The following is a 132,233-nucleotide window of genomic DNA, read 5'->3' as shown; positions in this document are numbered from 1 at the left end:
CTCTGTCCGTCACCAGTGACCATTTTTCAACAAGCTGACCTCAGGGTTTCAGAGGCTGTAATTCTTTACTGCGATAGAAAGCCTCACCTGTCTTGCTTTTCTTGTCTTTTATTTTGAGTTGTACAATCATGACCACAATCGATTTTAGAACATTTTCTTCTTTCTTGTACTCCTTGTTATTAACTTCCCATTGCCCCCAACTTCCCTTTCCACACCCCTAAGAAACCAGACCAGACCACAGTCAGAAACGAGACCAGCCACTGGCTCTCCAGATTCACCCACCCTGGACTTCACATACCGGAAAATGCACACCACCACCACCACCACCAACACCACCACCACCACCAACAACAACAACAACAAAATAAAGTGGAGAGAAACCTCAGTGGAAAAGCAGAAAATTTTAAAGAATGAGAACTTAAAAATGGACCAAAAGGGAGATAAAGGATAAGCTGTTAGATTTTAACCGAACTGTCACCCACTTCCCCATGCTCTCTGTCGCAAGTCTCTCCACACCCCTTTGGTAGTTACATAATCGTGTCAATTTGAGGATGGGGGTATAGGGGTGGAGTCTAGGCTGTCAATCAGGATATAGCCAATGAGGCCTCTGTGTGGGCAAGGTCTTCTAAGGCTTCTGGGGATTCCAGGATTTCCTCCATGGAGGCAGGAGACTCTCTGTGAGACATCCCCCAGGGGAAGCCACATGGACCTACCCTGATGCAGCCCTGGGAACTAGAGGAGTCACGTGGAGACCCCTGCCAGCGCTGAGATGCTTACAATGCCACTGGCTCCAGAAGACTTCCAACCCACTGGCCTGTATTCTTCCTGCATTTGGCATCATTGCACGTGTGTTTCATAAGTCTGAAGAGGACTACTTTACAGATTTGTATCAGACATATGGGCTAATATCGGCCTGATGGACTTGATCTGGACTGGGATGGGATGCTTTCTTTTTTGTGGGATGGGGATGCTTTCTTAATGTACAATTACCCTTTCTATAAAACTGTCTTATATACATATGAGTGTCTATGAATTTGTTTCTCTCGTCTACCCAGAGTAGCACACCCCTGGTCTGTGTTCAGAGGGGATTCATCAGAAGCTATGTGTGGAGCCTGTGAATGGATTTGGGACTTCCACCAACATCCACAGCCTTCTGCAAACCAGGTGTTCACATGTTCACAATTTAAGCTCCGATACCATTCCCTCCTCCAGATTTGGTATTTATTATTGACAATCCTTGGATCACACAGGATGGTGTGCTTCATTGATGTGGACTTAGTTGATGCCTCACTCAGCTGGCTGCTTGTTTGAAGACAAGAATTTAAGACCCGGGGTTGTCAACAAAAAAGTGGGTGAAGGGAGATGACAGGCAGTGTAAGACATGACAAGTATAATTAATAAATTATCAAGGGCTCATGAGGGAGAGGGGGTGGGAAGGGAGGAGAAAAAAATGAGTTGATACCAAGGGATCAAGTAGAAAGCAAATGTTTTGAGAATGACAAAGGCAACAAATGTACAAATGTGCTTGACACAATGGATGTATGTATGGATTGTGATAAGAGTTATACAAGCCCCCAATAAAATGATTTTAAAAAGAAGAAAAAAAAGAAAAGAATTCAAGACCCCAGCTGCTATTCTTTCTGATAGCCGGGCACCATCTAGTTTCTACACCACCCTTTGCTATAGCACCCATATCTTTAGTAATCTGACGAGAAAGCCTTGTTTTCCTCCCTTGGGGCCGCTGCTATTAGGTTAGCAACCCAACAGGTAACCACCCACTTCCCCACCAGGGCTCTTCCTGGGGTCCATAATAATGCTCATTATTCATTTTAATGATTGAATATGTGGTAAACCTAGTTGTAAATTGCTTAAACCTGGTGATACAAACACTAACAGCAAACTTGTTTTGTACAATGTTTCTGTATTGAAATGTAAGGAAGATCCTAAGAGGGAATTTTAACCCTAGGAAAAGAAACCCAATACACTTCCTTATTCCCGGAAGACACCCATTCCCAAGCGCCATCCTCCTCTACTAAGGACCTCATCTGCACTAGAAATCCCAGCCTATGCCCTTTCTGTGACCTTGCTTGTGCAGATAAGGCATCAAAGCTATGCTCGCCTGACATTCAGGGCCCAGATCTTCTGGAATGCTAGTTCCTCTGTGTGTGGGACCAGCCTCCACAACTGAATGGGTTCAAGGGGGCGGTTGTGTAAGTGAGGGGTAAATGAAAGAGACCTGGGACAAGGCATGCAAGGGCTCCCCTCTTCCATGACGACTGGAACCAGAATGAGGCAGAAGAAATTAGGAGACATACAAAAGATTTGGGGGTGCTTACCTCTGCCATGGCTCCGGGAGCCAGGGCCAAGCAGATAGAGTGTAATGTGTTCTCTCACGAGCTTATATAATCTCAGACATGCAAGCCATGGTAAGAACATATGTAACAGGAAGGGGTGGTGTTAGAGGCATACATGTAACATGATGGGGACGAGCTAGGGGTGTACATGCAATTGGAAGGGGAGGCGCTAGAGGCACACATGTGGCAGGAAGGTACATATGCAACAAGATGGACAGGCTTTAGAGCAGGGGTTCTCAACCTTCCTATTGTCGCGACCCTTTCACACAGTTCCTCATGTAGTGGTGACCCCAACCGTAAAATTACTTTCATTGCTATTTCATAACTAATTTTGTTACTGTTATGAATCATAATGTCAATATCTGATCTGCAGGATGTATTTTCATTGTTCCAGATTGAACATAATTAAAGCATAGTAAGGAATCACAAAACAATATGTAATTACATATTATAAAATAGTTATTTCTAATTACAAATCAATGAACTTTTGTCTTGAAGCATGGTGTAGCATGGGTAATAGTCTTAATATACCAACAGTAAACTACATTGCTACATATTGCAACAGTACGCATAAAAACCCAACTTCCGTAAGGTTGAGAGAGCTTCTTTCTCACCAGATCAGAAATTCTCTGGGCAGTGTTTGCAAGAGAACAACGAAGATCATCTTCCACAACGAGTCTACTTGATAACCAACAAGCTGGAAAACCCTGTTTCACAAGATATGTTGTTGGAAATGGAAGAAGAAGGCGCAACACGGTCTCAGATAGAACAGGATGTGACTGCAAACACTTGATCCAGAACTTTGTAACTGGCATTGTAGAGAAATCAGTTCTCACTGCATTGCTGTTAATAAGCTCAATGAACTTCTCTTGTGCTATTTCAGGAACATCTTCAACTTTGACTGTGAATGGGATTCTGGCAAGTGCAAATGGGGTGTCAGGTAGATTTGGAAAGTATGATGAAATTTCATCTGCAAGCATGTGCAAGTGTTCTTTCACAGAAATGATCATCGTAATCCTTTTGTCTGGTTCAAGGTCATGTTCCTCAAAGAAAGGAGATAAGGTAGGCAACATGTAAATTTTATTTTCATCTTTTTTGGCCAAAGCTGAAGTTTCATTTGGAACGATCGGATCTCTTCAGACAAATCGAGGCATGTTGCACTTGGTCCTTGCAGTGATACATTTAACTCATTCAAGATGGCAAAGATGTCAACCAAGTAAGCTATTTTCTGCAGTTCACTTTTATTGCTGAAAAGTGCTTCGAACTGTGGTCTTGCTTTCTGATTAAAAAACATTTGAATTCATCATGAAGCTCAAAAACACATTATAAAATGTTTCCTCTTGACAACCACTTCAGTGTGCAATAGCAGAACATTATTCGGCACATCCAGCTCGTTGCACAGTTGCGATAATAGTCGACTGTTTAAAGTGCTCACCTGTACAAAATTCACAGAACTTATGACGCTTTTGATTCTTGTAACTCTTGTGGCAGTGTCTTCATTGCTAATATTTGCCGATGAATCATCCAGTGAGTTCCGATGAATTTCGGTGACTCATTCAGGACCAAACGTTGAAATCCAGACTGACATCCTAGCAGAGCTGGAGCACCATCTGTGCAAACACCATACACCTTTCCCCAAGAGAGCTGATGCTCTTTCAGAAATGAACCAACGGCGTCACATACATCACGTGCAGTAGTTGTCCTTTCAAGAGGTTTGCAAAAAAAGAAACATATTTAAAGTCGTCATCATTAATAGACCTCACGTAAACCAGTAACTGTGATCAGTTTGCAACATCTGTAGATTCATCAAGCTGGATGCTAAATATTGGGAGTGGAGATTTAATTTCCTGGGTTACCTGATCAAGAATATCAGCAGACATGTCATCTGTTCTTCTGTGGACAGTGTCGTTAGATAAGGAAATTGCACTCAATTTTGTAACAAGTTCATCTCCGATCATAACTCGAACAATGTCTTTGGCCTCTGGCAACAGTAAATCCTCAGCAATGGTGTGAGGTTTCATAGCTCTGGCGATTCTGAGTGCCACCAAATATGAACAGCTTCAACGGCTGCTACGTTTTGTTTGTGGTACTTGCCACCGGTGTCAAGTCTGGCATTCTTGAGTCCATCAGCTTTGCTTCTAAATGGTTGGTATTGCTGGCAAAGCTTGGATGCTTGCTATCAAAATGATGTTTTAGTTTGTTCGGCTTCATAGATTCGACTGATAGAACTTCACAACAAATAACACATTGCAGTTTCTCAATTCCTGCCGTAATTATTGAGGTAAAACCATTCTGTAAAGTTCTCCTCTACGTGATCCATTGTCATGGGATGGTTTGCTAATGAAAATAACATATAACAATAGCTTTAATAATACAAAAGATGATTCATGACATAGTTTAGTCAATACAGTTCATTAAAGTTTCCTATGATTTATCATTGTGTTGTTTTTTTATATACCTGTTACTCTCACAAGGGGGCAGTATTCACATCAACCACAGCTGAATATAAAATGATCAGTATCCAGATTAAGTTCCCATGGTACAGATACTTTTTTTTGTTGTTGCAGTAGTTGATTTTACAGTACATAATTTTATATTTACCCAGTAGTTATAATTCATGAAGTATCATTTGACCTCCAATGCTGCTGCTTTCAACACTGTAGCTGCTTTTAACAGAGTAGCTGCTTTCAACACAGCAGCTGCTTTCTACACAGTAGCTATTCTCTACATATGTGTGACTGGTTGGCATAAGTATATTATGGTGCCAACTATTATGGCGCCAACCCTGTCACATGCACCTATATTTGTACGGGTGTATGTGATGGGGTTGGTGCGATGATGTCATCATGCCAGGTACTCAGATGTTGGCATATCTATATGGTGGTGGATCCACCTGGAGACTTGAGAAGTGGTGTCTTGGTTACTGAGATGATTGGAAATGTGTTTTCCAATGGTCTTAGGTGACCCCAGTGAAAGTGTCATTTGACCCCCAAAGGGGTCACAACCCACAGGTTGAGAACCGCTGCTCTAGAGTCAAGATGGCAGCCTAACCTTGGTTGTCTCTGAGCTGGCTTGACCTTGAGTGCCCCTGAGTTCTTCTCCAGGGGAACCATCTATGATCCTTATCAGGAGGGAGTGGGCCCTACTTAGGGTTACATGGTCTGACAACCTTTAGGCAGACAGCCTTCAAGCAGCTGACCTTCAAGAGTATAGCAGTGTGTTTGCAAACAGGACCTTAAATTTGGCATTGTTATGGGGAGACATTGAGAGAATGACTTTTACCTGGGAGAATGTGACTGGATGCATCTCCAACTACAAATGTGAAGGTCCCCCCATGGGAGCCCTGACCTCCCAGATGCCTTAACATGTAACTGTTAGGTTTCTGGAGTCATACATACCTCGGTTCTTGGCTTTGCATGATGAAAGAACTCATGCTGAAGCCTATTTTGAAATCCAAGTGAGGTCTTTTGCTTTTGTTTTTTTAATCTAACTCTGGTCTTTAACTTTTTTTCCTGGATATTTTCTTTTTTCCCCCTTACTTTTACTGGGGGCTCTTACATCTCTTATCACAATCCATACATTCATCCAGCGTGTGAAGCACATATGCACATCTGCCGCCATCATCATTTTCAAAGCATTCTCTTTCCACTTGAGCCCATGATATCAACTCCCCATTTCTTCTCTCTCCCTCCCCTGCTCGCTGTCCCTCACGAACCCTTGATAAGTTATAGATTATTATTTTCACATCTTACATCATCCTCCATTGCCCCTCACCCATTTTTCTATTATTCATTCCCTTGGGATAGGATTCGAGGGTGATCCTTGTGAGCAACTCCCCCTTTCAACCCCCCCACCCTCCCCTCGTCCTCCTGGTATCTCTACTTTCCTTGTTGGCTCTGAGGGGTTTATCTATCCTGGATTCCCTATGTTGTGGGCTCTTATCTGTAGCAGTGTGCGTGTTCTGGTCTAATCCGATTTGTAAGGCAGAATTGAGGGCATGATGGGGCGGGGGAAGGAAGCACCAAAGAACTAGAGGAAAGTTATGTGCTTCATTGGTACTACACTTCACCCTGACTGACTCATCTCTTCCCTGTGACCCCTCTGTGAGGGGATGTTCAATTGTCTACAGATGGACTTTGGGTTTCCACTCCACCTTCCACCCCCCATTCACACTGCGTCTTAGCTGCCTGATACCTGATCCTGTGAACACCTCTTGATCACACAGACTGGTGTGCTTCTTCCATGTGGCTTTGTTGCTTCTGAGCTAGATGGCCTCTTGTTTATCTTCAAGCCTTTAAGATCCCAGATGCTATATCTTTGATAGCTGGGCACCATCAGTTTTCTTCACCATATTTGCTTCTGCACCCATTTGTCTTCAGCGATTGTGTCGGTGAGCATCTTATGAAGGACAGGACAAGTTTCAGGTTTTACAATTCCAAAGCGGTTCACAACTGGGCCAGAATAACCATGTGTAAAAGAGCACCCACGTATGTGGATCTTGGGGGAGGGGCCCCCAGGAGACCAGAAGCCCAAGAAACTTAGACTTGAGAGCATGTGGGTCAAGAGGCTGTGGGCCCTGAGTAGGCCTGGAGCGGGTGTATGTGCACCTGCTCAGGGGAGAGAGACCCTCCCCCTTTACTTGTCTCTGACCAGGAGCAAGGTAAGAGATTTTCCCAGAGCATGCTCCCTGCCTTTATTCTAGCCTACCCCCTGGTTGGTGGAAGGTGTGGTTGATGGTATCAGTTGACCTCATTGGCTGAGTTAGGCCCACCTGGGTGATGTCATCAGCCTGGGTCTATTTTGGCATGCCCAGGTGAACCTCCCACCTAGCTTAGGGGCTTGAGTACAAGCATGCTTAGTTTGGGGTCTTCATAGGTATCTAATGGTTGCCAGATTTCTTCCCAACCTTCTGTAGGGGGACTTTTCAGGCATGGGAGGGACAACCACCTGCCCCTAAATCTACCTAACATTTCCCCACTGATGGAGTATGGACCCAAATCTTCGGGGTACTGGGTGACAATGTCTCTGGCAGCTTCCTGCTGACAAAAGGGACACTACGTGGGGCTTTGGGGTTCACACCCTTCCAACTCTGTGGGGAGGGGTGGTCCACTTAGGGGCCCCACAATGGGTGAGGTTGGGGTGATCTAGCTGCTGGTGATCCTGCCTTAGGGTCATTGGTAACCTGACCAACTTCTGGAAGAAACAAAACAGGGAATAGCTTAGGTAAGGCAGGGGCAAAGCTGTGAGGTAGCAGTGGGTCTGAGGTATGGTTCTTATCTGTCCATCTTAAGGCTATTCAACGGCTCACAGGAGTACTTCTCTGTTTGCTCTGCTTCTGAGGGGTCTGGTTGAGATGGCTTCCACGGTTTCACCTGTGAATGGTGGATCCAAGTACTGCCCTGGAACTGAGGCTCCAGACCAGTGTCAGTGATTTCCTGCTGCTGGGCCAACCGAATCCTCAGTTAGCAGCTGCACACTGACCTGGGGCGCCTCCCCTCCTGGGTGTCTCCCATAGGACAGAGTGCTGCCCAATGGCCAGTTTGTTTGAAGTGCTGGCATGGCCCTCGTGGAGGCCTATTCTGGTTAGGTCAATCCCTTGCCCATTGACCTGGGAGATGGCACACATGACACCTGGTGTCTTCTCCAAAAACCTGGGAGGCAGTCCATAGGCGTTGGTTAACAATGGCGGCCAGTACCTGCGCATGCCTAGCATTCTTCCTTCGCTCATCCTCCAGAGCCTGGGCTACCCACTCTTTGTCCCGATTATACAAGGCTGTGTTGGCGCGAGTGACCAGCTCTTCGAGGGTCACTCCTGCAGGCTTCTGCACTGAGCGTCTTCCGAATGTCTGGTGCGGCCTGTGAGGGACGTTTATCTCTGAGTAGGACTTGCCCTTCATGTGAGTCTAAGTGGGACTGCTCAGGGCATCTCTCAGCAGTTCTAAGAGACTCACGGAACATCCATTAGGCCCTCTTGGTGAATAGCTGTCACTTCAGTGTAGTTGATGGCCTTTTGCCGCCCTGACTTTAGTCCATTTTTGATTCATGCCAGACTATGTGCCCGTGCCCACCTGTCATTGGGATCATTTTAATCCCAGGTGGGGTCAGGTTTCTCCTATTGGATACTTATCACTCATCACGTGCTAACTTCCTAGCTCCCTTCAGCACCTGCTCTTTCTCACCGTCTGTCATAGGTTGTCCCAGAATGATCATTACGTCCTTCCAACCAAGCCACAGGGCTAGGGTGAGGTGCTGAAAGCGCTCGGTGTGCGTACTGGACTGTCTGAATAGCTGGCTGCCTAGATCGCTCCTAATCTGCCTGAGTTCAGGTAGGGGGAAAGGCTTGTGAGTTTCCCGGGCACTAAATTCCCCAGCTGCCTCTTTAAAGAGCAGGATTTTGATGCAGCCACCTCCCCCTGCCCTCCCCTCCCCCCAGGGTCGACAGGTTCAGGGGCTCAGGGTGGTGTGGCTTAGCTGGGTGTACAGGGTCTTGCAGCTTCAGGGTCCCTTAGCGCAGTGGTTCTCAACCTTCCTCATGCCGCCACCCTTTCATCCAGTTCCTCATGTAGTGGTGACCCCCCAACCATCACATTATTTTGTTGCTACTTCACCACTGTCATTTTGCTCCTGTTATGAATCGGGCGACCCCTGTGAAAGGGTCCTTCAACTCCTAGAGGGGTCGCGACCCACAGGTTGAGAACCGCTGCCTTAGCGGGTCCTTGGTACATGTGGAACAAAGGTCTTCACTCAAGAGGACAAGGAACTCCACCCACTTCCCCTTCCCTTTTGTAGGAACTTCTAGCTGAATCAGGGTCGGAAGGGAAAGTGTGCTGTTCTTTGGCAAGGGTTCTCCATTCCTCAGGGAATGGACTCTTGAATGCCCATCTAGGAAACAAACAACAGAGAAGTTAGAGATCCTGGTGCCCCACGGTCATAACTTGAAGTCCCAGCGTGCACCACACATAAGGCTCCGTGAAACTTGAGGCCCGAATAGGTGCTCCTGCTTGAGGGAGGGGGTCCGGGGACCCGTCTCTGCCAGGAAACGGGGCCCTGACTGTTTTCTAGACAGCAAGCAGGACGTGGTAGACCACTGGCTTGGGTGACCTCTCAGGGCCTACAGACGGAATTACTGGCATGAGGAATTCACCTGCACATCCCAAGTTGGGACCACTGCTTGGAGTGACCTTATAATTGCCTTCGAAGGTGACCACTGGCTAACAGGTGGCCTTTCCACAACCTTTGAAGGGGACGGATGAGAGACTTGTCACTTGGCCCAGTGTACATTCAGCCACTCCAGGGACATTGGGATCCTTGGCTGGCCACATGCTGTCACAGCGGAGCTGGACCAGGAACGTCAATGGCCCGGAGGCCAGAGGCTGAAGGCAGGGAGGCAGTTGTGCTTAAAAGTCTTTCAAAACAGTAGGGTTTGCAGTCGCTTTCAAGTGCCTTTCACCAAAGCTTGGCGAGAGGGAATACCAATCAGCAGGAGAAACAAAACTACAATCTAGCAGAAAGCCAAAGGCCAAACACCAAAACAGGAGTGGGCCATCCATGCCCCAGACTGTGGGAACCGGGCAGGGCTAGCCACTAAGTACCCCCTCCACACCCACATTTGGTTGGAGCACTGGATGCCATCTTGCTGAGGTGGTTGCTCAGTTGCCCCGCAATCCAATGGTGGACACTGGGAGGCTTAGGGAAACGTGGAGGCAAGGATCGCCCAGGAGAGCAGAAAGTTGGCACGAGGCCAAACAAAGGAGCAGGAACCCCATGGGGGCGGGGGGGGGGGAACAGGAAGGCAGACACATGGAGGAGCAGCGAGGCAGACTTGCAGACAGGGAGCAGTAAGGGGCTCCAGCAGCCATGCATTACACATGGACCCGGGTGAAGGTGACCTCACTTGGCCCCAGGAGAAATTCTCTCACTTGCAGCAACTCCAAAGGGCAGGGTGGAATGGTCCCGGGGATGTCTGCCACCCTGTCTGGGGAGCGGAAGGTCCTATCTCCCTCGTACAAGGGCTGGCATTTTCAAACTGCACGCCTTGCTGTTGAAGTCCAACACTCACAGTTGCAGTTAAAGTTCGACCCAGCGAGAGCCTCTCAGTATCTCCAAGATGGTGAGGTGAAGTCTGAAATGAAAAGTATACTGAAAGAGGCAGTGAGGCACATCTGTGCCCGATCCAGGGGCAGAAGGGTGTCCTGAGCTGGGCTTACCTTAAAGGTGTAATCCCAAGGTTTTCATCCGAGTCACAGCACCACAATGCCAGGTTTCTGGAGTTGGTAATATCTCGGTTCTTGGCTTCATGAGATTAAAAAATTCACGTTGATGCCCGTTTTGTAATTCAAGTGGGTTTTTTTAAAAAAACCATTTTATTAGGGACTCATACAACTTGTATCACAATCCCTACATACATCAATTGTGTAAAGCACATCTGTACATTCTTTGCCCTCATCATTTTCAAAGCATCTGCTCTCCACTTAAGCCCTTTGCATCAAGTTCAAGTGGGTTTTGATGAAGGACAGGACAAGGTTCAGGTTTGACAGCCTCAAAGGGGTTCACAACTGGGCCTGAACAACCACGTGGAAAGGAGCACCCACGTGTGTGGATATTGGTGAGGGGGGTGGGTGGTGTGGAAGGCCAGGAGCCCAAGAACCCTAGAGGCTGAGAGCATGTGGGTCCAGAGGCTGCAGGCCCTGAATAGGCCTGGAGCGGGTGCCTGTGCCAAGGAGGGCGGCCCTCCCCCTCTACCAGCTTCTGACCAGGATCAGGGCAAGAGAGTATTCCAGAGCATGATCCCTGCTTGTATTCTAGCCCCCTTGGCTCGGGGGAAGGTATGGTTGATGGTCTTGGTTGACTCCATTGGGTAAGTTAGGCCCACCTGGGCGATATCATCAACCAGAGCCTAGTTTGGCCCACCCAGGTGTATCTCCCACCTGACTTGGGGGCTTGAGTACGAGCATGCTCAGTTTTGGGTCTTCATAGGTGTCTAACGGCTGCCCGGTTTCTTTCCAACCTCCTCTATGGGGGCCCTGGAAGGCACGGGAGGGACCAGCCCCTGTCCCGAAGCTAGCTACCTGACATCATGTCTGCAAACATGCTCTTCCTGGTTTTCAGCTTCCCACCCCTCTGGGTCACTGGCTAATCTATTTTTCCTCTTTCAAGTTCTCCAAGAGTGCTGCCTGCTCATTCCTGAGTCACCGTTTGGCAGTTCCAGAAAGACATTAGTGACATGCTTAATAACCTAGAGAAAAGCTTAATTTAAAATTTTTCTATTTTTCTTTAATGATGACCTCATTTCTAAAAAAAGTTACTGGTCGAGGTACTCAGGTACTAATTGCCAAAATATTGTTTTATAGTGTTCAAAGATCAGAACATTGACCAAATCAGTGCCCATAAAAGAGACTAGCAACGACTGGAATGAGTAGGGCTGACCTGATTGACAGGCGGAATACCACCCCTTCAGTTTTATACATCTTCAGGTTGACATGAAATTAGGTAAAGCACCACACATTGCCATCCCTTGTATCCCATTGGTGAGAACAGTCAGAAGGTGGTCACTTAAACACTTGAATGAATAAATGAGGGGACTTCCATAATTTCATGGAAAAAATTCTGAGACCAGAAGAACTAGATGGTGCCTGACTACCCCTCCCAATGGCTCAGAAAAGGAGTCCTCAGATAGAGCCAGAGAAAAATCCTAAGAGACCAGACTTACTGGCAAGATAGAGATGGTTGGGACCCTGAGACCATGGCCTGTATCTTCAAGTCTGGGACATAATTCAGCTCCTCATTATAGTAATCGACTATTTAAGAACAAAAGACCCAGGATGACTATTGATGTGTTGCCCTTAATCTCTGATCAAGAGGGAATGAGCTAGTACCGAAAAGCCAAGGCACCCCTGAACAGAGGCGTGGTTTCATCCTAAGCCTTAAAATGATCCCTAATGCCATCTTTCTGACTGCCCGCATTCATGTTCTGACTGCCACGCTGCCAACGTGGAGCCCACGGAGACAGGGAAGGAGAGCAGTCCTGCGGAATCGCCTTGGTCATCCAGAGACAGGCTACCTGTGGGAAAGAGGTGACGGAAGAACAGCCTCCTTGAATAGACAGGAACACACGCAAAGGATGAGGGTAGATGTAAGGAAGTTCCTCCCCAAGACCGAACCTGGCAAACACGAGAGACTTCTTTCCTTTGTCCTTCCCTCCTCTGGCCCGATAGCTTTACCAGAAAGCACTTGACGGGTTTTGCAGAAGTTACTGTTAATGTTTATCTCCTCTTTCATCTTTCGTAAGAGCCAAAACACTATCAACTTCATAAAAAGAACAAATCATGTATGGCGTTTTGGACTGGGTCAGACGTTAGTCTGTTTCCAATCCCTCAATTCTCTTTGATGCATATGCTGACTAAAATTTTGTTTTCTTCTTCAACAAACAAACAAAACCCGAAAGGGCAGCATTTACCCAAGGTCCAAGTTCAAAGGGTTAGGAAAGGTGGCGGAATGAAAACAGGTAGCAGTGAGGAAGTGGGGAGCGAGGAAGTGGGGAGCGAGGAAGTGGGGAGCGAGGAAGTGGGGAGCGAGGAAGTGGGGAGCGAGGAAGTGGGGAGCGAGGAAGTGGGGAGCGAGGAAGTGGGAAGTGAGGAAGTGAGGATGGAAAGCGCATGGAAGGGACGGCAAGGGATGAGTTGAATCAGGATATATGTGAACTGTTGAATATAAAGCTATGATGTGCTCTGTGAAGCTTCGCTTGGGTCACAATAAACTTTTAAGGCATAAAAATAAAATAACCAATGAGGCTCAAAATAAGAAAGGTTGTGGCAAACTTCACTATCTTTCATTTCTGGTTTTTCGTGAATGATTGAAACCTGATTCCCACCTCCAAGGCACAGGCTCTCACAGCATCTGAGTCTTTTTCTTGTAGCTTGTGGTGTGGTTTTGTGTGTTCGCTGTCTCCTCCATGGGGCTAGAAGACTGTATCCTTGTCTGTTTTTTGTTCACCACTGTGCCCGAGCACCTAGACCAGTGCTGGGCACAAAGCAGGCTCTCAAGGATGTGTTGTTCTGTGCTGCTGAGCCAGTTCTGATGCAAAGCCACCTCACATGTCAGAGCAGAACTAGCCCATAGGGCTTCTAGGGCAGTGCTTGCTATGGTAGCAAACTATAGAGCCTTTCTCCCGTGGGGTGACGAGTGGGTTCTGTGAACAGTTGGGCACTTTGTTGTGCTATTAGGGCTTCTCAACCAACACTTAGGAAGAACAGCTGGACACAGGACTTCCCTCTCCCAAGGCACCAAGGGTGGGGGCTTGCCTTGCAAGCTGTGACTCACAGTCATGCACCGTCACCTGCTGGGCTGGTTGACACGTAGCTCTGATCAACATTTAGGGGTGTGAGGCTTTGGACCAGGAAGGAGTCAGCATCCCTGAGCAAGAGCTGGAAGCAAGAAGGGCCAGAATAACATACTCTCCCACCACCTGGTCCTTCCCAAACCTCCACAGACACGGGACAAGCATCTGCCGTGAGACAGGGAGGGGTGAGGCTCTTCTCCTTGAATGACCTAGGAGAGGTGGGACTTAAAACACCTTAGAGTGGTCACGGGTGGGGGGTGGGGAGGGTAATGAAAAAACAACAACAACAACAAAAAAACACCTTAGAGAGATTTAACTGAGCCAAGCTCTACAAACATGATCATTTTAAAAGGGGGGTGGGAAACAAAATTTCAACATATACAACCAAGCAATAAAGAAAGGAGAGAAAGCAAGCACGCAAGCAAGGAAGGAAGGAGCCTTCAATGCTACAGCCACCAGTTCCAGCATCCCCTGCCCCCCTCACCCCTGCCGCTGGTTCTCCAGGGCGAGTGGTTCTGAGTGTAAAATGGGCTGGGACAGGCAGCGTCAGTTGATGCTGTGCCAGGTCTCCATCGATTTCTCAAGACCCTTCCAGGAGGGCTTCCAGAGTGCCACAAGGGATTTGGGCCCCAAGGAAGATGTCTTAGGCCTATCCCCTGATAATGATGTTGTCAACCACTTTGACATTGAAGATGAAGAAGCTGAGGTAGACTATAGAGGAGCAAACCTACCGAAAACTGTCAGGGAGCTAGCTTAGGGACAGGGGGTGGCCCTTCCCATGCCTGCAAAGGCCCCCACAGAGCAGGTTGGAAAGAAATCAGGCAGTCATTAGACACCTATGAAGACTTAAAACTGAGCCTGCTCATACTCAAGCCTCCAAGGCAGTTGGCACACCTGGGCGGGCCAAAGTAGGCTCAGGCTGATGACATCACCCAGGTGGGCCTAACTCAGCCAATGGGGTCAGTCAATACCATCAACCGCGCCTTTACCCAGCCAGGGGGTGGGCTAGAATAAAGGCAGGGAGCCTGCTCTGGGACGCTCTCTTACCCTTCTTACTTGGTCCACATGCTCTCAGTCTCTAGGGCAGTGGTTCTCAGCCTTCCTAAGGCCGTGACCCTTTCATACAGTTCCTCATGTTGTGGTGACCCCCCAACCATAACATTATTTTTGTTGCTACTTCATCACTGTAATTTTGCTACTGTTATGAATTGGTGACCCCTGTGAAAGGGTCGTTCGACTCCCAAAAGGGTCGCCACCCACAAGTTGAGAACCGCTGCTCTAGGGTTCTTGGGCTTCTGGCCTCCCAGGATCCCCTCCCACTTCCACCCCAAGCTCACACGTGTGGGTGCTCTTTTCCACGTGGTTGGTCAGGCCCAGTTGTGAATCCCTTTGAGACGGTCAAACCTGAAACTTGTCCTGTCCTTCATCAAAACCCACTGGGATTGCAAAATGGGCGTGTATTCTTTCACTGTGCGTAGCCAAGAACCAAGGCATTACTGACTCCAGAAACCTAACAACAACTGCCCGCCAAGTTAAAGAGCACAGAGTGGAAAATTTCTATCCTCCCAGGAAGGGAAAACGCTTTGGGCACTAGATGTTGATGATATATCATTGGACCATGAGTCCTGGGCAGAGACTCGGGTAGAATTCATGGGGCCTAACATCTTCATGAGTTCCTAACATCTGCATATGAGGGTTAGGACATGGTTATTTGGTAAGCTGTGAGTGAGTATGAACCCAGACTAAAAGATTACCTTTGTTACCATCATCATTCTCAAAACATGTTCTTTCTACTTGAGTCCTTAAATGTACAAAAGTGTACAAAAGTACAATAAGAATTGTACGTACCCCCAATACAATGATTAAAAATTTACCATTATGTTGGTAGACTATGGAAACAGTGCATACCGTTTTTAAAAAAAATTAAAAATTTTTTTTACTGGGGGTTCATACATCTTTTATCACAATCCATCCATCCATCATCCATTGTATGTCAAGCACACTTGTACATTTGTTGCCATCATCATTCTCAAAACATTTGCTTTTTACTTGAGCCCTTGGTATCAGCTCCTCATTTTTCCTCCTGCCTCCCTAACAAACCCTTAATAATTTATAAATTATTATTTTTCATGTCTTACACTGTCCAGTGTCTCCCTTTACCCACTTCTCTGTTTTCTATCCCCTAGGGAGGGGGATATATGTAGATCATTATGACCAGTTCCCCCTCTCTACCCCACCTTCCCCTTACCCTCCTGGTATCGCTACTCTCATTATTGGTTCTGAGGGGTTTATCTGTTCTGGATTCCCTGTGTTTCCAGTTCCTATCTGTACCAGTGTACATCCTCTGTGTAGAATTGGGATCATGATTGTTCGGGGTGGGGAGGAAGCATTAAAGAACTAGAGGAATGTTGTATGTTTCATCATTGCTACACTGCACCCTGACTGGCTCATCTCCTCCCTGAGACCCTTCTGTAAGGGGATGTCCAGTGCCTCACAGATGGGCTTTGGGTCCCCACTCCACACTCCCCCTCATTCACAATGGTATAATCTTTTGTTCTTTGATGCCTGGCCCCTGATCCTATCAACACCTCGTGATCACACAGGCTGGTGTGCTTCTACCATGTGGGCTTTGTTGCTTCTCAGCTAGATGGCCGCTTGTTTATCTTCAAGCCTTTAAGACCCAAGACGTTATAACTTTTGATAGCCAGGCACCATCAGCTTTCTTCACCACATTTGCAAAGGCACCCGCTTTGTCTCCAGTGATCATGTCTGGAAGGTGAGCATCATGGAATGCCAATTTAATAGAACAAAATATTCTTGCATTGAAGGAGTACTTGAGTGGAGGAGGCCCAATGTCCACCTGCTACCTTAATACTAAACCTATACATATATACACATAAATCTATTTCCCCATCATCATATGTAAATATATTTACATGCCTTTATTTAGACCCCCATAAATGCCCTTTGCCTCCTAGTTCTTTCCTCTATTTCCTTTTACTTTCCTCTTGTCCCACTATCATGCTCAGCCTTCATTTGGCTTTCAGTAATTCCTCTTGGTTACATTACCCTTGATCAAGCCCTACCAGGCCTCTTACACTCTCCTCACCACCGATTTTGGACCACTTGTTCCCTTGTCCCTGGACTTGTTAACACCATTTCCTTTCCACCACCTCCTCCTCTTCAATGTTTCTCCAGAACCATTGGTCCAGTTGTTTTCTCCTCCAGATTGTTTATCCAGTCTATCTTATCTAGATAGACCCACAGAGATAATAATATGCACAAAAATAAGGCAGAGCAAAACAAAGCAACAAAACAAAACAGAACAACAACAGAAAACTAATGTCCCCCCAAAGAAAACCCTGCAAATAGTTCAATGTCTGTTGCCTGACCTTTAGGAGCGTTTTCTGGTCGAGTTTGATGGGGTGCCACACCCTGGCCCCAAAGTCTATTTTTGGTACTACCTCGGGACTTCCTTGCTCTGCTCCGTTGATGTTCTGTTGCACGCCCTTAGAGTTTTGCTTCAGTGAGACTGGGTCAGATTGGGTGCAATCCTCACACTGTGTCTCCAGTGTTGTCCCCTCTACGGTTATGGGTCAGTGAGGGAAATCCTGTCTCGTAGTGGGGCTGGCCATATGATCCTCTCTGTGCATTGGCTGCTCTGAGCAGGGATATCATCCTCAAGGCTTGGTGGTCCAGGATGTGCTCCACTCTCTCTTCCCCTTCATTTGTTCTCATGTGCTCTGATCAAACATGCCCCTCTCCCTGAGCTGCAGCTTCAGTGCTGTCCTCTGAAGCAAATTATTCTGGGAGGGGGCATGGCTGTCCACATAGTTGGGATTGGGACCGGGCCCTCAGACTTCTCCACTGGTTCCCTGCTTCATGCTGATATGTTGCATTCGCATCTTGAAGCACCGGGTTGAAGTCTGGTCCCTCTTTTCCTGTGGAGATATAAACAATACCCTCCCCTCGGGTGGGTTAGGAGACTGTTCCCCCATTACCCATCCCCCCCTCCTTTTTAGTTGACTACCATATGTATCCTGGATTTGATCTGGCCCCTACCATACTACCTGGTCCTCACCCCAGGAATGTTTGTATACAGTAGCTTTTTCCCTATGCCTTTTGCAATTTTTTTAGGCTTCCCTCAGTGGACCCATGTTGTACTTGTCCTTTTGTGCTTGCCTTACTTCGCTTCATGTGTTCATCACTGCTTTTTAGGGATGCGTAGTACTCCATTTTATGTATGTACCACAGTTTTTGAATCCATTCATCAGTTGATGGATATTTGGGTTGTTTCCAACTCCTTGCAATTGTGAACTGTGCTGTGATGAACATTGGAGCACAGATGTCTGACTGTAGTTTGTTTCTTGCCTCTTCTGGGTATATGCCCAGTAGGGTGATTGTTGGGTCACATGGTAGCTCATTTTTCATCTGTTTTAATTAGATATAGCCAAATTGATTTCCATAGTGGCTGCACATACCTACAGGTCCACCAGCAGTGGATCAGAGTTCCTATTTCACCACAACCCGTCCAGCACTTGCTGCTTTCTGATTTTTTGAATTGGTCTATCTTTGAGGGTGTTGGTGGTATCTCATTGTTGTTTTAATTTGCATTTCTCTTATGGCTAAAGATCACGAACATTTTCTCATATGTTTACTGGCCATTTGAATTTCTGCCCCTGTGAAACTTCTGGTCAGGTCCTTTGGCAACCTCCTCAGTGGGCAATTAGTTTTTTTTTTTTTCTTTTTGGAAGCTAGCAGACTATTGTAGCTTTTAGTAATAAGGCCTTTGTCTGATGTGCCATTGCTAAAGATGTTTTCCCAGTCCATGGGGTCTCTTATTACTCTCTTGGTGATATTTTTGATGTACACAGGTGCTTTATCTTTAGTATACCGCACTTGCCAATTTGTGACTCATCTGTATTTGTGTCCTTCCCTATTTCAGATAGTCTATGTATTCCATGTGCCAAAGTTCTCAGGTTGGTCCCAATTCCCTCATTGATGGCCCTAATAGTTTGGGGTGTTACCTTCAGGTCTGTGATCCACTTTGAGTTTATTCTTGTGAATGGAGTGAGGTAAGGGTCTTGCTTCATTTTTCTGCAGGTAAATATCCATTTTTTCTATCACCACTTGTTGAAGAAGGCATCTGTTTCCTAGTGGATATTTTTGGGCCCTTATCAAAGATCAGTTGTCTGTATGCTGATGATTTTCTTTCTGGGTTTTCAGTTCTTTTCCATTGGTCTGAGTTTCTGTCATTGTACCAATACCATTCGGTTTTGACAACTGTGGCTGTATAGTATGTGCTAAAGTCAGGTAAAGCAAGCCCTCCCACTGTGTCCTTCTTCTTGAGGAGTTCTCTGCTAATTCAGGGCTTCTTTGCTCTCCAAATGAAGTTGGTTATCAGTTTTTCCATTTCTTTGAAGAAAGATGAGGGTAGTTGTATAGGGATTGCATTAAACTTCTATAGTGACGTGGGCAGAAATGGCATCTTTACTATATTGAGTCTTCCAATCCATGAGCATGGGATATTCTTCCATTTGTTGAGGTCACTCAACGGTCTATTGGACTGACATATACATCGGATAAAAACACAGAAGAGGCGATCAAAAAGGTGGTATCTTTCACAATAGCCAAGCACAAATTGAAATTTCCAATAGATTCCTGTTTGTTGTTCTTGTATCCTCCACTCTGTCATACTCCTCTATTGCTTCCTTCCAGTACTTCCCTTGTGGAGCTTTTTGTATTTTCCATATATAAAATCATATCATCTGCAAATAATGATAGTTTCACCTCTTCCTTCCTCAGACAAATACCTTTGATGTCTTTTCTTTGCCTTATGCTGTTAGCTAAACCTCCAGTACGATGTTAAATAAGAGTGGGGACAAGGGGCATCCTTGTCTGGTCTCATTTTTTAGTGGGCTTTTGTTAGTCTTTTCTCCATTGACTACCACGTTGGCTATGGGTTTTTCATATATAGCTTGTATTGTATTGAGGAATTTTCCTTCCATCCCTATCTTCTCAAGTGTCTTAAACAGGAATTGGTGTTGGATATTGTCGAATGCTTTTTCTGCATCTATCATATTATGTGGTTCTTATAGTTTTTCATGTCAATGTGGCGAATGATACTAATGGCCTTACGTATGTTGAACCATCTCTGTATCCCTGGTATGAATCCCATGTGGTCATAGTGAATTATTTGTTTTATATACTTTTGTATTCTATTGGCTACTATTTTGTTAAGGATTTTTGCATCGATGTTCATTAGGGATATTGGTCTGTAGTTCTCAATTCTTGTGGGATCCTTGCCCGGTTTCAGTAACAGAGTTATACTAGCTTCATAGGAGTTTGGGAGTTTGCCGTCTTTGTCTATGTTCTGGAAGAGTGTTTTGTAGGATTGGTGTCAGTTCTTCCCTGAATGCTTGGTAGAATTCTCCTATGAAGCCATCTTGTCCAAGGAATATTTTTGTTGGTAATCCCTTGATAAACTTGTCTATTTCTTCTATTTTTATGGGTCTGTTGAGATTCTTGACATCCATTGGGGATAGTCTAGGGAGGAATTGTTTTTCCAAGTATTGTCTTCCATGTTGAATTTATTGGAGTACAGTCCTGCATAGCACTGTGTGATTATCCTTTGGATTTCATTTGTCTTTTATAACATCCCCTCTTTCATCCCTCATCCTTGCTATTGAAATTTGTTCCCTCCTTTCTTTGGATAGATTTGCCAGTGGTCTGTTGATTCTGTTTATCCTTTCAAAGAACCAACCTTTAGCAACATTAATTTTTTCCCATAGTTTTTAAATTTTCCCTCTCCTGAATCTCAGCCCTGATTTTCATTCTTTCTTTTCTTTTGCTACTAGTAGGATTGTCCTGTTGACTCTGCTCTAGTTGTAAATTTTGTGCTAGCATATCAACCATGAGTCTCCCTTTCTTTTTCATGTGTACATGTTTTGCTATGAAACTTCCTCTGATAACTGCCTTTGCTGTGTCCCATAAGTTTTGGTATGCCATGTTCTCATTCTCATTGGTTTCTAGAAATTTCCTAATTTCATCTCTGATCTGGGCCTGTACACACTCCTTTTGCAATAGTTATTCATCCTCAAATTGTTTGTTCTTTCCTTCATCTGCCTTTTGTTTCCAGTCTTATGGCACAGTGGTCAGAGAGAGAGGTCTGTATGATATCAATGTGCTTAAATTTATGTAGATTCTCCTTATGCCCCAGCAGGTGTTCTATCTTTGAATATGTGCCATGTAGGCTTGAAAAGAACATAGTACACTTGATCTTAGCCAAAAGTCCGAGAAGTGATGTGGGCTTGAAAAGAATGTTTGTTTGTTTTTTGTATGTAGATGAAAATCTCTGTCAATACCTATCAGGTCAAATTGTCTAATTCTAGCATTTAGATCTCTAACCTCCCTGATGAGTTTCTTTTCCTGGGATCTATCTTTCTCAGAGAGTGGTGTATTGAAGTCACCAACTATAATTGTTGAGGCTGTGATTTCTTTTTTCATCTTTTGGAGTGTTTGACGTATTCAGGAGGTCTCTAGTTGGGGGAATATATGTTTAAAAAACTTAGTGGTTCTCTTGTCTATCGTTCTCTTGAGCATTATATAGTGTCCCTCCTTATCTCTTTTTATGGTTTGAACTTTGAGGTCAATTTTATCCAAGATTAGGATTGAAATCCCTGATATTTTTGAATTGCTGTTTGCTTGGTTTGCTTTTCTCCTGATGTTGATTCTCAGCCTATTTTTGTCTGTAATCTTGAGATGTGACTCCTGTAGGCAGCAGATCGATGGGTTATGTTTTCTAAGCCAGTCTGCTAGCTTTAATCTTTTAATGCCTGAGTTCAGTCCATTGATATTCAGGGTTATTATCTCCATCTGTGAACTCTGATGTCATCTTATACCTTTTGTTTTGGGTGTTTTCCTATCGCCCTTCCTTATTAGTGTGTGTGCGTATGTGTGTGTGTGTGTTTGTGCTTCATTCTTGACTTTTTCCCACCCTTAAGCCAATGCTATCTTGTGGGCGGTTTTCTCTTTGTTGCCCTCTGGGTGGGCTTGTTCTATGTGGTGGTCTCTTATTTATGCTTGGTGAGTGCTGTTCTGCCCACGCTGGGTTAGTAAAGATCTTTTGTAGGACTGGGTTTCTTCTAACATATTCTTTGAGTTTTTCCCTGTCTGGGAAGGCTCTTCTCCATCTATCATGATAGATAATTTGGCTGTATCGAGTATTGTTGGGTTTGCATTATTTTCCTTCAATTTATGGAATATGTTACTCCACTCTCTGCTCTTCTTCATAGTGTCCGCTGATAGGTCTGAACATATTCTTATTTAGGAAACTTTATATGTGATTGCTTGTTTTTCCCTAGCTGCTCTCATGATTTTCTCCTTTTCCTCAAAGTTGGATAGTTTAACTCATATGTGCCTTGGTGACTTCTTCTTGGGATTCAGTTTAGCTGGTGATTTTTCAGCCTCCTGAATAGTTGCCCTGTTTTCATTCATTAAGCTGGGGAAGTTTTCCTCCAAGTATTCTCTCACTATTGTTGCAGATGACATCTTTGTTGTGTCTTCCTCCAGTAAACCAATTATTCTGTTGTCGTTCCTATTCATAGTATCAGACATAGTTCTTAGGTTTTCTTTAGCTTCTCTGATGATCTTATTAGATTTTTGTTCGCGTTTGTTTAAGTCTGCTTGGCTGTCCTCTAGGTCACTGGTGCGGTTCTCTCCTCCTCCAGTAGGTCAGTGAACTCCGTGAGTCTGCTACTGGTTTTTGTTATCATGTCCCTAAGTTCTTGTATTTCCCTTTGGTGTATGGGCTTCATCTCCTCTATCATTTCATCATGTTTCTGTATTGTTTCCCTCATATCCTGTATGACTCCAAGCAGTATTATGAAAAATTCTTTCTGTGGCAGATCAATGTGTACTTCTTCTATGCATGCTGTTAGGTTCAGGACATCTTCTGCCATTGTCTTCTGATTTTTCTGTTTTTGCATTGAGGGCATTGGGGCTGATTGCTATTTGTGCTGCGTTGTTTGAGAGGAGCCAGGTGCCATTTTCCAGGAAGATGAAGAGCACTAGCTCTCTCTGGGTGACTCATAGGAATGCTTCTTTGAACTGCCTGCAGCTAACTTCACTATGGATTTGGCCTACCACTTTATACTCCTGTGACTTCACTCTTTCCCTAGTCAACAAGTATTCTGTTATTTGGAGGGCAAGTTGGATGGTCCTCTCTGATGATACTGGTTGGGTTGTTTTGGACACATGAGGATGGTGCAGTACTGGGTGATCTCACAAGAAGCTGTGATGGTGTGGCCCATGGCAGTTTGGGGCACTGCAGAGGGCATGCAGGGTTGCCCGCTGCAATGGGAGTGCCATAGGTGGCTGGTGGGTTGCCCCATTTAGTGTAGAGCACCGTGAATGGTGGGCAAAATTGCTCTGGTCAGGTAGATCACTGTGGAAGTTGGGCAGAGATTTCTGCAGCAGCATTGAACATTGGTGAGTGTTGGCCGAGCTGTCTTAGGGTGTGTGAGGTACTATGGCAGGCAGGAGGACGTTCCCTCAGTCACGTGGGACCACAGAGGATGGATAGGAGCTCCCCAGCCACACAGGTAGGATTTCCCCTGAAGAAGGTGGGTGGGATTTCCCCAGACAAGTGTTAAGCACTGCGGGAGGGGGGGGGGCAGGTGGAATTTCCCCCAAAAGAAGTTGCACAGGATATCCCCTGGTGGAGGGTGGGTGTGCTTTCCCCACCTTGGGTTATACTGCATAGGGTGGAGCTCTCCCAGCTGGGTGGAGGGCAGGTGTAAATGCCCTAGGCTAAGGGGAGTGGTCTGGAGGCTGGCAGTGGTGTATGTGAGAAAAGGGAAGAGAAAAAGAAAAAAAAAACCCACAAAAATTTAATCCCTCCCGGAGACTGTGGGGGAATAGAGAGACGAGAGGGAAACAAAAGTAACAATATAGCTGAGCCCGATCCCTACTGTGGGGCTGGAGGGGTTTAACCCCTGCTCCAAGGCAGCAGCGGCAAGCTCTGGCCGTGTTGAGATAAAGCCCTTGCACCCACTTCAAATGATGCTGGCTGAGACAGTGGCAAGGCTAAAGTCAAATCCTAGCTGCCCTCCACTGTGGTAACCCAAAAGCCTCCAGCTCCCCAAAACCTAGTGGATCTGTGCCTACTTATCTTTATGATGTTGCCTTGTGGAATTTCTCTTAGTAACTCTCCTGCCCTGATTTCTACAGAGTCCCTCTGGTATGTGTTACTCAGTCGCCATCTTCCCAGAAGTCTCAATGCATACTCTTAAGGAGAGAATTCTCAACCCAAACCAAACTCACTGCCATTGAGTTGATCCCAACTCATAGTGACCCTATAGGGAAGAGTGGAACTCTCCTCCTGGATTTCTGGTACTGTAACTCTTTCTGGAAGTAGAAAGCCTCATCTGTTTCCTGTGGAGTCACTGGTGGTTTTCAACTGCTGACTTTTCGCTTAGCAGCCCAACTCATAATTAGCAGAGGTTAAATCCTCTTGGTGTCACATGAAGAAAGTTTTCAGAGTTTTACGCTGAACCCAAACAAAACATCATTATGTTTGATGACATTGAAGAATGTCCTAATGAATCCACAGAATGGACAAAGATAAGACCTTTTCTGAAAGCACTTCTAAATCAAGATACAGTAAAGGCAAAAAATTATTCAAATGAACATTTCAAGGAAACAGCAAAATGAGTTACCTACTTGATGCTAAATCACATAGTTTGGGAAAGGTATACAGTAACTATAAGTTATGGTGGCAGATAGTGAGGGTACTTGAGACCCATGAACTTCTTGTTTTAATGTTAGAAATCATTCTGATAGCGCGAGACACTGAAGCAAGTACCAGATTGCTTATATTTTATAAATTTGATTATATGTATTGAAATCATAGAACTATACTTTAAAATCATTTTCACATCTATATACTGTTACTCTTGAAGAAGTGCTTTCTCCTCGGTCTTGCTTCCCATGCCTATCTTATATTGGTAGGCAAAACAACAATAATAGAGACCAAACAAATAGAAAACAAAAGATTGAATAAAAAGAGGAAAAAACACATACATAATTCCTGATCTATCCGCTTATCTTCATGACTATCTCCCTACAGGTCCTGGGGGCTTCCCGTGCCCCTCCTAGCCTGGAGTCAGTTTCGGGGGGCTCCTCGGGGTTTTTGTGGCTTTGCTCCCAATGCTGGTCTGTTATGTTCCTTTCTTGGTTTAACCCGCTGCGGTGTGTGTGTGTGTGTGTGTGTGTGTGTGTGTGTGTGACTGGACACACTCCCCCTGTGTGTCTCCAGTATTTTCCTCTGATGTGGTCTGCTCCAGTGAGGGGAGATCATGTCTCGAGCTGTTGTTGTTGGTCCTACAGTCCTCGCTGCGCCTTAGCAGCTCCGTGCAGGGATGTCATCCCCAGGACTTGTTGTGCCAGTATGGGGTCTAGTCCCTCGCCCTCTCTTTTTCCTTCTTGGTTTGCTTCTGTATGGACATGGCAGGCTGGCCCCTCTCCCCAACAGGTTTAGTGTTGTCCTCTGTAGCACATATTTCTGGTGGGGGCTGTCATTTTGACTCTGATCTATACACTGTTACTCTTGAAGAAATATTTTCTGCAGTATTGATAACTAAATTTCTCCCCCCACCTCACTGTACAAAGACACACACAGATATGGAAAATTTGCTCAACAGTGTCATTTTTGTCACTTTGGAAACCAGCTATGCCTTGTGTTTTTGTCTTATGCTTTTGTCTACCTCTAAACCAAACCTCCTTTGAGAGTGATGTTTCCCCTTTCCAACCACCACAGATAAAGGTTTTGAATACTGGACCTGACAGGTAGCCTGAATAGGAATACAGGTGGCGGGGGTGGGGGGGAATTGTGTACTCCAAAGACCTGCCTAGCTAAAATGGGTGGGCAGGGTCACAATAAAGTTGCAGGACATCAGGCACCCATAAGGCACCTATGGGAGAATCCAACCTAGACCCCCGCACATTGCTAGGCACCAGCAACATGACATCACACAGGTACGGCTAAACTCAGCCAATAAGGTCAGCCAATACCCTCAACCAGGCCTCCCCAGCCAGTGGGACTGGGAGGGGATAAAAGCAGGCCGCAGGCCCTCTTTGTTCTCTCATTCAGGTGCACGCTGCAAGCGGAGGGTGGGAATCTCTCCTGCACACACAACGTGGAAGCCCCTGGGGCCTTCTTGTGGCATTGCATCCTCTTGACTGTTTAGGATTTCCTGCACATGCGTGGTTGCGCTCCTGTTCCAGTATTCTTTTCCTGTGGTTTTTCCGCGCTCTCCCGAAATGTCCGTTTTCAGCCCCACCCTTTCCCACGGCCCCGGCGTGCAGCCTTGCACACTTTGCAGACATCGCGTGTGCTTTCTGAGGCTGTGATATGGTTACAAAAGTGCTTCTGCCACACGAATTCTTTCAGCATTGTGATGCAAGGAGCCAGGGGAAACCATAACAGAAACCTAACAGACCGAGTATTGAAGTATGTTGAAATTGCCCGAAGAACGTATTATTGATTTTCCATAGATGGAGAATTTCTCATCTATACTCCGTGACGGATCTCTCTAAATTCCTTTTTCTTTTCATCTCTACATTCTGAGCTGACTCTGGGCTGTATGTGCGACACTATTCTTTAAATGAAACTGAGAAAACCATCAGCCAGAATACAGAAAAAAAGAAACGTCAGATTAGAGAATAAAATCGAGACGAGGAATGGACCTCTTGGTGGTGTTGTCAATCAAAGCATCCCTGCCTAGAAGAATGGCCATAACAGCAGTTAGATAGAAGCTGCCCCTTGAAGAGTGGGACCCACCGTTGTTTCATGTTAGAAAACACGAGCCAGGTTTTGATTCGGTCCCAGCGATGTTTGTCAAAGTGCTAACACGGTGCATCAGTAGCAATCTCGCCAGAGGAATGTAAACCATTTCATTGCCTCAGCCTGCACGCTAGCTATTTCCTTTGACCTCTGTTCTGTGTTGAAAGTATTGCTTCAGTGAGCGAGTTACTGGCTTTGAAAGGAATCGAATTCTTTTCCATGAACTTGGTGGATGTTGTTCTGCTGGGACTCTTTCCGCGGTGTCAATTGTAAATACGTACCTCTTCTTCTGAAAGGAAGGAGGGAGGGAGGGAGGGAGGAAGAAAGAAGACCACAAACAAAACTAGGCTGGACAAGGGATGGACCTTGCACAGTTTGGCAATTGTAGATGGAACGTGCACACGACACTTCAAATTCCCTTAGAAAGGAGCCACACAGGTGCAGGAAGACAGGGCAAACCTGACTGGTCGGCAACAAGAGAAGACACGGAAAGGGTTACCATTTGTTTTCCTAAAGGTACCACATCCAGCGGCTTGCTGGGGAACCACACCGTGCCCTTGGGTGCCACGGCTGCAAAACACTGGCCAAAGGTGGACCGGCTCCTTGGATCAGCAAGCACACTCTACTCCCATTGATCTAATCCAGGTTGGGCACACTTTGCGTGCGCAAAGACTCTGCTTCCCCAAGTATCGAAACTTCCCCAACTCAACGCCAGGAGAGCAGCATCACCGCATTCCCAAATCAGCAGAGGACGACGGCGTGCAGAAAGATAACTTCAAGCCAATGTCGCTTGTGGAGACAGATGCCCAAGTTCTGCGTCAAGTAGTGGTAAACAGGGATAGGAAGGCTGAAGCAGACCGACGAGGGAAGGATGAGCTACAGAGAAGGGTGGCCCCGAAAAGATGGCGTGTATTTCCAAAGAAGGGACCCCACCTTGCAGTCTCAGGGTGGGTTAGGATTCTGAAGCTCACCCCCACCCTTCCCCAAGCAGTCATCTCCTGGCCCGGGAAACACCCTCAGTTAGGCCCAGAAGAGGTCAGAAAAGCCACACCCGAGATTGCCTAGGGATTTGGCTTGGTCCCTGAAGCCTGAAACTAGGAAACACGTGTGAGGAGCTCAAGTGTGGAGAGGTTGCAATTAGTCACCAGACGTGCCCCTGTCTCTGGTCCTGGGATGCCGGCAGAACCCAGTGTCCAGGACCTGGGGTGGGAGTCTGGGTCCTCTGGGGGGTGGGGTGGGGGGGTAAGTGTTGCCCTTGTTTGGGACACCTGGAAACAAATGCAGATTCTCACCACACCTGAGTGACCACACGCATAACTCTGCCGCCCCCACTTACGCACACCCTGCGCATTCCTCGCTGCCCGGCCGCCCCACCAACAAACCCACTCCCACCTCCTCTCCCGATCTCTCCCCTTGGCACCCAAACGCACCTTATCTTTCACCTCAGCATCCAACTGAACCCACCCACAGGCTCTCGTTTTTCTGGTCTCCGCCCCCCCCCCCCCCGACTCGCTCCCAGAGAGATGCTCTTTTGGAGCCCTTCTCCACCACCCACCTCCTCTCTCTCCTGCCCTAAATTCTCAGTTGCTTCCACATGGTGCTTCCACATGGCACAGCTCCTGGGGTTCGGGCTGGGGCCTCCTCGGACCCTAGGCGAGGAGAGGGCAGGAAGGATGAGCACCTGGCACACAGCCCAGGCTCTCGGTCTTATCCCAACCACGGCCCTGGGTCTTCGGCCACTCCCCGTGGCTGCCTCAACCGGCTTTTCAGGAGACACTGCGTCCTGTCCCAGCTCACGGCAATCAGTCCCTTGCCCTTGCCCAAGGGCTGGGAGGGAGTGGTCCTGGTTCTGTGAGGAGAATAAGTCCGTGCCCCCAAATCTACCACCCTCCCCAAAGGATCCTAGGTTGTTTGGGGGGACCCGGGCACCCTTCCCTCCAGATACCAGGAGACTGAATCACACTCAGGCTTGTGCTCTCTTGCCTTGGTTTCTTTGGATCCATCCATTATTCCAACCTCTGAATGTCTGCGGAAGCCCAGGCAATGGCCTAGAAGCTGGGGACCCATCCCCGAGCAACAGACACCAGCTCCTTGTCCTCCGGACACTTACAAGCTGGCTGGTGGGACAGACAGAAGCCACGAAGGGATTTCAGAAGTGCCAGGCCAACAGGAGGGTGATCTTACAGAGCATACCAGGGCCGGGTGGTTAGGGAAGGTTTATTTGGAGCACATGACGTCGGAACCAAGATCAGAATGAGGGGTCAGCCAGCCCGGAGAAAAGATGGGTTCTGTCTTCAGGTAGAGAGAGCGACAGGACAAAGGCCACAGACCCTGGGGCAGGCATGAGGCTGGTGTCTTTGAGGACCAGGGGGAACCCTGGCATGGCTCCAGCAGAGTAAGTGGGGGTGGGAGGTCCCTATGCACAACAACAAGAGGAAGGTCTGATGATTCTCTAAATTCTTCTACTGCACCCACGACGTCCCCCTAACTGTCCCACCCCAGCTTCTAGACTTGGACTGCCGGGACAGCTGGCTGCCTGGATCCATTGAAAAGGTTTGAAGTTCTTAAGGAACCAGGTCTGTGTGCCAGGGAGAAGGAAGATAGGACGCAGAATTGGGAGGGAGAAATGAAAAGAGGAGGTGGTTGGAAGGCAGACATGTAGGCTCTGGGGTGGAGGCCCGAGCTGGGCAAGGCGCAAAGATGCCGGGTTCTTCTCCATTCATGACTCACCCTCTCCTCCTCCTCCTCCTCATTGCTCAACCCAAATCTCCCTGGGAAATGCCTCCTTGATTGGGGACCAGTCAGTGCCTCATAGGGGTAATTGAGTCATGAGGGGTGGAGGAGAGGGAGGCAGGTAGAGGATAAATAGGGACCTCGCCTCCCTGGCTCCTCTCTGAATCTGCCCCATCCCAACAACATGCGTCCTTCCCTGTGGGTCCGCTCCTGCTGCCTCCTACTGTTATTGGGGGCCCTGCCAGGATGGGCAGTCGACAATGACCCCCTTGAGAAGGTCATTGACGGGATCAACAGAGGGCTGACCAATGCAGAGAGAGAGGTGGGCAAAGCCCTGGACGGCCTCAACAGAGGAATCACTCAAGCTGGACGGGAAGTGGAGAAGGTTTTTAATGGACTGAGCAACATGGGGAACCATGCCGGCACGGAGCTGGACAAGGGCCTCCAAGGCCTCACCAACGGCTTGGACAAGGTATCCCATGAGCTCAACCATGGCATCGCACTAGCAGGAAGGGAAACAGGGAAGTTAGTCCACGGGGTCAACAACGCTGCTGGACAGGCTGGGAGGTTTGATCAGTGGGTCCACAATGGCATAGGGCAGACTGGGCATGAGGCTGGGAAGCTTGGTCAGGGGATCCACCATGGCATAGGACAGGCTGGGCATGAGGCTGGGAAGCTTGGTCAGGGGATCCACCATGGCATAGGGCAGGCTGGGCATGAGGCTGGGAAGCTTGGTCAGGGGATCCACCATGGCATAGGGCAGGCTGGGCATGAGGCTGGGAAGCTTGGTCAGGGGGTCCACAATGGTATAGGGCAGGCTGGGCATGAGGCTGGGAGGCTTGGTCAGGGGATCCACCATGGCATAGGGCAGGCTGGGCATGAGGCTGGGAGGCTTGGTCAGGGGGTCCACAATGGTATAGGGCAGGCTGGGCATGAGGCTGGGAGGCTTGGTCAGGGGATCCACCATGGCATAGGGCAGGCTGGGCATGAGGCTGGGAGGCTTGGTCAGGGGGTCCACAATGGTATAGGGCAGGCTGGGCATGAGGCTGGGAGGCTTGGTCAGGGGATCCACCATGGCATAGGGCAGGCTGGACATGAGGCTGGGAGGCTTGGTCAGGGGATCCACCATGGCATAGAACAGGCTGGGCATGAGGCCGGGAGGTTTGGCCAGGGGGTCCACCATGGGGTCAGTGAGGCTTGGAAGGAAGCAGAGAAGTTTGGTCAGGGGATCCACCATGGTATAGGCCAGGCTGGGCATGAGGCCGGGAGGTTTGGTCAGGGGATCCACCATGCTGCTGTGCAGGCTGGGAATGAGGGAGACAAAATGGTGCACTATGGAGGAACCCAGGCCGGGAAGGAAGTAGAGGCTTTTGGCCATAGTGTTAATTACGCTGCAGGTCAGGCCGGGAAAGAGGGGGAAAGAGTGATCCAAGGGGTCCAGCATGGAGTGAGCCAGGCTGGGAAGGAGATGGAAAAGTTTGGTCAGGGGGTCCACTATGGGGTCAATGAAGCATGGAAGGAAGCAGAGAAGTTTGGGCAGGGGGTCCACCAGGCTGCCGGCCAGGCCGGGAAAGAGGGGGGCAGAGTGGTCCAAGGGGTCCAGCATGGGGTCAGCCAGGCCGGGAAGGAAACAGAGACTTTTGGTCAGGGGGTCCACCACGGGGTCAATGAAGCATGGAAGGAAGCAGAGAAGTTTGGGCAGGGGGTCCACCACGCTGCCGGCCAGGCTGGGAAAGAGGGGGACAGAGTGGTCCAAGGGGTCCAGCATGGGGTCAGCCAGGCCGGGAAGGAAACAGAGACTTTTGGTCAGGGGGTCCACCACGGGGTCAATGAGGCTTGGAAGGAAGCAGAGACTGTTGGCCATCGTGTTAATTACGCTGCAGGCCAGGTCGGGAAAGAGGGGGACAGAGTGATCCAAGGGGTCCAGCATGGGGTCAGCCAGGCCGGGAAGGAAGCAGAGACTTTTGGTCAGGGGGTCCACCACGGGGTCAATGAAGCATGGAAGGAAGCAGAGAAGTTTGGGCAGGGGGTCCACCACGCTGCCGGCCAGGCCGGGAAAGAGGGGGGCAGAGTGGTCCAAGGGGTCCAGCATGGGGTCAGCCAGGCTGGGAAGGAGGTGGAAAAGCTTGGCCAGGATGTTCACCATGCCATTGAACAGGCTGGAAAGGAGACAGACAAAGTGGTCCAAGGGGTCCACACTGGGGTCAACCAAGCCGGAAAGGAGACAGAGAAACTTGGCCAAGGGGTCAACCACGCTGCTGGCCAGGCTGGAAAGGATGCGGAGAAACTTGGCAAAGATGTCCACTACACTGCTGGCCAGGCCGGGAAGGAGGTGGACAAGCTGGAACACAACGTTCATAATGGGGTCAACCAAGCCAGCAAGGAGGCCAACAAGCTGCTGAATGTAGGTGAACAGGGGTGGGGACACTGGGGACAAGTGGGCTGAGGGAGGGAGGGAGGGAGGGAGTAAACTCTTGTGACATTTCGGGAGCCCACATAACCTTCATTTGACGAAAGAAACTTGGGCAGCTATCAAAGCGTGTCGCCTACTCCCTCCTCTTTCCCCATCTCCCCTTACAAAGAAGCGGATGGTCTGCTGGCAAGGTAGATGAAGTCATCTTATCCACAAAGCTCCATCCTGGACTGGGTGGAAGGGATACAGCCCCGCCGTTAGGGAGCTGCCTACCTCTCCCTAGCTAATGAGGTCTCAAGTGAGGGGCATCAAGGCTCTCTTGGGGGACAGGAAACAGTCGACGAAACCAAGCTGGATTACAGGGCAAACAGGATGAGTGTTGAAAAGACCCAGGGCAGAACAGTGAATGCTCTTGGAGATAAGCTCTCTTCTGGTTCATGTTCACGACCACCCTCTGAAGGAGTAGCCAGGATGCGGACGCTGACTCTACTCTGGTGGTCAGATCAAGAAAACGGAGACTGAGAGGTGCAGGGCATCTGCTAAGGTCAGTTGGCTAGCACTCAGATTTGCAAACCTCTTAGGTCAGCTTTCTTTTTTGCCCCTCCCTGCAAATCTGGGGAGACCACCTGGAACATCTCTGGGACCCATTTCTGCAGAGGGGACAGGACAGGTGAGCAGTCACCTTCACACGAGAATAGGCACCAACGAGGGAGCTGGGGTGATCACAGAGGGCCAATTCTTGTATCCTCAATTTCCCAAATCTTGGGGAGTTTGGGGGATCAGCAAGATGTGACAGCTTGGGGGTTGGCCCAGTCCTCAAAGTCCAGAGCCATAGCTCTTTGTCAGACAGGAAAGCCAGGGACGAGTGGTTGGAGACTCTGTAGAAAGAGTGCCTGGGAAGCGAGAGGAGTCTGAGTCAGACTGCAGGGTTGACCACAGAGAGGGCAGGAGAGAGTGGTTTGTTATGGGATTTGAGGCTGACAGCTGTGACTCGTGGCAGGTGTGCTACTGGACTGACCAGGCTTGTGCCTTAAGACTAAGGGCAAGGATCACCCCCAGGCTAGGGATCAGCCGGATGGTGCATAGAAGGGGTGGATCTGAGGTTGGTGACCTGTTGCCTTGTGTGTGCATGAGTCCTCTAGGCAAACTTTTCAGGCAGGATCAGGAAGGCCAGCCTATAGGAGGAGGCAGGCATCCTTCTTGCTTTTCCTTCCCGGCTCTCACCGAATTCCTGAAGCATCATGGGAAATTCCCTTGCTTTTTTGGGGGGGGTGCAGGGGAGTGAAGCCTATTCACTCACTTCCCCAAGTCCCACTCACCCTGGGGAGGAAGAGATCACCCGGGAGACCGTCCGGGGCTGGAAGGAAGGGTTGTAATGCTGCTCTGGGTTTTATCAGCAGGGCAGTCACCAAGGCGCACACGGCGGCCAGCACGGAGGGGTCGGAACCACAACATTGACATCTGGAGTAAGTCACCCGAGCCCAGGATGGACTTGGAGATGGGGGAAATGCAGGCCACCGGGGTTACCCAGGGATAGGGGTGGGGTGGATGCTGGTGACTGACCCCCTTTGTCCCTCAATTACAGGCCTCGGTCAACAAGCCCTTCATCAACTTTCCAGCTCTGTGGAGGGTAAGTGCCCGCATGGCTTCCACTTTCTTGTCTCCACTGTGGGAGGTTCTGTGGACAACGGTCGGGGCGCAGGCACCTCCATCCAGGGCAGACTCCCAGCCATGGCCGAGGCCATCCGACTTAGTGTGCCAGCTCTGGCCCCGCCCCCTTTCCCCTTTCACTTGCTCGCTGCTCTGTTTTCAACTTGTGGGCGCTATCCTTCCTGATGGTGGAGCACACATCGATCTGGGAGTCAGAGGAGCTGCTGAAACCATACCCTCCACCCCACTATGCCACGCGCCCCGCCATCTCTCCTCGTCCCTTCCTATGATAGACACCCTGTTGCCCTCTCCCCTCTGCCTTGCATCAGATGCTGGGTGCTGGGAAGCTGGGATCTGTCCCCTTTCTGGACGAGAAGAGCCATCCCTCCAGTCTGGAGGCTCCTGGTCTTCCTCTGGGGTCTAATCGATGTTCTGGCTCTTCTCCTTGTAGCTAGTCGGGCATCAGTTGCTAAAGATTGGGGCCAAGGGGTGCGGTGTGTAACACCTGCCATGGGGAATGGAAAGGTTCACCTTGTTCATCTCTAGGCTTTGGGGGAGGATCCTCTAGGCCAGTGGTTCTCCACTTGTGGGTCACGACCCCTTTCATAGGGGTCGCCCGATTCATCACAGTAGCAAAATGACAGGGATGAAGTAGCAATGGAAATAATTTTCTGGTTGGGGGGTCCCCACCACATGAGGCCTGAGGAAGGTGGAGACCCACTGCTCTAGGTGGTGTGCATGCTTCATGCGCTCGGCTGCTCATGCACAGCAAGGCTGGTGGGTAGATTATACCTAGAGGTGCCTTGGAAGTAAGTCCTGGTGATCCACTTCTGAACAAGCAGCCTTAAGGAGCCCAGTTCTATTCAGACATACCCGGGGTTACCATGAGTCAAAACTGACTCATGGTTCTGGTTCGGATGGAGGAGGGAGGGGGTCCTGGGAGGCAAAGCAGCCAAGTCTTTTAGCTTTCGACAGAAGCCTCAGCACCTCTGCCTGGCTGGGCGAGCTCCTGCTAGATCCAGGTGTCACCTTCTTTAGATGATCCCTGGAGCACAAGCTGCTGAGCTGGGCCATCGTGTCTTCCTCTGTCTTCTCTTGAGGAAGGGGGTGGTGAGGGCAAGACCACCTTCACTCACGCCCGCCTTCTTCTCTCCCAGAGCGTCACCAACATCATTCCCTAAACTGATGGCCGGAGCTTGCCGAGTGGACGGATGTTCCTGTTAGCATATCAGTTAAAATGACCTGGAGCTGCTTGGAGGGAGTGGGAGGGGGGGGGGGGCTTGCATTTCTTGGGTCCCTCCAGCAGGCTGGAATGCAGATCACGTGTATCGATGAAGAACTGTGAATAAATGTGGTGAACTGTACTGTCTCATCATGCTCATGGCGCTCCTGGATCCAGGGCCTGGGGACGTGTCCTTTGGCTCCTTGGTACCCTGCCGAGGGGGTCTGATGCACAGGGTGGACCGAACTGGGGATTTCAGGCTGATAAAATCAAAGACGGCAGTTATCAGAGATCAGCCAGGCTTCACTAGTGCCTAAAGTTCGTGGGAGGAAAATTACTCTGTGCCAGCAGTGAGAGAGAAACACCAGAGAGAGAGAGTGGCAGGAGCCTGGGCTGGGCCCAAGGGGTAGCTTCCTGGTCCAGGGGGTGTGGCACCAAAGGACTCACAGTAATATGTGTTTACTGAGCAGTTCAGACAGGCCTGGCTCTGTTGTGCAGACTTTACACGCATGACATCACTGAATCTTCCCAACTCCCGGTTAGGTAAGAGGTGCTGTTGTTGCCCCCATGTCATAGTACACAGAGGCTCACACAAGCTAGGGAACACGGCCAAGGACAGGCAGCCAGTAAGTGGCGGGAGAGAAATGCTCTCAGGGTTACAAAGGAGATTCAGAAAATTCTGGGGCTCATTTCTGTTGGGCGCCAGTAGGGAGGGGAAATTGGTGAATGAGGACACACACAGAGAGAGACAGACAGACAAACAGGAGGAGAAGGTAGGAGTTACGGCTCAGGTGCCAGGCACGTGGATGCCAAGGTGGGAGGGCCTCTTTGCCAACATCGTGAATGGGCACCCCACCCACTTCCTAGACCTGGGGATGACTCAGCGCGTAGAAGGCTGAGCACAGCAACTGCCGCATGCTGAACACTTACTAGGCTCCAGGTCTGGCGATCACATTTTCCCATCAATAACATGCCCAGCAGCCCGATGACAGAAATCCTCTTATGACCCGCACCCTACGGATGAGGAAACGGAGGCTCGAGCAAGCCCACTGAGGACATAGTGAGAAAGCAGCAGGTGCGGGCTCCATTGCCAATGCACTGGCAGATCGCGCGTGCTCGCCCTTGCCCAGAAAGGCTCTCTCGTGCCCCCTCTAAGCACTGGTCAGGGTCTTGGGAGGCCCTGCATTGGGAGAGTGGCATTCCAATCAGGAGCCAGCGCTTCCCCTTTAAGGCCACGTCTCTTTCATTGCTCAGGCCCCGAGGTGTCTGTAGCGGAAGCAGTAACTACAAACAGCAAGTCCTGGGACTGACAAGAAGAGACAAGGAGTTCTTGTCCTGGGGACATTTCTCGTTTCCCTGCGGAGACAAGGCCTATAAATAGATATGAAAACCCATAAAAGCAAGGCGCCCTGTAGCAATGGTGTGACCTATGGGGAAGAGCAGGGCCTGCAGTTCCACAGCAGAGGCGATGCCCCGACATCTGAGCATGCGCGGTGCGGTGCATGCGCGGCACGGTCCACTGTCCAGCTTGGCCAATGTTCAAGCGCACGGGAGAAGCCGAGTCTAGGCGCTTCTATACAGAGCGACAGCCGTGGGAACCCGACCCAGGGCCGCTTTGACTACGCATCAGCTTGATGGCAGTAGGTTGTTTTTTTAAAAATCATTTTTATCACAGGTACCTACCTTCTAGCTGCAATATTTGCCTTTGAAAACAATTCAAACATATATTTACAGTGAATGTCTATATAGCCACCCCTTTCAGATTCTGTTATCATTCCCTGTATGACACATGGATGTTCTTATTCATAGAGGGGTGCGTTTTTAAAAAAAATCATTTTATTGCGGGATCATTCAACTCTTACCACAATCCATACATATATCCAGTGTGTCAAGCACATTTGTACATTTGTTGCCATCATCATTCTCAAAACATTTGCTTTCTACTTGAGCCTTTGGCATCACCTCCTCATGTTTTCCTGTCCTTTCCTGCTCACTCCTCCCTAATGAACCCTTGATAATTTATGAATTATTATTATTTTGTCTTATCTTACACTGTTCAACTGTCCCGTCACCCACTTTTCTGTTGTCCGTCCCCTAGAGAGGAGGTTATATGTGGATTCTTATAATTGGTTCCTCCTTTCTACCCCACCTTCCCTCCACCCTCTCAGTATTTCCACTCTCACCACTAGTTCTGAAGGGACCATCTGTCCTGGATTCTCTGTGTTTCCGGTTCTTATCTGTACCATTGTACATCCTCTGGTCTAGCTGGATTTGTAAGGTAGAATTGGGATCATGATAGTGGGGGGTGTTGGGGAGGAGAAAGCATTTAAGAACTAGAGGAAATCTAGATGTTTCATTGTTGATACACTGCACCCTGACTGGCTCATCTCCTCCTCGTGACCCTTCTGTAAGGGGATGTCCAATTGCCTACAGATGGGCTTTGGATCCTCAATCTGCTCTACCCCTCATTCATAATGATATGATTTTTTTGTTCTGATGATGCCTGATACCTGATCCCTTCGACACCTCATGATCGCATAGGCTGGTGTGCTTCTTCCATGTGGGCTTTGTTGCTTCTGAGCTAGATGGCCGTTTGTTTACCTTCAAGCCTTTATGACCCCAGATGCAATATCTTTTGATAGCTGGGCATCATCAGCTTTCTTCAACACATCTGTTTATGCACCCATTTGTCTTCAGTGATCGTGTCGGGAAGGTGAGCATCATGGAATGTCAGTTTAATAGAACAAAGAGTTCTTGCATTGAGGGAATACTTGAGTGGAGGCCCAATACTCATCTGTTGTTTAATACTAAACCTATAAATATATGCACGTAGATCTATTTTCCTATCATCAGAAATAAGTATATTTACATATATACATGCCTTATTTAGACCTCTATACATGCCCTTTGCCTCCTAGTTCTTTCCTCTATTTCCCTTTACTTTCCTCTTGTCCCAGTATCATGCTCAACCTTCATTTGGGTTTCCATAATTCCTCTTGGTTACGTTACCCTTACCCAAGCCCTCCTAAGCCTCCTACACCCTCCTCACCACTGATTTTGGATCACTTGTTCCCTTGTCCCTGGGTTTGTTAACACCACTTCCTTTCCCCTGCCTCCCCATCTCCCATGTCCCCCTGGAAACATTGGTCCCATTGTTTTCTCCTCCCAATTGTTTACCCAGGTGTGATCCCTTCTCGATTCTCTCAGTTTAGGGGGGTTCAGACCGTGCTGCTTCCCCGCCCTGTGACCCCAGAAATGCCCTCTGTCACAGTCTGCTCCAGTCAGGGGACAGCGTAATGGGTGCTGTTGTCATTTTCCCGGTCCCCTCTGTGTCCCATCATCTTCCCTCAGGGAAGTCATCCTCTGAGCCTGGTGTGCCAGCATGAGCACTGGTTGAAGCCATGATAAGGAAACTAAGACAAGTGAGAGGATTTTGTCTACAGTCATCCACTGATCAAAGAGAAATGTATAAACATGTGTTGTTGTTTTTTAAACATTTTATTAGGGACTCATACAACTCTTATCACAATCCATCCATGCATCAATTGTATAAAGCACATCTGTACATTCATTGCCCTAATCATTTTCAAAACATTTGCTCTCCGCTTAAGCCCCTGGAATCAGGTCCTCATTTTTCCCTCCCCTCCATCCCCGCTGCCCCTTCCCTCATGAGCCCTTGATAATTTATAAATGATTATTTGGTCATATCTTGCCCTGTCCAACGTCTCCCTTCTCCTCCTTTTCTGTTGTCCGTCCCCTAGGTGGGAGGTCACATGTAGCTCCTTGTAATTGGTTCCCTCTTTCCAACCCACTCACCCTCTACCCTCCCAGTATCGCCACTCACACCCCTGGTCCTGAAGGTATCATCCATCCTGGATTCCCTGTGCCTCCAGCTCCTATCTGCACCAGTGTACATACAACCTCTGCTCTATCCAGACTTGCAAGGTAGAATTTGGATCATGATAGTGGAGGGGGGTGGGGGTAGAGGAAGCATTTAGGAACTAGAGGAAAGCTGTATTCTTCACCGTTGCTACATTGCACCCTGACTGACTCATCTTCTCCCCTAGACCTCTATGAAAGGGGATCTCCAGTGGCTGACAAATGGACTTTGGGTCTCCACTCTGCACTTCCCCCTTCATTCACTATGGTAAGATTTTTTTGTTTTGATGATGCCTTATACCTGATCCCTTCGACACCTCGTGATCGCACAGGCTGGTGTGCTTCTTCCATGTGGGCTTTGTTGCTTCTGAGCTAGATGGCTACTTGTTTACCTTCAAGCCTTTAAGACCCCAGACGCTATCTCTTTTGATAGCCAGACACCATCAGCTTTCTTTGCCACATTTGCTTATGCACCCGTTTGTCCTCAGCGATTGTCTCATGGGGGTGTGCATTGTTGTTGAAACTATACACAGGACATGCGCCAAATCAATATTTTCCACACATACAATTCTGTGGCACTGAGCACGCTGAGTGTGCCGTATTCTCAATCTCCTTCTCCAAGCTGCCACCACCCTCACTCTGGCACTCACATAAATTCATGGCTCCCTAGGTGCCCTGTCCAATCTTGCAATCCAGAAATCTGGAGTCTGTGTGAATGTGAAGTTCTGTCTTGCATTCCCGCCCTCTTCCCCTTTGAACAACATTCTTCTATAGAACCTTTGATCAAAATGTTCAGTAATGGCGATAGAGGAATGCATCCACTTCCGACCTCATGGGAAAGGAGGCAGTTGCTCATGAATCCCACTGGGTCGTGGTGAATTATCCATTTCATAAACATTTTTATTCCATTGGCCAGTACTTTGCTAGCTTCATAAAAAGAGGTTGGGAGTTTACTGTCTTTTTCTGTGCTTTGGAAGAGTTTGTGTAGGATTGGTGTCAGTTCTTCCCTGAATACTTGGTAGAATTCTTCTGTGAAGCTGTCTGGCCCGGGGGATTTTTTAGTTGGTATTGCCTTGATAACCTTGTCTATTTCCTTTATTGCTATGGGTCTGTTGAGGTTCTTGATGTCCATCTGGGATAGTCTAGGGAGGGATTGTTTTTCCAAGTATTTGTCCATGTCTTCCAAGTTGCTGAATTCATTGGAGTACAGGCCTTCATAGTACTGTGTCATTAGCCTTTTAATCCCATTAGGGTCTGTTGTAATTTCCCCCGTTTCATCCCTCATCCTGATTATTGATGTTTGTTCCCTCCGTTTTTGGGATTAGGTTTGCCAGCGGTTTATCGATTCTGTTAATCCATTCAAAGAACCAACTTTTTTGGACTACATTACTTTTTTTGCATGGTGTCTTATTTTCCCACTAGTTTATTCTGCTTTAATTTTTATTATTTCTTTTCTTTTTCTCTTCATAGGATTGTCCTGGTAACTCCACTCTAATTGCTGGAAGTTTTGTGCCAGTGTATCGATCATAAGTCTCTCTTCCCTTTTCATGTGTGCATTTATTGCTATCAATCTTCCTTTGATAACTGCTTTTGCTGTGTTCTAAAGGGTTTGATACGTCATATTCTCATTCTCATTGGTTTCTAAAAACGTCACGATTTTGACTCTGATCTGGGTTAATACCCAGATCATTTTGCAGTACGGAGTTATTCATCCTCCAATTGTTTGCTCTTGTTTTCTTAAGCCTCCTTTTGTTCATATGCAGCCTTATGGCATAGTGGTCTGAGAGGGAAGTCTGAGTGACCTCTCGGTGTTTGAATTTACACAGGCTTGACTTGTGTTTGAGCACGTGGTCTATATTTGAGTATGTGTCATGTGGCCTTGAAAAGAGTGTGTATCATAGACGGGCAAACCATCATGGGAGTAGGTCCTGGAAACCTCGGCAGGTAGAGGAACAGGGTTAGAATCAACAAAAGCCAGGAGAAATTTCAAAGCAATGAAGCTTGTCTCCTGGTGCAGAACACTGAAATTTCAAAATCTTTTGAGAAGATTTGTGTTCATCCTGGTGCTGGAGTAACTGGTGTCAGGAGCTATGGTGTGTATGGATTATATATATATAAATAATATAATTATATATATAATTATATATATATATATAATTTCACGGAATTGGCTTATGCAATTGTGGGCTCTGGCGAGACTGAATCTGTAGGGCAGGCCAGCAGACTGTAAACTCAGACAAAAGCTGATACTATAGCCTTGAGACACAATGTATTCTTCCTCAGGGATACCTCAGATTTGGTCTTAAATCCTTTCTGTCAATTAGATGAGGCCCACACACATCATTGAAGAATTAGTCCTTTACTAAGACTCCACTGATTGTAGATGTTAACCACATTTACAAAATACCTTCACAGGAACATCTAATTAGTGATTAAAAGCTGGATACAACTTGGGTACTACAGCCTAGCCAAGTTGACACATAAAACTAGGCATCACCTCAACAACTAAGTGAAAAATTTGAAATCTCTGTCAATGTGACATCTTTATTTAAAAAATACTTTAATGAGGTGTCTTGTAGTAAATTATTTATCCAGTGCAATAAGTTGGTTGATTTCTTGATTGCTAGGTCCATGGATGGCGACTGTTGAAACACATAGCGTGAAAGAGTTGACAATTTTGAACGCTTTCTCTATTTATCATCCAGTTGTGAGGGTTTTGCTGTTCTTCAGCATGCTCTCATTCATACGGAAGGCTGTGGTCTTTGAGCTTCATCATTTCGTGTGTCGGTCATCTTTGCAAGGTAGTGTCATCTGTGTATGTCATACGTTGTTAATGAATCTCCTTCCCATCCTGATGCTGCGTTCCTCGTCACACGTTTGTTCCGCATGCAGACTGAGCAAGTAATGTGAAAAGATACCACTCTGAAAGGTTACAACTCGGCTGCAGGAGTTTCTTATCGTTGAACTACACCCTGTCTCCTTATTCTGAGAAACAGTTCACACAGCTTTGTGTACACGGTCAAACCCAACGAGACAGGTAAACACAGACTTGCTGTGCTTGCTTACTAATCTCTAGTGAATAATTTCTGATATTTTCCCCACCTCATCAAAGATTCTAGGCATAGCTGGCATCTGGCCCTCTCCATCACTCATAGCACCATCCTACAGAATGAAAGTACCTCTTTTCAAATTTATAATCCCTACCAGGGAGTACTCAGTAAGCAAGGTAAGCATAGGCCTCATGGTGCTTACTTAATAATCCATAGTGATCACTCTCACGAGAGTTCTAATATCTTATATGATTTCTATGAAAGTTACTAGGATCCAGTCTTAAGAAAATGGTATTTGTGGTAGGGACTGAGGGGGGTTTTGCTCCTCCTGGGTTGAATGTCCAAGAACTGTTGACTCATAGGTGAAGAAACACCAGCATCAGCCCAGGAGACGGCCCTCCTGGAAATATCGGGGATTATCTGGAACTGGATTTCTTTGTAGAAATTTAAGGTGTTTTACAAGCATAAATCAATCATCATACTTTTGTAATTTTAAAAATTTGGGAACTTTGTGTTTTACCCTGCCTATTGAGTAGCATCTTAGATTACAGAAAATACGGAAAAGAGTGTTGTCAGTTCGGTCTCTGCTTGGTGGGCAGAACAGTTCTCAGTTGTGATTCTTTCAAAAAGAAGATCCATGTTTGGTACTGGTAACTCCACCCCCCCCCCACACACACACTCAAAGAAAAACAAAGACCAAACCCAGACTCACTGCCATCGTGTCTTCTCTGACTCTTGATGACCTTAAAGGACAAGCTAGAACCTCCCTGTGGGTTTCTGAGACGGTCACTCTTCACAGGGCAGAAAGCCTCCTCTTTCTCCTGCCGAGTGGCTGGTGGTTTCAAACCGGCGTCATGGTGGTCCGCAGCCCAACCACTTCCCTTGGCTTCCATTGCCACTTCAATCTGTCTTTTATGATTCACTTCACAGTCCTTAGTTTGAGTTTTTCACTACCAAATTTACACCAGACTTTGAAATGATAAAAGTTTCTTTCATATGGAATAAAGCCAAGACTCCAGAGAGAACCTAGAGATTGATTTTTCAGACCCATCGCATTTGAATCCTTGAAGCTAATCTAATGCAACTGGATTTTCAACACAACGTGAAAACAAAGCAAGCCCTACAGAGAGCCTTACAGTGTCCCAGACGGTCCAAGTGGGAAGTTCCCTTCTCTTCCCTAGCGGAGAAAGAAAAAAAAAAGTGATATATATATTTTTTGCCTTTGGGTGGAGAACTCTGAAAATGTCTATCAGGTCCAGTTGCCTAACTGTAGAGCTTAATTCTGTAACTTCCATTTAAGCTTCTTTCCCTGTGATCTATCTTTATGTGGTGTATTAAAGTCACCTACTGTGATCATTGAGCCTGTGATTTCTGTTTTCAACGTTTAGAGTGTTTGATCAACAAATTTCGCCGGTCTCTCCTTCGATGCATAAATGTTTATGATGCTCACTGGCTCTCGGTCTATGGATCCCTTGACTATTATATCCTGCCCCTCTTCATCTCTTGTTATGGCTTGCATCTTGAGGTCAATTTTGTCAGAGATTAGGATTGCATCCCCTGCTGTTTTTGAATTGCTCTTTGCTTGGTATATATATACATTTCTCCAGCCTTTTGTTCTCACCCTCCTTCTTTTTACTTGTCTTTTAAAAAAATCATTTTATTGGGGGCCCTTACAGCTCATATCACAATCCATACATCCATCCATTGTGTCAAGCAATATTTGCCATCATCATTTTCAAAAAAATTTTCTTTCTACTTGAGCTCTTGGTATCAGCTCCTCCTTTCCCCCCTCCTTCCCCCGCCTTCTCTCCCTTATGAACCCTTGACAATTTATGAATTATTATTATTATTTAATGTCCTACACTGACCGATGTCTCCCTTCACCCACTTTTCTGTTGCCTGCCCCTCCCCCCCGAAGGGGTTATATGTAGATCATTGTGATTGGTTCCTCCTTTCTCCCCTACTTTTCCTTTACCCTCCTGATGTCACTACTCTCATTATTGGTTATCCGTCCTGGGTTCCCTGTTTTCAGCTATTTAAAAAAAGTCATTTTATTGTTGGCTCATTCAACTCTTATCACAATCTATACATCCATCCATTGTGTCAAGCACACTTGTACATTTGTTGCCATCATCATTCTCAAAACATTTGCTTTTTACTTGAGCCCTTAATATCAGCTCCTCATTTCCCCCTCCCTCCCCATTCCCCTTTCCTTATGAATCCTTGATAATTTATAAATTATTATTATTTTGTCATATCTTACACTGTACAACATCTCCCTTCACACACTTTTCTGTTATCCACCCCCCAGGGAGGAGGTTGTATGTAGATCCTTGTAATCAGTTCCCCCTTTCCATCCCACCTTCCCTCCACCTTCCCAGTGTTGCCACTCTCACCACAGATCCTGAAGGAATCATCTGTCCTGAATTCTCTGTGTTTCCAGATCTTATCTGTACCAATGTGCATCCTCTGGTCTAGCTGGATTTGTAAGGTAGAATTTGGATCATGATGCTGAGGGGGAGGAAGCATTAAAGAACTAGGGGAAAGCTGTATGTTTCATTGGTGGTATACTCTACCCTGACTGGCTCTTCTCTTCCTTGTGACCCTTCTGTAAAGGGATGTTCAATTGTCTACAGATGGTCTTTGGGTCTCCATTATTCACTCCCCCTCATTCACATTGATATGATTTTTAAAATTCTGGGTCTTTGATGCCTGATAGCTGATCCAATCAACATTTCATGATCACAGAGTCTGGTGTGCTTCTTCTATGTGGACTTTGTTGCTTCTCAGCTAGATGGCTGCTTATTTGTCTTCAAACCTTTAAGACCCCAGATGCTATATCTTTTAATAGCTTGGCACCATCAACTTTCTTTACCACATTTGCTTATGCACCCATTTTGTCTTCAGTGATGGTGCCGGGAAGGTGAGCATCACAGAATGCAGTATTATTAGAACAAAGTGTTCTAGGGTTGAGGGAGTACTTGAATTCTCAGCCTATTTCTGTCTGCAAACTTGAGATGTGCCAAGCTTTCCTTGTAGGCAGCAGATCGATGGGTTGTGCTTTCTAAGTGAGTCTGCTAGTCTGTCTTTTAATGGGCGGACTTCATTTCTTTTACTTGCTAAGCAGTAGTACTCCATTGTTAAGTATGTACCATATTTTCTTTCATCCACCAGTGGGCATTTAGGTTGTTTCCACTTTTTGGCTATTGTGAATCATGCAATAAGCACAGGTATACAAGCACCTGTCTGAGTATCTGCTTTCAGTTCTTTTGGCTGTGTTTAGGAGTAGGATTACTGGGTCATGTGGTAGTTCTATTTTTATCTTTTTTAGGAATTTTCACGCGGTGAGGTAGTTAATTTATTGTGCCAACCTGGCCGATAAACACATGTGGGATTAATTGAAGGGTGGAGAGATAAATGGCTCGGGGAGCCTTGCCTTTTTGTCTCTTGCTCTTTTATCATCGGACTAGTGTGCGGCTGCCTTGATTGTTCTGTGCCTCAATTTGAAAGTTACACTACCTGTGGGACACCTAACCCATCACTGTGTCACTGTAATTTGAGGTTCCTTCAAGATTTGCTTAGCCACGCTACTGGAGTATACATCACTTGAGCTAGGAACTGTCAGACCTTGTCATCTGGCTGACTGTTGGTGGCCTGCCTTGTTGTTTGCTGCCTGTGCCCGGATAGCCTGAATTGCTCTACAGAGGACTACCCATCGGTCCTCAAGACTTGAAGGACTTCCAGTGTCTCACAACTGTCTCATGGGAGTGAGTTGCACTGAACCATTTGTACTGCTTTATAATTTAATTAGCTGTTTATGTCTTATGTTATCTACCTGCCCATCTTTATAAATATATATAAAATGATTAGCATTCTGGTTTTGTTTCTCTAGAGAACCCTGTCTAACGCACGCTGTTTTCCACAATGGTTATACCACCCTGTGCTCCCGCTAGCAGTATGCCTGTTGTTGTTAGATGATATGTACTCACCCCCATCTCATAGCAACGCTCCCTGGCCCTGGGCCATCTCACAGTCATTGCTTGAGTTCATCATTGCAGTCACCAAGTCAACCCATCTTGTTGAGAATCTTCTCTTTTTCACTGGCCTTGTACTTTACCAAGCAGTGGTTCCTCCTGATCATATTCCCAAAGTATATAAGCTAATTATGGCAGAGCTTCTTCCAACACTGATTTGTTTATTCTTCCAGTTTCAAAAGCCTCTACCGTCACTGAGTCAGTTCTGACTCATAGTGATGCTATACCAGTGGGTAGAACTGCCCGTGTGGATTTCTGAGACTAAATCTTTATGGGAGTGGAAAGCCTCCTATTGCTTTCTCAGAGTAGCTGCTGGGTTCTAACGGCCAGCTTTTGGTTCACAGCCCACCAAGAATCCATTATGCCATCAGGGGTCAGACTAACTCTCATCAGGTACTCATTAGTCTTCACCAAGTTCATTATTCAAAGGCATCAATTACTTTTTGGTCTTCCTTATTCATTGTCCAGCTTTCACATGCATATGAAGCAATGGCTAAGACCTTGGCTTGGGAAATACATAACTGAGTACTCAAAGTGACACCGTTGCATTTTATCAAATGAAAGAGGTCTTCTAGATTTGCCCCGTGCAGTACGTAGTTTGATTTCTTGATCAGTTGTTCCATGGGCATTGGTGCATCCAAGTAAAATAAAATCTTTGGCACCTTCTGCACTTTCTTCATTTGTCATGATATTGCTCCCTGGCCCAGTAGGGGAGAGTTGTGTTTCATGTTGAGGGATAATCTGTACGGAAGGCTGTAGAACCTGATTTTCATCAGTAAGCACTTCAAGTCCTCTTTACTTTCAGCCAGAAGGCTGAGTCGTCTGCGTGTCTCAGATTGTTAATGACTCTTCCTCCAAGCCTGATGCTGGGTTCTTCTTCAGTCAGTCCATTTTCTTGGATTATTTGCTCAACATACAGATTAAATAAGAACTGTGAAAGGATAGAATCCTGACACATATCTCTACTGAATCTAAACCAGGCAGTATCACCTCCTTCTGTTCAGACAGTCTCTTGTTCTGTATGCAGGTTCTGCACAGGGACAATGAAGTGTTCTTGAATTCTCATTCTTGGCAATGTTACTCATCATTTTGTATAACCTGCAGAGTTGAACGCCTTTGTGTAGTCAATAAAACATAGGCAAATCTTTCTAGTATTCTTTCTGCCAAGATCCATCTGATATGAGCGTTGATATCCCTCATTCCATGTCTCCTTCTGAAGCCAGCTTGAATTGCTGGCAGTTCCACATATATGTAATTTTGTAACTGCTTTCAAATTATCTTCAGCAAAAATTTACTTTACTGTGGTACTAGTATTGCTAGGTAATGCCTGCATTCCGTTAGATCATGTCTCTCTGGGATGGGTACAAATATAGGTCTCTTCCAGTCAGGTAGTTCTCTTCCAAGTTTCTTGCCACAGTGCCTTCAGCATTGCATCCATTTGTTGAAACATCTTCTTTTTTAACCAGCATCTTCAGGTCAACATGAAGGTCTTCTTTCAAAACCATTGGTTCTTGGTGATATGCTACCTCCTAGATTGGCTAAATGTCAACAATTTTTTTGGGGGGGGTGCATTCGCAGTATTCACACTACTCCCTTAATGTTTTCTGCATTGTTCACTTTTTGCCCACAGAGTCCTTCAATATGGTGAGTCAGGGCTTGAATTTTTCCTTCACCTTTTCCAGCTTGAGAGCGGTTGCCTGTGCTCTTTCCTTTTGATGTGCCAGCTCCAGGTCTCCAGACATTTCATTATCATACATTGTCTCTTTGGACAACCTTTGAAGTCTTTCATTCACCTCCTTCACTTCATCATGTCCTCCATTTGCTTTAGCTACTCGGTATTCCTGAGAAAGTCGGAGTCTTCTTTCATTCCTTTAGCTTTCCTCATGTATAATGCCTTTGATGTCATCCCGCAACGTGTCTGATACTTGGACAGGCTAGTGTTCAATGTGAACATTTTTGAGACACTCTTTAAATTCAGGTCTCTAAATTTGTCTCTCATGAACGTGTTTTAATTTTTACCAGCTTCAATGTAAGCGGTCACATCAGCAATTGATGGTCTATTCTGCAGTTGGTCCATGCCCTTGTTCAGAATGATGATATTGAGCTTCTCCATTATTTCTTGTGGTTGATTTGGTTCTGTATATTACATCTGGCAAGCTCAACAAGCATAGTTGCCATGTATACTGTTGGAAAAGGGCATTTGCAATGACTAAGTCATTGGGTATTATAGAATTTTATCCTGTGGTCTCCAACTTTGTTGCACCAATCACCAAAGCCACATTTCCAAGTACGGATCTTTCTTTGTTTCTAACCTTCACATCTATCCATGCATATTGAGTGTATGCTTGATCAATTTCAGACTGTGGAAGATAATCCATTGTTGAAGGAAGAAATTCAAGCTACGCTGAAGGCATTGGCAACAAAACAAACGTTGAGAACTGACAGAATTGCCAATTGAAATGTTTCAATAAGTTAATGCTATGTTAGAAGCACCTACTAGTTTATTTATGAAGCTGGAGATTGTATGATAGAATTTTGCAAGACCAATGACTTCTTTTATAGCAAGTACCATTTCTTAACAACAAAAGTGGGGACTATAGGATGAACAATGAACCATGGGGGAAGGGAGACAGAGGTCAGTGTAAGAGATGAAAATAATTATAATTTATCAAGTGATCACGAGGGTGGGAGGAGAGGAGGGAGAATAAAAAGAGGATACCAAGGGCTCAATAGAAAGCAAGTGTCTAGAAAAGAATGATGGCAACATATGTACAAATATGCTTGATATAATTGATGCTTGGATTGGTATAAGAGTTGTAAGAGCCCCAATAAAATGACCTTTAATAATTAAAAAAATTACATGTGGACTTCTACAGAGAGTAGGCACAGAAATCAAACCAACTGCATCTATGGGAAGACACAGCGGAGAAGCTCAAAATCAGCAGCTAAAATAAGGCCAGGGGCTGACTGTGGAACAGATCATCAGTTGCTCACATGTAAATTCAGGTTGAAGCTGAAAAAAAATGAAAATAGGTCCATGAGAGACAAAATATGACCTTGAATATATCACACCTGAATTTCAAACATCTCAAAACCAACTCTGCTGCTCTGCACACTAATGACAGTAGACATGATGCGCTGTGCGTTGCCATTAAGAACTTCATACATGAAGGAAACAAAATGTCATCTCAAACGGAAAGAAGTACAGGAAAAATTCAAGCCTCGAGTTGAAGTATTGAGGATTCTATGGAACAATGTTGGAAGGAGCAGAAGAAGGTGGAAATAATACACAAAGTCACTGTACCAAGGCAACTTTCAACCATCTCAAGAGGTAGTTTATGATCAAGAGTCAATGATACTGAAGGAAGAAGTTCAAGCTACACTGGAAGCATCAGCCAAAATATGGCCCCAGGAATTGATGGAATACCAACGGAAATGTTTCAACAAGATGATGACGCACTGGAAGCACTCACTCGTCTATGCCAGGAAATTAGAAAGATGCTGCTTGGCCAACAGGCAGGAAGAAATTCATACTTGTACCCATTCCAAAGAAAAGTACAGCAGGATGCAAAAAATCTAGAACAATATCATTGCTAGCACCAGCAGGTAAAATTTTGCAGATCATTCAACAACAGTTGCACCAGTGTATCGACAGAGAGATGCCAGAGGCTCAGGCTGGATTCAGAAGAGCAAAGGATATTAATATTATTGTCAAAGGATATTATTGCTGATGTCAGATGGATCTTGGCTGAAAGGAGAGAAGACTAGAAAGATGTTTACTTGTGGTTTATTGACTATGCAAAGGTATTCGGCTGTGTGGATTATAAAAAACTCTGGATAATTTTCAGAAGAATCATGTGCTCTGTGGCACATGAAGAAGAGTACAGAATCAGACTTATTAAGAACCTGCAATATGCAGTTAACACAATATGACTTGTTGGTAGTGTTGCTAGTGTGGAGGACTTGCACCACTTGCTGATAAAGAATCAAGGATTACAGACTTCAGTATGGGTTACAACTCAATGTAAACCCCCCACATCCCCCCGCCAACCCCAAACCAATAAAACAAAAAACCCCAAACCCACTGTCATTGAATCAATGCCAATTCATAGCGACCCTATAGAACTACATAGAACTGCCCCGTGGGTTTCTGAAACTGTAACTCTTAATAGGAGTAGAAAGCAGATGAGTGAGCTGGTGGATTTGAACTGTTGACCTTGTGGTTAGCAGTCTAGTGAGTAACTACTATTCCACCAAGCCTATTTGTAAAGAAGACCAATAGGTGACATCATGGTAAATGGAGAAAAGATTTAAGTTGTCAAGGATTTTTATCTTGTTTGGATCTACAATTAATGCTCATGGAAGCAGCAGTCAAGTGATCATAAGATGCCTTGCACGGGGTAAACCTGTGGTACAAGACAAGAGCATGTGAAAGTTGGACATTGGATTAGGAAGACCAAAGACAAACGGATTTATCTGAATTATGGCACTGGTGAAGGATATTGAAAGGACCACGGACGGTCAGAAGAACAAACAGATCTGTCTTGGAGGAAGTGGGACCGGCATGATCCTTATAGGCAAAGATGACAAGACTTTGACTCACGAACTTAGGACATGCTGTCAGGAGAGACCAGGCTCTGAGGAAGGACATCATACTTGGTAAAGTGAAGGGGCAAGCAACGCCCCTTGACAACATAGGCAGACACAGTGGCTGCAATAAGGGGTTCCAACATATGTGAGGATGGAGCAGACACGGGCGGTAGTTTGTTCTGTTGCATGTGGGGTCACTACGAGTCACAATCAGCTCAGTGGCAGTGAGTTTCGTTTGGTTTGGTGGAAGCTCACCAGAGGTTTGCCTCTGCAAAGAAGAATTTTAACAGCCAAATGGATAGGATAGCAAGTTCTGTGGAAACCAGCCATCCTCTTTCCCCGGCCCCTCCTGTCATTGCCAATGGGCACATGAACAAAGGGGCCGTGGTTTCAGGGATCAAGGTTATGTGTGGGCTCAGCAACATGTGTTTCCACTCATCAAGGCTGACTTGGTTACTGCCACGGCTGAATGCTCCAGGTGTCAGCTCCTGAAGTCAACACTGATCCCAAGACACGGGACAATTCTTTGGGGAGATCAACTAGCAACTTAGAGGCAGGTTTGGATTTGCCTTCCCTGCCCATAATGTTTTTGCCTAAACTAGCATTCCTAGATATGCAGGTCTTACTGTCATAGTATCTCACACAAAAATGAAGTACAGCAAGGGACCCATCCTCATGGAATCCATTGATTTTGCCATATACTCCACCATCCCGAAACATCTATCTATCCACACCCCGTTGATGGAACCATGGAATGGACTTCTAGAGACACAGCGATGGTGCCAGCTAGGTGGCAATACCTTGGAAGGTTGGGGCATTGTCCTCCAGGAGACCATGTCTTAAACCAGTGTCCAATCTATGGTGCTGTTTCTCTAATAGCCAGGTAGAACATTCTGTCATGCATTTCCCATCACTTTTCTACCTCTCATCCCCTTAGGAACTAGAGGGTGGAAATGGGCATGGCACCGATTACTCTCTTAGTTCTTATGACGTCTGGAAACACTGTTGCTTCCTGTCCCTGGAACCCCACACTCTCCCAGTCTGGAGCTCTCTGTTTCACTGGGAGGGATACTTGCACCTGGAGACACAATACTGACTCCACGGAACTGGAAGTTCAGAATGCCTCCTGGGTGTTTTGCACTCCTCATGCCTCTGAATCAATAGGCAAGGAAGGGTGTTGCTGTAATGAATGTTGGATCCTGATTACCAAGGGGACATTGGATTACTGGTAGTATTTCATAATGAAGGTAAGGTGCTTCCAAAGGTCGTCTCTTAGTATTATCGTGTCCGGTGATTAAAATCCATGGTAAACTACAGAAACTCAATTCTGCCCTGACTAGGAATGGCCCCGATGCTTCAGGAATGCAGGTTTGGGTCACCCCACCAGACCAAGTGTCATGTCCTTGCTGAAGGCAAAGGGATATAGAAAGGGCAGGGGAGGACAATAGTTCTCCGGCTACCAGCTGTGCTATGTAACCAGCTGCAAAATTAAGAACTGTAATTGTGATGAATCTTCCTTCTTTATATTTACGCTTCAAATAATTTTGTCTAATTCACTTATAGGATATAAAATGTAAGCGAGGTTAATGCAGTTTCAGTTGTATGTGTATTAGCTGTATCATGGTCAGTGTGCAGGTCTGCTGTGGTTATTGTCTTTGTTTGGAGACCGTGGTGTTTAAGGGGATATGTAAGAGTTCCAAGTTAACTGTGAAAGTTAGGTTTTATGTCCACTTGGGTGGTCCAGGATTCGCCACTGATATGATTTAACACACTACCTCACTTCAGAATGGATAGCAAAGTTCAAAAAAGCAGCAAATGCTGGAAGGTATACGGGGAGATTAGAACCTTAGTATACCGCTGGTGGGTCTGTAAAATAGTATGTCACTGTGGAAAATGGTATGGCATTTCCTCTAACAATTGGAACTTGAAATATCATATGACTCAGAAATAGTGCTCCTTGGTATATACCCTACAGAAATAAAGAACATAGCATGAATGGGTCTATACACAGCCATGTTCAGTCCAGCACTGTTCACAATAACAAGAAGATGGAAACAACTTAGATGCTCATCGATGGAAGAAATGGATAGACAAACTCTGGTGCATACATATCATGGAATACTACACCATTGTTAAAGAACTGTGCTGAGAAGGTGAAATCCCTCATGGCACGGCTGGATTTGGAGACCATTATGTTGAGGGAAGTTAGTCCAACAGGAAAGGTCAAGTATTGTACGAGGTAACAATGATATAATTATACTATTATATATTATAATAGTTATATTAAAAAATCAAGAAAAGGTTTTCATACTGAAATAAGCAGGCTGCCAGAAGTGGGAGGCACAGGAAGGGCAGGGGAAGTGACAGGACAGATGGTACCAGAACCCCCAAGCCCAACTGCCTGCCATTGAGGCAATGCTGACTCACAGTGACCCCCCTCCCCCAAACCCCTGTGGGCTTCTGAGACAGTAACTGTTTATGGGAGTAGAAAGCCCAAGCTTTCTCCCAAGGAGCTGCTGCTGGTTTCATAGTTTCTAACTACCGACCATGCACATCACAGCCTGAAGCATAACCACTACACAACCAGGGATCCTGGGCTAGAGGATATCAGGTGTTAACTTGGGTGAAGGGGACCATAAGAAGCTGCAGGAGGATGATGGGGTAGAAAGGGGTTGGGGCTAGGGCAAGCCAGAGGGAAATGTGACCAGTTGGCTAAGTTGTTTAATGCAAAACCGATGCTCTGATGTGTAAACTCCCCTGTCATAATAAAAAGTTTTTTGGGAAAAAGAATAGAAGTCGTGAGAATGGCCACCTTTGCTTTAGTCCCAATTTAAGAAGAGAGCTTTCTCTGTGAAGTATAATGTTGACTATTGGTTTTCCATATATAACCTGGACTCGTATTGAAAAAGTTCCCCTCTATTCCAATCTTCTTATGGATTTTCATCAAGAATGTTAGATCTTATCATGTTTCTACATCTGTAGAGATGTGATCATGTTGTCCTTTCCCTTTGTTATGTTGATGTGGTGCGTTACAGTGATTAATTTTTTTAGTGTGAACCATACTTGCATTCCTAGACTACTTCTCCCTTGGTAATGGTCTCCGATGACCTAGTGTTGATGCACTGGGCTGCTAACTGCAAGGTCGGTAGTTCAAGGAATCACCAGTCGCTCCAAGGGAGAAAAATGAGGCTTTCTACTCTCATAAAGAGTCCTAATCTTGGAAACCCACAGGGCAGTTCTACCCTGGCCTATAGGATAGCTATGGGTTAGAATCTACTTGATGGCAGTGAGTTTTAGCTTCTTTGTTAGTCTGTTTGTTTATTTATTTATTTTTGAGTTGGTAATGGTGCATCCCAAGTACTGGGAAGTTGGGCTTTCCTTTTCATTTAACCAGGAAAGTTGTAATTTCTCTTTTCATATCTTAAAAATACTTAAAAAAATAGCTTTCTCGACCCAATTGTAATTTAGTAGAGTGTTGTTTACTTTCCATATATTTGTGTATTTTCCAGGTCTCTCCCCTCTGTTATTAATTTCCAGCGTCACTCTGTTGTGGTCAGAGGCAATGCTTTGTATGACTTAAATTGTTAAAGAAAAATTAGTAAGAATTGTCTTGAGACCCAAACTATGGTCTACCCTGCAGAATAATTTATGAGCGCTGGCGTAGAAGTCTAGTCACTATATGGGGTCAGTGAGGTTCTCTTTTCCTTGTTTTCTTCTTTCTGGATGGTCTCTCCAATATAGACAGTGTTGTACTGAAATCTCGAACTATTATTGTAGTGCTACCGATTGCGCTTTCAATTCTGTAAGTGTTTGACTTACGTATTTGTTGATATATTTAGGGTCTCCAATGTTGGGTGCATATACATTCATGATTGTTGCATTTCTTGACGAACCGACCATTTTATCACTATATAATGTCTATCTTTATCTTTTCAAGTCTACATTGTCTAATGTTAAGGGTGCCACTCTAGCTCTTTTGATAATTATTTGTGTGGAACATCCCCCCCTGTCCTCTCACGTTCAACCTATTTGCATCATTTGGTCTCAGGCGTGTTTCTCTAATGATTCTGCTTATCGACTGGAGAATTTCGTCCATTTGTTCTCACTGTCATTACCGCTAAGAAGGGACTTGTTTCTGCTACTTTGTTCTTTGGATAGTCCAGGTTGTAAGTCTTCTTTGTCCTGTTCATTTACTAGTGCTTGCTTTTGTTTGCTGGTTTATTGTAGTGAATCATTTTCCTCCCTTTTGTTTGTATACCTTTAGCTATTTTTATTGTAATTACCATGAATATTACATTTAGCAGCTTGTATATATAACATCCTACTGGTCCCAACCTCACCTCAGTACCAAACGAGAAATGCTACCCTATTCCTCACCTTCATTTACTGTTGTCCCTAATTATATCTTCATAGTTCATGGGCTCTGGAAAATAATGTTATCCTTGCCTTTTGAATATCTGTTAATAAAAACACGAGGGACAAAATAATTCCAATGATCAAGCATGGATATCTTATTGCTGTCCTTTATGCTTGTCCGTGCAATCTTCTTTTTCTACACGCATGGCTCTGAGTATCTTTCTAGTGCGTTTTCCCTTCCACCTGCAGAACTCCCACTAACAACTATTGTAGGGTCAGTCTGGCAGACACGAACTCTCTAAGCTTCTGTTTATCTAGGAATGTTTAAAATAATCAAAAGATTATTTTATGGTGGGGGGGGGTCTAACAACTCTTTATTACAATCCATGCATCAATTGTGTCGGGCACATTTGTACTTATGTGGCCATCATTATTTTCTACACAATTTCTTTCTCTTGAGCCCTTTGTATCAACCCCTCTTTCCCTCCCCCCCCCACCCTCATGACCCCTTGATAGATTATAAATTATTATTATTTTCATATCTCACACCAACCTCGGTCTCCCTTCCCCCATGGTTTCTGTTGTTCTTCTCCAAGGAGGGGGTGTGTGTCATTATGTGTCGGTCATTACTATTGGTTCCCCCTTCCTCCCCTCTCCCCATGCCCCTTCTCCTACCCTGCTGGTATTGCTGTTCCCATCCCTGCTCTTGGACTCCGTTTGTCATGAGCCCTTATCTGTACCTATAAGCATGCTCCGGTCTAGTCTGAAATGAGAAGTAGCACTGGGGTCATGCTAGTGGGGGGCGAGGAAGCCTCAAGGAACCAGAGGAATATTGTGTGTTCCATCGGTGCTTTATTGAGCCCTGGTTGACTCATCCCTTCCCTATGACCCTTCTGTGGGGGGATGTTCCATTGTCTACAGATGGGCTTTGGGTCTCTGCTCCCACCTCCCTCATTCTCAACAATATGCTTTTTTATGGTTTGTTTGTTTGTAATGGGTCTTCTGATGCTTGTTACCCGGTCCTGATGACACCTCATGATTACACAGGATGGTGTGCTTCTTCCATGTGGTCTTATTTGCTTCCCTGCTAGATGGCTGCTTGTTTATCTTCAGGCCTTTAAGACCCAAGATGCTACATCTTTTAATAGATGGGCACCATCAGCTTTCTTCACCACATTTGCTTGTGCACCTGCTTTGTCTTCAGCGATTGTGCCTGGATCACCCTCATCCCTGAAGGAGCAGTTCGCTGCGCAATGTGTGTAGGTGTCAGCTTTTCCATCTCCGTCAGCACTGTAGAAGCATCATTCCATTGCCTTCTGGGTGCCAATGTTTCTGAGGAGAAGCGGGCACTTGATCTTATTGTGGATCCTCCATATGGGACCATCTGCTCCTCTTTCATTGCTTTCAGGCATCTCTTTATCTTTTTTGAGAGTCGGATTATGGTGTGCCTCAGTATAGAATTCTTTGAGTTTATCCTTCTTAGGGTTTTTTGTTTCTTGGATTTGCTTATTCATGCCTTGTGTTAGACTGGAACAATTTATATATACTTGGGGGTGGGGGCATACAATCTTTTTGTAGATTCTCATTTTTTTCTTGCATTGTTTTCCTTATTTATAAATACATTTTCAGGCATTAAAAATAAACTGAAGACATATGTTTCCTATATGTTTATAAATGGAATCATTCATTTTCATGAAACATTTGTTGGGGGTCTATTCTGGGCTGGAAATTATTTAATATGCATTGGAGGAATCCTTCCTTACGGGAATCTCACACTGGAGGCTTTTGAAAAGGGAATGTTCAAGGAAATAATACTTTAAAAATAAATGAATAGCTTTCATTTATCTTATTTTTATGCACCGTTTTGGCTGGGTCTACCTAGGTGGAGGTCTGGAAGATACAAAGGGGATCTAGGAACTTTGGTATGATCCCTGGGGACTATATGCGATGAGGTTTCTGGGAAAGAGAGTTTTAAGTTGGTTTGAAGGGTAAAATAGCCATTACTCTCTTCTGTTTTGAGACTTTGGTGTTCTTGTTACTAGGAATCCTCCTCTTCCCCTCTCCTGGTCTTCTCCACCGTGAAGTTCTCAAATACCTGTCCACCTAACCTGAACAATGGGCTATTTTTCACGGCACATACAACAATTTGTAATTACATATTTATTTGTTCAATATCCATTTCCCGCTTAGGATCAGAGGTTCAAGAGGGAGGTCGAAGTCAGACACAAACGTCTGGCAACTGGTAGTCTGACCTGAAAAGACATGAGAAAGGCTGCAGAATAAGTGTAGGCAAGAGTAGGCTGCTTGGACGAAGGTGGGTGGAACAAAGGTAGGGAGAAACAAAGAGAGGAGGACTCAGGTTTTGCAGAAGTTGAAGAACAGGGAGTGCAGTTTGGGCAGGACATTCACAACCACTTTTTTAATGAGATGCTCACTCACCTGTTTACAGATATGATTCATTTTTCCCTCACAACAACCCCATGGGGCAGGTACCAGGAAGACTCACCTTACAGATGATGAAGTTGAGTTTCCTATGATGAGCTGAGGGGGAGAGCGGCCCGAGGGCACCCAGGTGGCCGTGCTGCTGGGGGGCCTCCAGTGCCAGGTCACTTCTGTTATTGCCGTTCCATGCTGAGCTGGACAAGATTCATGTGACTCCACCAACACACACAGAACAAAACACCCGTGGTCCTTCCTGCACCATCCTCACAATCTTGACCATGTCTAAGTCCATTGCTGTAGCCACTGGGCCAAGCCCCTTGGTTCAATGTCACTGTGTTCAAGCCACGATGTCCAGCTAACTTTTCAATGACCTTCTGCTTTTACAAACATGAGGTCCTTCTCCTGTAATGTGTCCCAAGTAGGTGAGATGAAGTCTTCCCGTTCTCACTTCTAAGGCAACGAGACATGTGATAATCTCTGTTAGCAAAGGGGCATACCTCACCACGACCCCTAAGTAGGGATATGTGGGGCTCTTTAAAAATAAGTGTTTTCAGGGGGGGGGGTTGGGGAGGAGGGAAGGAAGTGGTGTTAACAAACCCAGGGACAAAGGAACAACATTTGATCCAAATTGGTGGTGAGGAGGGTGTGGGAGGCCTGGTTGGGCATGATGAAGGGTAATGTAACCAAGAGGAATTGCAGAAACCTTTGTGGGGACTGAGCATGATAGTGGGACAGGAGGAAAGTCAAGGGAAATAGAGGAAAGAGCTGGGAGGCAAAGGGCATTTAAAGAGGTCTAGATAAAGACATGTACAAATATATTTATGTATGAGGATGGGGAAATAGGTCTATATGCCTATATTTATAGGTTTAGTATTAAGGTAGCAGAAGGACATTGAAGCACTCAAGTACTCCCTCAATGCAAGAACACTTTCTTCTATTAAATTAGCATTCTATGATGCTCACCTTCCTGACACAACCGCTGAAGACAAAGCAAGTGAATAAGCAAATGTGTGAAGAAAACTGATGGTGCCTGGCTATATAACGTCTGGGGGTCTTAAAAGCTTGAAGGTAAACAAGAGGCCATCTAGCTGAGAAGCAACAAAGCCCACATGGAAGAAGCACACCAGCCTGTGTGATCACAAAGTGTTGAAGGGATGAGGTATCAGGCATCATCAGAACAAAAAAATCTTACCATAGTGAATGAGTGGGGGAGTGCGGAGTGGAAACCCAAAACCCATTTGTAGACCACTGGAGATCCCCTTGCAGAGGGGTCTCAGGGAGGAGATGAGCCAGTCAGGGTGCAATGTGGCAACGATGAAAAATACAACTTTCTTCTAGTTCCTAAATGCTTCCCCCCGCCTCCCACTGTCATGATCTGAATTCTCTCTTGTAAGTCTGGCTAGACCAGAGGATGTACAGTGGTACAGATAGGTATTGGAAGCACAGGGAATCCAGGGTGGACGATCCCTTCAGGACCAGTGGTGTGAGCAGTGATACTGGGAGGGTGGAGGGAGGGTGGGTTGGAAAGGGGCAACAGATTACAGGGATCTACATGTGACCTCCTCTCTGGGGGATGGACAACAGAAAAGTGGGTGAAGGGAGACATTGGACAGGGCAAGATATGACAAAATAATAATTTATAAATTATCAAGGGTTCATGAGGGAGGGGGGAGTGGGGAGGGAGGGGGAAAAAATGAGGACCTGATGCCAGGGCCTTAAGTGGAGAGCAAATGTTTTGAGAATGATGAGGGAAATGAATGTACAGATGTGCTTTACACAACTGATGTATGTATGGATTATGATAAGATTTGAATGAGCCCCTAATAAAAAGATTCAAAATATATACGTGTTTGCATTTGGTCCTTTCAGGACACGTGTGTATTCACAGGTAATTGCCACAAAAACATTCCAACAGCATGAACATATCGAACAGTACAAGAATGTGTAGTACAGTTCTCAGCTCTTTCCATGAATTACCTCTTTACACGTCTGGCTTCATGAGGAAACTGTTGAATAGATTGGTTAAGATCATGGCATGTAAGTGCTGGAGCTAGGATTTGAACCCAGACCCAGTGGGTCTCCTGATGCCAGATCAAGGCATGGTTAGATAGGAGAGAAAAAGCACTGATCCCACACAGACCTGAGATAGGTCTGTCAGCTCCCATGGCCACCATCTTTTGACAGATGGCCTTGCATGTGATGTGTACCTGTGCTGAGCCTTGGTTACCTCACCTGTAAAATAAGAATAATGCCTACCTGTTGACTTTAGACTGCCAACCAAACCCAATCCGCTGCCATTGTGTCAATTCCGACTCACAGTGAACGTGTAGGACAGAGTAGAACTTCCCTGTCGCTTTCCGAGACTTTAAGTCTTTATGGGAAGAGACAGCCTCATCTTCCTCCTATGGGACAACCGGTGGGTTCAAATCTCTGACCTTGTGTTTGGCAGCTCAATGCTTAGCCCACTCTGCCATCAGGGCCCATCTGAGATCATGCGTGCGAAAGTACCCTGTATCCTGTTGGGTTCACAACACGCCCCTAACAGGCAAACTCACTGCCATTGAGTTGATGTCGACACACATTGGCCCTCTAGGACAGGGCAGAGCTGCCCCTGTGGGTTCCCAAGGCTGGAGCGCTTTACCGGAGGAGAAAACCTCATCTGTGTCCCAAGTCTGATCTGGAAATGTCTGACGCTGCATTTCTCCAAGAAGGAAAACCATGGACGACTGACTGGTGGGGTGGGTGGGTGGGGGCATCTCAGTGGTTTGTGGACATGACTTTGAATAATGCTGACTCGCACAAAGAAAACCATAGTCTAGTCTTAATTTTCTTCCAAGCCTTCTGATTTAAGTTAAAGAGCAAGGCTATTCCTGGGCCACTGGGCCCCAAAACACCTCTCTCATACTTGTGAATCTCCCCTTTCCAACAAAAGTCCCAGGAACTCCTGTCATCTACAGTGCAATACCCTTGTTTGCCTTTCACAGTATCTTCCTGCAGCCATCTGTTTATGGGCATGTGATCTTGACCTTCCACTTATAGGAGTGATAGAAAATATCCCTAATAGAGAACAGGAGGGCAGATGGGAAGCATTGTGAAGGGCAGGCCGGGAAGGGGCCTTTGAGCTCAGTGTTCACAGCCCCTCATGGTGCTGTGGGACCCTGGCCTGCAAGGTGGTCACTGGGAAGTCCACCACTGAGCTTGCAAGGCCCTGATTTCCCTGTCGCCCCCTCCTCTTCCTACATGGCTCCCAGGACAAAAATAAGAATCCAAACCAATTCTCCCCAGAGGAAGACAAGGAGCAGGGGGAATAAGACAATGCTTGGAAGCCAGAGTTTAGGGCTGAGGCAGAGTTGTACCAGGAACTCCCTCCGTCCTCCCGGAGCCCCAGTTTCCATGTCTCTAAATGGAGTCTCTGAATGAGGCCCAGTTTCCAGTCTCCATCTGAGCTACCTCCAGGGCTGCATGAGCCTTAAAGTGCTTAGTCTAGCACTGGGCACACAGAAAGGCTGGGGCTGCAAGAATAATTATTATTACTACCACTGCTTTATCATCACTGAAGAGTCCGAAACAGAATAATAGGGGGCAGAAGCTGAGAAGGACAGACAGGGGTGGTGTTTACATGGTAAGAAGTGTTGGGGTGTTACAGGTAAAGGTGTGGGTGTGCGGGTGCAGAACAAGGGAGGTAGAGACTGACTGATAGACGCTGAGAAAGGTGGAGGGAAACCGGCCCCTCCTAACTAGGCAATGAATCCCTGTGACACCAGGCCGTGCCAAGTGGGAGGGCCGGGGACTCCTGGGAACAGAGAAGCAGCCATACTCGCTGAGCAGGGGTGACACCAGGGTGGTGGCTGGGGTCTATCTCCTACCCTGGGACAGGGAGAGAGGGCCAGGGTGGTGACCGCTGCCTCTGGTCCTTTTCCTGACCCCCTCCTCCCTAGGCAGTGCTCTCAGGCCCCTGGGGGAAGGCTGGTTATGGGTGAGCTGGTGAGAACCTACCCACCGCACGAGGTCCTGTGAACTCACATACACGTGTCCCCTCTGCAGCAGGCCGGGTAAACAGGATGGCCTGCTGTCCCCTCCCTGATGTCTCCCTCCCACTCCTTCCTGGGGGCGGCTGGCCCGCCCAGCTCCCCTGCTCCGCACCCAGTCTCCCCAGCCAAGAGCCGCCTGCGTGCTAAGCAGGGACACCTGGTGTCATGCTAGGCAGAGACACCTGGTGCACTCGGGGTCAGGGGGTGGGGGATGGTTGAGGGTGCACCCACGGTCCACAATCCCCAGGGCTTCTGCTCCTCGTCCCCCCACCCCTCACCCCCTCACCCCCATGGGCTGGCAGTTGCAGAAGAGTAGCTGTCTGTCTGTGTCAGTGTGGGATGGGAGAGAGAGGAGAGGTCAGAGACCCACCAAAACTCAGAGAGGGCAGGAGAGAGAGAGAGATTGAGAGAGAGAGATTGAGATTGGTGCCCCTGCCCTTAGCCTGGCTCGGGCCTAAGGTGAGGCTTGCCTGGCTTTACTCCCCTTCTGGATTCTGACTGAGATTTCTCCTTCCCAAGCACCTCTCCATCCCATCCCCACCTTCTCACACCCCTCCAAGAAGCACCAACAGCCTATCTCCTCAGATGCCCCCACCCCCACCCTATGCCCCAAATTCCTGGGGTTGGGAAACTGGAACGCTGCTGTCCCCATCTCATCTCATGGCTCCCTCTCTGTTTCAACACCGACTTACAATTACAGCTCATTACCCAGCCCTCGGCTGGGCCCTGAGTCACGGAGGAGGGACTGGGCTGGGACTGGCCCTGCCCAGCCCTGCCACCTTCTCCTCCCAGACCCCAGTATAAGGAGTACAGAAGGGAGGAGAACTCTGGGAGGCCAGGGGAGTGTGGGCAGGGGCAGAGCGGGCTGCTGACCCAGAGGGAGGGAGGAACAGGGATTAGGAGGAAGGGAAGGGACACAGGCACAGCGCACAGCGGCAGAGGCAGAGAGGGCAGCAGGGACTAAACCTGGGTGGGAGGAAGGGGAAGACAGGAGAGAGAAAGAGAGGGGGGGAGAGGGAGTGAGGCTGGCATGATGTTGCAGGGGTCCCTGGCCTGCCTCCTGCTGGCCCTGTGCCTGGGCAGTGGGGGGGCCATCCCACTCCTGAGTGGAGGAGAGAGCGCTGCGGCCAGTGCTGGGGAGGCCCTTGGGCATGGAATGGGAGATGCCGCTAGCCAGGGAGTTGGGCAAGCCATTGGCCAAGGGGCTGGAGAGGCAGCTGGCTCTGGGCTCAGGGGCGCTGCAGGGTATCCTGCGCTGGAAGAGGCCATCAACCGTGGGGTTGAGGAAGCAGCCCATGCTCTTGGTAATGCTGGGGGGGAGGCCGGCAGACAGGCCGAGACCATCATCCGCCATGGAATGAACGCTGCCAACAGCTACTGGCAGGGGGCGCCGGGCAGCAACGGTGCTTGGGTGAGTGGCTGCGAGGCCGGAGGTGGACGGAGAGGCTGAGTCAACCAGGGAACGCTGGCAGGGATGACTGGGTGTCCCACTCACGGTGGTTGGGAGGCCGTTTGATGGCCACTTGCTTTTCTCTCCCACGTGGAACTCCCTAAATTTCCCCCCTAGCTGTGGTCACTATGTTGCTAAGAGCCGGTGCGTGCCCTTGCAGGGAGCTAACGGGCAGCCACCATCTGGAAGCTACGGGCCCTCTGTCCCTCAGGGAGGCTTCAGTGGCCACATGCAGGGGAATCCTGGAGGCCCGGGGGCTCCCTGGGGCAATGGATACCCCAACGGTCCAGGTGGCAGTGTTGGAACCAACTCTCAGGGAGGCTCCTGGGTCCCAGGAGGCCACGGAGGCTCGTTCAACTATGGTAGCAACGTACAGGTAAACTAGCCAACTGTCCCCCGCTCCAACTCAGACTCCCCGATCCTCTCTCTGTCCTCCGGACCTCACCCTCGGTCTCTTCCTCCCTGCAGGGGGCTGTGGCCCAGCCCGGTTATGACTCAGTGAGAGGCAGCGGAGGCAGCAACAACCAGAAGGTGGAGGTAAAAGGGAGAGGGAGCCTGGGGGTGGGGTGTCTGAGAGCATGGGCGACAAAGGGAAAAGACCGAGGAGGAAGAAGAAAGGAAGGCTGGGGAGGGCAGATGGGGACGGAGAGGAGGGAGGAAGAAGGGGGGAAACAGAGACAAGGGAAAAGAAGGCCCAGAGGAGGCCGGAGGTGTGGGGGGGGGGGGGGCTCGTGGAGCTGGTGCTGACCGAGCTGTCCAAAGTCACGCGTCCCCTTCCGTCTGCAGTGCACCAACCCCAAGCCCACTGGCCCAAGCGGAAGTTCCAGCAGCTCCGGGGTAAGGAGAGGGGCCACTTGCGACACCGCACAGGGAGGGCGTGGGGAAAGGAAGTGGGGGGCACTCCCGAGGTTCTCACCTGGTTCTGGTCTCTTCTTGCCCCTCAGGGGAGCTCTAACTCCCAGGGGAGTGACAGCAACAGCGGTGGCAGCAGCTCAGGGTCCAACTGGGTGAGTTCTGTTCCTTTCTTGGCGGTACCAATGAGATGGAGGCTTCTGGTGGTTCTGACCGAGGAGAGGTGCTCCTAAGTCTCCCCCAAAGCCACTGGAGTGGGCGGCCTGGCTGGCCAATGTCAACCTGGGGCTCCCTCAGCCTGTTCCCCACCCTCCCAGTCCCAACCAAACACTGTCCCCTAAAGACTCCGTGCTCTGCTTTCTCCAGACAAGGTGCCCTACCGCTTTCTGCAGCTCCCCCACCCCGGCTCTCAGTGGAGAGCTATTCCTGTTGACCGGCAAGCCCTGAAAGCTCAGTGTAGATAGGGGGATGGCATGCGTTAGAAGGGAGGTGGGCACAGAAAAACAGCATGCTTGCTTTCTGCCCTGGTACCTCCCAGAAGAATGTGGGCCAGGCCACCCAGATTGGGCACCTAAGGACATTCACACAGCTGTGGGGTGGGTGACGCGGACTAAAACAGTGGCCCAGGAATCTCCCCAGATGCTGGGTGGGAGGGCTGCGTGGGGAGCCAAGGGCTGGTTCCACAGGAGAGGGACTGGAGTGAAGGGGTCACACCTGGCAGCTGAGGGCACCTGGACGAGGAGACTCAGCAACCTCAGTACGACCAGCACTTTCACTGACTGCTCTTTTGACCACCCCCTCTTCCCGGAATCCAGGACCCACCCTTAGACAGGAATTTCAATCAAGGCAGCTACTCAGACTCCCAGGTAAGACACTTTGCCCAGAGGCAGGTGGTGGTGAGGCTGGAGGGGGCAGGAGGAGCCTTAGGCTAACCCCTGGTGGCCAGGGACAAACTTCCATGGGCCCCAGAGCGTTCTGCACGTAGGTGGGGGCGACTGCTTGGGACCCCCAAATCATCACACATGTCCAGGGGTATGGAGCCTGGGGAGCGGCTGGAATCAGATGGGGAGTTTAAGCATTCACAGTGCAGTTGAGGACGGCTGGATCCCTTTTGAAGACCGCCATGAACCCTGCTTCCTCCTCAGGGCTCCAGCAGCAGCTCCTCTGGTGGCAGCGGGGGGAACGGTGGCGGACATAGACCCGAGGTGAGTGTCTAGTGAGCTGCGAGGGTGTGCAGGAGTCGCCCCCAAACAGGTGGGAAGAAAAGCAGGAGACCGTCAGACCCCTTCGCGGTTGGGGGAGCAATGGCTGGGGTTCGCGTGCTGTGATTTGGGGGATGGGGTTGGATTGGGGGGAGAGGACTGGCCTTTAAAAATTCAAACTCGTTGTCACCAGGTGCATTCGGACTCACAGCGCCCCCACAGGCTAGAACAGAGGGGTCCCTGTGCTGTCTGTGATAGCGGGGTGCAGCCAGCCTAGATGGCCGTGGGGGTGGGGGGGAGGGAGGGGGAGCTGCGGAACTGCTGCCCTAGTGGTGAGCAGCCCAGTGTGTAATCCACGAGCCACCAAGGCTCCAATTAAGTCTTCCTACGCCCCCTACCGCCCCCCCCCCAGTGTGAAAACCCAGGAGGCAGCAGCGGCGGCAGCAGTGGCGGCAGCAGCGGCGGCAGCAGCGGAGGTGGTGGTGGCAGCAGCGGCAGCAGCGGCGAGGTCCGCTTGTCTGGAGGATCTGGGGGCCAGGTGAGAGCAGACCTGGGGGCCCAGCCCTCACAGGGAGACCCACTATTGCCCCGGGGCCTCACGCTGCCCTCCTTCTCAGCGCCGTCTAAGGGGGCTGCCAATCTGAGCTGAAGCAAGGGAACATACACTCCCCCAAAGCCTGAGGTGCTCCCTGAATCACAGACCCTTCCGCGATAGCCGTGACCTTGACACCATAGTTGGGGGCTGTGCGACACCCCCTGTAAACCCCCTTCAAAAGTTCCCGAGGTTCGGTGCTTGGCCGGTTGGCAGCATTCCATGGTGAGCCTTCTGGCAGACGGAGGTGTTTTGGAAAGAGGACCTTGCTCTCTGGTTTTTCTGGAAACGAGCGTGCTTCGCGAAGTGCCCATGAGTCACCTGCCGCACTCAGGGAGATCCTGGTTCCGATTGATTGAGCAGGTGTGGGTGGGGCCACGATTCTGGGTTTCAAGTGGGAGCCAGACGGGGAGAAGAGAGGTGAGGCTGAGAAGGCTAAGAGTCCTTCCTATGGAAGGGTCCTAAATGTATGGGCCCGTGGGCTTGGAGGAAATGCCGCCCAGTTTGTCCTGGGACTTCTAGTTTCTGCTAGATCAAAAGTCTCCCATTTGCAGGGAGTCAACTTTGTCAGTCTTTCTACCTGCCCCTCCTTCCCCTGCTGGCTTCTGCTCTGGGTGTTTTCATAAATGATCTTCATCCTCTTCCAGCGTCGCTTACGCTTCGACAGTTTCATGGTTTCACTCTAACTTGGGAATCCACCTGGAATTTGTGGTTCCGTATCCTGTCTAGGCCACTCCTCAGTTCAACCAGACTTAGCCCCCACTTTGGGTCAGAGCCGCGTGGACAACTCAGGAGGGGGAAAACTCAGACAAAACCAAGTCCTAAAAGAAGGCTGGGCATGATTAAGGAAAGTGCTGGCACTCCTGCGAGTACCGAACTTACATTCCCCGTTTCGTGCGTGGAGTCACTTCCACCACTGGCTAAACGCGCCACTTGTAAAATACGCACGGAGCGCTGTGGGAACTGTCTCTCGTTCAGTGGCTCCCTCTGTTCTGGGAAGGTGCCACACTGTTTTACTTACGGTAGTGTTACAGTACACTCATGCTTGCCACGACGCGTTCTCACCTGCTGGTTATCGCGTTCTCACCTGCTGGTTATCGCGTTCTCACCTGCTGGTTATCATCTTTGCCCGTAGCTTTTCATTTTGATTTTTAGTTATTTATCCTTCCACGTGTATCTCAGAGTTATTTCGACAAGTTTCAAAAAAGAATGTCACTAGAGTTTTTAGAGGAATTGTCTTTGCTCAACACATTCCTTGGTGGGCTGGCTCCCGGACCTGGCATGACCATCTGTGTCTCACTCACTGTCTTGTCCTCTAGGGATTTCGAGGGCAGGGAGACGCCAGCAACTCCGGCATCCGGGTAAGAATTTGGGAGACCGCAAGAGTACACTGTTGACGGAGAGGTGGGTGGGTGGGTGGTGGGGGCCGGAGTCAATCTTCCCCGGAGCAGCCACATTAATAGAGGGCGCCAGGGAACCGATCATTCCACACCTTAGCCTGAGAATGAAGAGGAATGGGTGGGTCTGCTTCCCACCTAAGACTGTGAGCTGAACCCAAGAGGAGCCTATCTCTGATGTAGGAGCCTTCACTCGCCAACTCAGCACCTGCAGCCATGAGCCATTGGCAACACCTTTTTGGCCCAAACAAAGCATCAGCCCAAACAGGCCCTTCCCTTTGAGTCCACACAGCACGACCGCCCGGGCTCACTCTGGCATTGGTGGCAAAGGCCCTCCCTTCTGGATTTCGGGCAGTTTGCATGAATGACCATACACTGAGTGGGTGATGGCGTCCAGAAACATTAATGAGCAACAATCCAAGTCACAGGAGGTGGAGGCGAGATTGCCAAGGGAGGTGGAGCCGCCCAGATAGAAAGGTTACCTTTCACAGGGTCCTGAGTCGTCCTCTGCCACGTTCAAGCCTCTGCCCCTTGATTCAGGGATCCGTCACCTAAACCCTGCCGTGGTCACCTCTAACCTGCCCGCCTCTTCTCCACAGGAATTAAGCCACGGAGGCAGTAATTTTCTGGGGGACTCTCCAGGCAACTACCAGGTGAGCCTGGGGGCGGCCAGGGTTGGCTGTCGGAGGGAGAATGGAAGGGAGTGGGGAAAGAAGCATCCATTTATGCTTGCGAGCTACTCTGAATCTGGGTCTTCCTCATGAAGAGACCAGCTCGGAATGATGGTGGCAGCATGCGTACAAGTGTGCTCGATACAATTGATGTATGGATTGTGATAAGAGCTATAAGAGCCCCCAATAAAATGATTTTTAAGAAAAGACAAACAGTCCCAATTAGTCTAAACAAATAACATCGCTGATAAAAAAATACATATATATATATATAGAGAGAGAGAGAGAGACACGAGATTAGGGATCTGAGAGCCCATCCACGTAGCTCAATTCATTGACGTGTATCACATTGATGAGCTTAAGAGCAGACACAAACAACAGGAGACTGGCCAAAGGGTTATTTTAAAACAAAACAAAACAAAATAAAAAACCCCCGAAACCATCGCACCTAAGAAGGCAGGGTGGAAAGGGGGAGAGTCACTGAACTTCGAGTTCAAAGATAGGGCTCACACTCCAGCTCGGTCACGGTCACTTGTTACCTGTGTGTCTTCAGGCACACCAGCTGGCCTCTCTGAGTCTGCGCATCCTCAGAGGTAAAACAACACCTCATACTTCCGCTAGACCTTTCTGCATGATTCCGATCAAGGTGGTACAGAGTCCAGGCACTAGAGTCAGACATGGAGACCGGTCCCAGGGCGGCTGCTGGATGACTTTAAATGTGTGTTTGCTCATCTGTAAAGCGCAGTGCTCCCCCACAGAAGAAGGTCCCAGGAAGGGCCATGGGGTTCAGGGCATGATGGGGCTAAACACATTAGCTGCTCTCATGACTAGTGATGCTTGTGGGGGAGAGATGGAAACAAGCGGCAGCAGAATAGAATTAAGGGGGTTGGTTACAAGGTGTCAGAGAGCAAGTCGTTGGAGGACAGCTTTGTGGCAGTGGGGTTTGCAGGTGCTATTGAGAGACAGAGAAGGTGGATTTACAGACAGGAGTTTAAGTAAAGTGAAGAGGCGTGGGCCAGGTGCAAGGTGATAGGTGGCCTGAGGGTCGGGGTGTAAAAGCCTTGCACTTCATTCCCCTTTCCCTCACCCAGGGGCAAGGGTACAACAGGGAGAATGTAGGAGGCGAAGTCTTCAGTGGAAGCCACGCTTTGGTGAGTGGAAACATCAGAGCCCCCCAGGGCTGGGCCCACGGCGTCCAACCATCCTTGCCTGTCCTGTGGGCACCGAGGCCTCCGGCCCCTGCCTCTTTCCCACAAAGTGGGTTCTCCCTCTCATCTTGTTTTCCATCTGGGTCTGCAGGACCCTCAGGCATCCGAACAGCTCTTCAAGTTTGGCAGTCTCTGGCAGGTGAGTTCTGAAAGAATGCTCTGTGTTCTTCCCTTTGGAAGACCAACGCTGCCCCATGCCCCCCGCCCCCCCCCCCAGTCTGAAGTGACCTTTCTGCACCAATGGTCACAGCTCTCTGATGCTGAGGTCCAGAGCTTCGTCCGATCCGATCCGATCCGCTTTGCCTATGCCGCATTCTCTTTCTTTCTCTGCAGAATTTCAAATCCAAGCTGGGCTTTATTAACTGGGACGCCATAAACAAGGTAAGGGCCATCGATCGTGGAGGGGGCGGGGCGGCTGGGCGTGCCACCCCAATCTTTGTGGGAGAGGGATCGAGACAAGAAAGCAAAACCCCGACTTGCTGAGCCAGGGACACAAGAGTGATGACTACTAAGAAAGCATTTAGGTGGATGCTAAAAACAAACAAACAAACAAACAAACAAAACAACAACAAACGAACAACTTGGGGAAGGATAGCAGAGACCTTGAAAGAGGGGGGGGGCGTTTGACACAGCTGGGGAGAAGAGGAGCCGAGGACCTCAAGAATGTCTTACTATTTAGAACTGAGCAACATTGTGAGCCCTCGTTGTCCTTTGGGGACCTGGAAGGGAGAGGGTGAGGAGGCCTCACTCCCAGGAGGCCAGAGGGGCAGCAGAGTCGTTGGGTGGGGGATACACTGGGTCAGGAGCCAGGTGAAGCTAATAGGCCAGCATCCATTAGTCTGGCGGAGCTTCACGGATGGAGATGAGCTGTGAAGGAAGTGGAGAACCCCATTCTCCTTTACGCGATGTGATGTGCGCGCGCGCATGCGTGCTGAAGAGTATCCCCATGGTGGGGAGTGAGGAGAGGGAGGCTAGAAATAACATTCCTGGCGAGATTGGAGGGCTCTCTTGTCTGAGTGGGGACAGCTGGATTTCACTGGATGGCAACAGTGGGTTCCTGCAGATTTCTAGAGCAGAAATCTTTCCCACCCTGGCTTTGGTCCACGATTCCCCTAAAGGAAATAAACCATCCGATCCCATGCTCAGAGCCTCTGCACCTTCCGTATGTCTCCACAGCTGTTGGGTGGGGTGGGGTTTGAGTCTGGACAAGTGGGACATGCGTGTCCCTCGGGGAGGTCAAGGCTCTTGGCTGAGGATTTGTCAGGCAAGCATGTCAGACAAGTGTGACCGTGACACTCGCTTTTTCCATGAAAGCTAGAAATCAGAGTTTTAATTGCTGGCAAGGAATTTCATGAGGAATGCAGCTTAGTCGGCCTGGGGAAGAGGTTTGGGAATAGGCTTTGGGAATTGGCTGGAAGTGGCAGGGCAGGTGAGAAGATGCGGAGGTCTGGGGACGAATCGCGATCCTAGGCGTTTGTGAAAATAATGTTTTACCAGGAGTAGGGCAATCGGGGGCAGAAGGCCCTGTGTGTGTGTCAGGGCCAGGGGCTAGTGGCTCCAGAGATGCAGCCTCTCTGTGTCCACAAGGAGTTTCTGGTTATCTCTTCAGAGAGCCAGCTTTCTCCAAACCTCAGTGACCAGGAAATTCTGAGACCTAACTACTGGACTAGGGGTAGAGGGTCTAGAGGAGCAGAAAGGAGGACCCCTTGGTAATCTGCCTGTTACCTTTCACCCACAGGGCCAGATCCCAGTCCCCAGCACCCGCGCGCTCCTCTACATCAGCCGTCTCTGGGAGGTGTGCACCTGTTTGAAGAATTTGGAATTCTGGTCACCTTGTCTCTTTCCACCCTGCCCACCCCTCCCCTTGAGGGAGTCACCCTGGGTCCCAGCCTACCTGACCAAACATTCTCTTTTCATTTCTGAGAGCGGTCACCTTGCCCAAATCCTATCACCAATACCATCTTGAACTCCAACACCCTAATCTTGGGTTTGCTTATCTCCCTCTAACCTGAAACCACACACACCTAAATTCGAAATCACATTCCTATGCTTCATTGTGATGGAAAGTTACCTGGCCCTTACCACATGCCTGTCCCTTACCACCCTCTGCATTCTCTTCCCTTGTTGGGTCACTGATCTCTCCTCCCCCCCTCTAGGACTTCAAACGCAACACGCCCTTTTTGAACTGGAAGGAAATTATTGAGGTAAGGGAGGAAGAAGCTCACCTGACCGCCTGGCTCAGACCTCATTTCCGTGGGAACATGGGATTATGGGCCCTTGGCAAGCGGGGTGCTGATTCTGTCTTGGTTTCTCACCCTCCCTGCACTGGGGCCTCCTTCCTTTCCCAGTTTCTTATTCTGATGCAACCGTGAGTGGGGGGCAGGTGGGGAGAGAAGACATGGCTGAGTCTTGAGGAAGGAATCCCTGAGAGGTCTTCACGAAGACAGAGGTGGAGGGCCTGGGGGCTGGAGCTGCCTCAGGCTACTGTCTCTGCTCTGTGGTTATTCCTGATTCCTACTGGCCTTGGTGTGGCTGGAGGGAAGCAGGTGGGTAATGAGGGGGTGGGAGGGTGGATAAGAGGAGGAGAACCTCAAAGGTGGGGGGACCTAGAATACAGGCCAACTCTCCTGGGGATGCTACCAGGTAAATGCTGGACAGCCACAAAGGCAGTGTTGGAAACCCACCAGCCTCTCTGTAAAGGTTCACAGCCTTGGGGAGCCCTAGATAGGGTTTCTATGAGTTAGAAGTGACATGATGGCAGTGGGTTTCGGTGTGTTTTGCCTCTTGTGCTAAAGGGGAACAAGCAGGAAGTCAGTGTCCAGTTGGTGGCAATCCAGTCAGGCTGTGTGTCTGGGTCCTGGGAGGGCTGGGCAAGGCTCCTGGGTCCTGCAGAGGCCCATGCCGTTGGGAATAAGAGCCCTTGGGCACTGGGGCAAGAGTTGCCCACTCACATGTGCATGTGGACCAGGCACATGAGGCCGGACGGTTGGGCCGTGCCAAGGGGGAGGTCCGAGTTCTCCAGTCGAGTCTTGTCATGTGTGCCTGTCAGACCAGCGTCCACATCATCTGCTTTTTAAAGAAAAAAGCCAGAAATCGGATTTGTAGTGGTTACCATGCAATGTCAATAAACCAAGCAAAATAAAACTACATGAATGCAGATCAAGAAAGAAATGTCTGGTGGACTGTGGAAGGCCGGTTTGTGACCTCAGTATTGGGGATAACCTTGGAACGGGTGGTGGTGGTTAAAGTGAACCGTCAGCTCTGGAGAAGGCAGACAGGTCACATGGGAGTTAAGAAGACATGCTCTCTCTCTCTCCCTCCCCCCACCCCTCCCTCTCTCTCATCCCAGTGGAAACGTGCTGATGGCAGGATCCAAAATTCTGGCACCCACCGCTCCTACTTTCCTCCCTGCCTCTCGGAGGTGGTGGGGCAGGGAGAGAAGAGTGTGACTAGTTTTTAGTGGTTTCATCTGCCTGAGGATTAGCCAGCCTACCCGGCTCTGTGTAGGCGAAAGGTGTGGGATCCTCAGGGATTCCACTCATTGGTTGCCTGAGCTGCTAATGGTTCAGGTGCCTGGGCGAAGGCGGGCTTGTCAAACCTGGTTCTCTACCCTGGCTCCCCCGCCCTAAGTGTGGAAACGTGTGTCCTACATATATTTGGGTCATTGGCTTCTTTCAGGCTCACTGCCTTCCCTGCAAGAAGCAGTTGTCACGGACCTCGGAGAAGGGTGGGGTGGGTGGGATGCTGCTATTCCTGGAGATGCTGGAGCCCCCAAAGACTCAAGGGCTGGTGATGAACTAACTGCTTCTTTCCCCTTCGCAGGGTGTACAGCCGCGATCCATGCAGAAGAGGGCAGATGGTGCTTATCCGGTACGGCTCTCTCTCCTTCACTCCCCTATTCCAGTTTTCTCAGTCTGACCCGGGATGGCCAGAGGTGGCAGTTGTAACTTCTGAAGTGGGTTATGTGTATCAGTGGGCCCACCTAAGGAGGGCTGGTGGCGCTGAAGGTAAAGCAGCAGCCTGCTCATTGCTGAGGTTGGTGGTTTGAACACACTGGCTCTCTGGCAGGAGAAAGAGGAGGCTGTTGGCTCCCGTAAAGAGGTTGAGGCTCAGAAACCTTAGACAGGAGGACTTTGAGTCGGACTTTGCGGTAGTGCATGGGACAACCTGACTTAGACATTCGTCTCTTGGCCTCAAAAAAGTCTCAAGTACCACTTGCGGGAAGTACCAAGAGCAGGTGGAGGGAGGGATATTGAACAACAACAACAACAATAACAAAAACACCCCAAAGTCACTGCCATGAGTTGATGCCGACTCATAGTGACCTCACAGGACAAAGCAGAACTGTGAGTTTCAGACACCATCATTCTTTATAGGTCAGGGTGTGGACGCTGGCTGGCTAGAGGCGATGCAAAGGAAGGAAGGAAGGAAGGAAGGAAGGAAGGAAGGAAGGAAGGAAGGAAGGAAGGAAGGAAGGAAGGAAGGAAGAAGGAGACACATGTCCTGCGAGGAGGAGAAAGCAGGGACTTTAAGACAGGTCCAGCCAGGCTAGGAAGGTGGGCTGTGTCCACCAGAACACAGTGCCGGCCCCCCTCCCTCTCCTCACCCCTCCCTCCCCCTTTCCTCCGTAGAACTCCAATCATAACCAGCAGCCTTCTCCGACGGCCTATGGTGGCAAGGCCCCGGCTAAGGTAAGATTTGCAGCTACTATGCAGCTCTGCCGGGGGCTGGGGGTGGGGTCTCTGTGGGGGGGGGGGCGCACAGCGACCTCTCAGTTGGCTAGCTGAAGCACAGTGCTGCTTCCTTTAGAAGTCCCGCCTCCCCATCCTTGGTGGAGACACCCGTTTCCAGAGAGAGCCTTTGGAAGGAGTAGGGTAGAGGGTTCAATACTCTGCATCCCCGCCTACTCCCTCTGAAAAACTGCCAAGGGGACAGCGCCGCATCACACAGCGGAGAGCACGCAAAGCCGCTTCCCCTCAAAGAAGAGCAGGAGGCTCGAAAAAAAGAAAATGTAATTAAAAACAAAAACAACAACAACAGTCATGACATGCCAACAGACTTTTGGGGGGGAGTGTTTCTCCCCTGCCTCGTCTGTAAATGCTGACTTCCCAGAGGGGTGGGATGGGAAGCTAGCCCCGGAACACGTGCTGAGTGGGCGAAGTACATGCTTCATCCCACCAAGGACACCATGAGTGATAATATGGATCGTATGAAGAATGGTGCTCCATTCGATTGCAAAGAGTCCCTCTTCTGCAGTCAGGGCGTGAGGAGCTCAGTCCTACTGGGGCTGGCTGTGGACCCTGTGTCTCAGAAGAGGAAGCCCCGGGCTCCGGGGAGAGGACCCTCCCAGCGGGAAATTAGGAACAGCACCCTGACTGAAAGTAGATGAAGGTGCAGTTCACACAAGGTGTGGGTCTCCAGAGTGTCAGTCACTTGGGGCCAGTTTGGAGCTCCCTGGCAAGTAGAAGGGGCGCCCACCCACCCACCCTCTTTCCATTCCTCTCGGTCAGTGTGTGTCCAGGGGTCATCTCTGATGCCCCCCTTGAGTAAGGCGTCCTGGGGGGGGGTCATTAATCTGCTATGGAAAAACAAGAACCAGACCCGGGGCCGAGTGTCCCCATCCAGATGCAAGAAACGTGACCTGAGGTGGGAGGTCATGGCCAAGCACAGCGAGGTCCATCCCCGGCTTGACTTTTCTGTTTCTAGGGAGGGACCACGCTGATTTCCTCGGTGAGTATGGGGGCTGGGAAACTCCCTCCCGAGAGAAGGGTCCACGGCCCGAGGTGTGGAGGGGGCAGGGTGACATCTACTCAGACATCCTCCTTGTCCTCACAGGCTTCCCGGGCACAACCTGGCCTGCTGCAGTGGATGAAGTTTTGGTAGGTGAGTGTCAGTGGGAACTGCAGACGGCTGGGAGGCTGACCCGGAATCACTGCTCAGGGGGAGGGATGGAGTCTGGCATGGAGACGCTGGAGAAAATGACCCAGGATACCCAGTATGAACACTGTATGAAGGCGTGCCCGGGGGAAGGGCCACATGGAGGCGGCGAGATGCCGAAGGAACAAACAGATCTGTCTTGGGAGATGTGCCGCCCGAATGCTCCTTAGAGGCAGGGATGGCGGGACTCGGGCTGACAGACTTTGGACATGGTTAGCAGGTGAGGCCAGTCCCTGGAGAAGGACATCCTGCGTGGCGAAGTTAGAGGGGCAGCGACAAAGAGGCAGGCCCTGGACCAGGTGGACGGGACCAGCGACTGCAACAGTGGGCTCACACACAGGAACAGCTGGGAGGGCGGGGCCGGGGTGAGGCTTTGGGTCAAGGAAAAGGAACCTACAGGAGAGTGAGCTGGCGAAGAGCCCACGTGGAGGGCACCTCAGCGGACCAGAGGGGCAGCAAGGGATGGGGGTGTGCCAAGAGAAGCCCAGGAAAGGACGCCGAGTTCCCACAGGCCCAGGAGGGGCCGTGCGCGCTCATGTGATCTTTTTTTTTCTTTCTAGAAGATTCTTTCCCATCATTACTGAGAGAACACCAGTTGCCAAGGGGCCTGTGACACCCACTCCCCCCAGCTCTCCCACCCTGTGCCAGCCGGAGCCTGACTGCGACACCTGCTTCCTCTAGCTTGGGGACCTGCTTCATCTGTCCTCGTTTCTTCTAGCCCACTGTGGGCTCCCCTGACCACTGCTCTCATCCGACCAAAACCAGCTGTTTTCTTCATTCCCTTCATTTGACAATCTGGTCACCGCGCCAAGGGGTGAGGATGAACTTCCTACTTTGGAGTTTATTTCCCGGAAATAAAACATGGTTCCTGTTTCCCCGAAACTTTCTCCGGTGTCATTCTTTTACTAGTGTGTTGATGGCCTGGGCCAGGGTTGGGGTGGGGCGAGGAGGGTGGGATGAAAGAGTGACTTAACAGGGAGACCTTTTGCCTTTTTTTGTGGTGTGACACATGGTAGGCTTCGGCCCTGACCAGAAACAATTAGCGTAGCAAGAAGGACACATGGAAATAAATGGGAAACACGTGTGTGTGTGTGTGTGTGCAAAGACAAAAGTGCTGTTGCAGTGTGGGGATCACAGCCTCTGTCATCCAACAAAATATGGAAGGATTATTGAATATAAAACCAATCTGCTTTGTAAACTTTCAACCCAACCACCATCAAAAGTAAAAAAAATAAAAAAGCCGGCGTATCTATTGTGTCTCAGTTTTGCCATCGCAAAAAAAAAAAATTTACATTTTCCAACCTGCAGCTGAATACCAGGTTTACTGAACCTGCAGTAGTCCCAGTTTGCAGAAGGGGGTATGGTGGCATCTACGTGTCCAGGAAGATGGGGAGAGTGAGGAGCTGGTACCTCATCATATGCCAGTTACTCTGGGGTTCCAAGATGCTCAGAGCAGAAGGCAGAAAAATCCAACGCCATTCACATATCCGTGAATCCGGGGTTCTTGGTCCAGGCCCAACCCCTGCTTCTCACAACCCGCGGAACCCGAGGACAAGGGGAGCCACCAGATCAAAGGCCAACCAAGCTGGCATGGCATGCCCACCGCTGTGCCCGCTCTACCTGGCATCCCTGAAAGGACACAGGGAGCCACTGGCTTGGAGCACAAGGGGTGCCTTGCTAGCCTAAGTGGCTCCCTCCAAGATTTCAGGTTTCCTTGGTCACTGCTCCACCCCCAGAGCTTAGCCTCCCACCATTGATGAGTCAGAGACCTTGAGCCCAAACTGCATCCCTGTGTCCTTTACCACATCCGTCTAGCCTTAGATATGTAGCTATTGGTTTGTATGTAGTCGTCTCATCTTCACTGTTTCCACCCGTGTACCTACGGGGCCCTGTATACCTACAGTACCTTCCACCGCCACAGGGAGGGGAACATGGGGTGCTCACAAGAAGGGCACGCTATCAACACTCCTAGCTAGCTTCCTGGGGTGGGGTCAGAAAACGGAGAGCAGGGAGGGAGACACTGCAGTGGTCAATACGGTCCCGGACCTTCAAGTTTAAGGGAACACCTGGGGCAGGGTACGATCTGAGCCTGAAGGACCTGCTTTCTCACGGGTGACCCCACAGGACCACACAGAACTGCCCAGAGGGTTTCTAAGCTGCAAACCTTTACCGAAGAAAATTGCCTTATTTTTCTCCCCATTTGGCTGCTGGGAGGCTTGAATTCTTTAGTTAGCAGCCAAGTGTCAGCCCTGTGTGCCAGGGTGCCTCGTGGTACAGAGTCCGGCGATCAAAGGGAAGGTGAGGTCTTTCTCCTGCCTGGAGCTCTGCAGCAGCCTCCTGGGGTCCTCAGTGTTTCTTCCCCTGTAATCCCTTCCCATGACCATCAGGAAAGAAACCTGGACACAAAGCCTCCTATTAGCCCAGAACAAAACCCCAGCTGCTCAGCTTGGCCTGCATGGCTCTGTGTGACGTGGCTCTGTCCTCCCCTTGGGTCTCATCTCAGACCTGGCAAGAAATGGCCCTCCGAGGACCGAAGGGCTCCCTGGCCTTAGAATCAGAGATCGTCACAGCTCTTTAATTGTTACCAGATTTAAATGAGATGTGTCTCCCCAGGTTATCTTACCAATGAAACCCAACCATCTTTATCACAGTTTTATTTCCTTTGTAGACACACACCATCCTCTAAAGTTATCTTGCTCACTTCTTAAACAAATCATTGTGACCTGCATCCTATGCAGGAGTGTGAGCTCCACAGGGCAGGTGTCTTGTCTGTCCTGAATTCCCTGGGCTTAGGGCCAAAGGGACTCAATCATACTTGTGAGCGAATGAATGGATGGATGGAAGGAGGGGTCAGAATTAAGTGGGAGGCATTCGGGAAGTCTTCCTGGGAGAAGGTTAAGGGAAGGACACACACGGAGAGAAGATGGGTGGCCAAAGAAGAAACCAGACCTGCATCAGATCTCTTGGGTGTGATAGTAGTACGGGGAGAAGGAGGACGTGACAGGACAAGGGTGACCTGGGTCACCTTCCAGGACCCCGCACCTTAGACACCCTTTCCTCTCAGGATCTCTAGGCTTCTCACCAAAGTCTCCAAGACCAGTGTCCAGCCTTCTAGTCCCCTCGTTTCTTTCCTTAACCCAGAAAGCCAGCTCCCAGCCCCGAGGTGTGTCTGTCATTTAGCAATAAGGGTTGGGCCTCACTTCCTACCCACACTCATGTTCTGGCAGATTTGGGGTGGGGTGGGGGTAGGCCTGTGGGAAAACAGGGGTTTACTGATATTCTCAGACAGGGAGTTAAGAAATCAACCACACATGGCAGCAGGGAGATGCAAAACCAGGCGCTGTGAGCCTGCTCGACGCCATTACTGAGAGGTGACACATCCCAAGCAAAGGAGCGCCAGTGGGTTATCCATCTTGCTGCCCATCACCGAAATTTCTGCCAATGGCCACCTCCTCCCACTCCTCTCTGCCCCCACCTGCCCAACTACTGGACACGCAGGAAGGCGAACTTCCTGAGGCAGTACAGGAGGGTGTGTAGGTGGGTTTCGAGACATATTCGATTCGAATATCGGCGCATACAGTTGAAACCACTTTTGAAAATCCACTGGGAAGAGGCCACCTGAAAACCAGCCATTAGTCCCACACAGCCAGCTTTTCCTCCAGCATAGGAAAAAAAAACTATTTGTTGGGTAGAGCACATAAAGTAATTTAGTTGGTTTGCATTCAGAGATAATAAACAGAGTGCCCATGTGAAGCACCGGGGCCATATTTGATATGGCAAGATGTTCATACTGCCAGAGGCGTCTAAGACCGCGGCAATGCAGGCTCATTCTACGACGCATGCTCATTGAGTGCCATTAACTTCTTAGGGCTGTTTTCATTTGGCCATTCCATGAAAGTGGCACCAGAGTTACCACCTAAGGCTCACCTGGGAAAGGTGCCGGTGTGGGCCCAGTGTCCCCATCTACAACTCTCTCTGCGTGGGTCTCACTCACACATGGGCTCGCTAAAGTTCTTTGTGGGACACTATTCCACAGCATAGCAGAGGCTTTGGGATCAGAGAGTCCAGGGTTCTAATACTGACCCTGCGAGGCTGGACAATGTTGGCAAGTTATTTAGCCTCTCTAGGCGGCGGTTCCCCATGTATAAAATGTGGGTCCTTATCAAGCCGATCTTATGCGGTTGGCAGGTAGTATCAATGACATCAGGCATGTACAGCATTTAGCCCTTACTGCCTCTCATCCAGCAGGTGGTCGTACAGGTGTGGCTTGCATGTCGCTTGATGCTGGAAGCCATGAAATGGGTATTTCATATGCCACAGGGTAACCCATGGGTCCAGCAGAGCTTCCAGACTACACAGACTAGGAAGTTGAACTTGGCCATCTGCTTAAAAAAAAGAAAAAAGAGGTCTGTGAACCTTTATGAACGGCTGTGCAACAGCATGTGATAGAACACCTGAAAATAGGCCCCTCGGGCCGGCAGGCACTCTGGATGCAACTGGGGAAGCATTGCCTCCTCCAAGCAGAGCAGCGTTAAAGACCCGGATGGAGTAAAGCTCTGGGGCCTTGAATTTGCTAATGTGGCAATGACTTCCAATGAGAAGAAACAGATTTATGCACATGCTAATAATTAACATATGGAATGTGTGAAATACGAATCGAGGAAAACGATAAATCACCCAAAATGAAATAGAGTGTATAAAGATTGAGATCCTAGACAATTGCGAGGTACATGGATGGGTATTGATTATTTACCATTTGTTTTTTTTTTCATTTGACCATTTTGAATAAGATAATCATATCGTCTACTATGGAAGGAAGGACAATTTGAAGAGGAATTGTGTCACATCCATCATCAAAAGATCTTTCAAGAGAGGGTATTATTCATAAGCCTACAAGGAAGATCACTTACTATGGCAATTATTAAAATGTATGCACCAACCACTAGTGCCAAAAATGAAAAATGGAACATGTTTACCAATTTCTGCAGACTGAAATTGATCAAACATCTAAAAACAACATGTCTGATAATTGCTGGTGACTGGAAGGCAAAGGTTGGAAACAAAGGAGGATCGGTAGATAGAAAATACACCCTTGATAGAAGTAATGTCAGAGATATGCTAGAAATGATCCCCAGATGGAACACACAAGAATCAAATTGATAGCATCTGGGGAAAGAGATGATGGAGAAGCTCAATATCAAAGCCAAGGGCAATATCAAAGTCAGAACAAAGTCAGGGGCAGAACAGATCATTAACTCTTTATAGACAAGTTTAATTTGAAGCTGAATAAAATCAAAACAAGCCCATGATCTTGAGTACATCACACCTGGATTTAGAGACTGTCTCCTCCCTGCCTCCCCGTCTCCTCCCTGCCTCCCCCCTCTCCTGCCCTCTCCTCCCCTCTCCTCCCTTCCCCTCCCCTCCCCTCCCCTCTCCTCTCCTCTGCCCTCAGATTTGATGCTCTGAAACACAAATGAGCAAAATCAGACAAGTTGTGGGACAACATCAAGGACGTCACACATGAAGAAAGCAAAAGGTCATTAAAAGAAAGGAAAGGCAAGGCCAAGATGGATCTCAAACAAGACTCGGAAACTTGGTCTTGAATGTAAAGTAGCAAAAGCAAACAGGAGAGTGATAAAGTCAAAGACTTGAGGAAGAGATTTCCAACAGTGGCTTGAGAAGACAAAATAAAGTGTCATAATACAACGTGCAAAGATCTAGAGTTGGAAAACCACAAGGGAAAAACATGCCTGCCATGTCTCCAGCTGACAAAATAACCACAGAAGTTAAGTCTTGAGCTGCCAATATACAAGGGCTCTTGGGGCAAAACTTGAATGACCTAGGAAGCATTGGGGAAGATGAAAGGTATAGACAGTCACTGTTTTGGTTTGTTAAAAAAAATTAAGTCAACTTTCCACTATTTTAGAAGGAAGCCTATGATCAAGAAACAATGGTTCTGAAGGAAGAAGCCCAAGCTGGGCCCAGAATTGGGCAGAATGGGTGCCACACGGCAGTCCTTCACTCATCTGAAATTTAGAAGCCAGCTCTCTGGCCAACTGAACAGAAGAGACCCATGTTCATGCCCATTCCAATGAAAGGTGATCAATCAGAATGTAGAAATTATATAACCTATTAATATCACCTTCAGTAATGGATTGACACAGTGGCTCCAACAATGGTCTGAAACAGGGGTTCCCAACCTGCCTAATGCCATGACCCTTTCATAGATTCCTCATGTGGTGGTGACCACCCCCACAGCCATCAAATTATTTTCGTTGCTGCTTCATCACTGTAATTTTGTTACTGTGATGGATCAGGCAACCCCCATGAAAGGGTCATTCGACCACCCAAAGGGGTCACAGCCCACAGGTTGAGAACCGCTGGTCTTAAAGACAGCAAGACTGTGAGAATGGTGCAGGGTCCGGCAGGGGTCTGCTCCGTTGTCGGTAGAAAGGGTCACCATGAGTTGGAACGGAATGGATGGCATCTAGCGACAGCAGCATCATACCTATTCAACCTAATTGCTGCAACACTTCAATGGCACCATGCCTACAGAGCACTCAGCACCATGCTTGCCACATAGTAAGCCCTCAATAAGCTGCCCATCAAGGTGATTTACAGCACAGGTGGCGAGGTAAATAAGAAGGCCATTTGCAAAAGAACCAGCAGAGACTCTAAAGATAAACAGATGATAGTGTTTGGATGATCTCTGCTTTGGATTACTCATGTCTAAGTGTTCCTCCATTACCATGTCTAATTGTAGTTGATCATACCCTATCAGTTCTTCTGATTCTTCATTCCCTCCACTCTTGGTGTTGAACTCATGCTGATGGAATGGTGGGTTATACGCTCCCTCAGTCACTGCTAATCAATTAATAAGAACTTATTATCCATAACATCTGATGTCCTCCAGAAAACCTTTGGGGTGTACTCCACCCATTGCAGTTTCCCACTTCATTTGTCCCCTTGAGTTTCCCAGGGCACCCAGTGTCACAGAGTTACCTGTGCTTAGGGGGTGTTCTTCAGGAATTGCCTCTTCTGCCAAGGGGGAGCTGCCAGTATAAAAACACGGGAACTCCCGGAGGCTGAGGAGGAACAGGATCGCGGAGACCTGGGTTGGGGACAGTATATCGATTGAGCCCATGTAGACAAAGAATGGTTGGAAACGGATTGCGGTAGCAATTGTACACTTCTACGTGACGTGATGGAAATATGGAGTGATATGTTATGTGTATTAAATCCCAATGAATAAAAATAAAATTAAAAATGCCCAGCTTCTAGAGTTCATAAAGATCGTCCACGAATGACCTCTAGCCCTCCCACTCTGTCAACAATGCGCATTGCATCAGGCTGGGGTAAAGCAATCCATTCTTAGATAAGGTCTTGCTCGGCTCTGGCAACACCAGTCTATGTTCCAGCCCCTCCCTATTGGATTATGCTAGGAATGGGTTGGGCCATCTAAGTTTCATTGTGGAGACAGTTGCTTGATTAGGATGTTTTGTCACTTTGAGGTGATCTAACTTCCAAGATGGTGGAGTGTGGGGAGATAAAGCAATGGAGTGGGCACTCAGAAGTTCAGGCTGCCCAGATCTGATCTCAACTCAAGTCAACTCAAGTCAACTCCCAAACTCACTGCCATCAAGTGGATTACAACTCCTAGGTACCCTGTAGGACAGAGGAGACCCGCCCTTGTGGGTTTCGGAGATGGCCAGTCTCTGTGGGAGCAGAAAGCTCCATTTCTCTCCAGCAAAGTGGCTGGTGGATTTAAACTACTGACAATTCTGCCTGGCTTGAACCCACTATGTCCCTAGGGCTCCTTCTTCGAGATCTGGTTAGGCAACTTTGTCTATTTCTCTGTTCCTTGTCTTTTAAACTCAAAATAGTTAATTCTCGGATGATCCGAGACGAAGAGGTGTGGCTGTTAGGTGCTGTCTAGTCAGTTCCAACACACAGCGACTCTGTACAACAGCGAAACACCGCCCGGTCCTGTGCCAGCCTCGCGGTTGTTATGGTTGGGCCCACTGTCGCAGCCACTGCGTCCATCCATCTCCGTGATGGTCATCCTCTTTTTGGCGGACCCTCTACTTTACCAAACATGATGTCCTTTTTAGGGACCGGCTTCTCCTGAAATCAGTCCAGAGTGCGTGAGAAACCTTGCTATCCTTACTTCCAAGGAGCCGATTAGTTTGTTTTTGAAGTTCATGCTGTATTCTTCACGGTCTTCCTTATTCGTTGTCCAAATGAGGTCACTGAAAATACCATGGCTGGGATGCGGTGCACCTTTGTCTTTGAAGTGACACCCGGCTCTTCAACACTTTAAGGAGGTCTCTTATAGCAGACCTTCCCAACGCAATGCGTCATTTGCTCTCTTGACTGTAGTGTCCTGGGAATTGATTGTGGAGCCAAGCAAAACGAAAGCTTTGACAGTCTTCTCCATTAATCATAATGTCTTTGGTCCAGTGGAAAGGGTTTGGACCTACTTTAAATTGAGGAGCAACCCATACTGAAGGCTACAGTCTTTGCTTTTCATCAGCGAGCGCTTCAAGTTCTCATCGCTTTCAGCCGGCAAGGCTGTTATCTGCACAGCACAGCTTGCTAATAAGCCTTTCTCCAAGCTTGATGCCTCAGTCATCCTCAGATAGTCTAGCTTCTCAGACGACTGCTCAGCATCCAGACTGAATAGATAAGGCAAAAGGATACAACCTTTTAAAAAATTTTAAACGAAACCGTACTCTTTTGTTCTCTGTGTAGGGCTGCCTCTTCGTCTTTGTTCCGGTTCTGCCTGACCACAGTGAAATGCTCTAGAATTCCTATTTCTCTCGGTGTGATCTGTAGTTTTTATGATCCACCCAGCCAAATGTCTTTGTTCAGTCAACAAAACACAAGTAAATATCTTTCTGGTATTATTTCCTTCCGGTCAAGAGCCATCTGGCATTGCCAGTGCTAGCTGGCAGCTCCCTATAAACATAGAGCTGCAATTATCTTTAGCACAATTTTACTTGTATGAGATCTTGATAATTAGATAGCTCTCCTGATTGTCTGGAAGCCAATCATAAAATTGTAGCCCCTCACCCCCAAACCTCATAAAAGTATTGATGAATATGGTGCCTTGGTATTTATGGTTTCATATTTATGAACTCTTAATAAACCTGTTTTAATCAGAAAAAAACTATACGGTTAGGTAATTCCTGCATTCTGCTGTGTCAACTTTCTTTGGAAGGGGCACAAATATGGATCTCTTCCAGTCAGTTGGCCAGGTAACTGTCTGACAAATTTCTTGGCAGAGACTAATGAGTGCTTCCAGTGTTTCGTCAACCGTTGAAGCATTTCAGTTGGTACTGTGTCAACTCCAGGAGCCTTGCTTTTGGTTAATGCACCCAGTGCAGCATGGTCTTTCTCCAATGTCATCGGTTCTTGATCATGTGTTGCCTCGTGCTTTGGCTTATGGTGGACCAAAAGATTGCGTCTAGGAAGTCGGAGGGCAAAAACCGCGAAGGAGGAAGGTACACCATTTGGTGGAAGGATGCTTGAATATTAACTTTAATATATTCAGTCTAATAGTCTAATAAATATCGACGCCTCTTTTACTTTGTGTAACACATGGTGCCAGGGAAATGTAACAGGGATTAAGATATAGTTCTTAAAAAAAAAGATATCATTCTCGACCTCAACAAACTTAATGTTCTAAGGGAAATAAGAGAAGAATATAAGTTACTCTCGGCATTGCACGGAAGCAACACAAAGGAACTGATATGACAACTCTAAGAGAGTTAGTATGTGTGGGGGCGGGGTGGGAGGAGAGAAGGTGGGGATGGGGAATGATAGGGGAAAATCAGGGGAAAAAATTTTTTTTTTCTTTTCCAAGATGGCTGTTGTATTCTGAGAACTGGAAGTGAGACAGGCTATTTTAGGAGTCCGAAATGTCATAGACAGATGCTTCCAGAAGCTCACTGCTATTGGGTTGGTTCCCACTCATGGTGACCCTCTAGGACAGGGTAGAAGGGCCTCTGTGGGTTTGAGCCTGTAACTCTTCTCAGGAGTTGAAAGTCTCATCTTTCTCCCAATGGAGCAGGCTGGTGGTTTCGAACTGCTGACCCCTCAAGGTCAGGAGCCCACTGCATAACCACTACGCCACCAGGGCTCTTTTGATATATGCTTAGCACAGGAAAAAGAGGAGTGTATTTGGTTAAGAATCCAGTTTGGTTAGAACATGAAGTATGTCCAAGAAGAGTCTGACCAGCGTTAGAAAGGTAGGCTGAGGCTAGACCGTGGAAGACTTTCAATGCCTGGCTTAGGGGATTAAGGCTTACTTTAGTAGGGCGAGAAATGAGCCTGAATGTTAAGCGAGGAAGGAGGGATGAAAGGAAAAGAGGCAGAGGCAAAAGGAGATGTGGCTTGGGTGTTCCTGCCCATCCCTGGGAGGGACAGGTTCGACCTGTCTCCATCCAACCCCGCTTGCGTGGGGAGCTCCCCTGCTGTCTCACCTTCCAAGCGCTTGGGGCAGAATGTGCGTTGAGAAATCCAAGGGAGGTGCGGAGCAGCCAGTCCCCTCTTCTCCCTCCCAGAGCCCTGGGGGTGGGTGACAGGAGCTGGGAATGAGTCAGTGGGGTGGGGATCCCATTTTGGCTCACATTTGTCTCCTGGGGGATATAAAGGACCGCCTCAGAGCATCCTCAGCTTGACACCATGAAGGTCCCAGTTCTTTCAGCGGTGGCCATCCTCTCTCTCCTGGCAGTCCACTCTGTGCAGGGGGCTGCCCTGGGTAGCTCTGAGGTGAGCATTATCACCTGGCTTCCGTCTTCTCATTCCTTAGACCCCCCTCTCCCCATTCCCTCCCCGCCCCCACTTCTCTTTCTTTCTGTTATTGGATAAGTAGCTCACGGTTTTGGACACTCCCAGGGGCTGAATAAGGAACCTGGGGCTTGAGCAAAGGAAGGTGGCATCCCGGGGAAGACAATTAGGGAGATGCCGAGCTTCCTGGGAGGGATGGTTAAGTGTGAGGTGGTAGCTGGCTAACTGGATCTTGGGAGGAGATGGGGGTCTGAAGGTTGGTCATGTGGGTACCGCCTATGTTTTGCTTCTTTTCTGTCCCTGCGGATGGTTTCCAAGCGACTGAAAGCTCCATGTGATCTCTGGAGCCTAGACTGTGGCGGGCATTCTTCTGAATCTCCAGGCCAGGAGGAATCTAGACCTCCTTTGCCCCACCAACTTATCCCAAAGTTGGGGTGCCAGTTCTGAATTTAAAAGCCTAAGCTAGAGTGTCACAAACTTGCCTGCTGAGGGTCCAAGCAAGTGCAGTTCATGACTGGGGTGCCTGGCGGGCGGCTGATGAAGCGGCCAACACTTGTCCGATCTGCTACTTGTTGCTCAGAAAGAAAATGCATCTTGCTTGGCCAGAGTTGTGTAACATTTTCAAGTTGTGTAACATTTTTCAGGAGGAACTGGCAGGCTTGATTCATTAATGAAGTTTTCCCCGCTTAAAAAAAGAAAGTTGAATTCAATGGAAAATCCAACAAATCAGGACTCGGTCTAAACATCTGGATCCAGCTAATGCTTTAAGCTGGTTGACCTCTGTTGAGGAACGAATGACAAAGCTCCGGGGTGGGGGGAAAAGGTAGTGACACGTTGGAATGGCTCAAGGTCGGGGGGAGGGGGAGGGGCAGTGACTGAGTGGAAGAGGGACATGGTGACTCCAACTTACTGGTGGCAATTGAGTCACAAAACAAGCCAACCTCAAAGGCCAGCAGGTTACCTGTACCTTGACTTCCACCAGCATTGTAATCTTCCCCACCCAGCTTTATGGGTTAAATGTGGGTGTCTCAGGCACACCCCAAGTAGACTGCTCTAAGAATTAAGTCAACTGTAAACCAACATTTGCTGGCTTTTCTTGGGAAGAGCGCTCTTTTTTCTGCCCTGCCCACTAGAATAGACGCAGGCCTGGGTTTCTGCTTCGCTATCTCATATCTCATCCCCTCCTGCACCCCCTCCACCTCCCCTTGAATGCCCGTCATTCATCTGCATGGCGGGAACATGGGGGCTTACTGAGGTCCTGTAGTGGAGAATGGTTTCAGGGCCAGGGACTGGGCGGGGATGAAAGCAGAAGCGAGTGAAGAGGAACCTGGGAGAGGGGCTTGCGAGCATGTGATCAATGTCATGCCTTTCCCTTTCAGGAGGAAAGCACCCTTGGTACTTACGCAGCAAAGCCCGAGGTAAACCAGCTCTTTTCCCACACACCGGTCACGCACCTCTTCTCTCTCTCTGGTCTTTAGCAACGTTCTTATTGCTCTTGCTTCTGTACCTAGGCCTTTAATCCTCAATTCCTGCACCTGGAAAAGTTGAAATCTGTAAGTATAATTCTCTAGAGCTGCCTCCTCGATCGAACAGACCTAGAGAGAGCTTGCGAAACCGCCTCACTCCCACCTTGTCCAAAGAGTTAGGGTGGGAGCTAGGTCCCCCCTGGAACTGACCCTCTTCTGGGCTCTCTCTCTCTCTCCCCTCTCTCCCCACAGGCTCTTAATCCCGATGAATTCCTGGACTGGCATGCCCTCTTTGAGGTAAAGTGCTTGGGCGTCTCTCATCCTACCTGGGGGTTTTCAATACATTTCCGAATGCGCTGACATCACATCCGCGTTCTAGCCCTTTGGGTCTCCCCTGAAATGTAGGGGGCAGCTGGACTCCCTGAGTGGCATCATTGGTTAACCACTGGACAATTAACCAAAAGGCCGATGGTTTGAACACATCTAGATCCAGAAGGGTGGCCTAGTGGGTTATGAGTGTGATTATGAATAGCTACATGGTCAACAGTTCAAAACCACCAGCCGCTCTGAGGAGAAAGAGGCGGCTTTCTACTCCCATAAAGAGTTCCAGGCTTGGAAACCCCCGGGGGGCAGTTCTAACCTGTCCCATAAAGTCCCTAAGAGTTGGAATTACCTCAATGGCAGTGTGTGTGTGTGTGTGTGTGTGTGTGTGTTTCAGAAGACAAGCAATCTGTGGAAAGGAAAACCCTTTGCAGAATAATATTTTGCATGCATGGGGTCGCCATGAATTAGAATAGACTCACCAGCAACCGGAGCAAGTCACTGCCCTGTCTGGCTCCTGCCTGACATCTTGACATGTTGTTGACAATGATGGTCCAGGAGGCTGTCACAGCTCCATCCCTGCTTCTAAGCATGGCATCGAGGGAGCAGGGGCGCGCGCGCACACACACACACACACACACACACACACAGCAATTCCTGCAGAGGAAGAATTTAATTAAAAACAATTTTTTAATGCCCCCATTCTCTATGAAGAAACCAGGTCTCAGGCTAGGCTGCCCACCTAAACTCTGAAGGCAAGTTCAATGACAGAGCTGGAACTCGAGCTTGGATCTCAGGCTGGCACTTCCTAGCTGTGCGACTTCATGTAATTGGCTTCCGAGCTCTGAGCCTCAGTTTCCTCATCTGTGACGTGGGATGACCACCGAACATCTACGTGGCAAGGTTGCTGGGCAACCATGTCTGCAGAGCAAGCACAGAGCAGACGCAGACTAAGGCCTCAGATGCCATGAACTCTCACTGCAGTCACAGGGAGCCCTGGAGGTGCGGCAGCAAGTGCTCTGCTAACCGTAAAAGGCCACCAGAGACCCAAAGCCCATTTGTCGGCCACTGGACATCCTCTTGCAGAGGGGTCTCGGGGAGGAGACAAACCAGTCAGGATGCGATGTAGCAACGATGAAACATACAACTTTCCTCCTCTAGTTCCTAAATGCTCCCCCCCCCCCCCCCGCATCATGATCCCAATGCTACCTTGCAAGTCTGGCTAGACCAGAGGGTGTACACTGGTACAGATAGGAACTGGAAACACAGGGAATCCAGGGCGGATGATCCCTTCAGGACCAGTGGTGTGAGTGATGATACTGGGAAGGTGGATTGGAAAGGGGAAACCGATTACAAGGATCTACATGTGACCTCCTCCCGGGGGGACGGACAACAGAAAAGTGGGTGAAAGGAGACGTTGGACAGGGCAAGATATGACAAAATAATCATTTATAAATTATCAAGGGTTCATGAGGGAGCGGGGAGTGGGGAGGGAGGGGACAAATGAGGACCTGATGCCAGGGGCTTAGTGGAAAGCAAATGTTTTGAGAATGATGAGGGCAATGAATGTACAAATGTTCTTTCCCCAATTGATGTATGTATGGATTGTGATAAGAGTTGTATGAGCCCCTAATAAAACAATTTTTTTAAAAGCCACCCTTGTGAGAGAAAGATGTGGAAGTCTGCTCACACAAAGACTACCACCTTGGAGACGCGAGAGGGCAGTTCGACTCTGTCCTAGGGGGTTGCGATGAGTCATAATGAACTTGATGGCAACGGGGGTGCTGTGCCGCAGACATAACAAAAGAGAACACCCTCAGCCTTAGAGGGAATTCATTCAGCGAATGTTCACCGCCCCCTCTCACATCACTCGTATTCTCCCTCTGTTTCAGTCTATCAAAAAGAAACTCCCGTTTCTCAACTGGGAGGCCCTTCCTAAGGTAAGTGGTGTGAACGCGAGGAGGGCACAAAGAGGAGGATAAGAGGAAAGCAGAAGGCGTTGGGGGGCGGGGGGAGCAAGGCATTGGGGGGCGTTGGAAGGAGGCTGTGATCTCTTTTCACCAAAGGTGAGGCAAAATCTCCGTGCCTGAGATCTGAAGAGGATGGCTACTGGGGCATTCCTTACCTCCACCCTCCCCCGGGCTTGTTTTTGGAGGACTCCAGCGCCTGCAGGCAGGGACCCCCAATCTGACCATAACCTCTCTCCTTCCAGCTGAAAGGAATGAGGAGCGCAGCTCCTGATGTTAAGTGACTATTACCGTCTGACCCCCGAAGGAAGAGGGCTCTCACATGAGCTCTGATCACCACCCGGTTCTCCTGCTTCCTTGGCTGGTTCTGTAAATCCAATAAAGAGTTTTTCCATACACACAGCTCCCATATCCGGGTCTCCGTCTCTCTATTACTCAGCAATACAAAGGAATCAAGAAGGAGTGGATGCCAAAGAAGGGCCAAAGGCTGAGAGTCAGAAATCTTGGCTTCTGAAAGGGGATAATGGGGAGAAATGGGGAGAACATACCAGAGGGCAAGAGGTCCCTTCTGCATTAGCTCCTTACTATTGCCTTCTTCAAGGGATATGAAGTGGCAAGTTACTTGAGAAAATGCTTACGAAATCAAGCTTGCTTCCTGGCCTACTGACACCTGCCTTCCACCTGTCTTGGGAAACCTCATAGCATTTGTGGTGGCAATTTGGTACAACTGAGTTCAGTGTAATCCAAAGTTCAGGGACCATTTCAATCATGCGAGTCTCTCTGGTGTGTGTGTGTGTATATGTGTGTGTGTGTGTGTATTTGGGGATATTAAAACCAGAACCAAATCAAACTCACTGAGATCGAGTCTATGCCGAATGTAGGACAGAGTAGAACTGCCCTGTGAGTTTCTGAGGCCAGAACTCTTGATGGTAGTAGACAGCCTGCTCTTTCTCCCTTAGAGCGAGTGGCAGTTTTGAGATGCCGACTTTTTGGATCACAGCCCAAGATGTAACCATGACGCCACCAGGGCTCCTTTGGGAAGAGATTAGGAAGGTTGAAAAATTACAAGTGACAGGACACTGAGTTGTTATAATCCTCTGTGAAATGAGAATGGAAACAAACGAGAATATGGTGGTATTACCAAGGTCAAATGTGAGGGAGGTAGAGCCCTTTGCTCGGAGCTGGACACATAACGGGCACTCAGTCATTCTTTGTGCCCATCACGCTTCCTTAGCTGTCACTGGGGATTCACTGCGCTGGCTCAGATTCATTACGAACTCACCCGTCCTTTTACTGAAAATCCCTTGAAGGCTGGACCAGGCTCCGTTCTCACAGCTCTGTTCCGTACAAGCTGCACAGTGTCCTTACAATGTTAGAGTAGTTGATATCACTTCTGGTTTCTCTCGAAAGAATAGGTGTGTGGTTGACTGAAAGCCAAGGGGCAGCTGCCCGACACAGGACCTGGCTTCCTTGTCCTGTGTAAATGTCTACCTCGTCGGCTTGACCTCTCTATGTTGTCTTGTAAACCTGTATGTACAACTGGAGACCCTAATGTTGCAAACATTTAATGAGCTCAAAAGGCTGAAGGTTCAGGTTCCCAGAGAAGCACCTTGGAAGATCGATGTCCCCAAATAACAGCCAGTGAAAACCCTAGAGAGGTATGTATGGACTGTGATAAGAGCAGTAAGAGTCCCCCAAAAAATGATTTTAAAAAAAGACGTCTCAGGAAAGAAGGCAGAATGGAAAGAGGAAACACTGGGAGGAAGGGAGCTAAGTGATGGTATGTTGAGGGGGTTGAAATGGATGAGTTGGAAGAAAATAGGTATCCATTGTTGAATGTAAACTAATGATCTGCTCTGTCAACTCCATCTAAGTCTATTGTTAAGTGCCAATACACAGTGGTATGGTGGTTACATCATCTGTTGCCAATTAGAGGTGGAGTTTAGCCTGTCAATCAGGTCGCAGCTTGATGACCTCATTTGGAGGCACTAAGGAGATAAATAGCTCGCTGGGAGTGGGGGACACGCTCACTCCCTGCATGACATGCTTGCTGACAAGACACATGGAGCTATGCTAGAGCCCTGGAGCTGAAGGAGCCAGGTGGAAACCCCTGCCAGCCCTGAGATGCCTCTACCTCCACTGGAGCCACAAGAGTATCCGCCCACTGACCTGCGATCTTACAGCATTCGGCATCATTGCATGTGTTTTGTGAGTCTGAAGAGGACTTTATAGATTGGTATTGGACATATGGGCTAATATCGGACTTATGGACTTGATCTGGACTGGACTGGGACATTTTCTCAATATTCTCTGCTCTTGTATATAAAACTCTTTCTTATATACATATGCATGTTTATGAATTTGTTTCTCTATCTTCCTGGACAAACACTAGTGGTTACATGAAAAAAAAGGAAAAGAAAAAAGAAAACCCCACAGAGGAGCCTGACTGTAACATACATGGGTTCCCTGTAAGTCAGTTGAATATAGAGCAAAGTGATTGGGGGAGGGGAGGAAAGGAGGGAGGGAGGCAACAGAATTTGTAAACAGCTTGCTTGAAGAACAAGAGTATAATGAAATACTAAATTTCATTCCTGCTACGAGGAGCTTACAGACAAGAAGTGTGAGACATTTAAATCTGCCTACAGACCAGAACAAGACATGACAATACCCCGGCCTTCTGGTTGAGTCACAATAACACACATATGCACGCACACACACATGCACACGCATGAAGAGACTTACAAATAGAATGAGCAACAGAAGAAAAAAAAAGAGATTAAACTCCATAATCCATTAAAACATTGAGCCAAGGTGGAGTGCTCAATTTGGGTGCTAAGCACCGACACAGAGGACAGTCACTGAGTGGCAAGGTTTCGGGGCAGGACTAGAGGCACCTTATCAATGAGAGGCATCTTATCTTTGAGATAAGGCAGTTTCTTTATCCGAATCTTCATCCACGTATGATTATAGGATGAGCAGGAGGGAGTCTTTCCACTTTTCTATAGTGTGTTTTAGTGGAAAATATTTTTTACATTTCCTTCTTTGACAGGTTTCCACCTTAGACCGGGTTTGGCTCTTACAGGTTTTACTGTACACACTAAGAAGCAGCTACAAGGATTTTTTCAATGCAGTAATTATGTTAGACAGGGTTCTCTAGAGAAACAAAACTAGGACACTTATGATTTTATATATATTTATATAGATATATATATGCACCGTAAGAAATGAACAGCTAATTGGTTGATAGAGCAGTATAAATGGCTCAGTGCAACTCACTTCTTGAGGGCCAAGGGTGCAAGTCAAGGAAGCAGACAGCTGAGTCCTCTATAGAGCAATTCAGGCTATCCGGCCACAGGCAGCAAACAGCAAGGCAGGTCACCAACAGTCAGCCAGATGACAGGATCCAACAGGCCCCAGCTCCAGCGATGTATACTCCAGTAGGGTGGCGAAGCAGATCTTGAAGGAAACTCAAATTATAGTAACACAGTCCATGGTTAGGTGTCCCACAGGCAGTGCAGTTTGAAAATTGAGGCAGAGAACAAGCTAACGTAGCCACACACTCTTCTGATCATCAAAGAGCAAGAGACAAGAAAGGTGAGGCTCTCCAAACCATTTATCTTACCACTCTTCAATTAATCCCATGTGTGCTCATTGGCGAGGTTGGCACAATAAACATACCTATCACAGTAATGTTTCCAATAGCTCAAATTTGACAATGACCTACAGGTCCACCCAAAAGAGACTGGATGAACATAGGATATTCATTCAGTAGAGAAAACCAAGTTGAAAATTGACATCTACGGTGTGAAGATGATTTAGGTAAGCTTACACATTTTCCAAGCAATACTGTAAGTTTGTGGGCAAATCCTTCTGTATGGAATCATGGCTAGGAAAGATGCGTGCTGATCTGAGGACTGTGTTATCACTAGGGAGGTCCAAGCGGGAATGTGATCAAGGCCTTTAGCTCCATCTATAACGTTTTCTTTCTTAAAACAAATAGGAAGCAAACAGACCACATTGTTAATATGTTTCAAACCTGGGGAAAGTACACACCAGGTGTTGTTTTTTTTTAGTACTTAAAAAAATATTCTTTTCTGTAAGCTTGACCTACTTAGCAATCATACAAAATTATTCAAGCAATAATCATAAAGAAAACTTAACTGGCCCGTGAGGGACAAGCTGGACACTCGGTTTGGGGCATGGTTCACACTAGCTCCTCAACAAAGTCCCTCCTGAGAGTCTGTTTATTTCATCACAAGCCCACACAACAGTGGTACTGTGGAGGTGGTCCCAGAAGTCAAACACGGCGAATTGCTTTTTAAGAGTGAATACTGTCTTGACAACCAGCCTTCTATTTTTTTTTTTTTACAACTAAGGCAACATACTCCCTCTTCAATTAGCTAGGAACCGCAACTTTGAAAAGGATAGTGCAGTATTCATCGCCAAAAAAGAATGTTTCACAATCAATCCTGAATCACAGCACTGTCAGTGGTAGGAAAATGCCCATAGGTCTACAAGGAAGGCCAATTAATAAGACTCTGATTAAAATTTACCCACCAACCACTAATGCCGAAGATGAACTTGAAAAGTGTTACCAACTTCTGCAGTCTGATATTGATCAAACATATAACCAAGATACCCTAGGAATTATTGGTGATTAGAATTCAAAAGCTGGCGATCATGCATGCAATGTGGGAAGTTGGGACACATGGCGTGGTGATGGAACCCCACCAGGGAGTGCACAATGGGCTTTTCTAGTCCAAAGATCACTGTGTCAGTCTGGGTAGACTATAGAAACAAATCCATAGACACTCATGTGTATAAGAGAGAGTTGTATATAAAGGGTAAGTGTACATTAAGGAAGCATCCCAGCCCAGTCCAGATCAAGTCCATAAGTCCAATATTAGCCCATATGTCCAATACCAATCTATAAACTCATGTAATAATGCTGAATGCAAGACGATCACAGGCCAGTGGGTAGAAAGCCTTTGGATCCAGTGGCAGTGTAAGCATCTCAGCGCTGGCAGGGGCCTCCATGTGGCTTCTCCCGCACCCAGGACTGCATCAGGGTTTGGTCCGTGTGACTTCTCCTCAGGGATGTCCTGACAGCCTTGTCAGTTGATTGTCTCTGATGTAATCAGTCTAGAATCTTTCCCACCTCCAGGGAGGAAAAACCAGGTTTCCCAGAATTCTCAGGAGAGAGCCATGCCCACACAGGGGCCTCATTGGCTATGATCTGACTAGCAAGCTAGACTCCATCCCTATACTCTTAATCCTCTTAAGTCCCAAGTTGACAAATGATTATATAACTACCACAATCACTTTTGAAACATATATAGGCCCTATATACCTGGATCTTGCCAGATGTAATACACAGAAATCAGCTATATCTGTGGAAAGAGAAAATGGAGAAGCTTAATCTCATCAGCCTGAACAAGGCCAGGGACTGACTGAGGAACATACCATCAATTGTTCATTTACATATTCAAGCAGAAGTGGAAGAAAATTACAACCAATTTAAGGGTATCAAAGTACAATCTTGAGTATATCCCATCTGATTTAGACATCATCTCAAAAATGAATCGGATGTACTGAACCTTAACTAGTAAATACTAGATGAATTGTGGGATGATATTGAGGAAATCATGCATGAAAACATCAAAAGGTCATTTGAAAGGCATGAAAGAAAGACCCACATGCATGCCAGAATGAGACTCTGAAGCTTGCTCTTGAATTCAGAGTAGCTAAAGTACATGGAGGAACCGATGAGGTTAACAGAGCACAACAGATAGTGTCAGAGGGCCGCTCATGAAGACCAAGCAAGTTATTATCATGAAATATGCAAGGAGCTGGAATTGGAAGACCACACAGGATGGACATGCCCAACATTTTTCAAGCTGACAAAAAAAAAAAAAAAAGAAAACCTGAAGAAAAAAATTCAAGCCCTCAGTTAAAATCTTGAGGGACTCTGTGGGCATCAGGAGAAGAAGGAAGGAATACGTAGAGTCACAGTACTGAAAAGGACTGGTTACCACTCCACGAACACAGGAAGTAGCCGATGATAAAGAGGCGGTGGTATTGAGGGAAGATGTCCAGGCTGCTCTGAGGCAGGGGTCAGACACGAGAATCCAGGATCGGACAGCAGAGCATTAGAGCTAGCTCAGCATGTGATCGCAATCCTGGCAGCACTCCCTCCTCTATTCCAAGACGTTCAGAAGAGAATCCCCTGGACAACAGATTGGAAAGAGATGGGTATTTGTGCCCATTCCGATGCAAGGTGAGCGACCTGACAATATTAATGTCACATGCCGGTACATTTTGGCGGAGGGCGGTTCAAAATCAGTTGCAGAAGCCCATCCCCAGGGAACTGTCCGAAGTTCAAGTCCTATTCAGAAAAAAACATGGCCAGAGGGTTATCGTTGCTGACTTCAGCTGGGTCCTGGCTGAGAGCAGAGACTGCTGGAAGGATGTTTACCTGTGTGTTGCTGACTGGGTGGATGATAATGAATTATGGATAGCATTGTGAAGAGTGGGAATTCCAGGACTCTTAGATGTGTTCGGGAGAGACCTGTCCACGGCTCCAGAAGGCGGTCATTGGAATAGAACAAGGACATAGCATATGGTTTAAAACCAGGAAAGGTGTGTGTCTGGGTGTGGTAGTTATAGAATCGTTTGTCAATTTGAGGATTCAGAGTGAAGGGGTGGAATCTAGTCTGTCAATCAGGTCATAGCTCATAAGGCTTCGGTGTGGGCGTGGTCATCTCCTGAGGATTCTGGGAGCTCCTGTATTTCCTCCTTGGAGGTGGGAGACACTTCTCTCTCTGATCACTCCCTGACAGACACTACTGACAAGACACGTGGTGCTATATGCTACAACCTTGGAAACGCGAGAGGGCAGTTCGACTCTGTCCTAGGAGGCTGTGATGAGTCATAATGAACTTGATGGCAATGGGGGTGCTGTACCGCAGACATAACAAAAGAGAACACCCTCACCCTTAGAGGGAATTGATTCAGCGAATGTCCACTGATCCGCGCTCACCTGACCCGCTTCACATCACTTGTATTCTGGAGAAGCCACATGGACCTACCCTGATGCAACCAGACCTATGGAGCCAGAGAAGCCACGTAGAGATCCCTGCCAGCACTGAGATGCTTACAATGCCACTGGATCCAGAAGACTTCCAACCCGATGGCCTGCAATCCTACTGCATTAGACGTCATTGCATATGTTTAATGAGATAAATAGCTTGCTGGAGGTGGGACACACGCTTACTCCCTGTGAGACATACTTGCTGACAAGACACACGGAGCTACCCTTGAAGGAGCCATCTGGAGACTCCTGCCAAGACTGAGATGCCTCTACCACCACTGGATCCACAAGACTTTCTGCCCAGTGGCCTGTGATCGTCCTGCACTCTGCATCATTGCAGGTGTTTTCTGAGTCTGAACAGGACTTTATAGATTGGTATCGTACATATGGGGTGAAGATAACTTTATCGATTGGTATTGGATATATGGGCTAATATCAGACTTATGAACTTGATCTGGACTGGGCTGGGATGTTTTCTCAATACTCAATTGCTCTTGTATATAAACCTCTTTCTTATTCACATGAGTCTCTATGAATTTGTGTCTCTCGTCTACCCGGTCCAACACACTGGGCTATAGACTTTCATTATACTTATTCATTTTTTCCCTAGATGGCACCTAAGTACAACAAAGAAGAATTGATGCCTTTGAACTTTGGTGCTGGAGAAGAATACTGAATATACTATGGACTGACAAAACAAAACACAAAACACAAAACAAAGCAAATCTGTCTTAGAAGAAATATTCCCAGAATGCTCCTTAAAATGAGGATGGTGGGACTTCAGCTCATGTGCTTTGGGCATGTTCCAGAGGGACCAGTCCCTGGAGGAGGAGCTCACGTTTGGTAGGCAGGGTCAATGAGAACGAGGAAGGCCCTTGATGAGATGGATCGGCAGAATGGCTGCAACAATGGGTTTGAACATAGCAATGACTGCAAGGAGAGCCAGGGTCAGGGTTCATTCTGCTTTACATAGGGTTACTATGAGCCGGAACCAACTTGAGGATGCTAACAACAAGACCTCCCATCGCGTCTCGTGTCACTTAACAGATGAACCTACAACCCTCCTGAGGGCTTTCTCCAAAATCACAGACAAACCATCCCACCCCAAAGCCTTTCATCTCCAGCCCTCTCGCATTCCTCACACGAATCGCGTCTTCTCACAGCAATGTGACCCGAAAACATGTTCCGTTGCAGTGCCTCCAATGACAAGAGATTTCTTTTCCATATCGCCGCCCCCCTCCCCCGCCACACCCACCCACCAGGCACTCCTTCACTCTGATCTCCTCCCAGGAGCTCTGTGTTAGTCTGGGTACATTAGAGAAACAAATCCACAGAAACTCATGTATAAGAGAGAGTGTTATATAAAGGGTAAGTGCACATCAAGAAAACATTCCAACCCAGTGCTGCCCAAGCCCACAAGTCCAACATTAACCTATATGTCCAACACCAATCCAGAAAGTCCTCTTCCATCTCACAAAACAGATGCAATGATGCTGACTGCAGGAGGAAAGCTGAGTCAGTGAGTGTGTAAGCATCTCAGCTCTGCCAAGGGTCTCCACACGGCTGCTCCAGCACCCAGGGCTGCATCGGGGTAGGTCCATGTGACTTCTCCTCGGGGATGTCTTGCAGGAAGTGAGCCTTGCAAGCTAAAGCAGGGAACTGGCTAAGGCAGCTGCACCCTGGTCCGACCATCAGAAAGCAAGAGACCTGAGAATTCGAAAGGGGAGACTCACTGAGCCATTTATCCCTCTGCCCTTCAATTAACCCCACATGTGTTTATTGGCTAGGTTGGCACAATAAACTAATTACCTCAAGCCCCAAGAGCCCCTTATGCCAAATCAGATCATGCCACCTCCCTACTCTCAGCCTTCTAGTGCTTTCCCATTACACCCAGAGAAAATATTATCAAGGGACCCCAAGAGCTGTTTCTCATGATCTGACTCCTCTCCTCGTTCTTTATTCACTCTGCTCTAGCTAGCCAGCCTCCTTGGGGCTTCTGAAACAGGGCAAGTTGCCTGGATGACGCATGTCCCCTTCCTGTATTCCTTCATGTCATTTTATTGAGGTCTCTGCTGAGATGACAGACACCTCCTCAGCCAGGCTGTCTGGTCTGATGATCATATGTGGAGCATCATGTGTCCCGTCGATCTTCTAACTCTGCTTTACTTTCCTATAGCTCTTAAACATAACCACAAGTGGGAGGACAGCGCAGGCCTGGGCCTGCTTGGTGTGTTCCAGTCTGTCGGACACAGGATTGCTCTGAGTTAGAACTGATTCGGTGGCACCTAACAACACTTCTTGTGACCAGAAACACCTGATTACACATTTCTTATCATCTTAGTTCTCGAGAGCTGCACTGTTCAATACAGTCGACCGAAGTTCCAAGTGGCCATTAGACACCTGACATAAGCAGAAAGAACTGACATGGGGCATAAAATACACTACATAATTCTGAAGACTTATTCCAAGGAAAAGAATGCAAAATATCTCACTGATACTTTTTATATTAATGACATGTTGAAATGATATTTTGGATTAATATTTGAGTTTAATGAAATACACTGAAATTAATTTCACTTGTTCTGACTTCTAAAAAATTTGATTAAAAAAATTAAAATTATATATGGGTCTTACATTATATTTCTAGTAGAGGGTGTTGGTCTAGGTCAGTCGTGTAAAGCTGGGGATCCGGTCTGTTTTGATCCCCACTGTATCCCTAGCACATAGTAGGCAATCAGCAAACATGTGTGTGCATTGAGTAAAGAACCAGCCTCCTCCTCCATGCCTAATCCTAACCGGGACATATGTGTCAAGGCTCCTTCAGAGACTGCTAGACAGTGACTGCCTTCCCACCTTCCCCTTGAGAGCCCTTTCCCCAGAGGTATCACTTGATATCATATAAAAAAAATTCCCTCCACGATATTTCTTTTCGCGATCTTTCCAGGAGGCAAGGGACCCTACTTTCAAATCCCATAGCACCTTTGCACGACGTCCGTGTTCCTGGGAGAGTGTGTGTTCACACGACCCTGAAACACTCAACCAGAAGCCCTGGCTCACAGCGACAAACCCACTCTTTAGACACAGTATCTTTTATCGCTCACTCCTAACGCAGCACAAAGGAGCAGGCCCGGATGTCCCTTCAGCACTGATGGCAACATTTCCCAGAACCTCCAATCACCACAGGTCTCTCTTACGCTGTCAACTTCTTAATTCTTAGCAGAACACCTGGGGTCCCTTCCCTATGAGGGGCGGGGCATGAAGACTTTTCACTCCTTAAATTATCTTCACATGAGATTATTCAGCGTTTTACAGAGGCAGACGGATTTGATTGAGAGACTTGGCTTATTCGCTATACATGTAAAAAGTAAATCCCTTTATCACACCACCTCATTGTTCTATAAACCATCCGAATCGATCTAGTTTGTATAATCTATTCAATATTGAGTTTTAAAACGTGGCACGTTTTATCTGGTCATGCTTTCGCACTTATCTTTCTCAAATATCTCAAAGAAACGCCCCAAGGTTTCCTTTCGAGGCCCCTGTCACTCAAAGGGCTCTGCGCAGGAATAAACCTGTTCTCTCTGAGGCCCAAAGGTGTAGTTCTACGAGTCTAGAGTGGTTGGGTCAGCTTCCTATTTCCACATGCTTTTCCGTTCCAACGTTAACGTTCCCTCCCGTTCTCTCTCAGCGACACGGCCAGGAGGGATGCTGACCTTGGCTACCGTCTACTGACATCTCACGACTGTACCTTTCTTACCTTACGACCTTCCGGTTGGCGTGAACTGCGCATGCTTTATGGCTCTGGGATTCTAGCTTTTTTCGATTTACTTTCCGTTAAGACTTTTCACTGCGGGCCCCTTAGGCTGAGCCCTGCTCATTCTTTCACCCGTTTGCCTTGTGTGGTTGCAGGGGAAGGCATCTGCAGACCTTGGTCCAGGTGTGTTCTCCAAGTCCCGTTCTCTCTGTACAGGCCCCGAAGGGCCCAGACTCACCGGGGCAGGTGCAGCAAGGTGGGAAAGGTGAAGCACAGTAAGGGGGACATTGAGGAGCAGCGCTGCGGTTGGAGACTGCTTTTCAGGAAGAAGAGGAGACTCTGCTGCAGTTACGGAGTCTTTATTCTCAAAGCCAAGGTTTAGGTCAATAAGGGGCCTCCATTAGAGGCGTGAACTTGGCAAGGGGTCTCTGCCTGAGGACACAGGCGCTCCAGGTCTGTGGGGAATGTGGGAGGCACGGTGTCATCACACCTGGGGGGTGTACCTTTCTGACTCCCTCTCCGATGCTTCTTCCTGGCTTGAGGGTTGAAGCCGGGTGAGGAGGGACGCACGAGTCATAGCTGGGTTCTGTTAGATCTCTCTGGAGATAGAGTTGCACCTTGATCCTTGGCTCCACGCGAGAAAGAATTCACGCCGAAGCCTGGCTTGTGATCCAAGTGAGTTTAATGAGAGTTAGAAGAAGTTCCAGGTTTTACGCGGCACCCATAGGACTCCTCCCGACCATGCAGCCTGGCAGACACTGCTCAGCATCATGCAAAGTTCCCTCTCTCTGCGATTCTATGTTAGATCTCTCCCAAGTTCTCTCTCTCCAGACTCTAGGCTCCTGCCTTTTCAAGGATTCCAGGGGGAGGCGTGGTGGGCGACCCCCCAGTTGGACCCCATCAGCTGAATAGAATTCACCTGGCCCAGGTGGGCCAGTCCAGGTTTAGCGCCCACCCATGCCCACTGCGGGGAAACCTGAGCCTCTGAGCATGTGCAGTGCGCCGCTTCTTGTTCCCGCGCTTGGCTTTCTGGGCATGCGTTAACGGACATCCCCATCCCTGCGCTTATCAGCCTAACAGGTTCCAGTCCTGGTTCTGACATTTTTGTTACCTTGATACATTGGTCAACTCCCCAAGTTTGAACCTCAGTTTCCCCATCAACAGTATGCGGTCAGTTGTAGGTTACTGTGAAGCAAGACTGTGATGAAGCAGAGTCCTGTCTCTTTCTCAGTGCTCAGGGAATTCTAGAGGAGGAGGGTCATCTGTCCAGCATGAGCTGAATCAAAAGCCTTGTCAGTTGGGAGCTTTGTGATCTTGGACCAGGTCTGTAGCCCTGCTCTGAACTTTTAAGTTCTTCCTTGAGAGCTGTGTTGTCTTGAGCACCTGACGTGTGATGGGTCCTGAGTTAGTTTATTGTGCCAACCTGGCCGATAAACACATGTGGGGTTAATTGTAGGGTGGAGAGATAAATGGCTCAGTGAGCCTCACCTTTCGAGTTCTCGGGTCTCTTGCTTTGTGATGGTCACACCAATGTGCAGCTTCCTTAGCCAGTTCCCTGCTTCATCTGGCAAGGCTCACTCCCTGCGAGACATCCCCGAGGAGAAGCCACATGGACCTACCCCTATGCAGCCCTGGGTGCTGGAGCAGCCGTGTGGAGACCCCTGCCAGCGCTGAGATTCTCACATGTTCACTGACTCGGCTTTCCCCCTGCAGTCAGTGTCATTGTGTGTGTTTTGTGAGATGGAGGAGGACTTCATGGATTGGTGTTGGACATACGGGTTAACGTTGGACTGTGGGCTTGGGCAGCACTGGGTTGGGATGTTTTCTTGATGCGCACTTACCCTTTATATAACACTCTCTCTTACACATGAGTTTCTGTGTATTTGTTTCTCTAAAGTTCCCAGACTAACACAGGACCCAATTGAGCTGTGCTGCAAATGTACAATCCACACCGTGGAGACTTAGGAAGGAGTCCTGGGGCGTGGTGGGTTAAACCTGTGGGGAATGAAGAACCTTGTGAAAGTGTAAGCGTCCTGATCTCTACAAAGGGCTTGGGAGACCAGCTCTAGTGTTAGAGGAAGACCTCCCCAGTCACAAGAGAATGGATAAAGTTGAAAATACACAATCTCCAGGTAGAAAGATTTCTCCATCATGGCCCTCAATGAGAATGCTAACAGAAAGGTGTCTCCTACAGGTGCCTGGCGCTTCACCGGCCAGGGAACTTGCATGCTTGTCTTTAAGAGCTGTCAACTTTTTTGGTCCCTAACACTCAAGGAGCCAACTACTCCTTTTGTCTCTTAAAGGCCAAGTGCTTATCATGAAGTGTTCTCCTGGGGAGCTCAGGATGTCAAAGACTCACACATGCCCTTTCTGTTGCGTATGTGTCAACTGTAGGCTTGCAGGCCCCGTTACTCTGCAACTCCATTGTATAATAAACTCGCTGCTCTTCCTCCCAAGACTGGAGATCAGCCCCGTGGTGGGTGCCCCGTCTTTCTGTCTCCTTTTTTTCTATAATTGCACAGTTGTCTCGGGACCCCGTTTGACTATGAGGCTGGACCCCACAACTGGTGTCTGAACAGAGACTGAGGAGAACTTCCAGAGGAAGCCCTCCCCCCACAACAACGCCCCCCACTGAAGTTAAAGTGAGTTTGGGGAATTATTTTGAAGGAGAATCGGGTTGGGGGGATTGTTGAAAACTTAAACAGGGTCATGGGGCAAAGTGAGAGTAAGTCTCAAACTTACTGCAGTATGCTCACTCACTTATTGAACCAGCAGGATGTAGCAATAACCCAAAGAGATGCAAGGTTTTCTACAGGTAGTGAAAAAATGACAATTCATAGTTCCCCGAAGAAGGGACTTTAGATCTAGGGACTTGGGGAAAGGTTTCTACAAATTTGAAGAAAGCTCACGGGGAGAGGAGAATATTTCTGTGGAGACCTAGTCTCTGCCGGCACTAGTTACAGTGTCTCCCTGAAAGTAAGACGCCCCTGAAAATAAGACCTACTTACAGTTTTGCCTCTCACTGAAATATAAGTCACCCCCAAAATAAGACCTCCCCCAAAATAAGACCTCCCCGACAATAAGCTCCCTAGAATCTACTGTAACTCTGGACTCAACCGTAGTGGTGGGCCCGCCGCACAGCTCACTCTTTACTGCAGTGGAGCTGGAACAGACATGAAGTGTGAGGTTTCTTTTAATCAGAGAGCCTGCGCTGTCACCAGGACAAGCTGCCACCTGCTGCTCGCTCTGCCCTGACGGAGTCTGGCTGACTCACAATTAGACAGTGAGTCACGTGGGGCAGGAGTCGGGCACATTGTGTGGACACCTAGGGGTGACTGAGGTAGGGAGGGAATGTTTGATAAAGGGGTGGAGGATGTCTGGGGAAGATGTCCACTGGAGGAGGGGGAGGGGAAAACAGGGTAGTAACAAGAAATTCTTGATGCTGTAGGATTCACGGTTTGTCTGGTTATGTTGGTTTGTGATGACAACTACTACCGTACCGTATATTATAGGCAATAAATTTCCTTTTTTTGTTGTTCAACAATAAATGTGTACCGTATTCTTCTTCATGGAAAAATAAGAAATCCCCTGAAAATAAGACCTAGTGCATCTTTGTGAGCAAAAATTAATATAAGACACTGTCTTATTTTCGGGGAAACAGGGTAAAATGGCTTTAGAACCTTTGCAGGCAGAGAAAGGAACAAAAAAGAGGATCATCAGTGTAGTAGGAAGTCTGGTCTGAGCTATCCAAACTTACCAAAGCAGTCTAGCATCTCTGCATGAGTAAGAGTTAGCTGAGGAGACTTGGAAGAAAACTGGAGAAACAGAGACTGACTCATTACTAAGGCTTCTGCTTTGAAACAGGACCCTATAATCCAAGGCTCTGTGCCTCTGGGGGAGTGCAGGGGGCCCAGGGGTGCTAAGGCATGAGAGGAAGACTGCTCTGGAGCTGAGATCAGGGCTGCGAAACAATAGCACCTATGCCTTCGAGGCTAGAGAGAGCGATGGCCGAAGAAAGAGACTTTGAAACCAGACCAGCTTTCCCTGTTCAAGTGCTTGAGCAGCCCCTCGATGTGGACAATCCACAGGGATTTGAAGAATGTCATTCCAGTGCCTTCCTACCCTTTCAAGCAACGGAAATAGCTCAAACAGACATGAACAAATTATGGAGTGGACTCCTCACTTGTTATTGGGATGATCAAATCTCTGGCGGCGGGAAATGCATTGACTAATGCTTGGCACTCCCTGTCAGATTATCTAAAACAAGATGTGCCTATAGTCGGTAAAGCCCTGATAAAGCACATAATGATCCTTCAGTTCTTTAATGTATCCTCCACTTACTATTGTGGTTTTATTTGCTTTACCTCATTAATCACAGTACACTTGCTTATGTTCCATGGTATAATTAAGGTTGTGGGATACATGAAAGCCAGGATAGATAATCCTTCAGGCACAGTAACAGGAGTAACGGTTCCCTGAGGGAACTAGAAGTTGGGGTGGGGTGGGGGGTGGGGCGGAATGCAGCTGATAGCACAGATGACTGTTATAACCCCACTTGAGGGGCATGGACAACAGTATTGTATGTCAATGGATCTATTGGATGGTGTAGGATGTGGCAAAAAGGGGGTTCCTGGGGGAGGGCAGCGAGGGGATAAAGGGTATATCAAGGAGTTCAAGAAGAAAGAAAATGTTTTGAAACTGGCTGTGGGAGCAATTGTACCACACTGTTTGATGTGATTGAACTGTGGAAACTCTGGAATGTTGTGATAGCTGTAAGAGCGCCAAAGAAAATGTTTTATTTTTTTTAAGTGCCTATAGGGGTGTCTGGGTACTTTAGAGAAACAAATCCACAGAAACTCATATATAAGAGAGAGTTTTAGATAAAGGTCAAGTGCGCATCAAGAAAACATCTCAATCCAGTGCTGCCCAAGCCCACAAGTCCAACATAAACCCATATGTCCAACACCAATCCACAAAGTCCTCCTCCATCTCACAAAATACACACTATGATGCCAACCGCAGGAGGAAAGCCAAGTCTGTGAGTATGTAAGCATTTCAGCGCTGGCAGGGGTCTCCACACGGCTGCTCCAGCACCCAGGGCTGCATCAGGGTAGGTTCATGTGGCTTCTCCTCAGTGATGTCTTGCAGGAAGTGAGCCTTGCAAGCTAAAGCAGGGAACTGGCTAAGGCAGCTGCACCCTAGACCAACTGTCAGAAAGCAAGAGACCCAAGAACTCAAAAGGTGAGGCTCACTGAGCCATTTATCCCTCCACCCTTCAATTAACCCCACATATGTTTATCAGCCAGGTTGGCACAATAAACTAACTCAAAGGGTGAATCAGCTGTTGGAAAATGTTGACTTTGTCACCACTGAGGCCCAGTTACAGACCATTGAGCAGGGGCTTTTGCAAAAACATGATATTTGTTTGCAAGCTTGGAAAAGGGTAGTAACATCCAGAGAAAAGAGACAAATGAGGGGACCCTTTCGTACATGCTCATTCTGAAATTTCTGCTGCTGAGTTGCTGGATGTGACTAGCAGAGACTATAACTTTCAGGGTGTATGAAATACATGTGTGCTTATGTGCATGTGTGTGTTTGTGTGTTGAGGCGTCCTCAGGTATTGAAGACAGGTAATAACCTAACTATCCAGGAGGTGGCAGGCTGAATCTGGGGAATGACAGCAAGTGCGGGGGGGGGGGGGGGGGGGGGCGGGCGCTCTTCCTAATCACCAGGATCTATGTCTTTGTGACCTGGGTGTGACTTATTTACTCTCAAAAGAGGGATGTGCTTCTGACTATTCACTGTGTGCTGTGTGTGTGTGTGTGCATTGTGTGTCGACTTGGGTCCTCCCTGCAGTGTGTTGTAATTCTAATCCCTGTGCCTGTGAAGGAGACCCTGTTTGGACGTATATCAACTCCTCACTTGTCAGCTGTCTCATTAGATGACATTTCATATTTACAACAGGAGCTTTAAAAAGGGATCACCAATATGGAAAAATCCCTTTTTTCCTCTCTTTAAATATTCTTACATGTGTAAGCGTGCTTTACACAATTGATGTATGTGTGGGTTGTGATAAGAGTTGTATGAGCCACAATAACATGATTTAAAAAATTCTTACATGAAAAAATTGTATATGAACTCAGGATATGTCCCACAGCTGATGATTATTTAAAATTACTGTTAGCCATAAGGCCATTGTGGGGTACTTGTCTGAACTCTGCTGTAATTCCTGGTGACACCTGGTGGATAATTGTAGAACTGCAGTCTTCCTGATGTTCCAACCTCTAAACCATTTTAAAGCCTGGGGGATATATATATATATATATATATATATATATATATATATATATATATATATATATATATATATATATATATATATATGTGTGTGTGTGTGTGTGTGTGTGTTTTGGACATGAATGTTGTATGTCTGGCAGTTGAGGTAACACTGACAGTGATGGTTAAGGTTAGAGTCCACCTGGCTGGTCAATGGTTCTTAGTGGCTTGGCATTTAGGTCATGATGCGCTCTGATGTGGTGACTCTCCCGCTTCAAAGAATGCCACTTTTCATCTAATGACCTGGTCAATTAGAACCTGGCCACGTTGATGAAGGAAAGGTGGGCAAAGAACTCTCTTTTGAGGATGAGTTCTTAACCTTCTCTCTTTGGAATGTGTTCTCATAACTTGGAGTTCCGACGCAGACACACACACACACAGGGGGAATAGACCTCCTGAGGAAAAGGCCCTCTAAGCAAAGGAATGCCAAGGACCTTTCTGGGCTCTCATGAGAAAGGACTCTCTCCTACAGCCAATGCCCTCACTGGAACGCCTAACCCTCCAGAGCTCATCTTTCTCCTGCAGAGCAGCCGGCGGGTTCTAACCTCTGATATTTTCACCAGCAGTTCAGTGCTTAACCGCTGTGCCACCAGCCTTCCTTTCTCTTTATGCTCTACTCATTTGAACGTGTCTGTGCTCCGACGACATCATTGAACTCACATGTCCTCTCCACTCAACAGTCTATGCTGATCCTGGAGCCCTGGAAACCATTTCCTTCAGAGGCGACAGGGATGGAAAAACAGACCCGATAAAGGTCAGTGGGCGTGGAGTGCAGTCTTTGAGACAGGAGAGCTCTCGGGCGAGGATCGCGGCCCAATTAGGACAATAATCTGGCTCAGGGGTTCTTGGCAAAGAGCAAATCAGGTACTATTTCTGAAGCCACTTTCTCATGTGAATGGGGATGTTTAAGGTACTTTGCAACTTGGCTGCTATAATGAGTTCGTACACTCACCCACACTCCACTCTGTGCGACATGAAGGGGACTGGGTGGAAAACCCGGGAGGCTGGGCCCGATAGCAACCTGCTGCTAGTGAGTCGCAAGTTTCTTTCTCCCAAAACATATTTATTCATTTGTGAAATACCCACTCTTGTCTGGAATGGGTTGGAAGCTCAGGATGCACAGGTGAACAGGAAGGACACGTTGTTCTTGAGTTTGTATTAAAAAGGGGAATACAGGCAATAAACAGGTAACAAGGACACACATAAATAAGAAGTAATTGCAGTTAATGGTGGTGTGTTAGTCTGGGTAGACTAGAGAAACAAATTCATAGACACTTGTGTGTGTATAAGAATGAAGATCGTATATTAAGAAAACATCCCAGTCCAGATCAAGTCCATAAATCCAATATTAGCCCATATGTCCAATACTAGTCCATAAATTCCTCTTTAGATGCACGCAGCCATGCAATGATGCCGAATGCAGGAAGATCACAGGCTGGTGCGTGGGAAGTCTTGTGGATACAGTCGCGGTGGGTGCATCTCAGTGCTGGTATGGATCTCCATGTGGCTTCTCCAGCTCCAAGTCTCTGGTTCCATCAGTGTGCCTCCATGTGGCTTGTCAACAGGATTGTCTCACAAGGAGAGGAAGCAGAGTCTATTTATCTCCTTCACACCTGCAAATGATGTCATCATGCTGTGACCTGATTGACAGGTTAGATCCCACCCATCCACAATTGACATCAGATTATGTAACTGCCACAGATGGTGAATTGAATAAATGCATTTTCATTCACCTAAAATAATAGTCATGAGATCTTTTAAAAAGACATTAAATCCATTAAGTGAGAGAGAGAGAGAGAGAGAGAGAGAGAGAGAGAGAGAGAGAGAGAGAGAGAGAGAGAGAGAGAGGATACTACCTATACCACCAAAAAAAGAGTTTAGAAGTTTAGAGAGTACATGACTGATTGACTTAGCAGATCCATGAAAGTTGAATTCCTTATGGATTGTTATAGGAGCTGTAAGAGTCCCCAGTAAAATTATTTTTTTTTAAAGAAGAAGAAGAAAGAAAGTGGAATTCCAAGCCCAAACTCAACTGAGTTTCCACTGCAGAATTCGCAAAAGGCTAACGAACTGGTAGCTACAATTTAAGCCTCTCTGGAAAAGGGAGCCAAGGGCAAGCTAGCATAGGAAAGATTACTCAGACGTCTGTTTACAAAGGATTTCCAGAGAACAACAGAGGATGCCAGATCGTGACATAAGCAAAGCAGCTACCAGCTTCCAGCCCCTGAGAAACCTCCCCCAAATGGTTAGAACGGCAATGAAAGGAAAGTGGACCCAGAGCGTGAGTTTTAATGAACAGGTTTTATTAGCGTTAACGACCTGCCCAGGTGTTTAGCATGGATGAAAGTAAAGGGATGGGGGTGAGGGGAGTTTAGAAGACAAAGTAAGGGAGACTAGCGGAAAGTAAGAAATGGAGAGCGAGAGGGGAGGAGACAGAGGGTCAGATGCGCGCCCACAGGAGAAGGTGAAGAGAAAGCCAACAAGGGAATCCCGCGTTAATCCATCTTGGCGATAGGAATAAATTATCGTGTCTCAAAGGAGCCCTTGCTCCTCCCATTCCTACGGCTCCCCCCATTCCTACCCCCACCCCAGCTGGCAGGCCAATGAAGAGAGGGGAAGATTTCTGTGAGCTGTCTTGAGAAGGCGAGGTGTTGCATTAGCTCGGTGGGATGGAGAAGGAATCGGAGGTGCTGGCTGTGGCTGGGAACCTCAGTGTTACAGCTGGACCTTTAGAAGTAGGTGAATGTATAGTCTGAGAAATACGGAAACCAGTCGAAAGATCACAGCATCTAAGTGGACACATTTTGGTTTCTCCTCCTACCGTAGCTAATTGTCCTCAAACCCCAGCAGTGGGCACAGTGGCAGAGCCTGTGTCTGTGGCAGAGACCCGTGACCCCTACTCCCAGACAGGCATGTGTTTACTGCCTCAAAACGGGGTGAGGCAGACTTGGCTTTTGTCAGTGCACCTGGTGTTTATCTGTTCAAATCTGCATGTCGCCCGAGGACGGAGGAGGTGATCACCTTGGATTTTGAAACATCTACACCCCAAAGTGTCATGCACAGCATATACCCAAGGGCAAGGGTCAAAAGGATTAGAAAAGAAGGTAGAATGGAAACAGGAAACAAAGGGAGGAAGTGGGATACGTGATGTTACATTGATCGCCATCAATGGTACGAAACAAAATGTGTATGACTTGTTGAATGGACAACTGATCAATGGGAAACTGATCAATGGAAAACTGATCCAAGCAGCCAACCTTCACTAGATTCACAATAAAAGACTGGAAACAGGGTGGCATCTTTGAGATAAAAACAACAACAACAACAACAACAACAACAACGACAGCACCTTCTGAGGTGACCTCTCTGCCTTGAATTTAACTGGCCTAGAATATTCCCTCAGAAGCTAGCCTTTTGGCTGGACTTTTTTGTGAAGGCATCTTTAATGAAATTAAGATAAATGTATTACTGAGGGAATTTGTCTGCAGCCATCCCTGACTGTGAATATGTTTAAATATGCTTTGTTTGGAATAAACTCTGCATGTGCGAACATGTAACAACCCTGACGTTGTCCCATCAGGGCAGTCCCAGCACACACTGACCTAACGTACAACTGAATGAAATGTTGTCAAGCGGTGCCAGCCTCCCAGTGGTAATGTTTGAGCCCATTGCTGCAGCCACTGTGTCAGTCAGTCCATCTTGCTCCATCTTCCTCTTTCTCGCTACCCTGTTTGCACACAATGGAATACAACTCGGTGATAAGGAGAAACGAACTCCCAAAACATCGTGGGACATTGATGAGCCCAGAGGACAAGATGTAGAGCAAAAGAAATCAATCGTTAACCTTTTATATTTTCTCACTTTTAGGAAAATGACATTCACAAGTAAATAAACAAAACCCAATGTTTATTAGAGATAAAGATTGGCGGAAAGAGAGGACTTTACTTTCTATATAGTATATATTTCACAGTGACGTATACACACTTTGGTGAAGGTAACTGAGGTCACTGAAAAGTACATGAGAAAAAGGACCTGCTGGTAATGACGATGGTATGCATAATTTTGAAATAACAGCAAAACAACCAAAAATATTTGAATATGTATGCGCGTAGGCACATACGTGTATAAACTAGAAGAACACGATGGTGTTGAATTGATTCTGATCCACTGCAACTTTCTAAAACAGAGTCAAACTGCCCTGTGGGTTTCTGAGGCTGTAAAGCAGAAAGCTTCATTTTTCTCCTGCAGAACAGCTGGTGAATTTGAACCATCGATTTGGGGGTTAACAACTCACCTGGCCACCAGGACTCCTTGTATACGTGTATAAGCATGTATATGCGTTTGTAAATGTGGATTTATGAACGTGTATATGCGCAGGGTGATTGTATTCATGTAGAGGACACTTAAAGGAGGCAGTTCTCTCTTCGTCGTATTTTGAGTGCCTTCCAACCTCCTGGCACTGAATCTGTCAATAGTTGTGCTGCTTCTCTTTTCATTTATTTATTTTCCTAAAATCAAAAACTTTTGTTCATCAAAAGCGTTCTCAACACATTGAAGTAACTACCTACAGACTGGGAAGGAAAAGTGGAAGACTTACATCTCTGACAAATACTGTGTCCGGAATATGTAAATAGTGTCTACAACTTAACGCACAAACAGAAAAAAGAAAATAATCCCATTTAAAAATGAGCAGAGGACTTGAATAGACCCGTTAATGAGAAGCAATACAAATGGCCCACAGACTTAAAAGATATTCATTAATCATTGGGAAACATAAATCAAAACTACAGCGAGATCTCATTCCATCCCCACCAAGGCGACTGTTAGTTAAGAAATGAAAAATACACGCAGGACGAGATGTGGAGAAATAGGAGTCCTCATCCATGTCTGGTGGGATTGTAAAAAGGCGCAATGCTATAGAAAACAGTCGGATGGTTCCTCAGACTATCTAGTAATCCCACTTCTGTATGTACAACCAAAATACCTGCTGAGGTTTTAAGAAATTCAAATTCGTCTACCAATCTCGTCTTTACAAGTTACCCGAGAAACACATCGAGCTTTTGTCTGAGACTGGTTCTCTAGAGAAGCCAAACCAGGACAAATAAATAAATAAATACCTCAAGAGGGAAAGAAAGATTGATGTCACGGAAATAGCTTGCAGTTATAGGGGTTGGCAAGTTCCAAACCCATGGGTCAAATGTTGTGCTGGAGGCTGTTCCTGATCCACTTGCTGCAGGGGTTGGTGAACCCAACATTAGGAAGTCAGACAGCAGGAATCTGGCTGCAGAGGTTGGCAAATAAGAGGACAGGCTGTAGGTGACACCCAGAAACAGCAGGCAGTGGGGCAGACCCCTGGTTCAAGTCCAAAGAATCGGAGATCAGATGACAAGCCAGATGTAGGATCCAAACCCAACAAATAGCAAGCAGTCTTTTCCACGGCATTCACTTATCAAGGTTTTAAATGCTGAGTACCTCAGAAGTGGACTGCCTATTTCTTTTTCCCCAGTCTGTTCTCAGTCTGGAAGCTCTGCTGAAACCTTTTCACCCTGGGTGACCCTGCTGGTATTGAAATGCTGGTGACCGTAGTTCCAGCATCACAGCAACATGCTAGCTACCACGACACACCAAACGAACGAACAAATGGTGGGGATGATTCTTAGATATGACAAAACATGGGATTGAATTTCTCGGTTTGAAAATTAGAACCACAGTCTTGTAGGACATTTCGGTCAAGCGATGTAATGTTGTGGCATAAAGTTATGTTCTATATCTTGGTTTGGTGAGTCTTAACAGCTTGTGGATGTGCATCAAGATGCAACTGCTTTCTGTACTCATGTGGAGCAAGAGAAAGAAACCAAAGAATCAAAGAAGTAACTGGCTGACAGGAAAACAGTTCACATGAACCGTGACCTCGTCTCCCCTGGCTACCACTGCTGACCATCGTCACCCAGGCCACAATAGATGAACCCTAGTGCAGCGGGAAGAAAATGAGCAACAGAACCCCAAGTTCCTAAAGAAACACAAATAGCCAGTCCTACTGGAGAATGGAGGACTCCCTGAAACTGTTGCCCCAAGACATTTGCCTACCCTGGGGCCAACACTAACCCCTGCGGTCACCTTGTAACTAAATTAAAAATTGGCTAAAAATATTTTTTAATGAACAAATATCACCTGTCGGTATTGTACTCCTTTTCAACATCACCAATATGAAACCACAATAGCCAACAGTGATCTAAAAATGAATATAAGAATAAAAGGGAGCAGGGAACCAGAATGAGTGGAAATGGAATCATTCAATACAAACAATGAGAAGGATCCTGTGAAGAATGTCACTGATATTGTTGAACAATTTGCATAGAAATTGCTGACTGGGAACTTACACTGCTCTGTAAACCTTCATGAAAAATACAAGAAAAAGAAATAGCTATTTGGTCATTAAAAAAAATCAGATGAAAAAAAAAAATAGATCAAACGAGAATATTGTGATTGGGAACAAGTGCACAACAAAACCCAGTTGAAGCGGAAAAACATATAGGCACATCTATACCATCTAGATTGTCTCGAGAGGAAATAGAGTATTTCAGCAGAACCGTAATGAGTGAAGAGGTTTAAGCAGCAATCAGAACCTCCCAAGCAAAGACAAAGTTTTGAAGTAGCAGGGGTCACTGGGGAATTCTACAAAACGTTTAAAAGAATTGACACCAGTCTTTCTCGAGGCTGTCAGACCAACATTCCTTACGAACACAGATGCAAATATTTTGCACAAAACACTAAAAACAGAACCCAACATTAAAGGGATTGCACATGCCGTCTGTGATAGTTCAGTTTGTGTCTGTTTGGCCACACTCGGATTCTCAGCGGTCTGCAGTTCAGACTTAGCTATCCCCATGAGATGACCTCAGACAATGCAGTCCACTCCCTAATGGAAGGGGCCGTGAGCAGCCAATCAACGGTAAGAAGGTTAGGGTGGCATGCACCACCCTTCCTCAGGTCGTCCATCTGATGCAATTGAAAGGGGGTTTCCTCGGGGGTGTGGCCTGCTTCCAATAGAAATGGCCACTGTGGAAAAGCTCGTCTTGGTTTTGGCTGGGTCTAGATTCTGCAGAACGTTGTCAGAGATAGTGCCAGAAGGAAAGTCCTCGGGTCAGAAGGGACTCAAAATACGACTGAAGAAGAGCTGCCTTTTCAAAGGAGGGTCAATGGAGTATAAAGCCTTTGGGTCCTTCATTTGCTGATTGGCAACAACTCAAAAAAAATGAGAAGATGCCTGCAAGCATCAATTAATAATCACAACTTGGAAGGAGTGTGGCATGAATCTAGGAAAATTGGAAATTAGAGAAAACGAATAGAACATCTTAAGAGACATGCTGGGCGTTTGTGAGATGAAATGGGCAGGTACTGGCCATTTCCAATTCAGAACATCACATGGTTTGTTGTGCTAGGAATGACATAGGCAAGAGGAGTGTCACCACATTCATGGTGAAAAGGACATTGCAGGACCTATCCTGGAGTACGGTGTTGTCTGTGACAGGATAATGTCTCTCTGTGTTGTGGGTTCAAATAAATAATGGCCACTATAATGGCTTGATCATTTAGAAGGGTCTTTATTTGGTTATAACCAGACTGTTAGAATATGAAAGTGATGATTTTTTAATTGCAGTCCCGAATGTAGATAATAGCCAGCCTATATAGGCAAAAGAACCATTTATCAGAAACTTTCCAATAGAGTAAGCAGGTTTGACAAAAGCTGAAAGCAAAATTAATGTTATTATTCTTTAGCGTAGGGTACATGATTGATTGCAACATCCTGGTTCATAAAATTAGAATAGGAATATCCTGGTTACAACATCAAAAGGAACCATATTGTTAATTACAACGTTCTGATCCTGGGAACATAGAGTACCTTCTAACATTCATCTCCAGCAGGGATTTCCGAGATGGGACCGGGAGGAGGCAGATCATTCAGCAGGCAACACAATGGAGTCTCTGTGGCCAGCCTGCCTTATCTGCATACAAGGAAATTCAGACAACACAACTCTTATTAAAATACGTGCAACAACCTCTCAAGCTCAGTGATGAAGAAATATACCAATGTGCTCAGACAGAAACTGATCAAACAGGCGAACAAGATACATGGATAATTGTTGATCGAAATGCAAATGCTGGAAACATAGGGGAAGGAATAGCAGTTGGAAAATAGGGTCTTGGTGATAGAAACAAAGCTGGCGTTGAAAAGACCAAGGAGTTGTCCATAGAAAGTACCTTTTTCAACAGTTCAAAGGGTGACCGTGTCTCCAGGTGGAAAACAGAGAAATGAAATTGATCACATCTGTGAAAAGTGATGATGAAGAAGCTCAATATCACCAGGTCAGGGGCTGACTGTGGATTTCAAGAACATCTGAAGGACAGATCGGTGCATTGAACACTGATGACAGAAGGCTGATGAGCTGTGGGAGGACAGCAAGACCATCATCTATGAAGAAAGCGGAAGGCCATTAAAAAGACAGGAACGAGAGAAAAGATCAAAGTGGAAGAGACTGAAATTTATTCTGAATCGTAGAGTAGCTGTTACAAGTGGAAGAAATGTTGGTGTCTAAGAGCGGAACAAAATTTTTCCAAGGGCATCCTAAGAAGACAACAATATTGTAATGAAATGTGCAAGACCTAGTTAGAAAGCCAAAAGACATAAGCAAATGTGGTGAAGAAAGCTGATGGTGCCTGGCTATCAAGAGATATAGCATCTGGGGCCTTAAAGGTTTGAAGGTAAACAAGCGGCCATCTAGCTCAGCAGCAACAAAGCCCACATGGAAGAAGCACACTAGCCTGTGTGACCATGAGGTGTAGAAAGGACCAGGTATTAGGCATCAAAGAACAAAAAATCATATCAATGTGAATGAGGGGGAGTGCGGAGTGCAGACCCAAAGCCCATCTGTAGGCAACTGGACATCCCCTTACAGAAGGGTCGCACAGAGGAGACAAGCCAGTCAGGGTGTGATGTAGCAACAATGAAATATACAACTTTCATCTAGTTCCTAAATGCTTCCTTCCCCACTCCCTGCCCCCCACTATCATGATTCTACTTTACAAATCTGGCTAGACCAGAGGACATACACCAGTACATATAGGAACTGGAAACACCAGGAATCCAGGGTAGATGATCCCCTTCAGGACCGGTGGTGAGAGTGGCAATACTGGGAAGGTGAAGGGAGGGTGGGGTGGAAAGGGGGAACCGATTACAGGGATCTACATATAACCTCCTCCCTGGGGGATGAACAACAGAAAAGTGGGTGAAGGGAGACGTAGGACAGTGTAAGATATGACAAAATAATTTTTATATTATCAAGGGTTCATGATAGAGGGAGAAGCAGGGAGAGAGGGGGAAAATGAGAAGCTGATGCCAGGGGCTTAAGTGGAGAGCAAATTTTTTGAGCATGATGAGGGCAATGAATGTATAAATGTGCTTTACACAACTGATGTATGTATGAAGGGATCATCCATCCTGTATTCCCTGTGTTTCCAGTTCCTATTTGTACCAGTGTATATCCTCTGGTCTAGCCAGATTTGTAAGGTAGAATTGGGATCATGATAGTGGGGGGAAGGGGATTTCTAATTGCCTACAGATGGGCTTTGGGTCTCCACTCCGCAATCCCCCTCATTCACAATGATAAGATATTTTGTTCTTATGACACCTGATACCTGATCTGTTTGACACCTTGTAATCACACAGGCTGGTGTGCTTCTTCCATGTGGGCTTTGTTGCTTCTCAGCTAGATGGCTGCTTGTTTATCTTCAAGCTTTAAGACCCCAGATGCTTTATCTTTTGATAGCCAGCCACCATCAGCTTTCTTCACCACATTTGCCCATCCACCTGTTTTGTCTTCAGTGCTTGTGTCAGGAAGGTGAGCATCATGAAATCCCAGTTTAATAGAACAAAGTATTCTTACATTGAAGGAGTACTTGAGTGGAGGCCCAATGTCCACCTGCTACCTTAATACTAAACCTATGCATATATGCACATAGATCTATTTCTACATCCTCATATAAATTTATTTACATATAAACATGCCTGTATTTAGACCTCTATAAATGCCCTTTGCCTCCTAGCTTTTTCCTCTATTTTCTTTTACTTTCCTCTTGTCCCACTATCATGTTCAGCCTTCATTTGGGTTTCAGTAATTCCTCTCAGTTACATTACCCTTGGTCACTCCCTACCAGGCCTCCTACACCCTCCTCACCACCGATTTGGATCACTTGTTGTTCCCTTCTCCCTAGGTTTGTTAACACCATTCCTTTCCCCCTACCTCCCCTCTCCCATGTCTCCCCAGAACCATCGGTCCTGTTGTTTTCTCCTCCAGATTGTTCATCCAGCCTATCTTATTTAGACAGACTGTGGAGATACTAACATGTACAAAAACAAGACAGAGCAAAACCAAGCAACAAAAGAAAACAAAACAATAGCAACACCAACACGCCAATGACAAATGAAGCAAAACAAAACACAACAACAAGAAAGAAAAGCTTTTCGTTAGTTCAAGGACTGTTCAATTGCACTGTGTCTCCAGTGCTGTCCCCTGTAGGGCTATGGGTCAGCGAGGGATGTCGTGTCTCATAGTGGGGCCGGCCATGTGCTCTTCTCTGTGGATTGGCTGCTCTGAGCTGGAATATCGTCCTCAAGGCTGGGTGGGCCTGGATGGGCTACCCTTTCTGTTCCTCCCCCTTCATTTGCTCCCATGTGCTCTGTTCAGACATGTCCCTCTCCCCGAGCTGAAGATTCAGTGCTGTCCTCTGAAATAAATTCTTCAGGGGGGGGTAGGGGAGGAGCAGGTGTCCACGTAGTTGGGATTGGGGCCGTCCCCTCTAAATAAGTACCTTTATGGGAACTTTTACATCAATAATTTGGGAAAACCGCCTGAGAGATCTTTTCCCTAAGCCTGAGGAGTTTGCCTGACGTTTTTGACACCAGAGGGTTTGGCACTTTTGTCTAGGTTGATTGAGTTTTTGTTTGTTTGCTAGTTCTCAGTAAGCAGTAGAAAACTTGAGTTGTAGATATATTTTAGGTCAGACCTTGGGCTGTAGCCTGTCCTGTGATAGATATATTTTAGCATCATGCAGGGATTGGTCAACATGCTTATGCAAATGAAGTGACCGTGGCCTACCAAGAGGGTATTGGTCAGTTCAGAGCTTTGAAACCAACCAAGAGTTCGCTAACACATACAGTCAGCCCAAAGAATTTGGCAAACAAGACACAGGAAGAAGAAAGAAGCAGAAAAGAGAAGACAAGGGAAGTGAGATGTGAGAAGAAGCAGAGAGCGAGGAGTCCAAGGACTCCCTCCCTGAGCTGTAACCCAGATGAAGGGATGCTCCACTGCAGACAGCAAGCGGTCTGGAAGAGGCCCTGGGGGAGAGTCAGTGGTGAGCAGAGAAACCTCCTTTGGAGATCCCCCCAAATAGCTCCACACAACTGCTACCCTGCCTGTCAGCTGGGTTGGTTAGTAGTGGAATGGCCGATGGCCGGGAGATGAAAGCAGAGGCCTGTTGGCAAGGGTCCATAAAGAGGCTTGTCCTGAGTGGTCTGAGAAGAGGCCTTTGCTGAGGTGGGCTCAGAAGAAAACAGTCTTCAGGGGAGACCTGTTGTCTGGAGTCTGAGAGTAGGTCTGCAGGCTCAGTGGGGTTAGCAGAGCAGAGAGAAGGGCCTGCTTGCTCGCACAGGTGAGAGGAATCGAAGAGTTGCCTTGCCCTAAAGCAGCGGCTCCCCACCTTCCTCATGCCTCCATCCTTTCAGACAGCTCCTCAGGTGGTGGTGACCCCAACCATCACATTATTTTTGTTGCTACTTCATCACTGGCATTTTGCTACTCATGCAAATATCTGATAGGCTGGATGTCTTTTCATTGTTACAAATTGAACATAATTAAACATAATTAAAGCATAGTGATCAATCACAAAACAATATGTCATTCTATCTTGTGAAATATTTATGTGTTTCCAGATGGCCTTAGGCAACCCCTGTGAAAGGGTCGTTGGAACCCCCAAAGCGGTCCTGACCCACAGGTTGGGAACCGCTGCCCTAAAGAGAGGAATGTGCCCTTGTCTTGGAGGGACTCACGTAGACTTTCTCTGCATGCTCTCTGATCCTGATCAGGGGTTGTCTGTTTGTTGACCCCAAGTTGTATCCTGGTACTGCCTTAATCAACCACTTAACTGTGCATGTGGTCCGTGAGTTCTGCGTGATCTTTGAAATAAATTACTGGACACACAGAGATAGAGAGCGAGCTGTGGGTAGGAAAGCTTGGTGTTAGAACTGGTAAAAAGGCCGGAGGTGGAGCTATGACTGACTCAAAGGAATACGCCTTTTTTTTTTTTTTAATGCCCACCTCTGAAATACACCTTGTGCTTATGGTGATCCTTTTAAAAAAATCATTTTATTACAACTCTTATCACCATCCATCCATCCAGTCTATCAACTAAATTTGTACATGTGTTGCCATCATCATTCTCAAAACATTTGCTTTCTGCTCGAGCCTTTGGTATCAGCTCCTCATTCCCCCCACCCTCCTTCCCCATCTCCCCTCCCTCGTGAACCCTTGATAATTTATAAATTATTATTATTTTGTCGATTCTCATGATGCTCTCTGAGGTTACATAGGTTCTGATACTATGACTCCCACTTTACAATTAGGAAATCTATCCATGTGATGGAACACATGAACAGAACAAAGCCAAGTATCCACAGGATCATTTCAATTGATGCAGGAAAGACACTGGAAAAAGAAATCCAGATCCCTTTCACTGACTCAGAACCAACAACAACAGATGTTATTAGTGCCATTCAGTCAGCTCTGAATCATAGGGACCATAGAACTTACAGGGCACAATAGAACGAGAGAGGTGTTGGGTTGCATCCAAGAATTATCCCACTGATTGTCAGTTTGTCAGACAAACTGGTTGGGTTGGGTGTTGCTATCTTATGTCACTGGTATTTCAAACACTGCTCCGGGCATCCGACAGGTTTCGGCAGAGCTTCCAGACAAGGAACTAGCGAGGCAGAAGGACTAGGTTGTCCACTTCAGAGGAATTATCCACTGACCATCTGATGGAACAAGAAATGGAAGGGAAATTATTCAGTATGATAAAAGGCCTTTATGGAAACCCCACAGCTCACCTCATATGCAACAGAGAACAATGGACAGCTGTCCCCTTACACTCAAGAATAAGAACAGAGTTCTCACTCTCACCGATGCTCTGTAATGCGGTGTAGGAAGTTGTAGCCAGAGTAGTTAGGCAAGAAAAACGATATAAAGTGCGCACATGTCAGAAGGGAAGAAGCAAACCATCCCAAGTCACGGATCACGGGATTCTGTTTTGGTTAGGAGCTGCAGGGCCGATTCTCACTCACAGTGACCCTATGTGTCGTGGGAAGCAGAGAGTGTACACACATTGTGCCAGACAGGCTTCTCTAGAGAAACAAAACCAGAATGCTAATACTTTACATCTATTTATACAGATAGAAATATAACATAAGAAATAAACAGTTAAATTATAAAGCAGTACAAATGGCTCACTCCTGTGAGACAGTTGTGAGACACTGGCAGTCCTTCAAGTCTTGAGGGCACTGGGTAGTCCTCTGTAGAGCATTTCAGGCTATCCAGGCACAGGCAGCAAACAGCAAGGCAGGTCACCAACAGTCAGCCAGATGACAGGGTCTGACAGTCCCCAGCTCAAGAGATGTAAATTCTAATGATGTGGCAAAGCAAGTCTTGAAGGAACCTCAAATAACAGCGATACAGTCCACAGATTAGGTGTCCCACAGGTAGTGTAGCTTGCAAATTGAGGCAAAGAACAAGAAAGGCAGCCGCATACTGGTCCAATGATCACAGAGCAAGAGACAAAAAAGGCGAGGCTCACCGAGCCATTTCTCTCTCTGCCCTTCAATTAATCCCTCATGTGTTTATCGGCCAGATTGGCACAATAAACTAACTACCTTAATCCACCCCTTGTCAACTTGGCACCTGTACACAATTCTTTAGCCATATGTAATTTCTGGACATTAATGAAAGTGATTTACTTATACTTATCATGAAACATCTATTATACATATAAATGAAAACACACTGAGTCCAATTGTATCTGACATATCATTCATGAACAAAAGAAAGATAGTCAATGAGCACATATAAAGAAAATACACTGACAATTACAAACCTTGCTTCTGCAATTGACCATGTGGTTGTAACTGATGCTACCTTTTTCCACTACCCATTCTGAATTACCTGTGCTCTCAGCAAGCACCTCAGCTGGTTGTGGTTTTTTGCCTGGTAGGGTGACCCAGACCTTTATTCCTGAGGGGTCTGGGTCATTATAAGTTCTGTCAGGATTGGGTTGCTGTGATTTACCATTTACTTTAATCACAGGGCATGGTACACTAAGAATCGGCCTATGGGATCTCCTGGATTCCAGACATATTCTTCATTACCTCCATTATGTAGTACCAGTCCAATGTCTCCTTTGTAATCAGGATCAATCACACCACTCAGTACGGTGACACCCTTCCTGACCTGTTGATCCAAAGGCATGAGAAGTCTAAAGTGCCCAGGGGGCATTCTCAGCTGCCAGTTCAGTGGAATCCGTGCTGTGTTTCCAGGTGGGAGAGTTCCTTCTTCGGGACCAGGACCTCCAGGCCTGAGGAACACAGGGTTGCTGGGACAGGAAGCAAAAATGCTGCAAGGGGATCACTAGGAGTAATAGTGAGTGGTGCCACTCCAGCTTCCACCCCTTGGTTCCTGGACCCATGAATTCTGGCTATTGGAGACACAGCACCATATACTGGCCGCTGGTTTAGAGCGTATACAGCTTCCTGGAGAACATTGCCCCAGCCCCGCAAGTTGTTGCCACCTAGTTGGCGCTGTAATTGTGTCTTTAGGAGCCCATTCCATCGTTCTATCAAGCTGGCAGCTTCAGGATGATGAGGAACATGATACGACCAGTGGATTCCATGGGAATGGGCCCATTGCCGCACTGTATTTGCTGTAAAGTGAGTTCCTTGATCTGAAGCAATGCTATGTGGGATGCCATGCTGGTGGATGAGGCATTCTGTAAGTCCACGAATAGTAGTTTTGGCAGAAGCATCACGTGCAGGGAAGGCAAATCCATATCCAGAGTAGGTGTCTGTTCCAGTAAGAACAAAATGCTGTCCCCTCCATGATGGAAGTGGTCCTATGTAGTCAACCTGCCACCAAGTTGCTGGTTGATCTCCCTGAGGAATTGTCCCATATCTTGGACTTAATGTTGGTTTCTGTTGCTGGCAAATGGGGCGCTCAGCAGTGGCAGTGGCCAAGTCAGCCTTGGTGAGTGGAAGTCCATGTTGCTGTGGCCACGCATAACCTCCATTCCTGCCACCACGTCCACTTGGTTCATGTGCCCATTGGGCGATAACAGGAGTGGCAGAGGAAAGAGGAGGACCAGTCTCCACAGCGCGTGTCATCTTATCCACTTGATTATTAAAGTCCTCCTCTTCAGAGGTAATCTTTTGGTGAGAGTTCACGTGAGATACAATTACCTTTACTTTCTTGGCCCATTCAGAGAGGTCTATCCACATGCCTCTTCCCCACACCTCCTTGTCACCAATTTTCCAATCATGGTCCTTCCAATTCCATGACCATCCAGCCAAGCCATTAGCCACAGCCCATGAGTCAGTATATAATTTCACATCTGGCCATTTCTCCTTATATGCAAACTGAACGGCCAGGTGCACTGCTCGAAGTTCTGCCCATTGGGAAGATTTCCCTTCACCACTGTCCTTTAGGGAGATCCCAGAAAGGGGCTGTAATGCTGCTGCTGTCCACTTATGAGTGGAACCTGCATATCGTGCAGAGCCATCCGTAAACCAAGCATGACTTTTTTGGTCTTCACTTAAAGTATGGTAAGGAACTCCCCAGGAGGCCATAGGTGCAGACTGGGAGAAAGGAGGCAATGTGCCAGGAGTGGAGACTGTGGGCATTTGGGCCGCTTCTTCATGCAGCTTACTTGTTCCTTTAGGTCCTGCTTTGGCCCGATCTCGTATATACCACTTCCATTTAACAATGGAGTGTTGCTGCGCACGTCCAACTTTATGATTCTGTAGGTCAGACAATTCCCAGTTTGTGATAGGTAGTTCCGGCCTCATGGTGACTTGGTGGCCCATGGTGAGGCGTTCAGTCTCCACCAAGGCCCAGTAACAGGCCAACAGCTGTTTTTCAAAGGGGGAGTAGTTGTGTGCAGAGGATGGCAAGACTTTACTCCAAAATCCCAATGGTCTACGCTGTGATTCACCAATAGGGGTCTGCCAAAGACTCCACACTGCATCTCTGTCTGCAACTGACTCCTCTAGCACCCTTGGGTCAGCTGGATCATATGGTCCCAGTGGCAAAGCAGCTTGCACGGCAGCCTGAACTTGTTGAAGAGCCTTTTCTTATTCTGGTGCCCACTTAAAAATGGAGGCTTTTCATGTCACTTGATAAATAGGTCGAAGTAGAACACCCAAGTGATGGTATGTTGCTTCCAAAATCCGAAGAGGCCCACTAGGCATTGTGCCTCTTTTTTAGTCGTTGGGGGAGCTAAATGTAATAGCTTATCCTTCACTTTAGTAGTAATATCTCATCATGCCCCACACCACTGGACCCCTAGAAATTTTACTGATGTGGAGGGTGCCTGAATCTTTGTTGGGCTAATTTCTCAACCCCTTGTATGCAGATATTGTACCAATGAATCTAGAGTCTTTGATATATCCTCCTTAGTGGGTCCTATCAGCATAATGTCATCAATATAATGGACCAGTGTGACATTTTGTGGAATAGACAGGCGGTCAAGGTTCCTTCGGACTAAATTATGACATAGGACAGAAGAGTTGGTGTACCCTGGGGGAGAGTTGTGAAAGTGTATTGTTGCCCCTGCCAGCTGAAGGCAAACTGCTTCTGATGGTCCTTCGATTCTGGTATTGAGAAGAAGGCATTAGCCAGATCAGTAGCTGCATACCAAGTACCAGGAGAAGTATTAATTTGCTCAAGCAATGAAGTCACATCTGGAATGGCAACTGCAATTGGAGTCCCCACCTGGTTAAGTTCACGATAATCCACTCTTATTCTCCAGGATCCATCTCTCTTCTTTACAGGCTAAATAGGTGAGTTAAGTGGGGATGTAGTAAGAATCACCACCCCTGCATCTTTCAAGTCGTTGATGTGGTATTGCTTTTGGTTTACTATTTTCCTAGGTAATAGCAATCCTAATGGTGTCCACTTGGCCTTTCCTACCATGATAGCCCTTATTCCACATTTTAGGGATCCGATATGGGGGTTCTGCCAGTTACTGAGTATGTCTGTTCCAATGATGCATTCTGGAACTGGGGAAATAACCACAGGATGGGTCCGGGGGCCCACTGGACCCACAGTGAGGCGTACCTGAGCTAAAACTCCATTGATAACTTGACCTCCATAAGCCCCCACTCTGATTGGTGGCCCTTCGAAACATTTTGGGTCTCCTGGAATTAGTGTCAGTTCTGAGCCGGTGTCTAGTAATCCCCCAAAAGTTTAATTATTTCCTTTCCCCCAATGAACAGACACTCTTATGAAAGGCCGCAGGTCCCTTTGGGGAAGGTTAGAAGAAAGACTAACAGTATAAACCTTCAGTAATGTAGCAGGGTCCTCCTTATAAGGGACCCGGCCTCCCCTTCATTCAAGGGGTTGTGGGTCTGTAAACTGGCTCAGGTCTGGGAATTGATTGAGCGATCGTGCCTGTCTATTCTGCTGTTCACCTGATCTACCATTCTTTCGCCTGTACAGATCACGTAAATATTTAGTAGGCTTCCCATCTATTTCATTCCATCTATTTCATACCGTGGCTAAGTAGCCAGTGCCATAATTCCACACGAGACAGGTTGCTTTGATTATTATGGAAAACTTGTTGTCTATTATAACCACGCCCACCCTGTCTCTGTTGATTCAGTGCTGACACCTGCCCTCTACCATCACGGGGACCAATCAGCCCCATTGTGGGCAAATGTCGGAGTTTGCTTAGGGCAGTGCCCACTGTTAATCCTGGTGCACATAAAATAGCAATTACAGGAGTCTTAAGAGCTGCCGGGGCCCACTTCACAAACTTGTTCCTTATGGTTGTGGTAAAGGGTATGTCCTCAGGACACCCCCTTTTTGGATCTATGGGAATATCTTGATAGATCCATTCTAACATACCAATTTCCCTAAGCTTTTGGATGCCTTCCTCTACAGTGTACCAAGGTAGGTCAGGTACTTCAAGTTGGTCTAATCTAGGCCATTTGGCAGTCCATGCTTCATTGAACCAACCAAATAAAGACTTAGATCCTTTTTTAGCCTGTCTCGCAGAGACATTGAAAGAAGAGTCTGTGCTTAGGGGTCCCATATCCAGAAACTCAGACCGGTCTAATATTACATTTCGTGCACCAGTATCCCACACCCTGAGTAACCATTCCCAGGGGTATTCTCCAGGCTTTTGCTTGGATGTATTTGAAAACTCACGATCTTTGTGAGTATAGCGCGCTTTTTCTTGGGTAATCATCTTAACCTCACCTTTAGGAGCTTTCTGAGACTCAATTTTATTGACAGGTCTAGCGGAAATAATGGATGGTGAGGGTGTTTCCTGGGCGCTCTCAGCAATATCTTGTAAAGCATCTCCCTCAGGCTATGCTACCGATGCAGCCCCACCTGGCGTATCAGTTTGAACAGTTTGCCTAATCTTCTCAGGTGTGGATTGTTTTATTGATAGGGAATTTATACCTCCAGCTGGGAGGGGGTGGAGCTATTGACTGGCGTGGGTCAATTGTTTCAAGGGGCTCAATATCCTCCTCTTCTGGATCATCAGCCAATGTGCTCCCATGCCATGTCTCAGGGTCCCAACTTTTTCCGATCAATGCCCTCACTTTGGTATCAGACACTGCTCTAGATCTGCAATTCAGCTGCTGTTGTAATTCAGCCACTCGCATAATGAGACTGCGGACCTGGTTCTCAGCCATGTCAGCTCTGTTACTGGAGGAGAGAAGGCTCTCCTTTGTAGCACAGATGGAAGCTTTCAGATCTGTTAGTCTGCGCCTGACGCATGTTTCTGAGGCTCTGAGACCATCTCTCTCAATCACTCTTAAACTTATCCTTTAGTCCCATCTATTAAGAAGCCTGGCGGGCGGACTTTCTGAGGTGGAGGGAGGCTTTCCCCCTTGTGAGTTGGAGATGAATCCCAATCACGTTCTCATCATTAATACTGTTCCCCATTATATCCTCCCATAATAGTGATGCCTTAAGGGTACCTCTTACAAGCACATGACTGACTGGCACCTAGCCGGCAGCTTTAACCGTAGAGGCAGACATGTGTTATTGCTCTCTAGGCTCTGAAGGCAGCCACTGCCCCCCAACTCCCCTCCCCCAGACCCTGATATTAGGGTACTCTTCCAATGAACACAGGAACCTTCAGGATTAGGGTCCAGCCCACCTTGTTACCTATGTGGTTACCTGCAATGAGGGGGGCTTGCGCGCCCCTAGATTGTATATAAGCCTTGGTTGGAAATATATTCACTCCCTTTGCACAGACCCGTCTCCTGAAGTCATGGCCTCAAAGGTGAGCCCTTGCATGAATTATCTTGTCTGATGGCTCCTTAATGTTGCTCTTCAATTATACACCTGCCTCTTGGACCCATTTGGTTGTTGGGACTGGTCCCCCACAAGGTACAACAGAACAAAACACCACTGTGTTTGCACCCATCGCTAGAGGTGCCCTCCTCCCTTTTGCTGTCCACCTACTTTACCAAGCATGACGTCCTTTTCCAGGGACTGATCTCTCCGGAGACCGTGTCCAGAGTACGTGAGACAAAGTGTCGCTCTCCTTGCCTCTAAGGAGCAGGCTGCCCCTACTTTTCCCAAGACAGATTTGTTTATTCTTCTGGCAATCCGTCATAGTTTCAGAAGCCTTTGCCAGCACCGTCACTCGAACGCCTTGATTCTTTGCTCAGTGTCCAACTTTAACTTGCATAGGAGATGAATGAAAATATCACGGCTTCGGTCAGGTCACCTTGGTCCTCCAAGGGACATTCTTGGTCTCCAATACTTTAAAGAGGTCTGTGGTCACGGACTTACCCCAAACATTGCCTGCTTTCTTGACTCTTGCTTCCGTGAGCATTGATTTTGGATACAAACAAAATGGAATCTGTGGTCGTCATTAGGTTGCCTCTGAAACTAGGCCTCGTTAGCAACAGGTGGGTGGAGTTTAATCCGATCCCAGCTTGATTGCAGGGCACCCAAGATAAATGCTTTCAAAGGCCAGTCTCCCATCTGTCTTTCTCCCTGGCGATCAGATCGGCATGCTGCTACTTGAGATCGCCCTTTGCCTCAACTGTGTTTAGCACGACCGGTGTTGCTTGAGCCAACCCCCGGATTGTGATTGTGTTGCCTTGCTGTGCATTGCTAGAGCTCGAGGCTCCATCAGGGCCTGCTTTGTTAAGCTCCCACGCTACTGACTGTTGCTGCCCCACCCTGCTGTTTGCTGCCTGCAGAATGCCGGTCTTGACCTTGGACCAGCAGCCCATGTGAGTGGAAGGACATTCAGTATATTAACTGTTTCATGAAAGTGAGTTGACCTGAACCCTTTGTACTGCTGTGTGGACTAATTAGCTGTTATATTTCTTCTCGCTATATAAACCCATAGAGTCTTGTTTCTCTAGAGAACCCTGCCTAACACAGAATCCTTCAAAAATTTAATATTGTCTCCATTTAGCATGGTATTGTCTGTCAGTCTGTTTGTGAGGGTTTGGGTTTTCTTTTTCTTTTTTAAGATCATTTTTATTGAGGCTCCTACAGCTTTTATAGCAATCTATAATCCATACATCTATTGTATCAAGCATATTTGGACATATGTTGCCATCATTATTTTCTAAACATTTACTTTCTATTTGAGCCGTTGGTATCAGCTCCTATTTTTTCCCTCCCAACCCCCTACCGACCCATATGACCCCTTGATAAATTATAAATTATAATTTTCATATCTTACACCAACCGCTGTCTCCCTTCTCCCATGGCTTCTGTTGTTCCTCACCTGGGTGTGTGTGTGTGTGTGTGTGTGTCATTGTAATTGGTTCCCTCTTCCTTCCCTCCTTATCCCACCTCCCCCCTCCTCTCCTGGTATCGCTACTCCCATTCTGTACCTGAGGGGTTTATCTGACCTGGATTCTGTGTGTCGTGAGCTCTTATCTGTACCAGTGTACATATTCCCGTCTAGCTCAGAGTGAAAGGTAGGACTGGGGTCATGGTAGTGGGGGGTGAGGCAGCCTCAAGGAACCAGGAGAATATCGTGTGTTTCATTGGAGCTATACTGCGCCCTGGTTGACTCATGCCTTTTTTGTGATCCTTCTGTGAGGGGATGTGTTATTGTCTACAGATGGATTTTGGTTCTCTGCTCCAACCCCCCTCATTCTCAATGGTTTTTTTTTTGTTTGTTTGGGGTCTTCTGATGCCTGTTACCTGAACCAGTCAACACCTCATAATCACACAGGCTGGTGTGCTTCTTCCATGTGGGCTTGTTTCTTCTCTGTTAGATGACTGCTTGTTTAACTTCAAGCCTTTAAGACCCCAGACATTATCTCTTTTGATAGCCAGGCACCATCAGCTTTCTTCACCACATTTGCTTGTGCACCCATTTTGTCTTCAGCGAATGTGCCAGGAGGGTGAGCATCACAGAATGCCAGACTGTTGGAACTAAGTGTTCTTGTGTTAAGGGAGAGCTGGAGCAGAGGCCCAAAGTCTGTCCACTACATCAATGTATTGCCATATAAATATAAGTACCTAGGCCAATACCTCTATTTTTATGAATTAATATGTTTACATGTATGCACACCAATGTTTATACCTCTATCCATAGCTTTGCTTCCTAGATCTTTCCTCTGTTGCCTTTGACCTTCCTCCTGCCCCACCATCACGCTTGACCTTCTTCTGCCTCTTAGTCATTCCTCTGAGCTAGATTGCTGTTGTTCCAACACCCCCAGGATCTCTACGTCCTCCTCGCTGTTGATGTTAATTTTCTTTAGAGGGGGCTGTAATCCATACTGAAGGCTGCAGTCCTTCATCTTCATCAGCCAGCGATCAAAGTCTTCATCGCTTTCAGCAGGCAAAGTTGTGTCGTCTGCCCATCACAGGTTGCAGCCTTTCTCCAGTCCTGAGGCCACGTCCTGCGTGTAGTCCAGCTTCTCAGATGATTGGCTCGGCCTACAGATTGAGTAAGTGTTGTGAACAGATACAACACGGGCACACGTTTTCAGACTTTAAACCAGGAAATATTTCCCTGTTCTGTTTCGAGGACTGCCTCTTGGTCCATGTACAGATTCTCCATGAGCACAAGGAAGCGTTCTGGAATTCCCAGTCTTCGCAAGGCTATCCACAGTTTGTTATGATCCGCATAATCAAATGCCTTTGCATAGTCAACAAAACCCAAGCAAACGATCCTGGTATTCTCTGCTTTCAGTCAAGATCCACTTGACGTCCACTTATTGTCAGCACTTTGAAACCACCAGCTACTCTGTGAAAGAAAGAGGAGGCTTTCTACTCCTGTAAAGAGCTATAGTCTCGGCTTTCTACTCCTGTAAAGAGCTATAGTCACACACTCACTCTCTCTCACTCACTCTCTCTCTTACTCACTCTCTCCCTCACTCACTCTTACTCACTCTCTCACTCCCTCACTCACTCTCACTCTCACTCACTCTCTCACACTCTCACTCTCACTCACTCACTCACTCACTCACTCTCTCACTCACTCACCTACTCATTCACTCACTCTCACACTCACTCACTACTCTCACTCACTCACTCTCACACTCTCACTCACTCACTCACTCTCTCACTCACTCACTCTATCCCTCACTCACTCTCTCACTCACTCATTCACTCTCTCACTAACTCTCTCACTCACTAACTCACTCACTCACACTCACTTACTCTCACTCTCTCACTCTAACTCACTCAGTCTCACACTCACTCTCTCACTCTCACACACACTCTCTCTCTCACTCACTCTCACTGACTCACACTCACTCTCTCATTCACTCTCGCTTACTCTCTCACTAACTTACTCTCACTCACTCACTCTCGCTCATTCTCTCACTCACTCACTAAAAAAAAAAGATTTCGGGGACTATAAAAAAAAAAGAGAGAACTATAGTCCCAGCACAGACTCATAATAACCCTATAGGCCAGGGTAGAACTGCCCCTGTGGGTTTCCAAGACCTTAGCTCTTTACAGGAGTAGAAAGCTGTATCATTCTCCCAAGGAGTGGCTGGTGGTTTTGAACTACTGACCTTGTGGTTAGCATCCCAATGCATAATGACTACGCCACTAGGTAACCTCTTAGCTAATGAACTTTCAGTTGCTGGTAGAAAGATAAGCATCAATGATGTGAAAACCTGAGGCAAGGGGGATTCGGGAACCTCAAATGCGGAGGTCACAAGAGAGAACAGGCCAGAGCCTTACTGGCCTGGGGCGTGGGTCGAGCCTTCATCCTGAGGACTAGAGAAACCTCTGCAGACTTTAAACAGAGGAATCTAGTTTCAGTTTTACGCATGCTTGGTTTGCCAGCGCAGTGTGACCGATAGCTTTCGAAGGACTTCTGTGTTAAACTCGTTTCGTTTGTTAGTCACATCTTTTCTCCCTGAGAAAAGGAAAGCTCAGGGGGGTTGAGTTGTCCACTCTGCTGCCAGTCCTCCCCTTCCATCTTGCCTCCTTGGGGAACCATTGGTGATGGTCCGGTGAAGGATCCGGTACACCTGGAGGACTTTTTCTGAAATCAAGTGCCCAGGCACCTGGCCTCTTTAGAAGTGTCTCAGATGGTTGTGTGGAGAAGCAGGGGCCTGGAGACGTTTTAAGATTGCCCAGAGCTCCACAATTCTGCTCCAGGCCAGTGGGCCCTGGGGCGACATGGAAGCCTCCAGGTTGCCTCCTCAGTCTCACACTTCTTTCTCAGAACCCAGACATCCTGTCTGTTGTCAAGCTGCAGCGCCTTCCCTGAAGCCAGCTTCCCTTGCAGGTCTCCACTCGCCTCTAAGCACTTGGTCGTCTGGTTCCACCTCAGCTTCCTTCCTTTCTCAGAACCCCAGTGGTCAGCCACTGCTGCCCCCCCTCGCTTTGTATACCAAGCAACCTCACACCACATGAATCATATTTCCGTCCTCCTTTCTCTTCCTCAATGAGGTAAGAAAGAGAAGGTGGGGGGAAGAAGAGAACATCTTATTTGAGGGGGTTTCTGGAGGCCTGAATCAGGGGTCAACAGACCATCTTCATGGAGACCCCTGATGTATCACATAACATCTGGGCACTTCCACTTTCCTCTTATTAAATAAGGAAGAGATGCCTGTCCGGCTTCATCCCTATGTGCATGGTATATGTGCACTGCCGCTTGCCCACTCCTTCAGTCTACCCCCCGCCCCACCCCCCCGCTGTCTTCTTCTGGATCCTCGCACAAAGGCGATCTGTTCAAGTTTCGCATTCACTTGCCTTGAACCCTTTGCTTGGAATGACCTCCTCCCAGATCTTGGCGTGCATGATTGCTTCACTCACAGCTCCTACGCCACCGTAGACATTCCTTTCTCTAGTGACCAACCACCGACCTCCTCCTCAGACTCTGTCTCCTTTCCGACTGTTTTACTGTCTTCACACAACTTGGCATCGCCTCAGCATATCTTGTTTTCGGTCTGTCTGTCTGTCTGCCCTGCCCGCTGAACTGTGACTTGCGCAGGGCTCTGTCCTTCTGGTTCACTGTGCCTTCCACACCTAGGATGGCCATTGTTGTTCATGGACAAGCTGATTCTGACTCACGATGGCCCCATGCGTTACAGAGGACGCCAATTCCAAAGACCTCTCTTGGTTGTGCTCTTTGGGTTTTTTTAAATCATTTTGTTAGGGGCTCATACAACTCTTATTGCAATCCATACATACATCCGTTGTGGAAAGCACATTTGTACATTCATTGCCCTCATCAGTCTCAAAACATTTGCTCTCCACTTAAGCCCCTGGCATCAGCTCCTCATGTTTTTCCCTCCCTCCCTGCTCCCCCCTCCATCATGAACCCTTGATAATTTAGAAATTATTATTTTTGTCTTATCTTGCCCTGTCCGTCGTCTCCCTTCACCCACTTTTCTGTTGTCTGTCCCTCAGGGAGAAGGTCACATGTAGATCCTTGTAATCAGTTCCCCCTTTCCAACCCAGCCTCCCTCCCAGTATCGCCACTCACACCACTGGTCCTGAAGGGATCATCCACCCTGGATTCCTTGTGTTTCCAGTTCCTATCTGTACCAATGTACATCCTCTGGTCTAGCCAGATTTGTAATGTAGAATTGGGGTCATGATGGGGGCAGGGAGGAAGCTTTTAAGAACTAGAGGAAAGTTGTATGTTTCATTGTTGCTACATCGCACCCTAACTGGCTCGTCTCCTCCCCGAGAACCTTCTGTAAAGGGATGTCCAGTGGCCTACAAGTGGGCTTTGGGTCTCCACTCTGCCTCCCCCGGCCATTCACAATGATATGATTTTTTGTTCTGATGATGCCTGATACCTGATCCCTTTGACACCTCGTGATCACACAGGCTGGTATGCTTCTTCCATGTGGGCTTTGTTGCTTCTCAGCTAGATGGCCGCTTATTTACCTTCAAGCCTATAAGACCCCAGATGCTATATCTTTTGATAGCCGGGCACCATCAGCGTTCTTCACCACATTTGCGTATGCACCCGCTGTGTCTTCAGGGATTGTGTCAGGAAGGTGAGCATCATAGAATGGCAATTTAATAGAAGAAAGTATTCTTGCATTGAGGGAGTACTTGAGTGGAGGCCCAATGTCCTTCTGCTACCTTAATACTAAACTTATAAATATGTGCACATAGATCTATTTCCCCATCCTCATATATAAATATATTAACATATGTACGTGCCTTTGTTTAGACCTCTATAAATGCCCTTTGCCTCCCAGCTCTTTCCTCTATTTCCTTTGACTTTCCTCTTGTCCCACTATCATGCTCAGTTTTCATTTGTGTTTCAGTAATTCCTCTTGGTTACATTACCCTTGATCACACCCTACCAGGCCTCCTACACCCTCCTCAACACCGATTTGGATCACTTGTTGTTCCCTTGGCCCTGGGTTTGTTAACACCACAACCTTCCCCCCACCTCCCCCTCTCCCATGTTGTACTCTTAATAAGCCTGCATTTTCAGGCTTTTCTTCTGCACCACCACGGGGTGG

The 132,233-nt window shown here is 47.4% G+C and overlaps 2 protein-coding genes across 2 annotated transcripts; both read left to right on the top strand.

Annotated features, from left to right (window-relative positions):
* The first annotated feature begins 29,453 nt into the window (after positions 1 to 29,453).
* Positions 29,454 to 34,513, top strand: SBSN (suprabasin). Its single transcript, XM_075536674.1, has 6 exons — positions 29,454 to 29,828; positions 30,303 to 31,319; positions 31,428 to 31,673; positions 33,083 to 33,148; positions 33,268 to 33,312; positions 34,490 to 34,513. The coding sequence occupies exons 1-6, from the start codon at positions 29,454 to 29,456 to the stop codon at positions 34,511 to 34,513; spliced, it is 1,773 nt and encodes a 590-aa protein (XP_075392789.1).
* Positions 34,514 to 61,966: 27,453 nt separating this feature from the next.
* Positions 61,967 to 89,074, top strand: DMKN (dermokine). Its single transcript, XM_075536672.1, has 16 exons — positions 61,967 to 62,347; positions 62,598 to 62,762; positions 62,855 to 62,923; positions 63,173 to 63,223; positions 64,384 to 64,443; positions 66,352 to 66,393; positions 67,029 to 67,082; positions 68,192 to 68,251; positions 68,400 to 68,447; positions 68,642 to 68,689; positions 70,047 to 70,103; positions 70,465 to 70,512; positions 72,940 to 72,999; positions 86,755 to 86,799; positions 88,716 to 88,763; positions 89,036 to 89,074. Exons 1-16 carry the CDS (start codon positions 61,967 to 61,969, stop codon positions 89,072 to 89,074), a joined length of 1,275 nt encoding a protein of 424 aa, XP_075392787.1.
* Positions 89,075 to 132,233: the final 43,159 nt, after the last annotated feature.

The sequence above is a fragment of the Tenrec ecaudatus genome, chromosome 18 (assembly GCF_050624435.1).
Source record: "Tenrec ecaudatus isolate mTenEca1 chromosome 18, mTenEca1.hap1, whole genome shotgun sequence".
Lineage (NCBI taxonomy): Eukaryota > Metazoa > Chordata > Mammalia > Afrosoricida > Tenrecidae > Tenrec > Tenrec ecaudatus.
The sequence above is the reverse complement of the archived record's forward strand: the minus strand, read 5'-3'. Positions and strand labels throughout refer to the sequence as shown.

What these genes read in the sequence shown, in the direction of transcription:
- SBSN (XM_075536674.1), top strand. Translation starts at nt 29,454, where the DNA reads ATGCGTCCTTCCCTGTGGGTCCGCTCCTGCTGCCTCCTACTGTTATTG. An exon ending in TCAACAACGCTGCTGGACAG is followed by an intron (nt 29,829 to 30,302) that starts GCTGGGAGGTTT and finishes GGTATAGGGCAG; the next exon opens with GCTGGGCATGAGGCTGGGAG. An exon ending in ACTTTCCAGCTCTGTGGAGG is followed by an intron (nt 33,313 to 34,489) that starts GTAAGTGCCCGC and finishes CTTCTCTCCCAG; the next exon opens with AGCGTCACCAACATCATTCC.
- DMKN (XM_075536672.1), top strand. Translation starts at nt 61,967, where the DNA reads ATGATGTTGCAGGGGTCCCTGGCCTGCCTCCTGCTGGCCCTGTGCCTG. An exon ending in ACTATGGTAGCAACGTACAG is followed by an intron (nt 62,763 to 62,854) that starts GTAAACTAGCCA and finishes TCCTCCCTGCAG; the next exon opens with GGGGCTGTGGCCCAGCCCGG. An exon ending in GTGGCGGACATAGACCCGAG is followed by an intron (nt 64,444 to 66,351) that starts GTGAGTGTCTAG and finishes CTTGTCCTCTAG; the next exon opens with GGATTTCGAGGGCAGGGAGA.